Source organism: Bufo bufo, chromosome 2 (assembly GCF_905171765.1).
Source record: "Bufo bufo chromosome 2, aBufBuf1.1, whole genome shotgun sequence".
NCBI lineage: Eukaryota > Metazoa > Chordata > Amphibia > Anura > Bufonidae > Bufo > Bufo bufo.
The window spans coordinates 356,895,505-357,039,683 of NC_053390.1; the positions used below are offsets into that span (position 1 = coordinate 356,895,505).

A 144,179-nucleotide genomic window follows, 5' to 3' on the forward strand; every position below is an offset into this window, starting at 1 on the left:
GATGAGACTTCATAATATTTTTGAATCGACCATATTTGCTAAGAATCCATAAATGCTTGCTAATCACATCTCTAGAGAACCTATTCAAAACCACCACACATATAATACAAAAAGCATCGTTATTGGTGTCTACAAGAAGACATACAGATAATAATATAAGAGACAATTCTAAAATATAGAAGATAGGTGCAAAAGTGGGGGGAAAATGCCCCAGCGTCTTATGGGGCGAATGCTGCCATTCTACATCGCAGTCTGCGATGCTGCAGCATCACAAACTGCGATGTATCAGCTGGACGGGGGAGGAGGGGCCGGTGTCATGCAAATGCAGCGGGTCGGTGCGGTCACTGTACTCCAGCCCCACCGCTCACTCACTGCTTTATGGTCTAAGCCTTTTATAATAATAACTTTAATTGAAGTTCTGATCCCCAGCCCCATCTGTACTACTTACTAAATGTCCTGTAGCAGGCAGAGCAGGGCGGGCGGCCGGAACTCACTGACGTCACGTGCCTGCACCGCCTAATTCATTCATAAAGTAGGCGGCGCAGGCACGTGACGGCAGTGAGTTCCGGCCGGCTGCCCGCCCTGCTCTGTCTGCTACAGAACATTTAGTAAGTAGTAAAGATGGGGCTGGGGATCAGAACTTCAATGAAAGCTATTATTATAAAATGTTTAGGCAATAAAGCAGTGAGTGAGTGGCGGGGCTGGAGTACAGTGACCGCACCAGCCCCGCCGCATTTGCATGACACCAGCCCCTCCCACAGGTTATTAGGGTATCTGTGGATGGCACTGTTATGATGGGGGGGGGATCTGTGGATGGCACTGTTATGGGGAGGGGGGGATCTGTGGATGGCAGTTATTGGGGGGGGGGGGGGGTCTGTGGGTGACACATATATACCAGTGCCATCCACAGATCACCCCCTCATAACCGTGTTAATGCAAGTTAATGGGTAAAAGGCCGGATCCGGCGTTCAGTCAAAGTGTTCCGGATTTTTGGCCGGAGGTAAAAATACAACATGCTACGGTTTTCTGAAAAGCCTGATCAGTCAAAAAGACTGAACTGAAGACATCCTGATGCATCCTGAACGGATTACTCTCCATTCAGAATGCATGGGGATAAAACTGATCAGTTCTTTTCCGGATTTAAGCCCCTAGGACGGAACTCAGCTAGTGTGAAAGTAGCCTTAAAGAGTTTCTGTCACCTGAAAAATGGGTATTAACCCCTTAAGGACCGGGTCATTTTTCACCTTAAGGACCTTAAGGATTTTTGCAAATCTGACATGTGTCACTTTATGTGGTGATAACTTAAAACGCTTTTACTTATCCAGGCCATTCTGAGATTGTTTTCTCGTCACACATTGTACTTCATGACAGTGGTAAATTTAAATCAAAAGATTTCATTTTTATCTATAAAAAAAAATACCAAATTTATCAAAAATTGGGAAAAATTTGCAACTTTCCAAACTTCAATTTCTCTGCTTTTAAAACAGATCGTGATACCTCATATAATAGTTATTACTTTACATTTCCCATATGTCTACTTCATGTTTGGATCATTTTGTGATTGCCATTTTATTTTTTGGGGACGTTAGAAGGCATAGAAATTTAGAAGCAAATCTTGAAATTTTTCAGAAAATTTCCAAAACCCACTTTTTAAAAGGACCAGTTCTGGTCTGAAGTCACTTTGTGAGGCTTACATATTAGAAACCACCCAAAATTGACCCCATTTTAGAAACTAAACCCATCAAGGTATGAAAAACTGATTTTACAAACGTTAACCCTTTAGGTGTTTCACAAGAATTAAAGGAAAATGCTGATGAAATTTCAGAAGGGTTAACAGCCAAACAAAACTCAATATTTATGGACCTGATTCTGTAGTTTACAGAAACACCCCATATGTGGTCGTATACTGCTGTACGGGCACACGGCATTGCGCAGAAGAAAAGGAACGCCATATGTTTTTTTGGAAAGCAGATTTCACTGGGATAATTTTAACTTGCCATGTCACATTTGAACACCCCCTGTTGCACCCCTAGAGTAGAAACTACAAAAAAGTGACCCCATTTTGGAAACTACGGGATAACGTGGCAGTTTTGTTGGTACTATTTTAGGGTACAGATGATTTTTGGTTGCTCTATATTACACTTTTTGTGAGTCAAGGTAACAAAAAAAATAGCTGTTTTGGCACTGTTTTTATTATTTTGTTATTTACAACGTTCATCTGACAAGTTAGATCATGAGCTATTTTTTATAGAGCAGGTTGTTACGGACGCGACAGTACCAAATATTGTTTGTTTCAGTTTTACATAATAAAGCATTTTTGAAAAAGATGATTTTTTTTGTCCATATATATATCTGAATGCCATAGTTTTTTTTTATTTTTTGGGTGACTGTCTTATGTAAGGGCTAATTTTTTTCAGTATGAGATAACGGTTTCTTTGGTACTATTTTTGGGTGCGTATGACTTTTTGATGGCTTGCTATTACACTTTTTGTGATGCAAGATGACAAAATGGCTTTTTGACACCGCTTTTATTTATTATTTTTTTGGGCGATTCTCTTCTTATGTAGGGTATGATTTTTGCGGGATGAGAGGACTGTTTGAGTGGTACAATTTTATTGGGGTGCATATGACTTTTTGATCACTTGCTATTACACTTTTTGTGATGTAAGGGGACCAAAAAATGGCTTTTTTGGTGTTCATCTGAGGGGTTAGGTCATGTGGTATTTTTATAGAGCAGGTTGTTACGGACGCAGCAATACCTAATATGTATACTTTTTTTTTACATTTAACACAATAAAAGCATTTTTGAAACAAAAATAAATAAATCATGTTTTAGTGTCTCCATAGTCTGAGAGCCATAGTTTTTTTTATTTTTTGGGCGATTGTCCTATGTAGGGGCTCATTTTTTGCGGGATGAGGTGACGGTTAGACTAGTACTATTTTTGGGGGCATACGCCGCCGAGCGTCCTTCCCTCACTGCGCCTGCATCAAACACTGAATGGCGCGAGATTTGCACTGCAGACACGGCCGGCGGGAGGAGAGCAGTGCTGCCCTGGCCCTGTCAATCAAGAGAAGAAGGACGCGAAAAGAGGTGGGCAAACGGAGCCTCTAGGAGCAGGTTCAATGCCCCCCTGCTCCTAGAGGCTAATTAGCATATTATAAAAGTTTGTTTTTCTCAATAAAGCCTTTAGGCAGCGAGATGGCACTAATATAGTTATGTTCAGCTGACATTACCACATCGCTAATGTCAGCCAGCTTAATACCCATTTTTCAGGTGACAGAAACCCTTTAAAATGTAAGTGCTGCGGTGAGGCAAAATTAGTTTGGTGAATAACTTTGGGCTTTGATTCTACAACTTTAGGCCTCATGCACATAACGTATTTTCATTCTGTGTCATTTCTGTTTTTTTTTTTGCAGACTGTATACGGAACAATTCATTTTAATGGGTCCGCAAAAAAAAAAGGAAGGTACTCCTTGTGCATTCCATATTTCCGTTCTGCAAAAAAAATAGAACCTGTCCTATTGTACGCATTACAGACAAGGATAGGACTGTTGTATTAGGGGCCAGCTGTTCCGTTCCGCAAAATAACGAATGCACACAGATGTCATCCGTATTTTTTGCAGATTGCAAAATACATACGGTCGTGTGCATGAAGCCTTAAATACATTTTAAAACAGGAATCCGAAGTTGTAGAATGTAAGCCCGATGTTATACACTGAAGTCTCGCACGATTTTGGACTTAAACGGGTTGTCCGGGTTCAGAGCTGAAGCCGGACATATCCCCTTCTTTACCCAGCCTGTCTGAGATGAGCGGAATCTCCCGCCTAGCAGAGACCCGGTATGTCACAGGATCTGCAGAAAAAGGGATTCAGCGCAGGGCAAAGGAGAGCATCGGAGCATGAAATGTTCTCAGAGGGGCTGCCTGGGTGATGAAGTGGATATGTCCGGTTCAGCTCTGAACCTGGACAACCCCTTTAACGAATTTTGCCCCACCACAGCACATACATTTTAATGCTGTACAGAGACCGGTCTGCGTACAGCATTAAACAACGTTTAGGAACAAATCAACTTCGGATCTTGGATCTGAAGCTTGATTTGCTCACCCCTATTACAAACTAATCTCACGGCCCAGTATGCATGTATCCTAAACAGAGAGAGGGGAATAAGCCAGTGTCAAACACCTCCGTCACCAACTCTTTTCATGGCCCGTGTGCATTTGTCCTAAACAGAGAGAGGAATTAGCCACTGTCAGACAAATCTTTTACTAACTAATCTCATTTGAGAACAAAAACATTAGGCAAGTTGAAATCCAACACGCTTGTCCTTTATACCAGCCCCACCTGATGTGCCATGGTGGGAGAGTCAGGGCACTCTCGCATAGTGCGGACCAGAGGTGGCACTACTAGGAAATTAAAACATTTGCTGCTTGGTTCCTCCACAGATTACAGCTGATCGCTGGGCATCCTGACAGCAGAACTCTTCTTCTCAGATCCTTTTAATAAGGGCTCATTCACACAAACAAATTTTCTTTCCGCTTCCGTTCCGGGTTTTTTTGCGGACAGTATGCGGAACCAATCACTTCAATGGGTCAGCAAAAACAGCGGAAGGTACTCTGTGTGCGTTCCGTTTCCGTACCGCAAAAAAGTAGTGCATGTCCTATTATTGTCCGCAAATCACAGTCCGAGGCCCCATTTAAGTCAATGGGTCCGCAAAAAATATGGAGCACATTCGTATGTCATCCGTATTTTGCGGATCCATACTGTAGAAATGCTATGCCCAGCCCATATTGCTCATGTGTTTGGTGATTAATAAGTTACTGTTTCCAATCCCTAAAAAATGAATCGCATACGGAAACCATATAGATATGTTTTGTGGAATAACGGAACGGAAGAGGACTTAAATCAGAGAAAAAAACCTCTCAGATACAGAACAACGGATCTGTGAAAAATGGACCGCAAAACAACGGTCGAGTGCATGAGCCCTAAGAAGGGATTGTCGTGACAATCCTTTAATAAGACTATAGCAATAAATATATACTGTAGATGCTAATAAAATAAAAGGCTAAAAAACAACAACTGTGTAAAGGAGTTTTATTTATAAATATAAAACCTTCTTACAAGTCTTTCCTGAGCCTACAGATGACACGCCGGCCATGATTCCTCAAAAGAGTCAAAACTAGGAAGAATGTAAATGTTCTAGTAAAGCTTCGATTGCTTTATTGTTTTTGGTGTCTTTTGGTTTGGTCACAATGCCCTTGAGTCCATTTTTTACTTGAGTGGCAATTTCTTCATCCGAACTTTGTAAAAGGCTGAAAACAAAAAAATTATTTCACAAAAATGTTGCAATGTCAAGATAAATACCATTACAATGTGAAAGTGCTGTAAGTCTTTATTGGTTTTCCTGCTAACAGCTTTTAACTTGTTCTTCCCCCTGCACATTCTGGATGCCGCAAATGATCCCTTTTAATTTACAAAACAAAGAGCAGCAAGGCTAACCACTGTGCAATAATAAAAAACATTAAAATATTTAAAGCCTGTAATCTCAAGCAAATAATGACTCGGCACCATAATGCGCTCTAGAACACTGCTCCTTTGAATTACTGTAACCAGGTAAACAATGAGCCAAGGCCAACGGGAGCAGAGTTAATGATATTGCCTAGAGTAAGAGGGGTAGGCGATTACAACGAGCGAATCACTGAACAAAGGGTATAATGCCCACGCTGAGATGTGCTTCATTACAAGTCACATTGCGAGCTAGATCTATTCCTCCTAGGGGTCAATCGTCTTGCAAAACTCAGCCAGCCATTGTTAATGAGGATTAGAGAGAGGTGAAGAGTGCAGGGTCTAAAAGGGGATGGAATTACCTGCAGCGTGGTTTGTACCCTTCCCCAAGACAAATATGAATAGATGGAAATGTGGAGCGAAGTCAACAGTCACAATGGCATTTTTATTTTCTGAAACTCTTCTACTTGTCAGAATTACACTCGACAAATATTCATTTGCACAACTGCAGCTGCAGTGTTTTTTAAAAGTATACATGGAAAATGTCAACCCACTATTGTAGGCTTTCCTAGATGTGCCTGTGGGGCCTTTTATTCCTTGTCCTTAAGGCTGGGTTCACACCTGAGCGTTTTACAGCGCGTTCCTACGCACTGTAAAACGCTCAACAGGCAAGAACCAATGATTCCCTATGGGAATGGTTCTCACCTGAGCGTTTTACAGCGCGTACGAACGCACTGCAAAACGCCCTGTACCCAAGAAGTACAGGAGCTTCTTTGGGGCGTAGTGTCGAGCGTTCCCGTACATAGACTTCCGGGAACGCGCGACAATGGGCGTTAGCTTGCACAGGAGCCACGTATGTGAGACGCCAGTAGAATCGCGCATACAGAGCGCTCCATCCAGTACGCTCAGGTCTGAACCCAGCGTAAAGAGATGTTTATCTCGGAGATAACGGAGGCTGAGATTTGGCAATAGTGTTGTGCAGTCTGTGAAATGCTGTACTCCTCCTACCTATTACTCCACCATAACTCATTTAAATTCAATTCTCTTTTCCAGTTATCCACCATGTCTAAGATATTTTCAATTTAAACCTATAATTTTTTAGCCATTTCTAGTGGTTTTATTTTATGTCTACACATTAACCTTTCAGGCCCGGAGTTTTTTTTTTTTTTTTTTTTGCGTTTTTGTTTTGCACTCCCTGCCTCCCCAGAGCTATAACTTTTTTACTTGTCTGTTCACATAGCCACATGAGGTCTTGTTTTTTGCGGGACAAGTTGTACTTTCCAACGCCACCATTTAATATTGCACATGATGTAGTGGGAAGCGGGAAAAAACTTCCAAATGGGGTGAAATTGCAAAAAAAAAAAAAAAGCAATTCCACCACAGTTTTACGTTTTTTTTTTTTAATTTACGACGTTCGATAAAACTGGACAGTTACTTTTATTTTACTGGTCAGTACGAATCCGTCGTTTTGAATTTTCATTAAAAAATTAAAAAGTGGGGGGGAAAAAAAAAAAAATCTGTTTTATTTTTTTTGTCGCCATATTTTGACCCCTATAACTTTTTTGTAATTATGTGTACGGAACTGTATGGGGGCTCATTTTTTGTGGGGCGATCTGAACTTTTCATTGATACCATTCTGGAGTCTGTATGACTTTTTTTAAAATCATCTTTGTAGAAAATTAAGCGACCAAAAACGGTGAATCGGCCATTTGGACGCTTTTTTTCGTTTTGCTGTTTGCCGTATAGGGAATATATTTTTATACTATGGGCGTTTTCACACATTGCCACACCCACGATGTGTATTTTTTTGCTTTATTTTTTTGTTCTTTTATTTTGGGAAAAGGGGGGCGATTTGAATTTTTTTAAATTTTTTTTATTTTATGCTGCATACACGCTCAGGCTCCTCCGATCGCCACACGGAGGGAGCCGGATCACAACCGAAAGCGAAAGCTTTCGGTTTTCAGCGCTCAGATGCCGTGGTCAGGATTGACCACGGCATCTGAGGGGTTAAATGTCCGCGATCGGCATTACTGTCGGTTGCGGACATTAGCAGAGGGTCTCTTCTATAAAAAGCAGGCGGCCACCTGCGGCTTTGGCAACCGCAGCGGGCGCCATCTTTAAACACACGCCCGATGACATACATGTAGGTCATCGGGCATGAAGGGGTCAAACGTAACCTATTGCGAAAGATGTCCCACTTGGTGTTTGTCTTTTGTTGTATTACAACCTGGAGTTTAAATGTATTTTGGGGGGTTTGTACTATTTGATTTATACAGCACACCTACTTTAAAGGCAGAAAATATTTTTTATTGCGAAACAAACAATAAGGACAAAAAAATAAGTATTTAGCCCCTAAAAGTCAATACTGTGTGAAGCCACCTTTTGCTGAAATTACAGATGCAAGTCTCTTGGGGTAGGTCTCTGCAAGCTTAGCACGTCTAGACACTGGTATTATTGTCCATTTTTCCAGGCTAAAGTGCTCCAGTTCCTTTTAGGCCTCATGCACACGACCGTTGTGTGCATCCGCGGCCTTTGTTCCGTTTTCCGTTTTTTTTTTCCGCGGACCCTTTGACTTTCAATGGGTCCGCGGAAAAATCGGAAAATGCACCGTTTGGCTTCCGCGCCCGTGATCCATTTTTCCAGTCCGTGAAAAAAATAGGACCCGTCCTATTTTTTTCACGGACAACGGTTCACGGACCCATTCAAGTCAATGGGTCCGTGAAAAATCACGGATGCACACAAGATCCGTGTCCGTGATCCGTGTCCGTTTTTCCTATCATTTTCAATGGAAACTTGACTTAGTTTTTTTTTTCACTTTTCATGTCTGTGGATCCTCCAAAAATCAAGGAAGACCCACGGAAGAAAAAACGATCACGGAACAACGGAAATCCGTTTTGCGGACCGCAAAAAAAACCGGTCGTGTGCATGAGGCCTAAGTTTGATGGGATGAGTTGGTGTACAGTAGTCACAGATTCTTAATTGGATTGGGTTTTGACTAGGCCATTTCAAAACATTTTAATGTTTTCCATAAAACCACTCCAGTGTAGCTTTAGCAATATATTTTGGCTCATTGTCCTGCTGGAAGGTGGACCCCCGTCCTGGTCTGAAATCTCTGGCCGACTGAACAGGTTTTCCCCTCAAGAATTGCCCTCCACTGCCATCCATCTTTCCTTAAATCCTAACTAGTTTTTTAATCCTTGCCCTTGTCAATGAAAAGTTTTCCCACAGCATCATGCAATCACCACCATGCTTTACTGTGAGTATGGTGTTCTTCGGGGGATAGGAAGTGTGTGTCAGGCATAGGGGGAGATTTATCAACACTGGTGTAAAAGGAAAACTGGGTTAGTTGCCCACAGCAACCAACCAGATTCCACAATAGTTTTGATAAACCTCCCCGATAGGGTTTCCAATGATATCCAAAAAGTTCACTTTTAGTCTCATCTGAACCTTCTTCCATACGTTGAAGAGTCGGCCATATGCTGTTTAGCAAACTCTAATCGTGTTTTATTACATTTTTCTTTAAGCAATTACTTTTTTCACACCACACATCCATAAAGCCCCTTGCCGAATGCCATTTCCATAATATGAAAAGGTTTATATAAAAGACTAGTCGGACTCTTACCAGCAAAGGACTATGGCTCCTCTGTTCACTTGGGCCCAGCTGCTGAGATTCTTGATGCCCACGTGTTCTAGTAACGTTCCAGCAAAAGAGCCTATTAAGAATTGCATAAAAGATATGATTGTATTGAGTGAAATGTGTATATGCATTTTGAGATCAATACACACAAGCCATCTACGGTCATTTTAAATTGTATGATCATTACTGAATATTATCCTAATAAAATATAATACACAACACACACACACCTAAGAAAAAAACTGCAACCTTAACCCCTTCCCAACCACCCACCGTAAAACAGCAGATTTTGGGTCTTTAAACATGGCGGCACCTCAGGAGCTGAGTGCGCATCACATGCTGTTTTACACAGTAGACACTGGGAGGCATTTTATTTTATTTTTTTAAATATTTAAGAACAAAAAAAACCGAAATCTGCCATCGCTGTATTCGTACTGACCCGGAGAATGAAGGTAACAGGTCATCGTTATAAGCGGAATGGAAGGAAAACTGGGTAGGATTATTCAAAAATATTACAGGCATAAATCCTGAAGTACCCTGGGAGAGGGGGAAGCTACATACAATGTTTTTAGAGGTTATTGCTCTCACTGTGTGCTTTTTATAGGTGCAGCAGTGTGTATGATCATCGTCTTGGCTGCACTTTGATGTAATTTGGAAGATCTTGGTTTAGGAATATTGAGAAACACTGCTCTATGGTGAAACACCAACTATAACCATCAGAGGACCCAAGGCATGGAACGAAAAATATTTCCTACAAGTTTAAATTTAAATTTAAAAGTCACAGTCAGTGAAAAAGAAGTGACGCTCTTTTCCTGGCTTCCAATATCGGACGTTGTTGGGGGCTCACTCTGCTTGGTAGAATTATTTTGTGAGCACTGTTACTATTGGAAGCCGTCTGCTTGGCACAATGGAAGCATTATTAGGATAGGTTCACACAGAGTTTTTGGAGTTTTAAAGGCAGAGTTTCTCAGCCAAAGCCAGAAGTGGATCCAGCAAGCAGGAGAAGTACAAGTCCTTCCTTTGGATTTCCAATTCCTTTCAAATCCACTTCTGAGTTTGGCTGAAAATCTGCAGGAAAATATAACTCAAAATCATCTCCAAAAAACCGTGACAACCTACCCGCACTATTGTATGGCACTTTCCTTGGTACTATTATTTTGTGGGCACTATTACTGTAAATCAGGTGTGGGGAACCTTTTTGCTGCCGATGGCAATTTGGATATTTGTAACATCATTCACGGGCTGTACAAAATTCTCAACTAAATAAATTTGACTTCTATATTTGGTCAAACATACAACTGGACACGTATCATGGTTGTAAAACGTTGCTGGGTTTTTTTCCTTTCACATCAATAAAAGAATTAAAAAAAACAAAAAAAAAAAAAACATACAACTGACTTAGGGGTTACAGAAATTGTGCGTCAATTAAAAAAAATCTAGAGTGCTGTATTTTTGCAGCACAAAATGCACTGTATATATTACATATAGTAGAGGTGCCATTTTGACCAAACATAGCAGTCTAATTTTTAAGTTCAGAATGTTATTTATTTAGTTCTTTATTTGGTATTAATGGCAGCCAAGCAAAACCCGGGGGGGTCCAGAGAGGGGTTCACCCAGCTTACACTCTGCCACTGTCCCTGCCTCTTCCTTCGCAACTGTCCCTGCCTTTGTCCCTTTCTCAGTCTCAGATCTGCCCCCCACCTCCATCAGTCTCCTATCAGACCCCCAGTCTGCATCAGCCTCAGATCAGCCCCCCATCAGACCCCCAGCCTCAGATCAGACCCCCATCAGAACCCCCAGCCTCAGATCAGATCCCCATCAGAACCCCCAGCCTCAAGTTAGACTCCCATCAGACCTCCTAGCCTAGCATCAGACCCCCATAGCCTCGGATCAGACCCTTTCCAGCCTCAGATGAGCCCTCATCAGACTCCTCAGCCTTAGATCAGACCCTCCCCAGCCTTAGATTACACTCCCATCAGACCCTCCCCAGCCTCAGATTAGATCCCTATCAGACCCTCTCCACCTGCCATTAGCCTCAGATCTGCCCCTAACAGACCCCCCAGCATCCAATCAGATGACTAAAATAAATAAACTTACGGTACCTCTCCAGCTCCGGATGGCACTGTGCCACTTGGCAGATTCACTTACCCTCCCTGGACTTCTTCCAGCCCGCTCTGTGTCCTGACAGCGCACAGCGTCAGGTCATAGTGCGCATCTATGTGCACTATGTCCTGACACTGTACATGTCAGGACACAGAGCGGGGCTGGAAGAAGACCAGGGAAGGTGAGGACAGCCAGTACAGTGCTGTTCTCACCTCCCTTGCGCTAATGACTGCTTCCATAATAGAAGCGGTCATTAGCATTTTCACTATATGCTCTGGCGGGGGGCCAGGGGCTATGTAAATTGATCCCTTGGGCTGTATGTGCAGGCCAGAGGTTCCCCACCCATGTGCAAATGGTACTATTTGCTTACCACGGATATTTTTGGGGGAACTATTTTAAGGTAACAGTATCTGTGTGGCACTATTATTTTTGGGGTAACTAGTTCTGCAGTACTGTGCTTAGAGGCACAGAGTATCAAGAATAGGCACAGCATTGGGGCAGGAGGATGGCAGTGATAAAGGTAGGGAGGGGGTCACAGGATTTAGAGTTTGTGTGAAGAAATTAGAGATATGCTGGAAAGTGAGGAGAAAAAGTTGAAACAGCATCTACAATACCTATGTTAAAGGGGTTGTCCAGTTTCCAATATTGATGATAGGTCATGAAAATCAGATTGGCGTGGGTCCGATCCCCGGCACCCCCGCCAATCAGTTGTATAAAGTGAACGCAGCGCTCTTATGAGTGCTGCATTCTCTTAACTGTTAACCTGCTTGCTGTCGGCGGCGAGCAGTGTAGTTACAGCTCCTCCCATTCAAGTGAATTCAATTGAATGGGACTGAGCCGCGTCCAGGTCACATGATCGATGAATGTGACGTCACGATCCTAGGAAGTGCTGCTCCTCCTCAAACAGATGATCATCGGCGGTGCCAAGGGTTGGACCACGGCCAATTTGACATTGATGACTTATAGGTCAAGAAAACTGGCATAAAAGGTCCGTGAAATCTACACCAGCTTCTGCTATCCATAGTCTGTCAGGCAGATCCTTCTAGCAGGATCTCTTGAGAAATGGCACATCATAGAGTCATAAGAAAAGTTACTGTATATGAAATGCAAGTCGTTACTAAGACATGTCAGGATTGGTGAAGGTCCTCTTTAACTAAATTGGTTGTATCTTACTCCAGAAGGATTTTCACGAAGACTGGAGTGTGAAATGTCAGTCTTTAGTAAAGGAGCTCCTCTATATCCAAAACAACTAAAACATACCAACACGATACAGTACCATCGAGGTATGAATAAGTCTGTTGGACTAAAGTAGCCCTGTAATACTTGTTAAATTCTATAAAGGTCATTATGTATCATCTTACCTTCTTTACCCTGTTCTTTCAAGTCTTTATCTTGCTTCAGCAACCATTTCAGCACAAGGTGACCAGCAGGGTGCTCGGCAATGTGAAGCTTTAAAGAACCACAAAGAAGATCACTCTCAATCCCAAGTGGAATACGCACTGTGCCCACATCAAAAACTATGGTACATGCAAACAATTCGTCTTTGAGGCACTAACAAATGTCACGTAGTAAGGGTTTTATAGCAAGCTCCAGTGTTTTCAACATTGACTTGTACGCCAATGACAATAGGAAATACCAAAACGGAATATACTGCATACAATAAGCAATGCTGCATTACATTACAAACAGTGGACAGACTGAAATGTCAATCTACAGGTGAGGTCTACTCTGTTTCTTGTTGGATTGTCTATTTGCAATGTATTTGATTTGAGTAACTAACAAGGCATTTATTACACCAGACTAGGGCTGGGCAAAATAATAAAAATTCGCAATTATTTTCAAGAATGATTATTGATTTTTCTTAATTTTTTTCTGCCCATAACTTTTTCGTCGAGGTTATCTTAGGAGAGAGCTGTTTTCTGAATTGTAATTCTTTGTGACACCATTCTGAGGTACATATAACTTATCAATTAGAGAGAATGTGCCATAAGAAAATGACCAATTGTTTAAATCACGTTTTTATGTTCAACATTTTTATTTTATTTTTTTACATTTTTCTATGTATTAAAAAAATTGGATATAATCCTGCCATTTTTACAGTGGTCTCTAGGTCTAAAAATAGGTAATTATTTCCTGTTCTGTACAGGTAGCTTTTCAGTAGCCGTTCTCATCATCACCACAGGCAGAATTACAATGACAAGTAACACCTCTGTATAGATAACACAGGATCCACCACTCACAGTAGGTGAAGTCACAGCTGATCAGCTCCCTCCTGACCTCTGCACAGATCACAGAGCATGCCTAGAAAACGCTACCATGTAAGTCAATGTCAACATCAGCTCCTGTCCATTGTGTCATCCATCAAATTAATTTGATTAATCGCCAAGCATAACTAGAGCCAGATATGTGGTTGTACTGGCACCGGCTGCAGGGGACTTCAGGATTATCATGATCTAAAGGGAACCTGTCACCGGGATTTTGTGTATAGAGCCGAGGACATGGGTTGCTAGATGGCCGCTAGCACATCCGCAATACTAAGTCCCCATAGCTCTGTGTGCTTTTATTGTGTATAAAAACCGCATTTGATACATATGCAAATTAACCTGAGATGAGTCCTGTACGTGAGATGAGTCCAGCGTGAAGGAGCCCAGCACCGCCCCGCATCCTCCGAATCTCCTCCTTGCTCTCAGACGTCAGAAAGCCAGAGCGCCGTAATATTGCGATGCGCGAGCTAGCGTATGCGCTGTTCCTTCCCTGAAGGCTGATGCCAGCACAGGGAAGAAACACTATGAGGACACTGCGTATGCGCTAGCTCGCGCATCGCGAGATTACGGCGCTCTGGATGTCTGACGTCGGGGAGCAAGGAGGAGATTCTGAGGATGCGGGGCAGTGCTGCACTACTTCACGCTGGACTCATCTCACGTACAGGACACATCTCAGGGTAATTTGCATGTGGATCAAATAGTTTTTTTTCCACAATAAAAGCACACAGAGCTATGGGGACTGGGTATTGCGGATGTGCTAGCGGCCATATAGCAACCCATGTCCTCAGCTCTATACACAAAATCCCGGTGACAGGTTCCCTTTAAGTGTTTTGTCAACTTGGGCTGAGTTCCCATCTGTGTTGGTTTTTCCGTTATTCTGTTCAACAGAAAAATTTATTGGTTTAAGGGACTGAATGATGGATAGAAACAACTTCCATTTCTTTCAGTTATTCACTGACAAAAATGATAAAAGCAGCACGAACAAAAAAAAAAAAAAAGAAAAGTTCCATTCCATCATATATCCGTTATTTTTGGTGAAACGAACACAGGACTTTTTGTTCTGCCAAAAACAGTGGAAACCTAACAAAACGGACACTAAATGAGCATGACTAATGCTTAAAAGCAACCATTTAAATACACTGCTCAAAAAAATAAAGGGAACACAAAAATAACACATCCTAGATCTGAGTTAATTAAATATTCTTCTGAAATACTTTGTTTTTTACATAATTGAATGTGCTGACAACAAAATCGCACAAAAAAAAAAAAAATGGAAATCAAATTTTTCAACCCATGGAGGTCTGGATTTGGAGTCACACTCAAAATTAAAGTGGAAAAACACACTACAGGCTGATCCAACTTTGATGTAATGTCCTTAAAACAAGTCAAAATGAGGCTCAGTAGTGTGTGTGGCCTCCACGTGCCTGTATGACCTCCCTACAACGCCTGTGCATGCTCCTGATGAGGTGGCGGACGGTCTCCTGAGGGATCTCCTCCCAGACCTGGACTAAAGCATCTGCCAACTCCTGGACAGTCTGTGGTGCAACGTGACGTTGGTGGATAGAGCGAGACATGAGGTCCCAGATGTGCTCAATTGGATTCAGGTCTGGGGAACGGGCGGGCAAGTCCATAGCATCAATGCCTTCGTCTTGCAGGAACTGCTGACACACTTCAGCCACATGAGGTCTAGCATTGTCTTGCATTAGGAGGAACCCAGGGCCAACCGCACCAGCATATGGTCTCACAAGGGGTCTGAGGATCTCATCATGGAGTCTGTTTCTGACCGTTTGAGCAGACAAATGCACATTTGTGGCCTGCTGGAGGTCATTTTGCAGGGCTCTGGCAGTGCTCCTCCTGTTCCTCCTTGCACAAAGGCGGAGGTAGCGGTCCTGCTGCTGGGTTGTTGCCCTCCTACGGCCTCTTCCACGTCTCCTGATGTACTGGCCTGTCTCCTGGTAGCGCCTCCATGCTCTGGACACTACGCTGACAGACACAGCAAACCTTCTTGCCACAGCTCGCATTGATGTGCCATCCTGGATAAGCTGCACTACCTGAGCCACTTGTGTGGGTTGTAGACTCCGTCTCATGCTACCACTAGAGTGAAAGCACCGCCAGCATTCAAAAGTGACCAAAACATCAGCCAGGTAGCATAGGAACTGAGAAGTGGTCTGTGGTCACCACCTGCAGAACCACTCCTTTATTGGGGGTGTCTTGCTAATTGCCTATAATTTCCACCTGTTGTCTATCCCATTTGCACAACAGCATGTGAAATTGATTGTCACTCAGTGTTGCTTCCTAAGTGGACAGTTTGATTTCACAGAAGTGTGATTGACTTGGAGTTACATTGTGTTGTTTAAGTGTTCCCTTTATTTTTTTGAGCAGTGTACATTTGGATTAAAATAGACAATTTTTTTTTTTTTTTTTTTCATTTTCCTGTTCCTCAGTTTGAGCTTAAACAGAACTTTTAAAAGTTTAGTAAACTATAACCACAAAGAAAGATTACAAGATCACCTCTGTGCTGAGTAGTACAGTTTAATATGGAATATATATCACGATTTTACTAAATGCAGTATTGTATATTTTCCATGTAGTAAGAAAAACATTTCTGTAAGTAAGAACTATGGTATATTAGAGAGGAGATGAAATCTAATAAAAAGGTTTAGTATAGTACAATATAAAAACGCTACAGATGCAGGGTAATAAAAAAAACTTAAATACCTCTCCATCTTTGCCACCTGGTACAAAAGCTTCAGCTGCTATACTAGCGATTGCAGACATGACAGGCTGCGAGTCCCCCAGTGCATAGAGAAGAGTATTTGTCACCACGACACACATAGCATTCTGTAACACCAAGTCCTGGATGTTCTCCTCAAGATATTTTAGCAATGGGCCAGATACAGCTTCCAGCAGCTCACGGTGTCGCACTGAAGAATCCTTTTTGCTGTAAGGAGAGGAAGACAAAATTAACAAGGTCAAACTGTTAGTGTGGAGAGAGAGGGAGAGAGAGAGGGGGAGAGAGAGGGAGGGAGAGAGAGCGAGAGAGAGAGAGAGAGAGAGCGAGCGAGAGAGAGAGCGCGAGAGAGAGCGAGAGAGCGAGAGAGGGCGAGAGAGCGAGAGAGGGAGAAAGGGAGAAAGGGAGAGAGAGCGAGAGAGGGAGAGAGAGAGAGAGAGAGAGAGAGCGAGAGAGGGAGAAAGGGAGAGAGGGAGAGAGGGAGAGAGGGAGAGAGAGAGAGAGGGAGAGAGAGAGGAGGGGGGGAGGGAGAGAGGGAGAGAGACCGCATGCACATGGCCATTGTGTGGCCGTTCCGTGCATTGGGGACCGCAAGGCAACATCCGTGCAGCGGGCTGGAACCATTCAACTTGAATGGGTCCGTGGTCTGTCCCACCGCAAAAAAATATGACATGTCATTTATTTGCGGTGCGGAACAACGGAAAGTAACACCATAGAAGCACTCCGTAGTGCTTCCGGTGTTCCGTATCTCCGGAAACGGCGGACCCATTAGAAAGAAAGAAAGAAAGAAAGAAAGAAAAAGAGATAGATATCGATAGATATAAAAGGCTGACACAAGAGTCCGTATCGTGGTCCAACTTCATTGGAGTGAATAAGGCTGAGCTACAATAACACATACACAACCTGTGTACAGGTGTGGTATGGTTTTTAGAAGAAAGCAGTCATGTTTTTCTAATCCTGGACATCCCCTTTAAAGGGAGCTTGTCCTCAGGAAATTCACAGATAAACTAGACACAATACCTTGCAGTGATAGCTCAGCTAAATGCAATGATACCCTTAAAGTAGTGGAATTTGTGTTTGCCACAGAAGTGAAAACAGTCCTGGCAGTGAAAGGGTTAAGAGCTCGACAGAATCATCGACTTTTGTAAACACAGATTTCACTAATGTCATCCTCTCACATGGATGATCTATGGTATACAAGAAGATCATTTTCATTGGAATTCCACATTAAAAGGGGTTCTCCGGGATTCAAGAAAATAAAAATACTTAAATATTACTTTATTTTAAATATATTCCCAATTACCTTTCATAATGGAGTTCATGGGGAGACATTAAGTACAGAGTGGACGGACAGGACAGACTGTGGTAATGGAGACTGCATACAAGTGCTGCTGCTCATTACCACATCCCCAGCTCTTCTCTGTACTTCATGTCTCCTCATGTACTCCATTCCTACAGATATTCATCTGAAGCTCAGTTGTATTCATGATCATAATCCCTGACAAGCAGAGCAGAAGATAAGGAGTAAGGAGGATGAGGCAGCTCTTTAGCTCAGTGTTGTGAAGTAACTTATTTCCCCCTAATGATCTAATGATAGACAAAATGAGCCATTATAACAATTGAAAGCTATTTGGGAACATATTCATAATAAAAGGTAATATGTAAGTATTTTAATTTTCTTAATTCCTGGAGAACCCCTTTAAGTACCTAGGTCAAGATGCTGTTCTGAGCAGCCCAAAGCAAAAGAGATACATGCAACTAAATTGGAGCAAAAACATAAAAAATAGACTACAGATATTGATGATCCTCAGGATCAATGATTAATACTAGATAGGTGGGTCTTTAACACCAAGCATCCCCACAGATCAGCTGTTTCGAGCTGCCGCAGCGCTGACAGTGTGTGGATGGAAGCAGAAGGCTCCGCACCGTCAGCATACTTCACTTGAATGGGAGCCAAGCGGCAGTACCCAACACGGCCACTACAGTGTACAGCACTGTCTGCCTCCAGCTATGTACACAGTATCGTTCCTGATGCCAAGGCAACCAAAATAGCTGACTGGTGGGTGTCCTGGGTGTCAAAGCCTCACCAGTCTGATATTGATGACCCAATCTGGAGGACAGGTCATCAATATCTGTAGCCCGGAGAACCCCTTTAATCTGAACATATATACACCATGCTTACCTGTGGGCGTTTCCATCTCCTTGTTTGAGCACTTCAATAATCTCAGGTAGGAAATGTGCAGAATTGCGTCCACCAAGCAAATACAGCAGAACCTTCCGCCCATATTTATCCTGCATTAAATTGGGCAATGCACTAATAATTTCCTGTGTAAAGAAAGTACAGGAAATACATTTATATGTGTGGGCCCATGCTATACTTGAGAGCACAGTACATGCATCTTTTACCAAACCAGGAGAGCAAATCAATAATTCCAATTTATTACTTCAACGCTATGATTAAATATAAATCTGGCTGGTGTAGATGCTCCTGCATTTTTCATGGATCAATGTCTCTCCTGTGGTGAAATGGAGCAGATGCTTCATTGTAATAAACACACAGCAGCAGAAATTAAAACGCAAACAGCACTTTGGGAACAGTGAACTATTTATTCAAGGGTTATTGTTTGGCGGTATGAAATATTAAATGTGACAACGCAAGTTTCATCTTCCAAGTAGGTTATTTCTTATCCTTTGTTTTATTTAACTTTAAAGAGAACCCGTGGCATCTAAGCAGCATCTTATAGAGAAGGAGCTGAGCAGATTGATATATAATTTTATGGGAAAAGATTCAGTAAAACTTGTATTTCATTCATTTATAGTCCTGATCATTCTGGACTTTAAAGTCAAGTTGGTCCCATTGGTGATTGAGAGCTATCTGTGTATTCCCAATCATAGAGGGAGGGCTGTCAATCGCTACCAGGACCTCAAAGCCCAGAATCAGTGCTCAAGACTAAAAAATAAAATAAACAGGAGCCATTGGCTCCTAAACTGAAAAATTTGCCAAATTGAAAATATATATATAATTTTAATAAAAACATTTAAAAAAAAGACTTTGAGAAGATGACACAGTAGTGAGCCAGCACTACATATAGGAGAATACAGTACCACATACCTCTTACATCCAGTGACATCTACTGTCATGTAGACCTTCTCTTTCCTCTTCTCCATTTGACCCAGACCTCCATGACAAATTCTTTCAGCCGCATCTCATCTCTACAGAGTTTGTTACAGACACGGTAGATTTTTCTATTTTTCCATCAACCCCCCCATCCTGGTGTCCCAACAATGTCATCCTGCTGCCATTCCCAATACTGTGCCCGTGGTGCTCCCCAATGCCCCAGGTACTATACTGCTGAAAAAATAGTGAACCCACTAGAAATAATGTCCCTATAGTGTCTACAGCAATTATAAAGGCCACCTATAGTGCCCCAGTAATAATAAAACCTTAGATTAATCCCCCCCACACACTGCCCTCACATAGTAATTTCCCCCCACACTGCCTGCACAGTAGTAACTTCCCCCCCTCACTGCTCTCACATAGTAATTTTCTCCCACACTGCCCCCATATAGTAATTTCCCCTCACATAGTAATTACTCCCCCACAGTACAAATATGCTCCACAGTAGTAATTTCCCCCCATACTGTCCCCCCAGTGGCCCCCTTACGGCCAGTAATGTCCCCCCATTGGCCCCCTTACGGCCAGTAATGTCCGCCCAGTACTCCCCTTACGGCCAATAATGTCCCCCTAGTGCCCCCTTTCTGACCAGTAATGTTGGCACTATAAAATCTTATACTCACCTGTGTCCTTTCGCTGACACTCACTAGCTGCTGGTACGGCCCGGGATGGTGCGACGCAGATGCGCACACCTCACTGCTGTGCGTCCCGGCACAGGCGGGCGTGATGATGTCATCACGCCCGCCTGCGCTGGGATTTCATTACCAAATAGACCTCAGGCCTGTAGCGTAGGTGATCGGCGGCGGGGCAAGGAATTATTGGCTCCCATGCCCCACCGCAATATTCAGCTACAGCGCGGCAGCCCTGTCGCAAATGGCAACAAGGCTAAGAAGTCTTGTCGCCATCTGGAGCGCTGCAGAATGAGCATAAATTTAAATGTGTAAATTACAAGTTATGCTGAATATTTTCCTACAAAATTATATATCAATCTGCTCAGCCCCTCCTGCTCTATACATGCTGCTTGCAGAGTACACTAAATTTTCATGATGACAGGTTCCCTTTAAAGGGTTTTCCCATCCGTAGACATTTATTGCATATCCCTTATATGGGCTCCATAACGGGTGTCCTGCTGGCTACAACATCCATGTGATGAATGGACAGGTGACCACTTTCTCCATTCTCTATAGCAATATTCCTCAACTCCAGGGCCCACCTACCAGTCATGATTTGAGAATATCCCACATAATGAATACCTGTGGTAAGTCCTGATGCACTGACAAATTATATCACCTGCTCAATACTAAAGAAATCCTGGAAACCTGACCGGTAGGTGGGTCCTGCGGACTGGAGTTGAGGAACCCTGCTCTATAGGACTCATGGAAAGATCAGCACCATAAATAATCAAATAAGAGTGACATGCCGAGGCACATATTTGTGGAAAAGTTGATCTGTCAGGTTAGATTCTTTTCAGTTTATATAAAGCAGTTCATGCAAAACAACAGATGTGCAACCCATAATTAGGCCACCGATGATCACAGATATTGGTCATCAATTTATTTGACCTTATAGCGCAGTCATCCAAAGAGACAACCTTCACAGACCAACCGCAAAGCTAAATCATTTAAAAAACAGCCATCTGAAATACCTAATGTTTGACGTTCTACATCGCACTGTGTATCAGACTCCTAAGGCTACATTCACACAACAGTTAAAGAAAAACGTCTCTTTGATAACCATTTTTGTAACAGCAGTCGCACGGCCGTTCTTAGAACAAGATGAATTCAAGGGGCTATTCACATAGCCGTTTTTTAATGGCCAGTGAATAGCGGCCATCAAAATAGGACGTGTCTTATTTTTGCCCGTTTTTAACCGCCAGTCAGAACTCATTGAATTCAATGGGACTGTTTGTAAACGCCCGTTAGACAAGAGTGCACCCGTTTAAAGGCCATTAAAAACGGTTACACTTGTGGAAAATTGTCTTTTAGGGGTTAAAATAATGCTCTCTTCAAATTCTGCATGATCACTGGGGGTGCATTGTGACGTCATCACGCTGGAAGTGCAGGTCCTTCAGCATCAAGGGAAGAGTGACTGCCCTCTGTGCATGCAAGTGGATGTGAATATATATATTTTTTAAATCAGCATTAAAAAAAACTGCACATTATTACTGCTTTGGGCCACTCTGGGGGACGTTATGTATATCGCAGAGGTTGGGATTTAAATAAAAAAATTAAAATCCATTTTTAATGGCTGTTTTTAACGGCTGTTAAAAATGGATGCAAAAATGGTTGAAAAATGGCCATTAAAAAACTGACTGTGTCGTGTGAATATAGCCTAAAAGCCTACAGTGCACATAAGTCTAATTGAAGGTTTGCATCACTGTCCCCTTGCATGTAATTATAGCTAAGCCAGATCATCCTATTACCTAGGTCTTATGCAAATATCACTACCAATAAGAGTATGAATGGATATGCAAACTGTACGTGTGACTAGTGATGAGCGAATCAAAGTCTCAAAATGTATTGACTTTGATCCGAATTTCAGGAGAAATTCGATTCGCTGCAAAGCCAAATTTTCTCGCGCTTTGTGATAACGAATTTTCCCTGAAATGGTGGGGGGGCTGGAAAGAACAAAAAACATTCAGCTTATCCATTTGCTCGTGAAAATACGGCACAAAATCTTGCATGTGGTGACCTATGATGTCACCACGCCGGGCAGCATGATGATGTCATCACATCACCGATTTCACGTAGTGTCTTTAATCAAAAATGGCCACTATGTATAAACCTCAGGGCCATATTCCCTTTATGTGATTAGACTACAAAAGCAGGAAAACCTTTATTCCTTCTTCTGGTATGCAAAAATACTAAGGCTAGGTTCTGCACACATTACTATTCTTCTTTTACGTCATAATAAACAGAAACATGAAAATGACAGCAAAGACTGATCAAGACACCAACAGCGCCCAACAAATCCCAACGTAATGGGTTCAGTAAGTTTATGCCACACTATTCCTCCAGTAAATATAATGGAACCTGTGACCAAAGCTCCTAACTCAACCTCCAGTGCAGATAGGCATCTAGTCTAAACCAAAAGCTTTTCTTGTAACACAAGCAACATGCCATCTCTAGATGGTGTTCACAAAACCACCTGCCGCCACGCTAACACCGAAAGGCATCTAGGCTGCAAAAAAGTGTCACACATCTGGTATCGCCGTACTCCGGAGAAGTTGGGCAATGTGTTTTGGGGTGTCATTTTACATATACCCATGCTGGGTGAGATAAATATCTTGGTCAAATGCCAACTTTGTATAAAAAAATGGGAAAAGTCTTTTGCCGAGATATTTCTCTCACCCAGCATGGGTATATGTAAAATGACACCCCAAAACACATTGCCCTACTTCTCCTGAGTACGGCGATACCAGATGTGTGACACTTTTTTGCAGCCTAGGTGGGCAAAGGGGCCCACATTCCAAAGAGCACCTTTAGGATTTCACAGGTCATTTTTTACACATTTTGATTTCAAACTACTTCCCACACATTAGGGCCCCTAAATTGCCAGGGCAGTATAACTACCCCACAAGTGACCCCATTTTGGAAAGAAGACACCCCAAGGTATTCCGTGAGGGGCATGGCGAGTTCATGGAAGTTTTTATTTTTTGTCACAAGTTAGTGGAATATGAGACTTTGTAAGGAAAAAAAAAAAAAATCATAATTTTCCGCTAACTTGTGACAAAAAATAAAAAGTTCTATGAACTCACTATGCCCATCAGCGAATACCTTAGGTTGTCTACTTTCCGAAATGGGGTCATTTGTGGGGTTTTTCTACTGTCTGGGCATTGTAGAACCTCAGGAAACATGACAGGTGCTCAGAAAGTCAGCGCTGCTTCAAAAAGCGGAAATTCACATTTTTGTACCATAGTTTGTAAACGCTATAGCTTTTACCAAAACCATTTTTTTTTTACCCAAACTTTTTTTTTTATCAAAGACATGTAGAACAATAAATTTAGAGAAAAATTTATATATGGATGTCGTTTTTTTAAAAAAAATTTACAACTGAAAGTGAAAAATGTCTTTTTTTTGCAAAAAAAACAAAAAAAAACCAAAACAATAAATTTAGATTAATAACAAAAAAAGTAAAAATGTCAGCAGCAATGAAATACCACCAAATGAAAGCTCTATTAGTGAGAAGAAAAGGAGGTAAAATTCATTTGGGTGGTAAGTTGCATGACCGAGCAATAAAACGCTAAAGTTGTGGAGTGCCGATTTGTAAAAAAGGGCCTGGTCACTAGGGGGGTATAAACCTGTGGTCCTTAAGTGGTTAATGCTCCAGCACAGCTTCTAAATATGCTTCATCTTCTGCCCTAATTAGTTTTAGAAATTAGCTCTGAAAAGGAAAGTACAAACTGCTAAGAGAGAACACTCATATGACTGAGGAGCCGCTTTTAACGAAAGTGCACTTAAAGGGAACCTTTCATCAACTTTATGCTGTGGGCACCATAAAGTAGTGACAGAAATGCTGATTTCAGCGATGTGTCACTCATGAGCTAAAAGTCAGTGGTTGCCGAGAGCCAGCATCATAATTATTGCAGCACAGGCCTCGAAAAGAGTCAAATCTACCTGAGAAGAGTCCTGGTTATTCCTAATCTCCTGCTCTCTCACCCATCTGCTGATGACTGGCAGTTCTCTCCTAGATAGAAAGGGAGAAAACTAGGTAGAAGACTGTCGGTCATCAGCAGGTGGGCAGGAGAGCAGGAATTCATGAATAACCAGGACTCTTCTCAGGTGGCCGGGACTCTTTTCCAGGCCCAGTCTGCAATGTTTGTGATGTTGGTTCTCGGCAACCACTTATTTTTAACTGTTAAATGACAGACCGCTGAAATCAACTCACCCGTCTCTACTTTATACTGCCGTTAGTATGGGCAGAACAAAGTTGATGACAGGTTCCCTTTAATTAGATTCTCCAATTTCAATCAATCAGGTTTGTTTAACCCAGGACTACAAGTGGTTCTCCCTCCTGCCTCCCTCTTTATACACCAATATCTCTTTTTACCTCTGCTCTACATATCTCCCCTCTCTGCTCTACATATCCCCCCCCTCTCTGCTCTACACATCCCCCCCTCTCTCTGCTCTACACATCCCCCCCTCTCTCTGCTCTACACATCCCCCCCCTCTCTCTGCTCTACACATCCCCCCCCCTCTCTCTGCTCTACACATCCCCCCCCTCTCTCTCTGCTCTACACATCCCCCCCTCTCTCTCTGCTCTACACATCCCCCCCTCTCTGCTCTACACACCCCCCCTCTCTCTGCTCTACACATCCACCCCCCTCTCTCTGCTCTACACATCCCCCCCCTCTCTCTGCTCTACACATCCCCCCCCTCTCTCTCTATGCTCTAAATATCTCTCTCTCTCTCTCTCTCTCTCTATGCTCTAAATATCTCTCTCTCTCTATGCTCTAAATATCTCTCTCTTGTTATGGACTATTGATACAAAATGGATACTTGCTTGTTGAGGACTATGTTTAGCTAAGATGGCGGCCAGGCATTCAGCCAACACCTATAAACTAGAATCTTATTTTGTGTTTTATCATGTGTTTCTTTGTGGTTTCCGTTCAGCTCAAGCAAGCAGTTACAAAGAATAAGAAGTAACGGTATCTCCCACGAGCAAGGGGGGAGGGTGGAGGAATTTCTTCTTCTGGCCGTCAAGGTTACAGAGAAGCATAGAGTGTTTGTAGCCAATAGAAAAGATATACTTTATCTTTCACCCCCCCCTCCCTGTCGTAAAACTTATGTATTGTGTGTTTTACGAAATAAACTAGAGATCCTGTTTAACTCCTTGCTGTGAGTTGTCTCAGTCTGATCTCTCCGTGCACGTACATTAATTAATTAATTTGGAGCAGTACATCAACCGAACTGGCAGCTTGGCCAGAACCAGAACAATTTTGGCGCCCAACGTGGGGCTCGAGGATTGGACCCTCTGTTCCCGCATCCCCGGAGACCAGACGAGGAGAGGCGCACTAACGGACACCGGGATCGCAACCCGTGATATGAGGTGAGAAAATTGAGTCATCTTGCCTATAAAGTGTCTCCTGGTGTAGCCTCTTGGTGTTCGTCTGAGGGAGGGGTGCGGAAGCAGTCTGGGACGTCCTCGAGGGCATGAAAGTAAGAACCCCATATGTTTTTTAAAGTCTTGATGTACTGTGTTGTGCCTATAAGTTGTGAAGACCCTGTTGACAAGTATCACTGACTGAGACACGGAGTTCTCCTGTGTGCCTGTATCGGAGTTCAGCCCGGCGTCTGACTCAAATCTCCATAAAGGGGACGATCACAGATGGGTGGAGAGCGGTTCGGGGTAGCCCAGAGTGTGCTGCCGGGACTCAAAGGTCTTCACGTCCAGTGATTACTTTATACAGAGGTCTTTAGGCGGCTCCAGTAGGTGCGAGAGACGATTAGACAGTACGCAAGGGTTCTTCCTTGATGTATTGTGGTTTATTGTTTTTAATGTGCGACCCTTTGTAACGGAAACACAGACTGATAGAAACCCAAAGGTCTCCTAAAGTGCCTGTGTCAATCGGTCACCCTGGTGTTGTGACCGAGAGGCGACAGAAGGGAGGAGACCGGCCAGTGTCTACCCAGAGTGTGTGGGACATTAGGCTCAACGTGTTATATCGGGTTTCTGTGTTGTCCAGAACAAGGTGAAGGTTCCAGAAGATGGGAAATGAGGAAAGTGTCCCGAAGGGTTACTGTTCTCCTGAACAGTACGTGGCGGACAGGAGAGGCAAACGTTTTATAAAAGGATTAACTAAGTTGGAGAAGAGTTATAGTGTCTGTAAAGGAGGCATCCTTTGTAGTGCCACCTGGCAAGTGTTGTTAAACGAGAAGAGGGGGAAGTTAGAGGATGATAAATTGACAGACATGGTCCGTGTGTGGTTGGACTGTAGTAAAGAATTTGAACAGACGGGGGGGGGGGACTAAATTTTGATGAGAAAAGACAGAGATATTTCTGTAAACCTGGTGTTGCATTGATACATGACTTGCCAACACCCTATAATGGCGCCGGGAAGAAAGCAGGTGGGTGGACCTGCAAAACATGTGGTCAACAGAATCCCTCCTCCCGAAATACGTGCCTTGCCTGTGGGGCTCCCCACCCACAAAACCACACCTTGGTAACTACTCCCCGGCACGTCCCATCACTTCCCGTGTTAGCTACAGCGCCATCTTGTCCCCAGCCAACGCCCATGAACGGACCTTTAATATCATTCGGTCCGGACCCCCCCGTCACTCCTATGTCACCCTTGCCCCTTCCTACTACCTTGTACCCCATGGTTAACCCAGACGGTACATTCATGCTACCACACTCACCTGCCACCCTTACTCCTATAATGGTAGGGGGGCAACCTGATGAAGCAGAACAGGGGGATGCAGACGGTGCTGCAGAATCCACAATGGGCATACAAAATGCACCGGGTAATATGCAGACTCCTTCGCGGGGTACCCCGACAGACTACGGTGATCCGCCAACTTTATCCCTGGCACCACAGTGGACTGTGCCCATGGTCGTGCGCCCATCACGACGTTCACAAGATCAAATACTGCAGGGTCAGATTACAGAGTTACAAAAGAACTTACAGAAAATTGAGCAGGGAAACCTTGAGACACTGAAAGAAGCCCTAGCACTTAACCGGCCACAGGGACCACCAAAATATGTGTCTTTCACCCCACAACAGTTATTCACCATAGTGAATTTACTGCCTGACCCTGAGACCCATCCCATGCCCTTTTTCAGGAAACTGTCCCAAGTGCATCAAACCTATGGGTGCACATGGTCGGACCTGCAAAGTATAGTGGAAAACAAGGACAGCAGGTGAATACTCCACACTGATAATGGATCAAATCCACATCCCTGAACTTAAAAGGTGCTAACTTTGACCCCCGGGATCATGAGTCTGGAGAATTCTTTATAGAACAACTGCAGAAATGGGCGAAAGCAAGATTAGCAGATCATTCCACCACATTGCAGGACAGCTACGGGGGATCAGTTGACCCCCACCTTTTTTCTTTTCACAGAAATGTTAGGTTCTTCTGTGTTAGTTTAAGATCCTCTTTCTGATAAGAAACTGTCTTGCTTCCTGGTCTTTGTGGTTTTCACTCAAATTATGTGACACCCACGGCTGCTGGATGTCTGACAATAAAATTCTGCACTGATTCATATGAGCAAGGGGATTCGCTGCAAACCATTTTGCACCTCATCCCCGATACTCTCTGGGCCAGAGGACCCCAGGATATCGGATGCCTCAATGTCCCACCAGTCACTGTGACCCTGAAGGATCCCAAGGTTCTGCCATACAAAGCGCAAGATCCGCTTTCTATCTCACAACAGGATGCTATTACCCTCCAGGTGCAGGCCCTCCTGCAGAATGGGGCAATCAAGATCACTACTTCTCCCTGTAACTCACCCCTTTACCCAGTTCGGAAGAAAAGGGAGAAGGGACAGCCTCCAACGTACTGCATGGTGCAGGACCTCCGAGCTGTCAATGAGGCTACTGTTCTTGAGACACCTATTGTCCCCAATCCGCACACACTCCTTGCTGGCATTCTACCCACTGCCACTACTTTCACTGTCATTGATCTGGCCAATGCATTCTTTTCTGTTCCCTTACATGAGAAATGTCAGTTTCTTTTTGCTTTCACACATGCAGGCAAACAGTACACCTGGACTGTTATGCCTCAAGGGGCTCAAAACAGCCCTTCCTGCTTCAGCAAGGCTATGTCCTCTGTTCTGCAACCCTGGCAAGCAGATCACCTGGATGTGGAACTCCTCCAGTATGTGGATGACCTTCTCCTCTGTGCGGTCTCTCCCCAAATCTGCATGACAAAATCTGTCTCACTTCTCCAGTTTTTAGCCTCTGCTGGATGTCGAGTCTCACAAGCCAAACTACAACTGTGTCTCCCCAAAGTTGTCTTCCTAGGTCATTGCATCTCTCAAGGTCACAAGCACCTAACTGAGGCGAGGAAGAAGGCTCTGACATCCAACTCCCGGACACTCCTCATCAGCTGCAAACCTTTCTGGGACTCATCTCCTACTGCAGGCCTTGGATATCTGATGCTTCTGTCCTCATGCAGCCCTTATATGACTGTATACCTCGCAATGCTGCTACTCCTTTCCAGATGACAATGGAGGCCGGAGAAGCTTTTCAGTCATTGAAGGCCGCCATTGCATCTGCCCCTGCTCTTGGCATCCCCAACTACAACCTTCCTTTCCGGCTGTATGTCATGGAACGCCAAGGTCATGCCACTGGAGTCCTCACTCAAACTCATGGTGGCCGCAATCGGCCCTTGGGTTACTATTCTAAGCGTCTTGACCCGGTAGCCAGAGCCGCCCCTTCCTGTGTCAGAGCTATCCATGCTGCCAGCTCTCTTCTAAACGTCACATCTGACGTTGTGCTGGGTCATCCCCTCACTATTCTGGCTCCCCATGACATTTCTGCCATCCTCCAGCAGACTCAACCTAAACACCTCACTGCACAGCGCCACCTTCGGCTTCAGTGTAGTTTGCTTCTGCCAGATAATGTCACCATTCAGAGGTGCCACATCCTCAATCCTGCTGCACTCCTTCCTCTTCCAAGGGGGGAGTATAATGGAGATTCTGAAGATTTTATTGATCTACATGCTGAAGAGGATCTTCAGGAAGAAGAACTATGGGCCTCAACCGACTCTCTTTACAAGGAACAAGAACATGATTGCATCACAATGATGGAAGCTGAAGTAGGGACACCACCATCAGTCCAAGACACTCCTCTGACAAACCCTCATTGGAAACTCTTTGTGGACGGCTCAAGGTACGCCGATGACAAGGGGAAGTTCCATACAGGCATGGCACAAGTGAACATGAAGTGCTGTGTGCAAGACAATTGCGCCCAGACCAGTCAGCACAAGAAGCTGAACTCATTGCCCTCATTGAAGCCGGCCTCATGGCAAAAGACTCTACTGCCAATATCTACACAGATTCTAGATATGCCTTTGGAGTGGTTCATGACTTTGGACTAATATGGAAGGCCAGGGATTACATCACAGCTGCAGGAACCCCGATTAAGAATGCTGCTGCAGTAGCAGCCCTAATGGCAGCAGTACTCCTGCCCAACCAAGTGGCAGTGATCAAAGTAAAAGGCCCATACTCGAGCTGACACCCCTGAGGCCAGAGGAAACGCCCTAGCTGACCAAGCGGCCAAGGAAGCAGCAGTAAAAGAGGAAAGAGTCCAGTCAGACCAGATTATGATAACACAGGAGGACCTGGAACAAGAAGAAATCACATGGGACCTACTGAAACAAATGCAGAAACAGGCCACTCCCAGGGAAAAAGAAATCTGGCTGAAAGAATCAGCCCTCGAAGAAGAATCTGGACTCTGGACACAAGGAAAGAGAGTCTGCCTACCCAGAGCTCTTTATCCCCTAATAGCCTCAGTGGCCCATGGGCCCACCCACCAATCCAAAACCATCATGAAAGAACTAATTGACAAAATATGGGTGGCCCCAGGGATAACCCCTGTCCTGGTGAGACATACTCAAGCGTGTCTCATCTGTGCAGAGTGTAACCCCGGCAGAACCGAGCCCACTCCCAGAAAATGTCTCCCGAAAGCCTTATATCCCTTTCAGAGGATACAAATCGATCATATCCAGATGCCAATGTGCCAAGGGTTTCAATATGTGCTAGTAGTGATAGACTTGTTCTCTGGGTGGCCAGAAGCCTACCCCGTCCGAAACCAGACAGCAACCACTACTGCAAAAAAACTGATGCAGGAGCTTGTCTGTAGGTTCGGAGTACCTGAGGTCATTGAGAGTGATCAGGGCCCAGCATTCACTGCTAGTCTAACCCAAGAGGTCTGGAAGATGGTAGGGTCACACCTGGCGTATCATACCCCATACAGGCCCCAAAGCAGCGGCAAAGTCGAAAGATTGAACGGGGTGTTAAAATCTAAAATGCTGAAGATGACCAGGGAGACAGGGCTTAATTGGGTTCAGTGTTTGCCTATAACCCTCTTTTCAGTTAGGCATACACCAAGGCCCCCACACAAACTAACCCCATATGAGATCCTATTTGGAACAGGGCCAAGAATGGGACAGTATTTCCCACAACAGTTACAAATGCATTATGAATCTGTTGCAAAATATGTGATAGCCTTGAGCAAGCAATTGTCTAATATACATGCACAAGTTTTCTCTTCCATTCCAGATCCTAACTCCCTGGAGGGAAGCCACACTCTCAAACCTGGAGAGTGGGTGGTGGTCAAGAAACACGTCAGAAGCACCCTCGAACCACGATACGAGGGACCTTACCAGGTGTTGCTGACCACCCCAACCTCTGTGAAACTCGAAGGGAGACCCACCTGGATCCACGCTTCACATTGTAAAAGAGTGAAGGCTGTCCCACCGTCCCAGGAACCATAAGCCATGAGGATTCACATACTGATCATGACTTTGACAGTGGGCATATCTGCAGTATTCACGCCACTGGGTGATGAATGGGACAATTCACTGATACGGCACCATCAAATTTTAGTCCAGGGGTTGAAGGAGACTGAAACTCTGAGAGATTGTTGGATCTGTACCCACAGTCCCGTGAGTTCAACCAGTATGCCTTATTTTGCAATACCCCTGGACCTTTCTGAACTGATTGACCTGTCTAATTCTACCATCTTTCTCACTAGTATACACCAAGTTAAATCCAGTACAAACAAGGACAAGGAAGTAGCCTTACCTGTTGCAGGGTGGGCAGATGCCCCATGGCTCATGATAAACAGATCAGGACCCCCGGTAGATCATAGCTCTACTCCTTGGCAAGAGGGACACTGGGCTAATGTCACATGTTTTCCTAGCTGGACACACTGTTATTGTCTCCAAGTACAAACCAAAGAATGAAGAAAACTGATGAACGACCTATTATGCTCCTCTACGATGAGGAAGGACAGAAGGAAACATCATTCAACACAGCTCCCCCTCCTCACAATGATGCCTGGCTGAGATAGGGTGAGATGAATCCCAGGGTATTACCACAAGTCCGAGCAACCGGGAGCCTACCTATAAGGGGTAGGTTGTCGCCACTGCGGGTGAAGAGGATACGAATGGTATGCCCAGGGGATTCGCTAGGCGAAGGGAAAGTCTACAATCAAGTTTCCAAGGGGGGACTGTTATGGACTATTGATACAAAATGGATACTTGCTTGTTGAGGACTATGTTTAGCTAAGATGGCGGCCAGGCATTCAGCCAACACCTATAAACTAGAATCTTATTTTGTGTTTTATCATGTGTTTCTTTGTGGTTTCCGTTCAGCTCAAGCAAGCAGTTACAAAGAATAAGAAGTAACGGTATCTCCCACGAGCAAGGGGGGAGGGTGGAGGAATTTCTTCTTCTGGCCGTCAAGGTTACAGAGAAGCATAGAGTGTTTGTAGCCAATAGAAAAGATATACTTTATCTTTCACCCCCCCTCCCTGTCGTAAAACTTATGTATTGTGTGTTGTTTTACTAAATAAACTAGAGATCCTGTTTAACTCCTTGCTGTGAGTTGTCTCAGTCTGATCTCTCCGTGCACGTACATTAATTAATTAATTTGGAGCAGTACATCAACCGAACTGGCAGCTTGGCCAGAACCAGAACACTCTCTCTATGCTCTAAATATCTCTCTCTCTGCTCTAAATATCTCTCTCTATATGCTCTAAATATCTCTATCTCTGATGTTTATACAGTGTATATATACACACCTACACACACCAAGCAGTCTATAGTAAATTTGTCAATACACACACGGATCCTTTTAGGGTGCACAAGCTGCAGCCCGGGGGTTGCATGCGGTCTGTGATGTCACTGTGTAGCCCGCAACCATCTGGTCATAGACATGCTTCATGTCAGAGAGAAATGGAGTGGCACGCTTTGAACTAATGGAGCATTGCATATCCATCTCTGGGACCCATTTATATGGCAAAATAGAGGTCTTCTGGTCCCTGTGTGACACTCCAGGAACGAGTAAATTAAGTAGAGAGGTGGTCTCTTTATTGTAGTTTATGGAAGTAGAGAAACGCTCAGTTGTTTCAGCATTTCATAGACTACAGTGGAGAGAGACACACTTTCTGCAGTGAGAACTGGGGAGAAGGGGGTCCCCATTCTCCCAAGAGGTGAGAGTCTGGAAACTGGAGCTGGCAAGAAGACTTTTAATATGCCGTGCGTATTCTGCCTCCGGAATACACACGGATTCTCGATGATATATCAGCATTGTCATCAGTAATTTATTCGGATTGACGTGCCCATTTCTTCCTTCTTGCACTCCCATAGACTAAAATGTGCATATTTGGAAGCAAATACGCAAAAAAATTAATCTAGGACATGCTGCGGTTTTCAAAACTGACAATTAAACACCCATGTGAATAATCCTATACCGGGCCATATACGGATTGCAAATACACTTATGGCCCGGTTCTCATGTGACTGATTGAGGATTTTCTGCAGTAGAAAAAAAAATGCCCCCAGTGGTGAGTTTTTGTTGCGAACTTTGTTGCAGAAAAGCTGCAGATTAGATGCAGTGTCAGTCCTTGCATTGGAAAGGGTGAAATCTGCGGTCTAAATTGACATGCTGCAGATTTCAAATCGGCACCACAGGTCAGCTTCTGCAGCAGATTTGGTTTCTGCCATGTGTGGCGGAGAACTGCTGAAAGCTCATTCACTTTACTGGTTCCGTACAACGCTGCAGATTTCCCGCACTAAAAAAATCCACAGCTAATCAGTCATGTGTGAACCCAGCCTAAAATGTCTTAGATGGCAATACCGCTTCATATTTTTTGCAGCCCTGGGGAATGGTTCAGTCTGCCAGCCCTCAGAACAGAGAAGGTTGTGCACCCCGGATTTAGTCTGACATATAGAGAAAGGTCAACGAGTATCCAAACAGAACGCAGCTGCTCGAGATAAAAGAATTCCAAAAACATAAAACACCTAACAAGAAATAGGATATTATAATACAGCCACTGTACAAGAAATAGAGAGACCATTGTGAACGTAAACCATGAATTCGCAATGCATAGTGGGTAGCCCTATATTAAAAGGCGTCTCCTTGGTAAAGTACCACCCTTACTTTGTTTCTAATCAAGAAGCCAATGGATTTAAAATTGCAGACAATATTTCCACTCTATGAATAATCTTTTGCTTTACCATCTGCCCCCAGGCTTCTTAGCGCCAGAAAAAACAAGTGTTTTCGTAAAACATCAAAGAACATTAGGGCTACAGCATATTCCATGAGCGCTGCTCTGGATGGCTGGTTAAATAAATACTCTGCTAGCTTTAACTAATCTTTGCTTAATCCAACATTTCCATTATGGAACTCTTCACCTGGTAACATTCGGTAAGAGGATAAAGGGATTTTATTTTGTGACAGCCATGTGCTTGAGACACAGACTTAAAGGGGTTGTCTCAATTCAGCAGGTGCCATTTATCATGTAGTGAAAGTTAAAAAAGACACTTATTAACGTATGGTTATCGTCCATATTGCCTCCTTTGCTGGCTTGATCAATTTTTCCATCACATTATACACTGCTTGTATCCAGAGGTTACTAACACCCTACAATCCAGCAGTGGTGGTCGTGCTTGCACACTATAGGAAAAAAACACTGGCCTCTCTGGTGGCTGGGACTGTAAGAGTGCGCATAGGCTGGTGCTTCTTCCCATAGTGTGCAAGCACGGCCAACGCTGCTGGATTGCCAATGCCAAAGTGAGATAGGTCTATCACTTTTCAACATTTTAAGCAATATCAGTGTATTATTTTGGTTTTGAGTGAAAAAAGGAAAGGAGTACCTTGCAAAAGTATGGGAACCCAAGGAGATTTGAGCACTCAGATAACATTGAGAGAGGTCCCCGAACTTAAATGACCTGTGAGGGCTTGTTCACAATCCTTGTACGGAAAGGCCAGGTAATGCAAATTTCAAAGCTTTATAAATACCCAGACTCCTCTAACCTTGTCCCAAAAAACAGCAGCCATAGATTCTTCTAAGCAGCTACCTAACACTCTGAAAATAAAAAATGGTTGAGGCCCACAAAGCAGGAGAAGACTATAAGAGGATATCAAAGCGTATTCAGGTTGCATTACCTCAGTTTGAAATATAATTAAGAAATGGCAGGAACAGTGGAGGTCAAGAGAAGGTCTGGAACACCAAGAAAAATTTCAGAGACAGCTGCTCATAGCATTACTAGAAAGGCAAATCAGAACCCCCACCTGATTGCAAAAGACCTTCAGGAAGATTCAGCAGACTTTGGAGTTGCTGAACAGTAGAACAATGTACCACGACACCTGCACAAATATGGCCTTTATGGAAAAGTCATCAGAAGAAAACCTCTCCTGTGTCCTCACCACAAGATTCAGCATCAAAAGTTTGCAAAAGAACATCTAAACAAGCCTGATGCATTTTGGAAACAAGTGCTGTGAACTGATGAGTTTAAAATAAAACTCTTTTGCCACAATGAGCAAAGGCATGTTTGGAGAAAAAAGGGCACAGAATTTCATGAAAAGAACACCTCTCCAACCATTAAGGGGGTTGTCAGTCTTGATGAGCTATCAGACTGTCTGGGGTCCAACTCCCGACACCCCTGCCGTTCAGCTGCTTGAAGAGAAGGCAGAGCAAGCTGAAGGTTTTACCAATGCTCTCAGAGTCCCCTGATCTAACATCACTGAAAATCTGTGGATAGACCTCAAAAGAGCATTGCATGCAAGACAGTCCAAGAATTTCACAGAACTGAAAGACTTTTGCGAGGAAAAATGGCTGAAGATCCCTCAAGCAAGAATTAAAAGACTCTTGGCTGGCTACAAAAAGCATTTACGAGCTGTGATACTTGCTTGCCAAAGGGGGTGCTACAAGGTACTAACCATGAAGAGTGCCCAAAGTTTTGCTTCAGGCCCTTTTTCCTTTTTCGTTACTTTGAAAATAAAAAATTGTTTTTGTTTAAAATACAAAGGGAATGTGTCATTTTTAACTTTATGCCTTTTAGAGATCATTTGATCTCCAACTTGCTTAACTGTTCACAGTTGTTTTGATGGTGAAAAATAACTGAAATAAAGTGGCCTAAGTCCTCATGCACATGACCGTTGTGCGTTTTGCGGTCCGTAAATTACGGATCCGCAAAACACGGATGGCGTCCGTGTGCGTTCCGCAATTTGCGGAACGGCACGGACAGCCATTGATATAACTGCCTATTCTTGTCCGCAAAATGGACAAAAATAGGAGAGGTTATATTTTTTTTGCAGACCACGGAACGGAGCAACTGAGTGCTGTCCGCATCTTTTGCGGCCCCATTGAAGTGAATGAGTCCGCATCCAAGCCACAAAAACTGTGGCTCGGATGTGGACCAAAACAATGGTCGTGTGCATGAGGCCTACGGTGTGTGAACATGGTCTGAGAGGTGCTAAGATACAACTTAGCCAGTGTTGTCAGTTGCATATCATTGTGGTGCACCTTTCGCAGTGATTTATGTTGCTTTGATGGTGCCCAAATCTTTGCATGACAATATCTATCTCTACACACACACACACAGTATAATAAAAAAATATTCTATACTTTATGTTTTATTGTGCACTGTATCCATTTAGTATAAAAAACAGGTTACACAAGAGCTTAAGGACAAGCACAGTTGTATTACAGGGCATTACGGATTTAGGATTATACGTGCCACTGGCATTTCTCATGTCAAACACTAACCTGTGTGTCCTCTGGCCTCAGTTTCACTTGCCAAGCTGGTACTATTGGATAGGGGCATGCTAGCAGAGTAAAGCCAGTACCATTATATTATACATAACACCAGGACTTAACAGGGGGTCATTAATTGCTACTTTAAAAAAAAAGAAAAAAAATCCCGGTCTAGGTCCACAGGTTAGAAATTGGAAATGCTGAATTATTAGCCACCAAAATGACTTGCTCTAAGAAAAGCTATTTAATTTATGACTAGCAGAATGAAGGCCTGGTAGATTTATCTGGCGCAACAGACCCTCTCAAGCAATTGAAATGCAATGTGCTGGATTATTAACCCTGCTACACAACTGCCAGGTCTGTGGTATAAAAGGAGCAGAAAAAGCGATTTAGTGACCACAATGAGGCATAGAATCTCACAGGATGGGGGCTTTGTGGAGAATCCGCTGTCAAGCTAGAAAGACGCCATGGACGTGACAAAGTGCAGGCAACGCATGGAGTGCACATCTATATTGTTTCATGTCTGGGGCTCTTGGCCCACAGAAGCGATGCAAACAAGAAAGCAGAGCGCATAAATTAAAATGGCTGCCAATTTAAAGGATACGACATAGTGGAAAGCATTTGAAGATTAGGCAACACACAATCATCAAATTAGGACAGTTATAAATGTAAAAAAAGTCTCAGCTTTTCTCAAATACAAACAATGAAATTCCTCTAATCTGGCATCTATTAGTCCAGAAAACATGTCTTTGCAATTCAAGAAAAAACAGAGTGGTCACTGGGGGGTTAAGACAACTTATCCCCTATTCACAGGAAAGAAGATAAGTGTCAGATTGGCGGAGGTCCTACCACTAGGGCCCCTGCCAATCACGAGAATGGGGGCCTATGCTCCCCCGTTTGAATGCAGGTGTAGACAACTTAAGGGATAAGTTATCTTAATGGGGCACCCACTTTAATGCCAGATTAAAGGAATTTTAACAATATTTAATGGACACTTGACACACATATGCCTAGAAACTGGAACATCAGCAAAGAGAGTTTTCTGGCTGATATACAGTAGCTTTTATTTTGACGTACAGAGAAGTGAGAGATGTTGCATTTTCATTAGGCGGCCACACACACAACGCATACCTAATGGCACACATAAAGAACAACCATTAACAGTCTAGGGAAGACATACACAACCATATGGCATATAGCTGAATTTGGTCTAGTGTGTATTGAGAGATTTTCCCACCATATACACTGCAATGTGAATGGCTTGTAAAACTTGACTGGACGGATACTCACAGAAAGAATGATCTGTTTTACAAGCTTTGTATCATCCACACAATCGAACATTGCCAGCAAAACCAGATGAGAAAATTCGCCCTGGAGAACAAGAAAAAAAAATATATAAGTTCTACAAAAAAAAAAAAACACACAACAGAAACATGTTCTAAAAAAATTAACATGATAGACCCTTATTTTCGAATATTTAGACCTAGTGATAGGGTCGGATCTATAGGACTGGGGAAAAACACCAATATTCAGAAGTTCTACACTAGACTGGGCTGAGCCATTGGATGTCATATATACTGACTTCTCCAAAGCATTCGACAATGTGCAACATAACAGGTCGGTATATAAGATGAGAATGCTTGGACTGTGGGAAAAAGTGTGGCAGTGGGTAAGTAACTGGGTCAGTGATAGAAAATAGAGGGTGGTTATTAAGTTTCTATACTCTGACTACTGCTCACCCCTTCCTGGCAACGTGCTGGAAATGCCAGGAAAGGCCATCTCAGCCTGGTCACCACTATAACCTGAATGAGCCTTTCCTAGAATTTACAAAGTGTTGAGCTGGAACGGAGATGTATTTTTTTTTTTGGCCTTATTGATTTTAAGTCATTATGAAAAAGTGGTTTTCAGATTCTGCGCAAACTGTTAAAATTGTATATCTGCTAAAAGCAGGTTTTAGATTGATTAATTCTTCAGAGAGCATTGAAGAGTCCTCCTTGGCTATGGTGAGCTTGTGCTGCATATTAAAAGTAGCACTTTTACAAGGTTTTGATGACCTAACATCAGGTGTCTTTAGGGCAGACAGACATTTTGGGAGAGTTGTAGAAATATATGCTAGTGAGTCGAAGTCCTTCATTTTCACTTAATTTCGCACTCCCCCCCACATAGCCTCATGGATTATGTATAGACACTCTGTGGGTGGAGGAGGAAGGTAGAGTACTTTTTTTTATCCTTTTACAAAAAAAAATTAAAAATATTGTTGCTGAATGTTGGTCTGTCCTTGTTCTTCTATAGTCTTCCTCTAGTTTCAACCAGTAAAGAGAACTTGCGGAACCAACTGATCTGCCATAATAACCTGACACTATAGCAGTCTATAGCTTCCATCCATTCAGCTGCTACACAAGAAATCCAACAAAGTGATCAAGAAAGGATGGGCAAATAGTGCTAATTCCTTGTGAATGGCTGCTTCTCCCCAGCAGTCCGGGCACAAATGCCGTCTTTTGTTGCATTTTTATCAAAAGGTGATCTTTGCCTCATCTTTAAATCTGCAACTCACTGAACCCAACATTTTAGAAGTTGCAAGAACACAACATCCTTTGTAGAGCACTTGTAAGAGCATCAAGTGAAGGCTAATATCCACTGAAGAAATATGGCTCATCGGTGAAGCAGAACATTAGAGAGAAACCATTTCTTCAAGTTCCAGCACTATGTCTAACATTGTCTTCACAAACAAGTCACAAGCATAAAATTCTGCACAAAATGCCATCAGACTGGGAATGGGGGCCAAGCCAGTGGTTTAATACCGCCTAATGGACTCTATGATACCTGTACTCAGGAAGAGATACAAAAAAAGCCCTCAACGTACTGAGAAATGTTATTCTTCACTTATCAGCGACAGGCCGTAACTGCAGCTGCACGACTGCAAGCCCTTCACCGCAGGACAGCCCTGGGTGTTCTCTTTTCTGTCTGCTATAGAATAAGGTTAGGACTTCTCTTTAATGCACATCAAAAGGGATTCTACTTTGCCGAAAACTTACTGTGGCAATTTTTTGAACAAACGACTTCATGGTTTTTGCAAAAACTTTTCTGTCCTGCAGAAGAAGAAATAGAATGCACATTATTAATAGGTAGCAAGAAACACAGATTTACTAATCCTATTGATGGTGTCTAGACCTGCATCACATTTATAACGCTATACCAACTGTTGGTTGACTTACCAAATTTTACGCCAGAATTGTGGCACACAATGTCACATCTTACAAAACTCCTTTTTCCTGTGAAGTCATGCCTCGTTTGTGGGGAGATACAACCCTTGTACTGCTAGATGCAGTAGATGTTTCTAAAGTTAGATGCGCCAAACTGCACCAAAAACATGCACATTAAAGTCAAAGAGGTGAATATTTGGAGTAGGTTTTGCTTGAATCTGTGTTGCAGGAATTATTCCACATTTCACAAATGTCACATGTTGTTTGATAAGTTTGCCTTATCCTTAAACCTAACACTTTTGTCAAGAAAAGCTCCTCCAGGGTTCCTACTCCACCCTCCTACTAGAACGAGATTGCAAAAAAAGTCTCCATGATGAATCGGGAGTGAAACTTATTAAAATAGCAAACCACACCCACATTACAAAACTGGAGTAAGTGGTGTAAAAACGCCAGTGCAAAAAGTCACAAAACCACTATTTTGCGACTTTTTGAAGCCAGAATTCTGGAGTTAAGGCATGATAAATCAGGTTCAAAGAGTCTATGTACAGCTAATTCTACTTGCCTATTTAAACCACAGCCACTCCAGTGCAATTGATCACCACTGACTGGCTACAGGGGGTCACGTGTTTAGACGGCCACAGGGGGTCACGTGTTTAGACGGCCACAGGGGGTCACGTGTTTAGACGGCCACAGGGGGTCACGTGTTTAGACGGCCACAGGGGGTCACGTGTTTAGACGGCACATGAGCACTGCCTGGAAGTAAATGGAGACCAGCAGGAACCAGAGTAATGGTGGCGTTAGACTGGCTTACTGGACTTAAGAGGATGGTGAAAATGAACTCCAAATAACACTGACCCTAAAACTGGATCCTGTAAGAGTAAAAAAAAAATTCAGGCTATATCTGGAGACTAGACATGTTTCAATAATGTGTAAGTGAGCTAAGGAAGGAGTACAATTCCATTTTAAACAATGGTGCCACTTTTTAAAGTCAGACATGGTAATTCACGCTGGGAGAGTTTTACAAAGAAGCGTGGTTGTCAATGTGACATTAGGTTTAACCACATGAATCAGTGTATTCACTGAAATCAGATCACATAATATGTATTGTCAGGGATTTCCTCAAGCAATGACTGAGGCCTACGTGACCTGGAAAGGTGACGTGCATCAAACCAGAAGAGTAACAATGGCTACAATCTATCTCCTGCGTGCAAGTGAATCCTCCAGAATAAGATTAGAAATAAATCACATAAACTGCCTTGAGAATCCCAAGGGCACCCTTGCAGCAAACCAACAAATTAATCACTCGGCTGACTGACTTTTTTTTTCCGGAGACAGACTATGTTACACAAAGGAAATGATAGCAAAGCAAATGGTAATTCTCAATTCCAGCATTTACCACAGAGGTCAGGCATTAAAGGGCTTCTGTCACCCCCCGTTTAGCAATTTTCATTATCGGACATTAGCTATTTGCTAAAGTCAGATGAGTCCATATATATCACTGTTACCTGTCTCTGTGCTATAATTTCAGTAAAAATCTTACTTTTATAATATGCAAATTACTTCACTACCAGCAAGTTGGGCGGTTACTTGCTGGTAGCCGCCGCATCCTAGGACTATAAACGCCCCCTCCTCCACTTGATCTACAGGGCCAGTGAGCGCTCTCCTCCTCTTGCTGGCCCTCTCTGCCCATAAAATCCAGAATGAGAACGACGCTCGCTTGCCCGCTCCTTCCTCAGTGGGCCTGCGCCGATGACGTCAGCCTACACCCGGAAAAGAGCATCGCCGATGAATTCAGCCTACACCCGGAAAAGAGCATCGCTTCTTTTCCGGGTGTAGGCTGACGTCATTGGTGCAGGCGCACTGAGGAAGGAGCGGGCAAGCGAGCGTCCTTCTCTCAGAGCGCCTGCACCGAATGAGGACAGGTACGGCGCAGGCGCAGGATTTTATGGGCAGAGAGGGCCAGCGAGAGGAGGAGAGCGCTCGCTGGCCCTGTAGATCAAGTGAAGGAGGGGGCGTTTATTGTCCTGGGATGCGGCGGCTACCAGCAAGTAACCGCCCAACTTGCAGGTAGTGAAGTAATTTGCATATTATAAAAGTAAGATTTTTACTGAAATTACAGCACAGAGACAGGTAACAGTGATATATATGGACTCATCTGACATTAGCAAATATCTAATGTCCGATAATGAAAATTGCTAAATGGGGGGGTGACAGAAGCCCTTTAAGGTTTCAGCATCACTGAAAGGTCTTCAAAAGGCAAAAAGTAATATAAATCCATTGCAGAAGATGAAAAAGAAGGGGAGGTTATATGGTTCAGGTTTGTTAAGTAGTCCTACTATTGACAAAGCCCAAATTTCGCTAGGAAATTGTTGTTTCACAATCTCACACCATGGCAGCAATAAGGGACTTCAAGAGTCCGTCACACGTAAGGGCACTGGGGCTGGTTTAGAGTGAAACATAGGAGGAGCGATAACGCCATTCTCTGGAGGACATGGTGTTGGGCATTTTCATACGTATACAATATTATCTAATGACATTATAATCAAAATGAATGCTCATCTCATTGCCTTTAAGAATAAGATCAGCCTGAACCAAAGTTATATTATGTGGCTGAGGAAGCCAAGATGAGTTCATGGCAAGTTCAGTCTACAGAAAAAAAAAAAAAATTGGGAACATAGATGGACATTGTATTTAAAAGTTATTACTAAAGATATGAGACCATCTGTTAAGGAGTATGCCAACTCCCTAAAACATGTCTGTCTGGAGGGAACAAGGTTACTTGATAAGGACTCATGTCTGTATCACACACCTGCTGTATGAGGTTCAATTTATATATTCATAATTATATTATATATATATATATATCTCTGCATGGTATATTTAGTTTACAACATATGTTAATCAATAATTCATATAATGTGTTATCTATGTGTAACAATGTATCGATTTATATATATGTTATACCATGTATTTACCATTTAGAAGGTACAGAAACAAATAAGTTTAAGTTAATTGGATTTCAAAACAATAGTTATTCGTGGATGTAGATAAATGAAATGTACAAGTTCCGATGTCAAGCATCAAAGCCGCTATATAAAACTTTCACCAAGTCAACCTATATTTCAAAAAGATAGGAGAAGACAGTCAACTCCAACAAGTCCAGGATATAGGTAATTAAAAGTGTCAGGAAAAGACCTTCCTCAATGATTTATATGGAAAGGTCAACGAGGTTCATGTGAACATATTATTAGATATTTAATTTTAATGCTTAAAAGTCGTTATGTTCATCTACAATACCGCAGTGCCATCTGGAGGCAGATGGACAACATTATATTATTTCACTATTTATTCTATACCATATTAGGAGTTTGATATGACATCATGATGTTATTAGCATGCGAATACACCCAACTTACCTGATTGGGAATCCCTAACCTAAAGGGGATGATTCTTAGATAAGGGGGGGGAATAATTATTCGTGTGCGGAGTAGCATGGGAGGAGAGAGCTAGCAAGAAAAAAGAGAGGCGAGAGCTGGAGATTAAAAAAAGGAAGAGAGAAGTGGAGCTCTCTAGAGGGGTCTATCAAAATGAAAGCCATAATGAGATGCGCTATGATGGACCACCCAGCTTTCCTAGGAGCAGAGGTGAGATTCCTACTAGGACTTGGTAAGAGACACAGAAAATGATATTTCATTTTATTAAGACTAATTTGATAGTGTGGGTGAAATTATACCATCTAGATTGGCGAATAAATAAATGATTAAATAAATTGATCATCTCCATATTGAGATGTAGTCTTAGGATATTGTGAGGCTTCATTCTACCGGCAGAAGAATCTAGACTCATAATCTAGCAAAGCATTAAATAATTATATATATTTTGATAGAACATTCTTCGCCAAGCTAAGTGATGGATTCCCTCCCATTTAAGATCCTAGATCCCTGTTATTTGTCTTAATAGTCTTACCAATGTTATATATGTGAAAATAGTCCAGGATGGGGCGGAAGGATACAGTTGTCTCTTCTAAGTTATATCCTTGAATGGATTTGCCCATCTTGAAGTCATGTGATGTGTAGTTGGTTAGGGGGGGCAGAATGTATTTAGCTTTCTATAATGATGTCTAGGATTAGACATGCCCATCCTGATATCATGAGGTTTTCTCTGAACAGAAGTAACGTATATAACTTATGTTCATATTTTGATATCCTAACCTAATAATAGCTTGGTTATAATGTGACAAGTTATTTCCACTCACATGTATTGTTAAGCTTGTAATGCTTTATATTAACGCTATATATATTCATTTGCATGTATCATTGTGTTTATTTACTTATATATGTTTATAATCTTGTAACCAATAAATCTGCATATTTTTATAATACCTGTGTATTATTGTAAAATGCAGAACTACATTTTATCATTAACGTCATCTCACGTCAAAAAGAACTTATTTATCTGAGGAAACAGTCGGACTCAGATGTGAATTGTATCAATTAGGTTGTCTACAATTCACCAGGTCATGATTTTAAGAATTTATGACAAATTTTATAAATGTTATTTTATTATGGTTAATTATTTTTATGACCATAATTAATAATTCTTAATTGAATTATTACCACCCGACAATGGGCACTAGCATTTGGGGAGGAACGCCCCAGGGCACTTGCAGCTCATTTGCATATATCGTCAAACTTCCTTTATTCAACATCAAATACACAGAAATAAGAAACAAAGATTCAATCTGTTAACTGTTTATGTCACCTATGGACAGTGATAACAGACTCTCTTTAAAGCGCTATAAAAACAACAATGCTCTAACTTTACAAAACTAATTTATAAAACTAAAATCAGCACAAAATTTTAGACCCTTTCAGAAACAGGGCGCTTTGAGTACTAACCTAATACAGATGTCAGACTACTGACTATTACAGCAGAGAATGAACATACCATGCTATAAAATACTGTGGTTGGAGACTGACTGAGGGGCAGGGCTTTTTAGCAACTATTTGTCCCATTGCAGACAGTGAAGAAGGTTCCTGCTCCAGCCGCTTTTCTTAAAGGTGTTCTCTGGGCTTTTAACATTGATGAACTATCCTCAGGATAGGTCATCAATATTCGATCGGTGGGGTGTCAGCACACCTGCCGATCAGCTGTATGAGGAGGAGTGCACGTGCAGTCTCCCTTCCTGCTTTGCTTTGCCATAGACATAGCAGCAGCAGGAAGATAGACGGGAGACGGCACATGCACACTGCACATGCCTTCCCTTCATACAGCTGATTGACAGGGGTTCCGGGAGTCAGATCTCTACTGATGACCTATCCTATCCTGAGGTTTTTTTCATCATTTTATTACATTGTTAGCTCTATATAAGGGCATTTACGCTTTACAATATGTTTGTGTACTTCTACATAGTAATAAGCACAAGTACCTGTCAGTATGCCTTAATAGGAAATTACATGCTACAACACTGTAATTACAACAATGTCCAGGTTACCCAGCAGATCTGGAGTTTTTTTTCTTATCTCCACAGTTGCAACAAATACAGGGCTGCATATAATAGCAGCGTTCCTGCCGCTGATCTCGTAGATACAGTGGCATTAACCAGGACCCCATTTTGATGAATATATCATACTGCAGTAACCAGACTGTGAAGGGGTCATCTAACTTAACTGAAAAATTAAAGGCAAGCTGGGTGTACTTTAAAAATAAAGTAAAAAAATAACAAAAAACAACACTAACAAAAATAACCCACTCCCACTCTTCTTGTGCTGAAGGTCCAGTCCCCACCGCAATCCTGGCCACGTGACTGCTATCTTCTAGCATCATATTCATGAGACTAGCAGTGGAGTCGCTCGCTTCTTGACAAACAGGAAAAAGCTTTCATTCCCCTATGTCAAGATGCTATATAATCAGGTGATCAATGGGCCATTTTCTGACTGGTGTCCAGACTATATTCCTTCCACCACTCCAACTGCCCCCCATACCCTCGTATCACTTTGTTCCAATATCACTGGAGATTACCTTTCATCAGAATTGGGTGGATATAAAAGTTCCATTCTTGTACTATAGAAGAACAGTGTTGAGCCAGATTTCTTGTCTCATGCACTATTCAAAGCATTAGAACCAAACTTTTTTGATCAGCTTAGAACATAGTCTCTGCTAGCTGCAGTCACATGATAACATGATGCATATAGGGGGCTCTAGGGGTTGTCCAGGTTCAGAGCTGAACCCAGAAGTTTCCATATCTTCACTCCTCCAGCTCCCCCTGATATGAGCATAGCGCAGGGCAAAGGCATTTTTAGGGGCTCCCCACAGGGACTGCTAGGCGGAGGCTTCTGCCCCCATCAGTGAGCCTGGTGACGTCACTGAGAACACTGCTAGGTCGAGGAGAGCCCGGTAAATGCCTATGGAGAGCCCCTAAAAATGCCTTTGCCCTGAGCTTTGTTCATATCCGAGGAGCTGAAGATAGGGAAATGTCCGAGGAGCTCTGACCCCGGACAACCCCTATAATGCCCCTATATGCATCATGTTATCATGTGACTGCATGGAATCTATTGTCTCAGAGAGGAGCAGTTTGTCTCAGGATTCTGGAGAGAATTCAGTAAGAAGTTAGTGATCAAACTGTCCTTCTCATTTGCATTCTATCTTGAGACAAATGGACAAACTTAAAGGGTCAACCAGGTATTGGAACAGTTTCTGAGATGCTTTGTATCCGACTGTCAAAACAAGTGGAAAAGGTTTCTCTCTCTAGCGCAGTTTGCTATCAACAACCACGTCAGCTCCTCTAGTGGCATCTTACCTTTCTTTTGTAATTATGATTTTAAGTTTAAGTTTTTCTTCTGTTTCTGAGTTAAGCAGTGGATGCAATCATGAATGATCTGTGCACACTTTGGGCCCAGGCTCATAAGAGCCTGAAAAAACCTCAAAGCATCCAGTATAAACAAGCCACTAAGTGTTCCTTGGGTCCAAATTTTGTTCTGGGAGAACTTGTATGGCTTTCCACTAACAATTTACGCCTTAGGGTACAATCTGGTAAACTTGCTCCTAAATGTATTGGCCCATATAAGATCTCCTCTATTATAAACCCGGTATCTTTCCATCTTAAATTATCATCCTCGTTCCTGTACATAATACTTTTCATAAAACATTGCTTAAGAAATACATTCCTCCTACTAAACTTCCTGATCCAGTTGTAATCCAGAGAGTATGAGGTAGATAAAATTCTTGACTCTCGGAGAGTCCAGGGATCCCTTCAGTATCTAATCCATTGGAAGGGATATGGTGCTGAGTAAAGAACATGGGTTCATGCCCGGGATGTTCAAGCTTCTAGTTTAAAAGGAAGTTTCTTTTCGAGTTTCTATTGAAACTGGCTGTCCATATTGAGGGTCTGGTGGGCCCTCTTAAGGGGGAGGTAATGTAATAAACGTACCTATCGGGCCTGCAGCAGCGTGATCCTGAGCTTCGGCATGGCCGTGCAAGACACGCAGCTGAGCTACGCCCCCTAGTGACGCGACCACATCCCTAGCAATGGGATGCAATGCTCTGTTTCTAAGCAGTGGGCTGATTGACAGCTCAGCTGCTCAGTCATAAGTGGGGTTTGTATTCGGACCTATGGAGCACCAGGCCACTGGATCTATCAGGTTCTGATCCAGGGACCCAGCGCTCTAGTTAAATCCTCTCCTATTTATTCACTATTCCCAGTGATAATCATTGCTGGATCACTAGCGTTATTCCCGTTTCCAGGACAGCTATTGGTTATCTGTGTTTCTGACCCCGGCTTGTCTTTTGACCACTCTCTGTCTCACGTTTTGGTACTGCATAGCCTATCTGGTTTTGACCCATTTGTCTCTGAACCTATTTAGTCCAGTTGCGGTTGAGCCGTTTAGGGCTGATATTGCAAATAGGTAGGGACAGCGGGTGGTCCAGTTCAGAGCTTCACTGTCTGTATCTCCTCTATATTCCTGACATCTGCTTTCACTTTCAGCTGCCATCACTCCAGACTCGAATTATAACACCTGTATCTCCCAAAGTAGTGGAGATAATGCTGTGATTCTGGTATTTTAAAGCTTAGAATATCCGCTTTTAAACAAGACTAGACCTGCTACCGATCCAGACATATGAGCTGCGCTGCAGTGATGAGCTCAGACAGCTACCAAGTAGATGGAGCTTTTTGATTCCAATGCAGGAGCTATTGCTGAACAGCTGATTGGCAAGGATGTGGCGTGTCGGACCCCCGACGACCAGCTAGTGATGGCCTCTCCTTGAGATCGGTTATCACTTCATAAAAGTTAGACAAGTCATTGAACATTAAGTCTTTTGAGAATAAACCCACGTCAATACACCAGCTAACAAACCTTAGGAGTTCCATGCCACAAGCAGTGCATTCCCACTCGAGCGCCATCATGTGTATGGATCATATACATTACAGCTTCTCTGATGGCCTCAATCATTTCCTGATGAAATACAAAAAGAAAGACTGTAAATGGAAAAACATGAAAAAAAGCCAAAAAATATGGTTTATAATAAATAAAAAAATCATTCAAACAAAAGGGACTAGAGAAGCTCAAAAAGAAGACTTACATGTTAAACCATAAACCCTACAGCATGCTTAAAATGAACATGTACGTACCGATCTTACTTTTGAGCTGGCATGGATGAAGAAGTCCAGAAAAACTTTATGTACCAGTGAATGCTTGATTACTGCCTCCCTGTGGACATAAAGCAATAATGTAAAACATTTTTCTATCTCTGCAGAGGTAGGAACCCTACTTCTACTGTCAATAAACACTGATCAGTAAACGATAAAGGTAAAAGACACACATTTCCTGAAAAAAAAGTGCTTAAATAAGGAAAGACCTGCCTATCCCCCCTGAACAAGGATAGGATAGAAGAATACACGCAGTGGACTCATCTACCTGTGCCTGGTTTTTAAAAAGAACTGGTTACCACAAAATGCAGTACAGAGGCTGTTTCGACGGCACAATCTTCTGCCGGCAAACATTGATTTAGGTGACCATGAACAATTCTATTACCCGATGAACGAGCATTTCACTTGTTCATCGGGTAATTGGCGGTATCTTTACACCGGCAGATTATCGCTAACGAACATTTCTATAAATACTTGTTAGTGACGATCAGTTCGATGTTTGGCCAGTGTAAAGGGGCCTTTACACAGAGAATTCCATCAACCCCTGATAGCAAGTTTTAGTGACTCTTTTCCCCAAAAACTATAATCAATCTGCTCAGCTCCTCCTGCTCTATAACATGTTGCCTGCAGATTACACTGAATTTCGTGGCGACATGACTTCTTTAAAACAATGAGGGGCATTTACTAAGGAGTTTACACCACAATAATGGCGTAACGCCATATGAGCACAATAATTTGTCACGGGAAAATAATTAACCCCTTAACATATAATCAGATACATGTATGTGATTGGCGGATTTGCTCCATACATGGCGGATGTATAATACAGACCAGTGTAAACAGTATAACATTTTAAAAAAATATATATAAAATTTAAAAGAATTTAATAATCCCCTTTACCAATTTACACATAAAAATAAATAAACTTATCAGGCAAAAAGCCAACATAACCCAAAATGATACCAATAAAAAACTATAGTTCGCCTTGTAAAAAATAAATAAATAAATAAATTTAAAAAAAACAAGCCTTCATACAGCTCTGTAGATGGATATATAAATAGTTATGGGTATCAGAAGATGTTAAAGCAAATACATTTTAAAACATACTAGAAAACTATACAAAATTGGAATTGCCAAAATCGTACTGACCCGCAGAACAAGGGCGTCATTTTTAGCACACAGTTAAAGGGGTTCTGCAGTTTGCTTAAACTGATGACCTATCCTCTGGATAGATATTCAGCATCTGATCGGCGGGGGTCTGACACCCGGGACCCCCCCGATCAGCTGTTTGAGAAGGCAGCAGCGCTCCAGCATCGCCACGGCCTTCTCACTGTTTACCACAGGCCCAGTGACGTCACGACTAGTATCAACTGGCCTGGGGCGCGGCTAAGCTCCATTCAAGTGAACAGAGCTTAGCCGCGCCCAGGCCAGTTGATACTAGTCGTGACGTCACTGGGCCTGTGGTAAACAGTGAGAAGGCTACGGCGCTGCTGGAGCGCCGCTGCCTTCTCAAACAGCTGATCGGGGGGGTCCCGGGTGTCAGACCCCCGCCCATCAGATGCTGATGATGTATCCAGAGGATAGATCATCACTTTAAACAAACTGCAGACATGAAAACTAAAAACCTTGAAGGAAATTGAGTTTTTTTTCCAATTTCACCCCAAAAAATACATTTTCTTTTCCAGTTTTCCAATACAAGATATGGTAAATTATATGGTGCCATTAAAAATACAAGTGGTCTCGAAAAAATAAGCCCTGATATGGCTATGTGAAGAAACTTTAATCCAAAATTTGCACTAAGGGTGGGGCCAAGCCACTCAGTGCTCCCTTGCTCCTCCTCTGCCAGCCCCTTCTCCTATTTGATTGACAGGACCAGGTTCATACGTAGTGGTCTTATCTGGCCCTTTAACAACTCAGAAAGAGCTGTACCTTTATGCTGATTAAAGGGATTCTGTCACCAGGTTTGGGGCTATAGAGATAGGACCTGCACGGCTAGATCGCCACAAGCATGTCCGCAATATATCTGTCCTATAGGGCTGTGTGGTTTTAATTTCTTTAAAAAAGGATTTTATAGATATGTAAATGAGTCTTGAATGTGTCCAAGGGGCTGCACTAACCTTCCTTGTGCCCAGCCACGCCCGCCTGTGAAGGAGCCCAGCACCGCCTATGTCCTCAGAATCTCCTCCTTTCATCAACGATAGATAGCCGTAATCTCGCGATGCGCGAGATTGCGCATGCGCAGTTCTTTCCCTGAGAATGATGCCAGCACTGGGAAGGAACACTGCACTGCGCATGCACTGATTACGGCTATCTATCGTTGATGAAAGGAGGAGATTCGGAGGACATAGGCGGTGCTGGGCTCCTTCACAGGTGGGCGTGGCTGGGCTCCAGGAAGGTTAGTACAGCCTCTTGGACACATACAAGACTCATTTACATATCTATAAAATCCTTTTTTAAAGAAATTAAAACCACACAGCCCTTTAGGACAGATATATTGCGGACAGGCTAGCGGCGATCTTGCCGTTCATGTCCGTATCTCTATAGGCCAAAACCTGGTGACAGAATCCCTTTAATAAAAGGATGCATCAGTGACGTCTTTTGCTTTTGTACAAGCCAAGGTCTTTTGCTAGCAACACAGTAGCACAGCAAAAACAATATTTCATGTTTGAAGGCTAAGTATCATCAGAAAACAAATATTTAAATAAGGATTAAGGATTTTATTCTGAACACATTCTCTACAAGTTTTGGTGGCTTTATTTTTATGTGACAATCGGAATAACCACTGGGGCACACACACAACAGGCTGACATTTCAGAAACTGCACAACTTGTTATCATACATAAAATTACTGGACTTCTTTCAAGCTCATGTATTTTGCATCACTGTCCAATGCGCATTTTTTGATAACACACGGATGTCATCTATGTGCCGTATACATCCGTGTGCCTGCTCCACAAATGATAGAACATGTCCTATTCCTGTCCGTATTGCAGACAAGAATAGTCAATTCTATAGATGGGAGTGAGAAAATGTGGAGTGCACATGGAATCCATGTTTTGCAGCTCGGTGGTTTGTGGACTGCAATACGGACACAGTTGTATGAATGAGGGCCTCTCTTGGCACTTATGCGAGTCCCTTACACCATCCCGATGGCCTATGGCAAATGTGGTCTCCTGTGATGAAAATCAGATGTCACATGGGACAAGATGTCATCACATAAAGCTGGGTTTAACAGAGGTTGGAAAAGGCACAGTCAAGGAAGCAATGGAAGTGCCAGGGTGGGTGAGTGTAGTATTTTACTTTAACTCTGAGGAAAATGTTTTTTTTGTTTTGTTCTGAACTTGAGAATTTTGTTGAAGGTCTGTAGGTAATTCGTGGCAAAGCCAACAACAGTTGGGAAATTCTCCAACAACTGACAACAATTTGTGACTACTATGTTACTACTGCCTACAGTACAGTAATGCTGATTTAGGTCAGGGAATACTGGTTCCTTTTGAGGAGACTCTGTATGGGAGTAAAATATCTATTCATGGGAAGGAATTTTAGAGGTCCATGTGTTTTGTTTTTACGAGAGATAATAGGTCAGCTCCATGACCACTAAAGGGCTTTGGTGGTCATTTATTAATCCATAAATGCACCTATATTAGGTGTATTTCTGGGGCAGATTGCAGCGTAATGGTTAGTTGCACGGCAATATGCGAATCCCCCCCCCCCCCCCCCCCACCATGCCAGGTCTAAAAAAGTGGGCGTGGCACACGGGGAACAAGACAGGCCGGTGGGCCAGTCTCATTCTTCATTTTGTAAGCCTGTTTTAGCCGTAGAAAATGGTCTAAATGTTAGACAGCTAGGAAGCTGTCCTCCATTTAGACTGGTGCTGGATGCGCTGAAGTTATCCAGAGGCAGGCGATCTTCATAACTTTGGCAGATCCACCGCAAGCTATAGGGGTTATTAAGTCCGACATCTAACGCCGGTCTTAATAAATGACCCCCTTCGGTTCCAAAACGAAGAACAATTAGATATACGAGCTGACCATGTACTGTGGCCTTTACCTTACAACTCCTTTAACCTTTGTCTTCTTTCACATTGAATAACCGTTCTCAGTACCTTGGACTGTCCCACCACTGCATGAATAGCTTCTGAAGACACTCAAATGACACATAGACTAAGAAATAAAATGGCTCCGGCACAGCAGCTCTACTGCCTGGCACTTTTTAAACTGAGGCACGACAAAATGCCACATTACAGTACAATACATCGCTGTAATCCCAGAAGACAACTGGTCAGAAGTCATCATCTTGTCAGCCTATAGTAATGAGGAGCTGAGGCAGGTCACTCAGTATCCGTACTGCATGTTAGACGGTATGTTCTACTTGGGAGGCACAAATGCACTTAAAACGTCAATGGGGCATGTCTGAAAGCACTAAATACCAAAACCACTCAAGTGTAGTGTGTGGAAATCTCCTACTACATCATGGGAAATCCAGCCAAGGCATCACTGAGCCACTTAAGCTTATGTGTAATTTTAATCCCTCACATACTTTATGTTCTTTTATTTAAGCTGACTACCGCAATATGTGTGGGAATTATTCTGCTTCCTACATTTTTCATAAAACTAGTGTGTGTATATAGACATACATACACACACATCCATATTAAAAATATACGTATTTATATATACACACGTGAATAAAGGATTATATTACACAGGTACGCACCCCTATAATAAATCATTGAAATATTCCAAAAGGAGGGAATGCTTGAAAACAAAAAAAGTTTTATTGTTAAATATGTAACAGGGGAGGAAACAGTGAGTGGGCCAAACATTAGATGTGACCCCACACCACAACACTCTGAATTCAACCCCTGTTAGGGCAACTAAAAGGTCAACATGATCCCTTTAAATATGATAGGCCATGCCACTAATAAGTACCAACAGTGTGACCCGCAACACTCCAACACATCCCCAATGTACAGTGCCCCCGTGCCATTCAACACAGGAGGGGGTTGGACAAACCAACACTGTCTGCTACCCCCAGCTGTTGAGCAGCTGCTGCAGGTCAACCACTGAAAACTAATCTGCCGGCTCTAAATGTTGTGGCACTGCTCTACACTAAGTTACAGACACCTGGGTGTCTCTGGCTCGACGCGTTTCTCCATAATGTATCCTCAGGGGCCCACCCTGTAACCACCAAATACTTGAGCAGCCTAGATCAATGTAGTCATAGTGCCGGAGCACTGCCCCTAGTAAGAGAGCGCGCATATGAGTTTTCACATACACTGATCTAGGCTGCTCGAGTATTTGGTGGCTACAGGGTGGGCTCTTGAGGATACATTATGGAGAAACGCGTCGAGCCAGACACCCCCTGCGACCGCTTAAATGAGGAGACAGGAGTGCTCACACAGACTGTGGTCTCGCCTTGCTGGTGGAGATGGGTTCATAGACTTTCTACTGAGCCAGTCTTCAGTAGTGTGGACTGAGCACTTCTATCTCCTCGTTTTAGTAATTGGTGGGCGTCTAAGTATTCAGATGCACAACTATGGCATACCAAAAGATGCAAAAATGACAAGAACGCTTTAAAAGGGTACTTCTCATTTAAAAAATAAAATAAAACAAAAAACCCTAATTTGTGCCACAATGCTACTGCAATGACTCTTCCAACCACCAAGTTTTCAGTCTCACCTGTCCATGGGCTATCAAGACTGTTCAAAACCCTGGAGGGGGTGGGATCACAATGCCATTAAATGGTGTACTGACACCCACAATTCACTGTGCACCTAAGCGGCGAGTACTACATGCACGCTGAAGTGGACAGGAAATAAATCCGTATACACAGCAGAGGAGAAGAGTATACGGCTATAATGCATTGTTTATTGGTATTATGTTAGTAAGCAACACGGGATACAGAGGGACATTTGCAGAACCAAAACTGATTAAAGGGAACCCGTCATCAACTTTGTGCTGCCCATACTAACGGCAGTATAAAGTAGAGACAGGTGAGTTGACTTCAGCGGTCTGTCATTTACAAGTTAAAAGTAAGTGGTTGCCGAGAACCAACATCACAATCATTGCAGACTGGGCCTGGAAAAGAGTCCCGGCCACCTGAGAAGAGTCCTGGTTATTCATGAATCCCTTCTCTCCTGTCCACCTGCTGATGATTGACAGTCTTCTACCTAGTTTTCTCCCTTTCTCTCTAGGAGAGAACTGACAATCATCAGCAGATGGGCGAGAGAGCAGGAGATTATGTATAACCAGGACTCTTCTCAGGTAGATGTGACTCTTTTCGAGGCCTGGGCTGAAATGATTATGATGCTGGTTCTTGGCAACCACTTACTTTTAGCTCATGAGGGACACATCGCTGAAATCAGCATTTCTGTCACTATTTTATGCTGCCCTCAGTGAGGTCGGCATAACGTTGATGACAGGTTCCCTTTAAAATCTGATATACTTATAGATATCGCAATGCAAAGTTTAAATTCTGAAGAAAAATTTGACTTCTGTGACTCATGAGTGAAAAACAACTTACTTTTGTGCTAATGGTACAAGAATTTGTTTCATCTCTTCCAAAACAGATTCCTTCTTTTCAGGCTGGGCCTCCAACACCTGCTCTAAAGATGGATGAACAGTGGACTAGAAAAAAATAAATAATAAGAATAAGCGCATTAGGCCATCATTGTGCGTTCTGTGGTACTCTTCACATAGAAATAATGCAAATGGAAGCTATGGGGCAGGGGGTCGAAGAAAATGGAGATAACATCAAACGCATTTTTCATGTTGTGTAATCAGATGTAGTGGAATTCTAGGCATATTTAAAAAAGACAACTCTACAGCACTGAAGCAAAATGTCATAAGGAACCACTACACCGCTCATAATCAAGAGGATCTGGGCAGTGGACTGAGCTGAGGGGCACATTAGAAAGATGTTCTGAGAGGAAATTAAAAGAATACCAAGGGGTACCTTAAAAAGTAAGCAACACCAATACACACACACACACACACACACACACACACACACACTAACTTTAAAAACAAACAAAAACTTACAAAATTGGGAAAATGTATGATTTTATGCTATTCTCACCACCTTGCTGAAGTTGGTGTGGGCTGGGTGTAGGGGAAGAGGTTGTGCCCCTCCAGAGCCAAGAAAACTAGCTCAAACAGATTTGACTGTATCTCACAAAGGACTCCAGATGCGCCTAAGTTGACAAAAGTTCTGCGCCTCTTAGATGCATCTCACTGCAGCGCAAACGAGTTCAACAATAGTGTTTGAAACTGCGTTCATTTTTTGACATAAATAACATAATTCTCTGGGTCAGTATGATTACAGCAATACCAAAATACATACAGGTGAAACTCGAAAAATTTGAATATCGTGAAAAAGTCAATTTATTTCAGTAATGCAACTTAAAAGGAATTGCATTAATGCAGCTTAAAATTAGAATTTTGTGAAAAAGGTTCAATATTCTAGGCTCAAAGTGTCACACTCTAGTCAGGTAATTAATCCATACCCCCTGAGCAAAGGGGACCTCAAAATTGTGACTTTAGGGTTTCATAAGCTGTAAGCCATAATCATCCAAATTATAACAAATAACGGCCTGAAATATCTCGCTTTGCATGTAATGAGTCTATCTCACATGTTAGTTTCACCTTTTAAGTTGCATTACTGAAATAAATTAACTTTGCACGATATTCAAATTTTTCGAGTTTCATCTTTTTTTTTTTTAAACATTTTTCTACTTTTGTGCAATAAAACCCCTTTTTTCAAAAAGAAGAAAATCTTTTTGCATCACAAGACCCATAACTTTTTTTTTTCTTTCTATGGAGTTGTGTGAGGGCTTGATTTTTGCAGGACAACTTGTAGTTTTTGATCACTTGTTGTTACGTTTTTACGGTGGCAACTAAGAATAAATGAGCAATTCTGGCATATATTTTTTTTGCGGCATACTCCGTAGGGGATAATTTACATGATATTTTTGTAGTGCGGGTTATTACAGACACAGCGGTACCAAACATGTGGGGGAGATTTTATTTTTTTCATTGAAAAGCATATTTTCCATGGGGAAAGAAGAAGCGTATTTTTTTTATTGGAATTTTTAATTAAAATTTTTTTTTAACTTTACCTTCTTTAACCACTTAATAGTCCCGCAAGGGGACTATAGCAGGCAATCTTTTGATTACTTCTAAAATACAATACACTATCCCTATTGTATTTTTATGTCAGTGCTATACTGACATTGACCAGCAGGCTGCGCCATAGAGGAACACTGAAGGCAGGCTTGGGGCCTATATCAGGTCCCAGCCAGCCTATACACACACATCGGCACCCACATTTGCGGGCAATCGCATTTGCGGGGTCGATGGGAGACAGATTGAGTCCACTCCCTCTGTCACAAGCTTAAATGCAGTGGGCGCCATTTCCCACAACATGTAAGGGGTTAAACCCCCCGGATCAGCACTCCTGCCGGTCTGGGCTGTTAGAGCAGGGAGACCCGTGCTGCGCTTAGACTGGGCTGCTGTGAAAAGGCAGCGGCCCAGCCCAAAGCCCCATAATGACTGCCATAAAAAGGCGTAAGGTGTTGGGGTGGTTCCAGGATTTGATCTTAAGCTCTATCCACAGGATGGGGGATAATTATCTGACTGGTTGGGAATAAACCGCTGTAATCCCTATGGTCATGAGAATAGGAGCCCTATGTTCACCACATGTGAATGGAGCAACGATCAAGCATGAGCGATGCTGCTCCATTCATCTCTATGGAACTGACTTAGTGCTGTACATGGCTCTCTCAGGCAGCACCATAGAGAATGAATGGAGTTAAGTGTTACTGCTTTGTTCAAACAAGAGAATACTGGACTCCTGTTCTCACGATCGTTTGGGGTCCCAGCAGCCACAGCCACAGTGATAAGACACATCCTCTATGCTGCAGGGATATGTTTACATTTTGGGACAACCCCGTTAAAGAAGAGAATGGTATAAAAGAGTGATGCAAGTAAAGGAAGATTTTTAACCCCTTAAGGACCCATGACGTACATGTACGTAATTTCTTAGCGGGACGTAAAGACCCATGACGTACATTTACTTCATGGGGATCGGGCGGGTGCAGGAGCTGCGCCTGCCCGATCAGCGGCAGGGGCCAGGCAGTCACTGATAGCCGGACCCCTGCTGCATGCGCCGGAATCGGTGAAATAAAAAAAAAAAGTCATTTCCCCCCAAATAAAGTAATTTTTTTTAACAAAAAAATTGAGAAAAAAAGAAAAGAAAAGTAGACATATTCTCTCAAAAGTCAACAAAATTGGCCTGTTTGGCCAACTCTAAATGAATCCAAAACCTCAACTGCTTAGTAACCGGACACAATTGTGTATTTGGTCAGCACTTTGGATCAGTATTTTTAAGCCGGAACCAGGAGTTGAACCTACAGAGAAGAACTATATCAGAAAGAATTAGGCTCCATTCACACGTCCGCAGTGTGTTTTGCGGATCCACAAAACACAGACACCGGCAATGTGCGTTCCGCATTTTGCGGACCACACATTGCCGACACTTGCGGACAAGAATAGGACATGTTCTATTTTTTTCGGGGACGGAAATGTAGACCCGGAAGTGCGGGTTCACATTTCAGGAGCAGGGCCGCAAATTGCGGACGTGTGAATGGAGACTTATACCTCTGCTTCTGCGCTTTGAAACTACTCGAGGTTTCGCCTTACAAATACATCTTTATAATTAAAAGGTAAAATAGTGCATGGAGCTGCATTCAGCTGTATAGTGTGATTACAGCACACATTATAAAATTTTTGCAACTGGAAATGGTATGGTCTCTAGGAAAACAGTTTTTCTCCTCCATGCCAAAAAACATACTAATGCATTAGAGTGTATGTCCAAAAGTATTAGGCCACCTATACAATAGGAGCTTTTATGACATCCTATTCTAAATCCATAAACATTATTTTGGAGTTTGCACGTAAGCACTTGTTGACCCCGCTCTGCCACTTCATGGCTTAGTTGCTGTGGTTTCTACGCGCTTATACTTCACAATACCACTCATAGTTGATGGTGGAATATCTAGGAGGGAAGAAATTTCACTAACTGACTCACTGGGAACCCATTCCTTCACAAATGTCTGTAACTTCAGACTGAGTCGCTAAGTGCTGGATTTTATACACCTGTGGCAATGGGACTGAATGAAACACCTGAAATCAATGTTTAACAGGCACAATACTTTTGTCCATATTGTGTAGAGTTATTGCCATTTCAGCAATCATTTTCCAATATATTTTCTGTATTAACACCTCAGTTTTCAAGATCTCTGCTTGCTGGTATGCAAAAGGAATACTCATTGTTTACTTTCAGGGGATAAAACACACCCTTAAGCAAATAATGTAGCTAGTCCTGTCCTGAGAGTGATGTCTCGTAATGTGCCGAGCACCAGGAAATTTTCATTAACACAAATAATAACCATTATTGTGCAAAAATTGTAATACCCCTTTAATTATCTTCTTATGTCACTAACTTCAATGTATGCGAGTTAGGAAAATCCGACTAAGATTTCGACTATGGACAGCAAATAATGAGGTCGATGACCGTTTGTGTAATGGTCTGCAGAATATACAACTAACTTAATTACTAATTATTTTAGGTTGCTGATATAGGCCATATCAGGTTGTTTTTGTAGTATAGGATGAAATCATAGTACCCAGAGGAAACACATGCAACATGGGGAGAACATGTAGACCAAGAACAAATGTTTTCCTTGAATGGATTCAACGTCAAGATGCCCATACAGTAAAACACAAAAAGTAAAAGGATCCTTTTAATTCAATAAGCAACTATAAAAATTTAAGCCGTGTCTTTATCTAAACTATGGTAAGGTGTCCTCTCGATTATTTACCTTGTAAAACCGAAAGGTGTTTCCATACAGTTCTTCACATAACATGTTCCTTTGTGCCAAAATGGCTTTGTGGTTGTATGCGTACTCCACAATATAGGAAGCCTCAGAATGTCGCAACAGTTTCTTCACCTGTCCTTTAAAACTTTTTATTATTTCTGCAACTTGAGGTTTTGATCTGTTGATAAAAGAAAAGATTTTTGTGGACTCACCTATAAAACCTCTTTCTCGCTGAATTCATTGGGGGACACAGGACCGTGGGTATAGCTGCTTGCTGCCACTAGGAGGAGACACTAGGCTAGAAAAAGATATGCTCTCTCCTGACTGGGGAGGGTATAGCTGGCAGGGGAGGAGCTATCAGTTTGTGCCCAAGCAGTAGCAGAAAATAACTGACAACACAGTCAGAACACCGCCTACATCAGTAGGTACGAACACAAAACTGAACCCCAACCGATAACCAACCACCGCCATGTTCGGTAACAATGGAAAAAACAATGGGTGGGAGCGTTTCCCCCAATGAACTCAGCGAGAAAGAGATTTTACAGGCGAGTCCACAAAAATCTCCTTTTCTCGCTCGTATCATTGGGGGGACACAGGACCGTAGGATGTCCCAAAGCAGTCCACGGGGAGGGAAAAACAATACTTGCCCATGGAAAAACTGCCTTCGAGGACGCTCAGGACACAGCTGCCTGCAAAACTTTATGGCCCAGGGCAGCATCTCCCGATGCCAGGGAGTGCACCTGGTAAAATTTTGTGAACGTGTGTAAGGAAGACCACGTAGCCACTTTACACAACTGGACAGCTGATGCATGATGGAAGCGGGCCCAGGAAGTGCCAACCACTCTGGTTGAGTGGACTGTGATTCCAGGGGGCGGAGTTCCAGGGGAACGTTATGCCTCAGTGATTGCCAGGTGGATACGCTTAGCAATCGTCACCTTAGAAGCGGCGCATCACTTACGAGGACCATCAGGAAGCACGAAAAACGCATCTGTGCGACGGAAAGAGCTAGAGATTGACAGATAGATTCTCAGAGCTCGAACCACGTCAAGCTTGTGAAGAGAATGCTCCCTAGGATGCGAGGGAGCTGGGCAAAAGGAAGGAAGGGAGGACAATGTCCTCGTTAACATGGAAGGCCGAAACTACCTTCGGTTGAAAGGCAGGAATGGGACGGAGCACCGCCTTGTCCTGATGAAGGATTAAAAAAGGTTCCTTACAGGAAAGCGCTGCGAACTCTGAGACATACCTGATGGACGCGATAGCCACCAGGAATGCAAACTTCCAAGAAAGATAACGGAGGGACACAGTCCGTAGCAGTTCAACTGGAGCCGATTGGCGTGAACCCAGCACGAGGTTCAGATCCCAAGAAGGCAAGGGGGGGGGGGGGATAATATGAGCCACCCCTTGGAGGAAGGTTTTAACCGGGTCTTTCAAAGCCAGAGGGCGCTGAAGCAAAACGGACAGCGCCGACACTTGCCCTTAGCTCCTAAAAGGGTCAAGTACCAATTCTAAGCCGGATTGCAGAAAAGAGAGAATAGTGGAAAGAGAGAATCGTAGTGGAGGGAGATTATGTTTCTCACAGAAGCCCAGATAGGACCTCCAAGTCCTGTAGTAAATTTTGGATGAGGCTGGTTTCCTGGCTTTGATCATGGTGTGGATAACCCTATCAGGGAAACTTCACTCTTTTAAAATGGCGGTTTCAACAGCCACGCCGTCAAACATAGCGACTCTAAATGCTGATGGAAGGCAGGTCCCTGAGAGAGCAGATCGGCCCTGAGTTGAAGGGGCCACGGTGTGTCTCCTAGGAGGACGACGACGTCGGAGTACCACGCCCGATGGGGCCAGTCCGTGGCGATGAGAACGCCCTCCGTCTTGATCCTGCGTAGAACATGCGGCAGGAGAGGGAGAGGCGGGAACACATACACTAGAGAGAACCCGTCCCACGGCGGTACCAGAGTGTCTGCGGTGCATGCCTTGGGATCTCTTGTGCGAGAGAAGGTGGGAAGTTTGTGGTGGAACCTGGACGCCATCAAGTCCACCTCCAGGCGACCCCACCGGAGACCGGTCTGTTCGAACACCTCCGGGTGCAGGGACCATTCCCCCGGGTCCAGAGTCGTCCGGCTGAGGAAATCCGCCGGCAACTTCTCCACTCCCGGAATGAACACTGCTGAAAGAGCAGGGACATGTAACTCCGCCCACCTCAGGATTTTTGTTTGCTGACTCCCTCATCAACGCTGCTGTTGATTGATATAAGCCATAGTCGTGGCATTGTCGGATTGAATCCGTATTGGCTGGCCCTTCAGAAGAGGGGCCCAATGGAGAAGGGAGAGACGAATGGCCAGGAGTTCCAAGATGTTGATTGGCAGTTTGGACTCTAATTGAGACCATAAGCCCTGGACCAACCTGGGAGGGAAGACTCCTCCCCATCCTGAAAGGCTGGCATCGGTGGTAATGATTGTCCACGAGACCGGGAGAAAAGACTTCCCCGACTGCAAAGTCGGGGTCCGGAGCCACCACCTGAGAGCTAGACGCACCTGTGTGGGCAGAACAATGTGACAGTCCAGGGACTCTGGAGATTTGTCCTAACAAGTCAGGATCGCCAGTTGGAGCGGACAGGAATGAAATTGTGCAAATGGAATCGCCTCGAAGGAAGCGACCTTAGCCCCCAAGACTTGCATACAGCAACGGATAGATGGGCGTTTGCGATGGTAAAGCAGACGAACTGACCGCTGGAGTGCCAGCTGCTTGTCCACAGGGAGGTGGATCAACGCCTCCTCCGTGTTCAGGGTCATCCCCAGGAACGTGAGTCGTATGGCAGGGGCCAGTGAGGACTTCTGGAAATCCATCAGCCAACCGAACTGAGTGAGGGTATCCAAGGTGATACGAAGACTGGCCTCGTTCTGAGCCAAGGTTGCCGCCTTGACCAGAATGTCGTCTAGGTAAGGAATCAAGGTGATGCCCCTGGAACGAAGCCGGGCAAGTAGGGGAGCGAGAATCTGGGGGCAAGTAGGGGGCGACAAACTGAAAGTGACGGGGCCCTAAAGCAAAACTGAGAAAGCGCTGGTGTGCCGGGGCTACGGGGACGTTTAGGTACGCGTCCTGAATGTCTATGGAGGAAAGGAATTCTCCCTGGTCCAGTGAAGCAATGACGGAGCGAAGGGACTCAATCCAGAAGTGTTGCTGCAGCAACAGAAGCGCGGGAAGAAGGTAAGGAACCGCCCGCTGCGGTGGCGGGAAGGGAAGCGAAGCCCCGTCCCTTCCTCTCAGAGGGAGGTATCACATAGGCCTGCCTGGCTGTGAAGTTAGGGCCCTAAATTTGAGCCGCGGCCAACTGCTGAGCATGTCAGTGGGCCGCCGGAAGAAGTAGGACCGGTGCAAGAGTCTCTGCGGATCGGAGCGGCTGCCCGCCTATATATAGGCGGGCGGCCCATGTAAAATAAACATAACCTGGCCCCCCCCCCCCCCCCCCGGGGAGTATTGATAAAGAGTACCGCTCCAGAGAGGAGTGTACCCAGGTCCTAGCACACTAAGGGCTGGGGGTGGGGGGGAGTTATAATCAGCCATTCGATGCTGTACACGTCCTCTTCCATCCGGCAGAACCAGCAGGGTCATCCCTTCAGCCACTGGCACCTAGGTGGCAGGAAGCTGGAACAGAGAGCTTAGAGACATGGGTGACCCTTAGGCTGGGGGGAAGCAGGGGGAGCGAGGCTGCCCTGGTCTACATTGGCTTCTTAGGGGGAGGATAGTCGGTGAGGAAATCTGACACCGGCTATACACCCCGGGAAAACAGAGAGGCAAGGCGACTTTCCCACACGTTCACACAATTTTACCAGGTGCACTCCCTGGCGTCGGCAGATGCTGCCCTGGGCCGGAAAGTCTTGCAGGCAGCTGTGTCCTGAGCGTCCGCGAGGGCAGTTTTTCATGGGCGAGTATTGTTTTTCTCTCCCCATGGACTGCTTTGGGACATCCCACGGTCCTGTGTCCCCCCCAACGATACGAGCGAGAAAAGAAGATTTTTGTGGACTCACCTGTAAAATCTCTTTCTCGCTGAGTTCATTGGGGGAAACAGCGCCCATCCATTGTTTTTTTCATTGTTACCGAACATGGCGGTGGTTGGTTATCGGTTGGGGTTCAGTTTTTTGTTCGTACCTACTGACGTAGGCGGTGTTCTGACTGTGTTGTCAGTTCTTTACTGCTACTCCTACTGCTTTGGCACAAACTGATATGCTCTCTCCTGGCTGGGGGGGGAGTATAGCTGGCAGGGGAGGAGCTATCACTTTCTAGCCTAGTGTCGCCTCCTAGTGGCAGAAAGCAGCTATGCCCACGGTCCTGTGTCCCCCAATGATACAAGCAAGAAATCAGAGGCAAAGCAGGTTATACGCACAAATTTAATATACATACATACAGTCACACAGTAGGGTGGAAGAAAGACTTGGGTCCATTGAAGTGCAACCTTTAATCCTACAGTGTTGATCCAGAGGAAGGCAAAAACCCTTATGAGGTGGTTGTCAATTACACCATATCAGAGGGGAAAAAAAAATTTTAGACTCCAAATCTGACAATCAGAATTCCAGGTTCAAATGTCGCATAACCAGGATATCCAGACTTTTCTTTAGGCCTCCTGCACACGACAGTATTTTTTCACGGTCCGCTAAACGGGGTTCCGTTGGTCCGTGATCGTTTTTTCGTCCGTGGGTCTTCCTTGATTTTTGGAGGATCCACGGACATGAAAAATGAAAAAAAAAATCTAAGGCTACTTTCACACTAGCGTTCGGGGCTCCGCTTGTGCGTTCCGTTTGAAGGCTCTCACAAGCGGCCCCGAACGGATCCGTACTGCCCCAATGCATTCTGAGTGGATGCGGATCCGCTCAGAATGCATCAGTTTGGCACCGTTTGGCCTCCGCTCCGCTCAGCAGGCAGACACCCGAACGCAGCTTGCAGCGTTTTCGTGTCCGCCGGGCCGTGCGGAGCCAAACGGACCCGTCCAGACTTACAATGCAAGTCAATGGGGACGGATCCGTTTAACATTGACACAATATGGTGCAATTTCAAACGGATCCGTCCCCCATTGACTTTCAATGTAAAGTCAGGATTATACCATCAGATCTGAGTTTTCTCCAATCCGATGGTATATTTTAACTTGAAGCGTCGCCTCTATGTTAGAATATACCATCGGATTTGAGTTACATCGTGAAACTCAAATCCGACAGTATATTCTAACACAGAGGCGTTCCCATGGTGATGGGGACGCTTCAAGTTAGAATATACTGAGAACTGTGTACATGACCCCCCCCCCCTCCTGTATTTAACTTATTGGTGGCCAGTACGGGCCCCCCCTCCCTCCCCAGTATTAATTGTAACCAGTGCGGCCCCCCTCCCTCTATATTCATCGGTGGCCAGTGCGGATATTAAATATGACCAGTGCGGTCTCCCCCTCCCTCCCTCCCTCCCCAGTATTAAATATGAGCAGTGCGGTCTCCCCCTCCCTCCCTCCCCAGTATTAAATATGACCAGTGCGGCCCCCCTCCCTCTATATTCATCGGTGGCCAGTGCGGATATTAAATATGAGCAGTGCGGTCTCCCCCTCCCTCCCTCCCCAGTATTAAATATGAGCAGTGCGGCCTCCCCCTCCCTCTATTCATTGGTGGCCAGTGCGGATTCAAAGTATTGTGATCAGTGCGGCCTCTCCTCTCTCGGACAGGTCTTATTTTTTTCACGGCCAGGAAACACGGATCACGGATGCGGCTGCCAAACGGTGCATTTTCCGATTTTTCCACGGACCCATTGAAAGTCAATGGGTCCGCGGAAAAAAAAGACGGAAAACGGAACCACGGACGCGGATGCACACAACGGTCGTGTGCAGGAGGCCTTACACTGTTCAGTGATTCCACCATTGAAAAAAAAAGGCGCCCAGTCATGGAAAGAGGGTTTCTTCACAGGGTTCTTTACGGTAAGAGCAGTGAGACTATGGAACTCTCTGCCTGAGGAGGTGGTGATGGAGAGTACAATAAAGGAATTCAAGAGGGGCCTGGATGTATTTCTGGAGTGTAATAATATTACAGGCTATAGCTGCTAGAGATGGGTCATTAATCCAGGGAGTTATCCCAATTGCCTGATTGGAGTCGGGAAGGAATTTTTCTTCCATACGTTGAGGAAAATTGGCTTCTACCTCATGTTTTTTCTTTTTTCCATTCCTCTGAATCAACTTAGCAGGATAACAGGCTGAACTCAATAGATGTAATTTTCTTTTTCCTCGTATCCCAAAGGATTTACTGTTACATTGTTTTGTTATTTTATTTCTTTTAACTAGCACTTCAGAGACCGAAAAAAACCAAATACACGTAGATAAAGATAGATATGAGATACAGTGATAACTATAGAGAATATAATCGCTTACCCATACATAAGGAACTTCCTTACAATATTTCGGGCATATTTAGACTTGCTCAAATCCACTATGTGTTCTGTTGGAAACAAAGAGATTTATGGTAAAATATAAATGCTTTATTTGAGCAGAACATGTTGTCTGTTTGTGGTAGCTTCAACATAACTCTTATATACATCAATCACATTAAAGGGGGTTATCCCACAAAAAGTATTAATATGCAATGAATAGACCATTGCAAATTAAATATTTTATTGTTTGACCAGGTAAGTAGAATTTTGGGGGTGGCGCGAGTGTCTTCCACCCAGCAAAAAGCTGCAGAACAATTAACGTGAACCACCAATTACATCTTTACAAAATAATACTGATTCCTACACTGTCCACCCATGGCCATCTTGGGCCCATACATGCTAAATCCGCCTCTGCTTATGGCCGGGCATTTCCTGTTTGTGACGTGTAACCCTGCGCGCTCCAGAGCGCATTTTTTCGTGAATGCCCTTGCCAGCTAACCAACAGGATCACAGAATCTCCATCGCTGCTAAACTAACACTTGCTTTTGCCCTCTCCCTTACCAGCTCCTACACAACACTTGCAAAATAGGGATGGAGAAAGCATGGTGCTGTAAGTGGCCATCGGCAGTGAACAGGAAGGAGATAGCCCTACCCTCCAACAGCTAGGCATGCAGAACCTGCACTGTGTCTCATAGTACTGGATACAGAAAACTCGGGACAACGGGCAAAGAGTGGAGAAATAGAAAGATAGCTAGTCTGACAGGCTACACTGGTTAAAGGTAATCCTAGTAGAAGAAAGTTTTCCAGCATGAAAACAGCAATCAATTTGGGAAATAAAACTTTAGAATCGAGAGATAGACTTTAAATGCTTAAAGGGGGTTTCTGGTAAAAAACTGGCGCATACTTACCTGCTCCAATGGCCTGAGCTGCCTCCACTTTCTCAATCTTCCAGTCCTGGCACGGTTTACATTGGGTGATGCATGGGCATGGTCACAGAAAATGACTGGCTTCAGAGGGGTTGTGGCCACAAGTGGGAAGTCACCGCTGAAGCCAGTCATTGGCTAAAGCATTGCATGGGACCATGCCCATAGCCTGCTGGATGAAAACAGTGCCGGGACCGGAAGACGGAGAGCGTAGAGGCAGCGCAGGCCACCATGGAGCAAGTAAGTATCAATCTTCTGTTTTAGGAGCCATGCTGCAGGAACTTGCTAAAAAAATTATAATATTTTTTTACCGGAGACCTCCTTCCACAAACACTGCTCGCAACTTTAAATGACCCTTTATGCTACGAAAGATATGGCAATTGCTCTGCACATGGATAGATGACATAGTTATACCTTTCAGCTCTTCAAAAATGGCTTTCCTTTGTTTCTCATTGGCATGTTTTATATAACACTGGATCACTCTGGTAGTGTCATGGGCAAAGGCAATCTGTGGCACACAATAGACAGGGTTAATGTAGACAGAGGTACAGCAGTTACGTCAATAGCTTATTTTTCTTCATTATACTCTGCACCATACAAATCATGATTGGATAGATTTTCAAAGAATTCATGAAAGCCAAGGATGCATACCGAATCAGCACATGGCCTTCCAAGGCCTGCTAATATTGCTATAAATGACCCTGCCACAATTGAGGGCAAGGCAACAAAGTTATCTTTAAAAAAATATATATAATATGTTTTCCAACACAAAATAAATAAAATATAAATCAATAACACAAAGAATATCTTATGGTGGCAATGACTTCCAGGGAGAAGAGTGAAGCTTTTTATTTTATACAGAACAGCTCCTCATAATTATCTGAATAGAGGAACCTTGGTTTGGAGGTGCTTTCGATAAAAATGAGCTACCACAGAAGCTTATACAAGGGGGGCAGGGTTACACGGTTTAACCCCTTAAGGACCTAGGACGTACCGGTACGCCCTATTTCCCGAGTCCTTAAGGACCTAGGACGTACCGGTACGCCCTATTTCCCGAGTCCTTAAGGACCGAGGACGTACCGGTACGTCCTGACTTAAAATCTGTATTCCGGCGCCCCAGGGGTTAATTGGAACGGGATTTCGGCTGAAATCATTCAGCCGGCATCCCGTAACAATGCAGGGGGGGGTCATTTGACCCCCCCGTATCGGCGATCGCAGCAAACCGCAGGTCAATTCAGACCTGCGGTTTGCTGCGCTTTTTGCAGTTTCTGATCGCCGCGGTCCCTGACCGCGGGGATCAGAAACTTTAGAGTGGCTAAAATCATTATTTTTCACCCCCCCCTGCACCCCTGCACGATTTGATGCCGGCGGGTGGTGCGGGGGGGGTGTCGCAGGCGGTGGGGGCGTTGCGGGAGGCGGGCGGTGCGGCAGGCGGGATCGCGATCCCCCGCCCGCCTCCCCATGAACGATCGTTGGCTTCTAGTGGGTATACCAGGGTGCCAGCACATTGCTGGCACCCTGGTATAAACGGCTGACATCTGTGAAGATGTCAGCCGTTTAACCCTTTCCATACCGCGGTCCGTACGGACCGCTGTATGGAAAAAGTTAACTGTCATCGGTCAGGGAGCTCCCTCCCTCTCCATCGGGGGGCTGCTGTGGCTTTGCAGCCCCCCGATGGAGAGGGAGAGAGCCCCCAGAGAGCCCCCCTCAGCCCCGTGCTTACCCTTCCCCGTCTGCGAAGTTCTGAGCAGACGGGGAGGGTTCCCATGGCAACAGGACGCCTGCTCAGGCGTCCTGCTGTCCATGGTGCTGAACAGATCTATGCTGAAAGCATAGATCTGTTCAGTGTAAGTAAAATACAGTACAGAACAATATATATTGTTCTGTACTGTATTATACAGACACCAGACCCACTGGATCTTCAAGAACCAAGTGGGTCTGGGTCAAAAAAATGTAAAAAAAAGTGAAAAAAGTTAAGATAAAAAAAAAAACATTTATCACTGAATAAAAATTAAAAAAATAAAATAAACTACACATATTAGGTATCGCCGCGTCCGTAACGACCTGATCTATAAAATGGTCATGTTACTTTCCCCGCACGGTGAACGCCATAAAAATAAAAAAATAAAAACTATGAGAAAATTGAAATTTTGCCCACCTTACTTCCCAAAAAAAGTAATAAAAGTGATCAAAAAAGTCGCATGTACGCCAAAATAGTACCAATCAAACCGTCATCTCATCCCGCAAAAAATGAGACCCTACTCAAGATAATCGCCCAAAAGCTGAAAAAACTATGGCTCTTAGACTATGGAGACACTAAAACATGATTTTTTTTTTTCAAAAATGAACTCATTCTGTAAAACTTACATAAATAAAAAAAAAGTATACATATTAGGTATCGCCGCGTCCGTATCGACCGGCTCTATAAAAATATCACATGACCTAACCCCTCAGATGACCACCGTAAAAAAATAAAAATAAAAACAGTGTAAAAAAAGCCATTTTTTGCCATCTTACGTCACAAAAAGTGTAATAGCAAGCGATCAAAAAATCATATGCACCCCAAAATAGTGCCAATCAAACCGTCATCTCATCCCGCAAAAAATGAGACCCTACTCAAGATAATCGCCCAAAAACTGAAAAAACTATGGCTCTTAGAATATGGAGACACTAAAACATTTTTTTGGTTTTAAAAATGAAGTTATTGTATAAAACTTACATAAATAAAAAAAAATGTATACATATTAGGTATCGCCGCGTCCGCGACAACCTGCTCTATAAAAATACCACATAATCTAACCTGTCAGATGAATGTTGTAAATAACAAAAAAAAAAAACGTGCCAAAAAAGCTATTTCTTGTTACCTTGCTGCACAAAAAGTGTAATATAGAGCAACCAAAAATCATATGTACCCTAAACTAGTACCAACAAAACTGCCACCCTATCCCGTAGTTTCTAAAATGGGGTCACTTTTTTGGAGTTTCTACTCTAGGGGTGCATCAGGGGGGCTTCAAATGGGACATGGTGTCAAAAAAAACAGTCCAGCAAAACCTGCCTTCCAAAAACCGTATGGAATTCCTTTCCTTCTGCGCCCTGCCGTGTGCCCGTACAGCGGTTTACGACCACATATGGGGTGTTTCTGTAAACTACAGAATTAGGGCCATAAATATTGAGTTTTGTTTGGCTGTTAACCCTTGCTTTGTAACTGGAAAAAAAATATTAAAATGGAAAATCTGCCAAAAATGTGAAATTTTGAAATTGTGTCTCTATTTTCCATTAAATCTTGTGCAACACCTAAAGGGTTAACAAAGTTTGTAAAATCAGTTTTGAATAGCTTGAGGGGTGTAGTTTCTTAGATGGGGTCACTTTTATGGAGTTTCTACTCTAGGGGTGCATCAGGGGGGCTTCAAATGGGACATGGTGTCAAAAAACCAGTCCAGCAAAATCTGGCTTCCAAAAACCAAACCGCGCACCTTTCACTCTACGCCCTACTGTGTGCCCGTACAGTAGTTTACAGCCACATATGGGGTGTTTCTGTAAACGGCAGAGTCAGGGCAATAAAGATACAATCTTGTTTGGCTGTTAACCCTTGCTTTGTTAGTGGAAAAAATGGGTTAAAATTGAAAATTAGGCAAAAAAATGAAATTCTCAAATTTCATCCCCATTTGCCAATAACTCTTGTGCAACACCTAAAGGGTTAACGACGTATGTAAAATCAGTTTTGAATACCTTGAGGGGTGTAGTTTCTTAGATGGGGTCACTTTTAGGGAGTTTCTCCTCTTGGGGTGCATCAGGGGGCTTCAAATGGGACATGGTGTCAAAAAACCAGTCCATAAAAATCAGCCTTCCAAAAACCATATGGTGCACCTTTCACTCTACGCCCCGCTGTGTGGCCGTACAGTAGTTTACGGCCACATATGGGGTGTTTCTGTAAACGGCAGAGTCAGGGCAATAAAGATACAATCTTGTTTGGCTGTTAACCCTTGCTTTGTTAGTGGAAAAAATGGGTTAAAATTGAAAATTAGGCAAAAAAATGAAATTCTCAAATTTCATCCCCATTTGCCAATAACTCTTGTGCAACACCTAAAGGGTTAACGACGTATGTAAAATCAGTTTTGAATACCTTGAGGGGTGTAGTTTCTTAGATGGGGTCACTTTTAGGGAGTTTCTCCTCTTGGGGTGCATCAGGGGGCTTCAAATGGGACATGGTGTCAAAAAACCAGTCCATAAAAATCAGCCTTCCAAAAACCATATGGTGCACCTTTCACTCTACGCCCCGCTGTGTGGCCGTACAGTAGTTTACGGCCACATATTGGGTGTTTCTGTAAACGGCAGAGTCAGGGCAATAAAGATACAGTCTTGTTTGGCTGTTAACCCTTGGTTTGTTAGTGGAAAAAATGGGTTAAAATGAAAAATTTGACAAAAATATGAAATTCTCAAATTTCCTCCCCATTTGCCAATAACTCTTGTGCAACACCTAAAGGGTTAACAATGTATGCAAAATCAGTTTTGAATACCTTGAGGGGTGTAGTTTCTTAGATGGGGTCATTTTTGGGTGGTTTCTATTATGTAAGCCTCGCAAAGTGACTTCAGACCTGAACTGGTCGCTAAAAATTGAGTTTTTGTAAATTTCTGAAAAATTTCAAGATTTGCTTCTAAACTTCTAAGCCTTATAACATCCCCAAAAAATAAAATATCATTCCCAAAACAATTCAAGCATGAAGTAGACATATGGGGAATGTAAAGTCATCACAATTTTTGGGGGTATTACTATGTATTACAGAGGTAGAGAAACTGAAAATTTGAAATTTGCTAATTTTTCAAAATTTACGGTAAAAATTGTATTTTTTTATGCAAAAAAATTAACTTTTTTGACCCAATTTTAGCAGTGTCATGAAGTACAATATGTGACGAAAAAACAATCTCAGAACGGCCTGGGTAAGTCAAAGCGTTTTAAAGTTATGAGCACTTAAAGTGACACTGGTCAGATTTGCAAAAAATGGCCTGGTCCTTAAGGTGAAAATGAGCCTGGTCCTTAAGGTGAAAATGAGCCCGGTCCTTAAGGGGTTAAACCTCCCCCGTGGCTCCTCCTGCTCTTGTAGAGACAGTTTGCTTATAATTTGGTTTGCCATCTGCTGGTGAAAGAAGAACATTACATGGGAGATTCAACTCTTCACCAGCAAAAGGCAGACAGAATTACAGGGATGAGAAGGGGAGCGGCTGTGGCCACTGCACCACCAATGAATGTAATTAACACATTAATTCAAGTATAGGAGGCAGCGTGTGCTGGCAGCGGTATCACATACCCGGCACCCAGCCTCAATAACAGGGCATGCGATCCGCGGCACCTAAGAGGTTAATTGCTGCGGTTCGGCGGATCACATGCCCTGTTATTGAGGCCGGGTATGCCAGCACCCGCTGCCTCCTATACTTGAATTAATGTGTTAATTACATTCATTGGTGGTGCAGTGCGCCCCCCCCCCCCACCCCCAGTATTATAAATTCTAACCATTGGTGGCGCAGAGATCTATTAGGGTGAATAGGACAAGGGTTGTAGCCCCTAAGGGGGCTAATAGTAAGTAAAAATAAAAATAGTAAAAAAAAAAAAAAAAAAAAAAACAACACCAAAATACTAAAAGTTTAAAATCGCTCCCTTTCCCAATTTTACATATAAAATTTACAAACAATAAAAAATAAACATATTACATATCGCCATGCCCGAAAAAGTGTGAACTATTAAAATATAAAAAAATATTTTCTATGCGGTGAACACCGTAACAGAAAAAAAAATAAAAATAAATCACAACCGCGCGATGTATAGCTTGAGCCTTGTGGCTCCTGGTAGTCATACGTTTTTTTTTTTCTGGCTCGGTGTCTGTAAGGTTGGCCACCCCTGAATTAGGGCATAAAGAAAAAGATCTTAAAAGGGGTATTCTCAACACGCCGTTTAATACTTACCTGCTCCCGGCGCGCTGTCCACTTCCTGGTTTCGGCACTCGGCGGGCTCCATCTTGATTGATGTCTTCTCCCGGCCGGGCCGCGCGCTGTACTGAACGCGCACGCCGAGGCCGCGCATGCGCCCTGGTGACTTCTTCCTGGCAAGTATACTATACTGGCCAGGAAGAAATCACCATAGCGCATGCGCGGTCTGGGCGGAAGAGGCAGGATCGCTATGACATGCGCACTGCGCAGCTGGGGACGCCATCCCTTCCACTGAATCCACCAACGATGTAGTAGGTGTATATAATATAATACAGCTGTTGCTACTTGTGATTTTTAAATAATTACACTATGCACAGGAGAGTTTATTAGCTATTTACCGTATGCACTGGGCAGTTTATCTCCTTTTTCACTTGACCTAATTGGATTTCAAGGCGGTTTATGAAATACTGTATATGATACACTGGAATCATGTATGTTTAAAATTATGGAATGTTTGATTACACGTACACTTAATCATGTTTATTGATTATTAATTGTTCAATCATGTATTATAATTAATTTGTGGGTATTTAAGTATGCACATGACATCATTCTATTGCTTGACAAAGGCCTCATTGAGCTGGGCTGAAACGTTGTGGCTGGGGAAATAAACGGGTCTAACACCCTTCAATGCCTCATCATTTGCCTTTTTTGGATATTATTCACAGATTTTTTTGCCCAAAATTCTGGAGGATTTGCACCCATCTACACTGCTGTTGTTTTTCTTTGTTATACTGAAAGGGACCTTATTGTGAGCCCCATTGGGGATAGTTGGATGCTAATGTCTGTAAAGCGCTGCAGAATATAGTAACGCTATATAAGTGCATAAAATAAATAAATATACACACACACACAGATATACACAGTATATAAATATATGTTTATATTTACAGTATAAGTATTTTTCGCTTTATAAGACACACTTTTTCCCCCCCAAAAGTGGGTGGAAAATGGCCGTGCGTCTTATAAAGCGAATACTTCGCTGGCCGCTATGCTGCACAGCGCGGCCAGCGAAGTATCAGTGACAGTGTGGAGGGAGGAGGCGGGGCCCGGTGTAGTGACTCTACTCTAATACACCGGGCCCCGCAACTGTTAAACATTCAATCTGATAGTATATGCTCTGTACGGGCGGCTCTTACTATAGTACCGTAAGTATAGCGCAGACCGGCATCTCCATCGGTCATGCGCTGCTTGCCGCACCTCCTCCCTCATGCGCCGTCTGCTCCAGCTCCCTCTGTCATGCGCCGCCTGCCTGTTCATTCATAAAGTGAGATAAGCAGGCAGGCGGCGCATGACAGAGGGAGCTGGAGCAGACGGCGCATGACAGAGGGAGCTGGAGCAGACGGCGAATGACAGAGGGAGCTGGAGCAGACGGCGAATGACAGAGGGAGCTGGAGCAGACGGCGAATGACAGAGGGAGCTGGAGCAGACGGCGAATGACAGAGGGAGCTGGAGCAGACGGCGAATGACAGAGGGAGCTGGAGCAGACGGCGAATGACAGAGGGAGCTGGAGCAGACGGCGAATGACAGAGGGAGCTGGAGCAGACGGCGAATGACAGAGGGAGCTGGAGCAGACGGCGAATGACAGAGGGAGCTGGAGCAGACGGCGAATGACAGAGGGAGCTGGAGCAGACGGCGAATGACAGAGGGAGCTGGAGCAGACGGCGAATGACAGAGGGAGCTGGAGCAGACGGCGAATGACAGAGGGAGCTGGAGCAGACGGCGAATGACAGAGGGAGCTGGAGCAGACGGCGAATGACAGAGGGAGCTGGAGCAGACGGCGAATGACAGAGGGAGCTGGAGCAGACGGCGAATGACAGAGGGAGCTGGAGCAGACGGCGAATGACAGAGGGAGCTGGAGCAGACGGCGAATGACAGAGGGAGCTGGAGCAGACGGCGAATGACAGAGGGAGCTGGAGCAGACGGCGAATGACAGAGGGAGCTGGAGCAGACGGCGAATGACAGAGGGAGCTGGAGCAGACGGCGAATGACAGAGGGAGCTGGAGCAGACGGCGAATGACAGAGGGAGCTGGAGCAGACGGCGAATGACAGAGGGAGCTGGAGCAGACGGCGAATGACAGAGGGAGCTGGAGCAGACGGCGAATGACAGAGGGAGCTGGAGCAGACGGCGAATGACAGAGGGAGCTGGAGCAGACGGCGAATGACAGAGGGAGCTGGAGCAGACGGCGAATGACAGAGGGAGCTGGAGCAGACGGCGAATGACAGAGGGAGCTGGAGCAGACGGCGAATGACAGAGGGAGCTGGAGCAGACGGCGAATGACAGAGGGAGCTGGAGCAGACGGCGAATGACAGAGGGAGCTGGAGCAGACGGCGAATGACAGAGGGAGCTGGAGCAGACGGCGAATGACAGAGGGAGCTGGAGCAGACGGCGAATGACAGAGGGAGCTGGAGCAGACGGCGAATGACAGAGGGAGCTGGAGCAGACGGCGAATGACAGAGGGAGCTGGAGCAGACGGCGAATGACAGAGGGAGCTGGAGCAGACGGCGAATGACAGAGGGAGCTGGAGCAGACGGCGAATGACAGAGGGAGCTGGAGCAGACGGCGAATGACAGAGGGAGCTGGAGCAGACGGCGAATGACAGAGGGAGCTGGAGCAGACGGCGAATGACAGAGGGAGCTGGAGCAGACGGCGCATGACAGAGGGAGCTGGAGCAGGTGGCGCATGACCGATGGAGATGCCGGTCTGCGCTATACTTATAGTACTATAGTAAGAGCCGCCCGTACAGAGCATATACTATCAGATTGAATGTTTAACAGTTGCGGGGCCCGGTGTATTAGAGTAGAGTCACTACACCGGGCCCCGCCTCCTCCCTCCACACTGATGCATCTGATAGGGGATCTGTAGATGACACTTATGGGGATCTGTGGATGACATAAGTGTCCCCATCAGTGTCATCCACAGATCCCCCCCATCAGTGTCATCCACAGATCCCCCCCCATCAGTGTCATCCACAGATCCCCCCCCATCAGTGTCATCCACAGATCCCCCCTGATCAGTGTCATCCACAGATCCCCCCCCCCATCAGTGTCATCCACAGATCCCCCCCCATCAGTGTCATCCACAGATCCCCCCCCATCAGTGTCATCCACAGATCCCCCCCCATCAGTCATCCACAGATCCCCCCCCATCAGTGTCATCCACAGATCCCCCCCCATCAGTGTCATCCACAGATCCCCCCCCCCCATCAGTGTCATCCACAGATTCCCCCCCCCCATCAGTGTCATCCACAGATCCCCCCCATCAGTGTCATCCACAGATCCCCCATCAGTGTCATCCACAGATCCCCCATCAGTGTCATCCACAGATCCCCCCATAACAGTGCGTCATCCACAGATCCCCCCATAACAGTGCGTCATCCACAGATCCCCCCATAACAGTGCGTCATCCACAGATCCCCCCATAACAGTGCGTCATCCACAGATCCCCCATAACAGTGCGTCATCCACAGATCCCCCCATAACAGTGCGTCATCCACAGATCTCCCATAACAGTGCGTCATCCACAGATCCCCCCATAACAGTGTGTCATCCACAGATCCCCCCATAACAGTGCGTCATCCACAGATCCCCCCATAACAGTGCGTCATCCACAGATCCCCCATAACAGTGCGTCATCCACAGATCCCCCCATAACAGTGCGTCATCCACAGATCCCCCCCCATAACAGTGCGTCATCCACAGATCCCCCCCCATAACAGTGCGTCATCCACAGATCCCCTCATAACAGTGCGTCATCCACAGATCCCCCCATAACAGTGCGTCATCCATAGATCCCCCATAACAGTGCGTCATCCACAGATCCCCCCATAACAGTGCGTCATCCACAGATCTCCCATAACAGTGCGTCATCCACAGATCCCCCCATAACAGTGCGTCATCCACAGATCCCCCCATAACAGTGCGTCATCCACAGATCCCCCATAACAGTGCGTCATCCACAGATCCCCCCATAACAGTGCGTCATCCACAGATCCCCCCCCATAACAGTGCGTCATCCACAGATCCCCTCATAACAGTGCGTCATCCACAGATCCCCTCATAACAGTGCGTCATCCACAGATCCCCCCATAACAGTGCGTCATCCACAGATCCCCCCATAACAGTGCGTCATCCACAGATCCCCCCATAACAGTGCGTCATCCACAGATCCCCCATAACAGTGCGTCATCCACAGATCCCCATAACAGTGCGTCATCCACAGATCCCCATAACAGTGCGTCATCCACAGACCACCATTAGTTCAAAAGCTACCAAAAGCACACCTTTTGGTTCAAAATATTTTTTTCTTATTTTCCTCCTCAAAAACCTAGGTGCGTCTTATCATCAGGTGCGTCTTATAAAGCGAAAAATACGGTACATTATATATGTGTGTATATATACACACCACATATATGAATATACATGTGTATGAACATATAATATACTGTATATAAAAATTAAAATACACATACTTTTGCAGAATTTTATGTGGAAGGCTCTTGTGAGCCGAAACGTCGCAAGTTTGCCATATTATGGGTGAATAAAAGTTTTTGATTTTCACTACCACTCAGGAGTGCAGTCCCACTTTTTCTCTTTATGATATTGGGTATTGCCGCCACCCTTCGTTGGACTTTGCACCCACACCCCCCGCTGGACTTATATATATATAATCAAAGAATTCCGCAGCACATCCAAGTAGTAAAAAAGGCTTTATTCACCAAGCATGCGACGTTTCAATCCTCTCAATGGGATTTTTCTCACGCAGAAAAATCCCATTGAAAGGATTGAAACGTCGCATGCTTGGTGAATAAAGCCTTTTTTACTTCTTTACTACTTGGATGTGCTGCGGAATTCTTTGATTCTACATTTTTGGAGGTGGATCACCTACTCAGCCGCTGGCACTCCGACTGTACTACACAGACAGTGGTGCTGCCCATATATATATATATATATAATGTTGAAAGTTCAGGGCAGCACACCTGATAGAGAAACTTGTAACGATGGGTGCCAGCGGTGTTGCACTTTACCGTAGTGACGAACAATAAGTAAGAATAAATACTCTGCGTCACTTCCAATATGTGAAAAGTAGTGGGATCCTTTATGGGTGAATAAAGGATCCCACTACTTTTCACCTATTGGAAGTGCCGCGGTGTATTTATTCTTACTATAATATATATACAGTACAGACCAAAAGTTTGGACACACCTTCTCATTCAAAGAGTTTTCTTTAATTTCATGACTATGAAAATTGTAGATTCACACTGAATGCATCAAAACTATGAATTAACACATGTGGAATTATATACATAACAAACAAGTGTGAAACAACTGAAAATATGTCATATTCTAGGTTCTTCAAAGTAGCCACCTTTTGCTTTGATTACTGCTTTGCACACTCTTGGCATTCTCTTGATGAGCTTCAAGAGGTAGTCCCCTGAAATGGTTTTCACTTCACAGGTGTGCCCCGTCAGGTTTAATAAGTGGGATTTCTTGCCTTATAAATGGGGTTGGGACCATCAGTTGCGTTGAGGAGAAGTCAGGTGGACACACAGCTGATAGTCCTACTGAATAGACTGTTAGAATTTGTATTATGGCAAGAAAAAAAAAAAAAAAAAAAAAAAGAGTAAAGAAAAACGAGTGGCCATCATTACTTTAAGAAATGAAGGTCAGTCAGTCAGCTGAAAAATTGGGAACATTTTGAAAGTAAGGGCTATTTGACCATGAAGGAGAGTGATGGGGTGCTGCGCCAGATGACCTGGCCTCCACAGTCACCGGACCTGAACCCAATTGAGATGGTTTGGGGTGAGCTGGACCGCAGAGTGAAGGCAAAAGGGCCAACAAGTGCTAAGCATCTCTGGGAACTCTTTCAAGACTGTTGGAAGACCATTTCAGGGGACTACCTCTTGAAGCTCATCAAGAGAATGCCAAGAGTGTGCAAAGCAGTAATCAAAGCAAAAGGTGGCTACTTTGAAGAACCTAGAATATGACATATTTTCAGTTGTTTCACACTTGTTTGTTATGTATATAATTCCACATGTGTTAATTCATAGTTTTTATGCCTTCATAGTCATGAAAATAAAGAAAACGCTTTGAATGAGAAGGTGTGTCCAAACTTTTGGTCTGTACTGATTATAATTATATATATATATATATATATATATATATATATATATATATATATATATATATATATATATATACATATATATACATACACACACACACATACATATAAATTTATATGTATGTATACATTTTATATGTTTAAAGGGATTGTCCTGCCAGATATATTGATGACATTCTCAGGATAGACGTTCAGATAGTAGATGACAGAAGCATCTTTCTCCATAAATTCTTTATTAATAGTTAGTCCATTACAAAAAAAAAGGCCAATAAAAGCAGCAACATTTTGACTACGCAGTAGTCTTTGCCAAGCATTCTCAGGATAGGTCATCAGTATCTGAACGGTGGGGGCCCTTAAACCCGACATTCCCCCCCAATCAGCTGGATGAAGAGGAGGCAGTGCTCCATGCGAGCGCTGCTTCCTATTCATTACATTGCTTGTCGTCTCGCAAGTGCAGTGTAATAAAAGTACTCACTCCATTCAGGTGAAAGGAGCCAGTGCTTGTAATTATACTACGTCTTTGCTCCAGAGGAGACAACGCATAGTGTAATGACCAGGAAGCACCGCCTCCTCTTCATACAGCTAATCGGCCGGGTGCCACGCGTCGGACCCCTGCCGATCAGATATTCATGACCTATCTTGATGATAGGTCATGAATGTATATGGCAGGACAACCCCTTTAACCCCTTCAGGACCAGGCCATTTTCCATTTTTTACTTTTGGCCTTCCCGGAGCCATAACATAATTTTCCATAATTTTTTGCAGGATAAATAGTATTTTCTATTGGCACCATCTACTTTTGAATTTGATGTGGTGTGAAGCTGTAAAAAAAAAAATAATCCAGATGGGGTGTAATGTAAAAAAATAAATCTGCCACAGTGTAATTACAGCCACACCACACTTGCAATTTTTTTCTTTTAACCTCTTAAGGACATAGGGCGTACAGGTACGCCCTTGTGCCCTGGTACTTAAGGACACAGGGCGTACATGTACGCCCTGTGTATTTTCGATCACTGCCGTGCGGCTGGCAGTGATCGGAACCCGGTGCCTGCTCAAATCATTGAGCAGGCACCTAGGCTAAATGCGCGGGGGGGTCCCGTGACCCCCCCATGTCGGCGATCGCGGCAAACCGCAGGTCAATTCAGACCTGCGGTTTGCTGCGATTTCTGAAGTTTCTGGTCCCCGCAGTCCCTGACCGCGGGGATCAGAAACTTTATATGCCAAAAAAAAAGTTTTATTTACCCCCCCCCTGCACCCCCGAATGATTTTTATGGTGGCGGGAGGTGCAGGGGGAGGGTTGCGGGCGGTGTGGGCGGTGCGGGAGGCTGGCGGTGCGGCAGGCGGGATCGCGATCCCCCGCCCGCCTCCCCTTGTATAATCGTTGGTGTCTAGTGGGGATACCAGGGTGCCAGCACATTGCTGGCACCCTGGTATAAACGGCTGACATCTGCGATGCGATGTCAGCCGTTTAACCCTTTCCATACAGCGGTCCGTACGGACCGCTGTATGGAAAAGGTTAACAGCGCAGGGAGCTCCCTCCCTCTCCCATCGGGGGGCTGCTGTGCCTTTGCAGCCCCCCGATGGGGAGGGAGAGAGCCCCCAGAGAGCCCCCCGAGAGATCCCCTCCTTACCCTTCCCCGTCTGCGAAGTTCTGAGCAGTACTGAGCAGACGGGGAAGGTTCCCATGGCAACAGGACGCCTCTCAGGCGTCCTGCTGTCCATGGTGCTGAACAGATCTGTGCTGAAAGGCATAGATCTGTTCAGTGTAAGTAAAATACAGTACAGAACAATATATATTGTACTGTACTGTATTATACAGACATCAGACCCACTGGATCTTCAAGAACCAAGTGGGTCTGGGTCAAAAAAAAGTGAATAAAAGTGAAAAAAAAAGTAAAAATCAAAAAACACATTTATCACTGATAAAAAATGAAAAAAATAAAATTCCCTACACATGTTTGGTATCGCCGCGTCCGTAACGACCTGATCTATAAAACGGTCATGTTACTTTACCCGAACGGTGAACACCATAAAAATAAAAAATAAAAAACTATGATGAAATTGAAATTTTGCCCACCTTACTTCCCAAAAAAGGTAATAAAAGTGATCAAAAAAGTCGCATGTACGCCAAAATTGTAACAATCAAACCGTCATCTCATCCCGCAAAAATCATACCCTACCCAAGATAATCGCCCAAAAACTGAAAAAACTATGGCTCTTAGACTATGGAAACACTAAAACATGATTTTTTTTGTTTCAAAAATGAAATCATTGTGTAAAACTTACATAAATAAAAAAAAGTATACATATTAGGTATCGCCCGGCTCTATAAAAATATCGCCCGGCTCTATAAAAATATCACATGATCTAACCCCTCAGATGACCACCGTAAAAAAATAAAAATAAAAACGGTGTAAAAAAAGCCATTTTTTGTCATCTTACGTCACAAAAAGTGTAATAGCAAGCAATCAAAAAGTCATATGCACCCCAAAATAGATGCCAATCAAACCGTCATCTCATCCCGCAAAAAATGAGACCCTACTTAAGATAATCGCCCAAAAACTGAAAAAACTATGGCTCTTAGACTATGGAGACACTAAAACATTTTTTTGGTTTTAAAAATGAAATCATTGTGTAAAACTTACATAAATAAAAAAAATTGTATACATATTAGGTATCTCCGCGTCCGTGACAACCTGCTCTATAAAATTACCACATGATCTAACCTGTCAGATGAATGTTGTAAATAACAAAAAAAAAACGGTGCCAAAAAAGCTATTTCTTGTTACCTTGCCGCACAAAAAGTGTAATATAGAGCAACCAAAAATCATATGTACCCTAAACTAGTACCAACAAAACTGCCACCCTATCCCGTAGTTTCTAAAATGGGGTCACTTTTTTGGAGTTTCTACTCTAGGGTTGCATCAGGGGGGCTTCAAATGGGACATGGTGTCAAAAAAACCAGTCCAGCAAAATATGCCTTCCAAAAACCATATGGTGTTCCTTTCCTTCTGCGCCCTGCCGTGTGCCCGTACAGCTGTTTACGACCACATATGGGGTGTTTCTGTAAACTACAGAATTAGGGCCATAAATAATGAGTTTTGTTTGGCTGTTAACCCTTGCTTTGTAACTGGAAAAAAAATATTAAAATGGAAAATCTGCCAAAAAAGTGAAATTTTGAAATTGTATCTCTATTTTCCATTAAATCTTGTGCAACACCTAAAGGGTTAACAAAGTTTGTAAAATCAGTTTTGAATACCTTGAGGGGTGTAGTTTCTTAGATGGGGTCACTTTTATGGAGTTTATAATCTAGGGGTGCATCAGGGGGGCTTCAAATGGGACATGGTGCCAAAAAAACAGTCCAGCAAAATCAGCCCTCCAAAAACCAAACGGCGCACCTTTCACTCTACGCCCCGCTGTGTGCCCGTACAGTAGTTTACGGCCACATATGGGGTGTTTCTGTAAACAGCAGAGTCAGGGCAATAAAGATACAGTCTTGTTTGGCTGTTAACCCTTGCTTTGTTAGTGGAAAAAATGGGTTAAAATGGAAAATTAGGCAAAAAAATGAAATTCTCAAATTTCATCGCCATTTGCCAATAACTCTTGTGCAACACCTAAAGGGTTAACGACGTATGTAAAATCAGTTTTGAATACCTTGAGGGGTGTAGTTTCTTAGATGGGGTCACTTTTAGGGAGTTTCTCCTCTAGGGGTGCATCAGGGGGCTTCAAATGGGACATGGTGTAAATAAACCAGTCCATAAAAATCAGCCTTACAAAAACCAAACGGCGCACCTTTCACTCTACGCCCCGCTGTGTGGCCGTACAGTAGTTTACGGCCACATATGGGGTGTTTCTGTAAATGGCAGAGTCAGGGCAATAAAGATACAGTCTTGTTTGGCTGTTAACCCTTGGTTTGTTAGTGGAAAAAATGGGTTAAAATGAAAAATTAGACAAAAAAATGAAATTCTCAAATTTCCTCCCTATTTGCCAATAACTCTTGTGCAACACCTAAAGGGTTAACAACGTATGCAAAATCAGTTTTGAATACCTTGAGGGGTGTAGTTTCTTAGATGGGGTCATTTTTGGGTGGTTTCTATAATGTAAGCCTCGCAAAGTGACTTGAGACCTGAACTGGTCCCTAGAAATTGAGTTTTTGTAAATTTCGGAAAAATTTCAAGATTTGCTTCTAAACTTCTAAGCCTTATAACATCCCCAAAAAATAAAATATCATTCCCAAAACAATTCAAACATGAAGTAGACATATGGGGAATGTAAAGTCATCACAATTTTTGGGGGTATTACTATGTATTACAGAAGTAGAGAAACTGAAACTTTGAAATTTGCAAATTTTTTTCAAATTTTTGTTAAATTAGGTATTTTTTGGTGCAAAAAAAATTTTTTTTTTGACTCCATTTTACCAGTGTCATGAAGTACAATATGTGACGAAAAAACAATCTCAGAACGGCCTGGATAAGTCAAACCGTTTTAAAGTTATCAGCACTTAAAGGGACTCTGGTCAGATTTTCAAAAAATGGCCTGGTCCTAAGGTGTAAAAAGGCTGTGTCCTTAAGGGGTTAATACTGAAAAAGATAATTAAAAAATATATATTCTTATCTTTGCATCTCCATATTCTGATCCCCATTTCCGTTTAAGAATTATGTCTACGTTGATGATCGAGGGCTCATTTTTTGCATTGTAGTTTTGCGTTGCGATCTGTAGTTTTATGATTTATACCACTTTGGAGCGTGTGGGTGAGTGAATTTTTGATCACTTTTACTTTTTATATTTTTTCAATGAAGCAATGAAAAAAAGTCAAATTGGCCATTTTGATTTTTTTTTCAGTTCGCCTTAGGCCTCATGCACACGACCGTGGTGTGTTTTGCGGTCCGCAAATCGTGGATCCGCAAAACATGGATGGTGTCCGTGCTCGTTCCGCAATCTGCGGAACAGCACGGGCAGCCTTTAATATAAATGCCTATTCTTGTCCACAAAGCGCGGACAAGAATAGGACATGTTATTTTTTTTTTTTTGCGGGGCCACGGAATGGAGCAACGGATGCGGACAGCCCACGGAGTGCTGTCTGCATCTTTTGCGGCCCCATTGAAGTGAATGGGTCCGTATCCGAGCCGCTAAAACTGCGGCTCGGATGCGGACCAAAACAACGGCCGTGTGCATGAGGCCTTATGGGATACATATTTTAATAGTAATAGCTTTTTTAGAAAGTGGCGGTGCCAAAGATCATTTATATTTTTATTTTATATTTATTTTTATCTTTATTTTGAAGAAAGAGGGATGATTTTAATATTTACAAAAACCCCTTCTTATTTAAAAGCCCTCCTAGGGGATCTGAACATGCGATCTTTAGATTGCTTCTCCTATAGACTGCTGTGAATTAGCATTTACAGTCTAAGGGCTCATGCACACGAGCGTGTGTGCCCCATGCTTGTATTGCGAACAGCAAACATCCCGTTGACGTGAATGGGTCCACAATCCGTAAGATACAGAGTGGTGCGGAGCGGAGGCATGGATCAGAAGCCCATGGAAGCACTACAAAGTGCTTCCAAAGGATTTCGGTCTGTGACTACACCGCAAAAAAATATTTTTGCAGAGCGGAACGTATCTTGCAGATCACAGGCCCATTGAAGTGAATGGGTCCACATCTGTAAACTGACTGCACTCAGCCGGTACCTGTGCATTGTGGACCACTATTTGTGGTGCAGCACTCTAGGGGAAAGCCACCTCAGATGCCGTGGTTACAAAAGACCATGGCATCTGAGGATTAAAAGGGGTTCTCCGGGAATTAAGAAAATCAAAATAATTATATAGTACTTTATTATAAATATATTCCCAAATACCTTTCAGTAGTTATAATGGCTTGTTTAGTCTCTTGAGCAATCATTAGGAGAAATAAAATGGCCGCCGTCCTATTAATACACACAAAATCGGTCCTAATCACACAGCAGGACGAGTTACTTCAGAGCACTGAGCTGCCTCATTCTCCTATCTGCTCTGCTTATCAGGGATTATGATCTTGAATACAGATGATAAGATCTGCAGCTGAATCTCTGTAGGAATGGAGGAGTTCATGAGGAGACATGAAGTACAGAGACGAGGGTGGGGATGTGGATAATGAGCAGCAGCACTTGTATGCAGTCTCCATTACCACAGTGTCCTGTCCGTCAGGATCATAGTCCCTGACAAGCAGAGCAGAGCGGAGGCTGGGGCAGCTCTTTAGCAAACTGTTGTGAAGTAACTTGTCCTTCCTGTGTGATTAGGACAGGTTTAGTGTCTACTAATAGGGCGGCGGTCATTTTATTTTTCCTAACTAGAGATGAGCGAATTTCATGTTATGAAATTTGTTTGCGCTTCGTTTGGTGGTAAAAGCAGAATTGCGTTATGGATTCCGTTACCACGGACCATAACGCAATTCTATGTCGGAATGTATAACGGAATGCCTTTAGAGGCATTCCGTTAATCATTCCATCATAATAGAAGTCTATGGCTTGCATAACGGATCCGTCCAGTTTCCATTATGCAGGCCATAGACTTCTATTATGACGGAATGAATAATGTACATGTACAATGCTGGTAGCGAACGGGTTAAAACAGCAAAAACCCAGAACAGAATCTAAAGAAAACCTGTCTCAGCAAACTACACTTTGCTGAAACCACTGCAGCTTTCTGGATTTCAGTTATTTCATCCAGCTGAGATATCTGGGTGAGATATACACACCTTCCACCACAGTAGATATAGATATGTAAATAGATACAGTAAATGATAATAGATAGATACCTCTCCATCTTTACACACATATTATATATATCTACACACACCCAGTACATATATACACATATACACACACACACATATACATATATATATATATATATCACATTGTGGGAAAAGCAGTAACCCTTTATTCAATGCTGGGAATGTAGGATTGCTATCATTATGCAGATATTTGACTAAAGAACTGATGAGATGACACCTGAGGTGCTGTTGTCACTATGGCATCACAAATAGGCAGGGATGTCATGTGACTGCTCCTCTGAAGATGCTTGCAGTGATGCATGCTGGGATTTTTACTTTCACTTTGCAGCTGCTCCGCCCACACAGCCTCTCATCAATGCGAGCATGCTATGCTGAATGATGTAGAAAAATTATATATACACAGTATATCTGTCATGATACAAATACCTCTTGGCTTTAGTTATTGTCTGGGGCACTTTATTGGTTTTTATACTTATGGTGGCCAACCCCTTTAAGTAGACAAATAAAATGGCCGCTTATAAAACTTACACTGCTTACTTCCAAACACATTACAATTATCATCTCCCTAGAGACACCAATGGCACATGTAACTAATGCATATTGATCTGTTATGGAATCTAATTAGAGCTGACTTATGTTTCTTACATTCAATGTCGCTCTCATTGATTCTTTCCCAAGTTAAAGCAATTAAATCGTGAGCAAGGAGCGTGTAATCATCATATTATGTGGTCTGACCCAGGAGGAAGGATCATCTGATAAGCTTCACTTACACTTTTCACGTTCCCTCGAAGCAGCTTCTCCAGTTCATCCATCAGTTTGGTTCTCTTTGCGGCATCACAATCTTTTCTAGAGACAAAAATAGGAACAAAAAAAAAAAAAGGGAAATAAAATAAAGCTTAGAAAAGAGAAGAACATAGGGTACGTATCTTCAAAAAAAATAAAAAATCTCTGTCCTCTGAAGAACAAGTTTATTTTATCGTGTTTTGCCATGATTTTTCTGATAAAATGTCAACCAAGCCAACTAGGGATCATGTCTTAAAGGGGTTTTCTGAGATATTTTTTAGGATGATCGGTCATCAATATCAGATCAGTGGGGGGTCCAACACCCGGCACGATCAGCTGGTTTACCTATCCACTGTTTACCTGCTCGACATCGCAGCGGTGAGCAGGTGCAAATACAAGCCGTCCCACTCGCTTCAATGGGTCGGCCCTTTCCTATTCAAGTATATATTGATGGCCTATTCTGAGGCAGCAGTACCTGTAACAAGATCTAGACTTACTTGCTCCCCGCTGCTCCATTCCAGCTCTGTGGCTCCTGGGCTGTCATCACTGCACTTTGGTCCCTGCCTGTCAACTTCTGCATGGATAGAGTCACATGTGCTGTTGCAGCCAATGACTGGCCTCAGCAGCGCATGTGACCTAATCTATGCGGTTATTCACGGGTGACAACGGCAGGAAAGGCAGACCAGGAGCCAAAGAGAAGGACTGGAGCAGCAGGGACCAAGTAAGCATAGGTCCTTTTACAGGTACCACTGGAGAAGTAGGAAGGAATAAAAAAAATAAAAAAATCCTGGACCCGTTAAAAGGATAGCAGGAGTCCCAAAAAACTGTTTTAGAAGTATCTCTAAGACTACAAATAATGCATTAATTAAAAAAAAATTAATATTATATATATATATATATATATATATATATATATATATATATATATATATATATATATATATATATATCTCTCTATCTCTCATCTGTATCCCTTTCAAATGTTTTTAATTCCATTAAAGAGGACCTTTCATGGGTCCAGACATTATAAACTAAGTATCAGGATACGTGGGGCATAGCGCATGGATCTAACTGCACTTACTATTTTTCCTGGGCGCCGCTCCGTTCTCCCGCGGTGGCCCCCGTACCTCCCTGGCTGTAGCGCTGTCCAATCGCAGCAGAGAGCATCACAGCCAGGGAGAAAAAAAAACTCCTCCCTGTGACGCTCTTTGCTGCGATTGGACAGCGCTACAGCCAGGGAGAAGAAGACGCCCACAGAGAAAGACTCAGTCTCCTCCTCATTGCCCCGATGCTATTAATTAGCATACCAGGTGGGAGAATACAACGGGGGCCACAGTGGGCGAACGGAGCAGCGACCAGGAAAAATAAAAATTGCAGTTAGATCCCTGCACTATGCCCTACGTAGCCTGATACTAAGTTTATAATGTCTGAACTCATGAAAGGTCCTCTTTAAACAGATAAAACACATAATTGCCATCCTCATGTACAATAAAAATAATCATATATTGCAGGGATCTGCCACCTCCGGCACTCCAGCTGTTCTGAAACTACAACTCCCAGCATGCTCCATTCACTGCTATGGAAGTTGCAAGAGCAGCCGACCCAGTGCTGGGAATTGTAGTTTCACAGCAGCTGAAGTGCCGGAGGTCGCCGACCCCTGACATAGTGAATGCTGTAAAAATAAAAAAAAATGCCCACACTGTTTTTTTGTTAATGCCACCTTCTAAAAATGCAATAAAAAGAGGATGCACCCCAAAATGGTATCAATGAAAACTACAACTTGTCCCACAAAAAGCAGGCCCTTGCACATCTTCATCGACAGAAAAGTAAAAATGTTCTGGATCATTGAATATGGCAACAAGAAAACAAAATATTTTTTTTTTAAAAGTGAGGTTTTTTTTTTAAGTAGAAAAACATAAGACAATCTATATAAATTTGGAATTGGCATAACCTTACGGACCCACAGAATAAAATTATGTCACTTATACTGCATGGTGGGCTCCATAAAAACAAAACTCAAAGCACAAAGTTAGAATGACTGTTTTTCACTTTGTCACCCATAAAAAAAAAAATAGATTAAAAGTTTTACACATTATTAAATGTACACCTAAATGGTGCCATTTCAAAATTAAATTCATCCTGCAAACAAGACCTCATATGCCGATGTCGACAGAAAAAAAGTTAAGGCTCCATAAAGGGGTTTTCCTCTTTTTACTATTGATGAACAGCACGGCTCCTTCCTATTCACTTGGACAGACAGAGCCATCCCACAGAAGTGAATGGGGACGCCATACTTGTAATTACTGCGGCGAGCAGGTATACAGAGCAGAGAAGGCAGTGCTCGTAGGTCATCAATATACACTTGTATAGGAATGAGCCGTCCCATTAAGGGCTTCTTGTAATTACACCTGCTCAGTGTGATGTCGACGGTGAGCAGGTAAACAGTGAAGGGTAGGCAGCGCTGGGACGGCACGTGGCCTTCTCTTCAACCAGCTGATCGACGGGGGTGTCGGGAGTCGGATATTGACGATCTATCCTGAGGATAGGTCACCAATAGTAAAAAGCGGACAACCCCTTTAAGCAGTTAATGGTCATGTATAGCCAGTAATAAAAGTAAAGTAAAAATGTATCATTCTGCTTCAAGCCACAGCTACTAAACGGTTACATTTCTGAGGCATTTAGGGTGCATTTTATTCCACAGCCAAAACTAGGATTTGATGAATAAATTATAAAATGTCATGCAGCTTTTATAAAGTGCTGCACCTATAAAACAGAGTAGGTGAAATCTGTGGCAATGCAATGTGCAACAAGTTTGCCATGTATCAATGTGGCTTTATGGGCAACTTGAGGGGTATACGTCCCAAAAAAGCTGCAAGACAAGTACTCGGTTGCTTGTAAGTCTTTAAGAGTTTTTGTACAAAGCAGAACATTAAAGGGGCGTTTCCAACTAGGATATGTCATCATTTATGATCTGAGAGGGGTCATGGTTCATCCTCAGCACCCCCCACCGATCCTGCAAATGAAGGGGCCATACCACTAATTCAGCACTACAGCCCCATCATTTTTTTTCTCTGCACTTAAAGAGGTCCTTTCACGGGTTCCATCATTACAATATCAAAACCTCGCACTGTAGGGCATGTTTACTAGATGTCATATCGCAAATTTTTTCTCTGATCCACTGTGCCCCCCGTTCTGTTTTGACGCCCTGTATGCTAATCTATAGCATGGGTACAGGGAGGAGGAGACGGTCGCGTTTCTCAGTAGCGCGTCTCCTTCTACCTGGCTGAGAGCCGTTCAATCACAGCAGAGAGTGTCACAGCCAGGGAGAAGGTGAGCTCTTTTTTCTTAATGGCTGTGACACGCTCCTCTGTGATTGGACAGCTTAGGCTAGTTTCACACTAGCGGCACGCACCTCCGGCAGGCTGTCTAGTCGGGTGAACGTGTGCCCCCGGACTGCCGCTCCGTCCCTATTGACTATAATAGGGGCGGGGTGGGGCGGAGTCCGGCGGAGGCACGGCAGCGCACGGCGAGAGGCAATCGGAATAAATGTCAGACATGTCGTAGTTTTATTCCAGCAGCCTCTCGCCGTGTGCTGCCAGTACCTCCGCCGGAACTCCGCCCCCATTATAGTCAATGGGGACAGAGCGGCAGTCTGAGGGCACATGTTCACTAGCGGCAGGACGGATCAGACAGGCTGTTCACTCAACGGGACAACCTGCCGGAGGTCCATGCCGTTAGTGTGAAAGTAGCCTTACAGCTACGAAGCAGACGCCCACTGAGAAACGTGGCCGTCTCCTCCTCCCTGTACCGATGCTACTGATTAGTATACAGGGCGGCAAAAGAGAACGGGGGCACAGCAGTGCAACGGATCAGAAAAAAAAGTAGTCACATGACATCTAGTAAACATGCCCTACAGTGCCAGGTATTGACACTGTAATTAGGGATGAGCGAGTCGACTTTGGATGGTACATGCGAAGTCGATTCGCTTAAAAATTTTTTGCTGCAATAATTAATTCCTGAAGTTATTATACGAAGTCTCACACAACTTCGCGACTAAATAACTTCGGCTCATCGGAGCGCCATACATTCTAATACTGTACGGAGAAGTTGACTAACTCTCTCTCATCTCTAACTGTAATGTCAGATCCCGTGAAAGGTCCTCTTTAAAAGGGTTGGCTAATTTCCAAAGTAATTTATCAAAATGTCCTATACAGCCATGTAGGCTCCATACAAGACTATGCACATTGTACACCAGCTGTCCTAATGGTGTCGTCATCATCTGCCCCCATGGGCTGCAAGAAGGTGGTGACCACTTCCTCTGGCAGCTCCTGGTAACCTTCCATGCTGCACAGGCGCCGAATGGTAAATGGATGAGTCAGGTGCATGGGTAGATAAAGGCAGCAGAACCCTCCCTTTAAAGAAGTCCTTATCTCTTGACTTGTACATCTATTGCACATCCTAAAAGGTTCCAGAATGTGAAACTGCATACCTTCTGATGTTCTCCCAAATGTGCTTGGACCTTGACATGACGTCATAATTACTCTTTTCATTAATCTGTCTGGTCTGTTTTAACTCCTTTTTCTTCTTTTTCAAGTCATCCCACTTTGGTTTCTTGGCTTCAACGCCTGTAACCAGAGACAGCATTTTAATGAAATGTTCAGCGTCTTCTAAACCTCCAGTCCATAACGCTTCCCCTTCAAAAAGAGCATGCGTCTTCCCCATTTTTTTTTTTTGTGTAAAAACTAAATCCAATAATTAACAGCCTGTGTTAAGGTACTTTCACACTTGCGTTGTTGGATTCCGGCAGGCAGTTCCGTTGCCGGAACTGCCTGCCGGATCCGGAAATTCGTATGCAAACGGATAACAATTGTTTCCGGAACACTTGGTATCGTATCCGGCATTAATACATTTCAATGGAAATTAATGCCGGCAAGTGTTCCAGAACTTTGGCTGTAGAAAATACCACAGCAAGCTGCGGTATTTTCTCCAGCCAAATACCATAAGAGTGACTGAACTGAAGACATCCTGATGCAAACTGAACGGATTTCTCTACATTCAGAATGCTTTAGGATAAAACTGAAGCGTTTTTTCCTGGTATTGAGCCACTGTGACGGAACTCAATACCGGAAGACTTTAACGCAAAAATGCAAGCCATGAATTTTTCTACAGGAAAGTATATACCCTCCTCTGATGTCACTTCCTCTGTAGACCACTTTGAAAAACAAGCCATGGTATAAAAAGAAACACAGTTTAAAAACACCATAAAAAGCATCCCACATTGATTTGCACTGCGCATGTGCACACACAAGATTTCAGAGCCAGATATCCCAACAGCGAGGGTGACTGGCCCTGTCGGGAGAGAAGAGCAGGTGAAGAGGTGCTCCGAGCACCTTATTTGCATGAAAAGTATGACTGTCACCCCAAAAGGTATATCAGTTTGCAGCCAATAAAGAGGGCTCATTTAATTCACCATGATCATCACTACCAGCCAGGAGGCTGAGTTTTACAGGGCTGATCATAGTGACAGGAATGAGGCAGGAAGCAAGGGAAGAGCTACACATGAAGAGGAGAAAACTTTCAGTGAACAGATACTTAGGCTCAGCACACATTTTTCAGCAAAATATGGGTTACATATGGATTTTTATGGATTTAACCCTATGCACTGCAAAGGATTAACTATCTGGTGAACGTACAATACACGTCTACAGGTGAACTGTCATGCAGCAGATTAGAAACCCCCAGCATGCCTGCGGATCCACAAGGATTTAAAGCGGTTGGCCACTCTGTAAGCACTTATTAAAACTATAAAGAAAGTAGGGAGATATTACACTTGGGGTCCACTCACACGTTAGCAGGGACACTTGTTAAAAGCTAAAATAAAGAAACTTTTGAAGGAGGAAGGGAGACTGAGGGGAAGCTGTGATGGCTGATCTGTCTGCAGGCTCTGCCCCCTCTGTACTGATAGGATCCTGCTGTATGTGAGGATGTAGCAGTGCCAGGGAAGCGCTGTGGACCACAAACTGTTAGCAATCCCAGTGTCTGTCCTGTTTATGGCCCCTCTGCACTGTGTTCTTATCACAGACATGATATTACAGCCAGACCAACAGTTCAGGAGCTTTAACCCCTTGTGAGCTGTCCGTATGGATGAGGTCAGTGATATCAGCAGCAGTCACTGGCCTCACCATCTATAATTGCATGCCCTCTCCTTCCTGCACTCTGTATATGGTGATATGTGACCCCCCACCACTGCATATAGAGATCCGTGACCCCCTGTACACTGTATACAGTGATCCCTGCTAACGGTAGCCCACGAGTGCCGCCGAAAGTCCGCTCCGGCCCCATTCACTTTAATGGGGACAGGTCGGAGATGCGGCCACAGCACGGCAAACATCCCGAGAGGCGGCTGCACAAAAAACGCAGTGTGCTGGGCATCAGTGAATGTGAATGGGGCCGGCGCGGACTTCCGACGGCACTCGTGGGTTAGCGTATTCATCAGAGCTCTTGTGCAACAAAGATCTGTCCCCCCCCCGCTCAACAGCCCCCCCCCCCCCCCCCCCCCCCTCCCCTCCTATGGCAGTCCGTGCACCTAAACAGAAATGTATGACAGCTCAGAGCTGCCATGGATTTCTGGCTTCATTTGAGTCAGAAAACTGGCGAAAAGGAACATAAATTTGTTGGGGAGACTGGTCATTTCCCCCCCTCCCCCCCAGTAACATATGTATGATACATTAGCATCATATTCCTGTGTGCTGCTGGCACTGGGGTGTACTTCCTATTGCTATGTCTGTACAGCAGTTATTCACTGATGACTGAGGTATTGATATTATCTGAGGGGCTCATGTCTCTATGGATGTCACGTGACTGCTCCTCTGCTTGCTGCAATGCATGCTGGGATTTTTACTTTCACTTTACAGCTGCTCCGCGGGAGCTCCTCCAGGGAGCCATGTCATGGGGAACAGGTTAGAATCATGACATAGAGCCATCATGATAGAAATACTTCATGGTTTTGGCTATTGTCTGGGGCACTTTGGATGGTTGATACTTAGGGTGGCCACTGGTTTGAGTAACGCACCGCTTTCTTCCCCCTCTTCTTGGTGCTTCCTCTTCTTTGTGAAGCCATCGCCTTGTTTTCTGTTTTTTGGCGCAAACTGTTTCACAGCCGCTTTGCCTCCTGCATGGTCGGGCTTCTTCTTTCCCTTTTCAAACTTTAGAGGCTTCCGATTCCCCTTTGGACTCTGTTCTGTGTTTTTTCCATGGCTTTGGGAACCAAGTGCTAATGAGAGAGAAAGCAAACAGATTTACTTCACAGCACCAATAAATCTAACAGGTAAGTGTGCAGCTTTCCTTTAGGCATGTGTTAAAATGAATATCCACAGCTATGAGCTCAAAAAATAGCTTATTATTTAATTTTTTTTAAAAATCACCTGGCAAGACAGAGTTTTGTTAGATAAACCTTACATACAGTATGACATTGCTTTCTCTACAAACACAGTTTCCCCTATAGCTCATTAAATATGGCTGAGCTCTGGTGGAATATAGGCTAACTGGACTGGAAAACCTGAACGGTGTTGCTAAGCATCACCTTTAAGTCATAGTGAGATAGGGGGTCATTTATCAAACTGGTGTAAAGTAGAACTGGCTTAGTTGCCCATAGCAACCAATCAGATTCCACCTATCATTTTCCAAAGGAGCTGTCAAAAATGAAAGGTGGAATCCGATTGGTGGCTATGGGAAACTAAGCCAGTTCTACTTTAAACCAGTTTGCTAAATGACCCCAATAGTTTGTAAAGGTTAATTTAGACGGGACGATTCTGCAGCCGATTGTCAGGAAAGAAGCATTCCTTCCCAACAGTCAGCTGCTCATTTAGTGAAGGAGACCGCGCACGGTCACAGACCGCTCTTCACTGTATGAGGACGAGGGATCGCTATTGCGATCCCTCTCTCATCCTCATACAGATTCATGTTTTTTGAGGAGCAGATCGCTGTTTAGACACCACGATCTGCTGCCCAGAAACTATGATCGGGGGTGCCTGCATAAATGATGGGATCATCCGATGAACGATTGTTTGGCTCGCTCATCGGGTGTTCGGCGGCACATTTACAAGGGCAGATTGCAGGGAACGACCGTTCTCAGGAATAGTCGATCTCAATAACCTGGATGATTATTGGTTCATGTGAAAGCAGTTTAAGGGCTCTTGCACACGACCGTATGTGTTTTGCAGTCCGCAAAAAATACGGATGACGTCCGTGTGCATTCCGTATTTTGCGAAACGGAACAGCTGGCCCCTAATAGACAGTACTATCCTTGTCAGTAATAGGACATTTTTTTGCAGAACAGATATACGGACATACGGAAACAGAACGCACACGGAGTAACTTCCATTTCTTTTTTTTTTTTTTACCCCTTGAAATGAATGGAAAAATGGAACAGACACAAAGAAAATATCGTATGTTCGTGTGCATGAGCCCTAAGGCTGAAAAAAAAAAAAGACATCTGTCCATCCAGTTATCCAGCAAGTTGAACCAGAGGAAGTCCTATTAGTAAAAGCCATATTGCACCAAATCTCAGACAAGCCCCCATTTGGCTAAAATAAAAAATTATGTTATACTCCTCACGTTTCAATAACCATAACTTTTTACATTTTCTGTTCATATAGCCATATGATGGCTTATTTTTTGCGAGATAAGTTGTATTTTTTAATGGTACCATTTAATTTACCATGTCTGTTATTGGAAAACAGGAAAAAAAAAAAATCTTTGTCACCTTCCGCCAAGGTTTTTAGGGGTTTTGACATCAAGGCGTTCACTGTGAGCTAAAAATGACATGCCGACCTTATTCTGCTTCTCAATATGTATACAGTGACACCAAACTTGTATACTTTTTTTTTTTTGTTTGACTACTTTGAAAAAAATAAAAAAAAATCTTAATTTTCTTTGCATCGCCATTTTCTGACAGCCATAACGTTTTTAGATTTACATCCGCAGCGCTGTATGGGGGCTTGTTTTTGTGTGTAACGAACTGTAGTTTTTATTGGTACCATTTTTGTGATATGTTTGGGGGGGGGGGGGGGAATGGAGGGAGACTAAAAAATGGTTTTCATTTTTTCCGTTACAGCATTCATTGTCACAGGAATTTTTAAAAAATATTTTTAATAGTTCAGATATTTTTGGATGCCTGATGGTTAATTTTTTTTATTGCTAATATATTTTCATATGTAAAATTGGGAAAGGGAGGAGAGTTAAACTTAATATTTAAATGTTTTTTTTTTTTTTTTTAGGGTGAGTTCACAGCACCGTTATGGATTCGGTTATTGTTTTCTGTACGGGAAATAACGGTTCCGTTATGCTTACCCATAGACTTCTATTATGACGGATCAAAATGGAATGCCTCCCGTTATAACCATGTAATAACGGAAAACAAGAACAGAATCCATAACGTTGATCTGAACTCACCTTTACTTTTATAGTAATAACTTTTAACCACCTTAGGGAGCTAGAACCTAGGATCATTTGATCGTTTGTCCTATTCTCCTTAATAGAGATTATGGGATTCAGACACGCTCCCTGTTGAACTGTGCCGCAGGCAGCTTATCGTGGCAGCCTGGGTAACCGATCAGAGCCCCGCAATTTGACTGCAAGGGCTCCTATAAGAAGGCAGAGGGAGCCGCATCCGCTCTGCCCTACCGCACAGATGCCGTGATTGGCTTTGATTGCAGCATCTGAGGGGTCAAATGACTGCGTTCAGCTCGATCGCCGTTCCCCATCATTGCGGTCAGATGCCCTGTGAGCAGCACGTCACGGTGGTTGAAGGGGTTAATTGGTAACTCTGTTACGAGTTTTAACACAAAAGAAAATATAAATACAAAAAAAAAAAAATCAGGTATGGATGCAGGATGAAGATGTGATCCGTGTTCTGTCCTCATCCATGCACCCATCCGCAAATTATAGAACATGTCCTATTCTTTTCTGTATTGTGGACAAGAAGTCATTTCTAGTGGTGGAAGTGACAGAAATGCAGACTCACACAGAAGGTATCCGTATTTTGGGGATCCGTGGCTTGCGGATTGCAATACCAGCACGGTTGTGTGCATGAGGCCTTACATGAAAAGATGCTTAAGAATTGTTATTACTTGGGGAATACAAAGTAGTTCCTAAATTGGCCATATCCAGAGAGACGACAGATCTCCTTTAAGGTGGCAAACCAAGCAAAGTTTGATTAGATAAATGTCAGAATAAGGGTCCATCCACACGTCCGTAGTGTATTGCGGATCCGCAATACACCTGGCCGGCACCCCTCATTGCAATTGCGGACAAGAATAGGACATGTTCTATTTTTTTGCGGGGCCACAGCACAGTGGCAGAGAAAAATGTGCCCAGTGGAAATCACACTTAGGACTCCTGCACACGACCACATCCGTTTTGTAATCTGCAAATTGCAGATCCGCAAAATACTGGTGCGGTCCGTGTGCATCCCACAATTTTCACAGGACCCACTGCCCCTTCTTGTTCGCAAAATGGACACGAATAGGACAGGTCCTATAATCTGTGGGCTGGCCACATGGATGACATCTGTGTGCTGTCTGGGTTTTTTTTGTGGACCCATAGAATTGAGAGGGTCCGTGTGCAATCTACAAAAAATGCAGATCGGACACGGACCGAAAATACGGTGCATGAGGCCTAATAAGAATGTTTTCGTGGATCTGACAGCAGCCAAATTAGGTCTGGAGGCCAAAGATGTGTGGGCTGACAGGAAAGAGCCATTGCCTTGCATGTATGCCACATCTCGTGACCTGCTGTTTTCTGCTAGAAATGTCATTATTAGCGAGTATCACATTTAGATCTAACGTGCAATGACCAGCTTTGGGTACAACACCATTGACATCCTGGTTTGGATCAGAATGGTTGTAAACCAGCTCAAATCACATTTTGAACATATTGATTTTACCTTTTGTCTTAAACTGTCCACTCTTTGGGGATCTCTGCTGAGGCTTCGGTTTTGTTTTCATCTGCTTTTTGCCTTTTGCTTCCATAATGAAAGCTCTATAAAAAACCAGAAATAGACGCCATGGTTACACGATGGAGGACCCAGTAGATTAGACAATACCATACAGAGTGAGGGGTCGAAAACCAGGTGCGGATCTTTCCCTTAGACCTTATGTCTGTGGAGGCTCCAATCCTGGTTTTGGCTCACAATTATTGTTGAGCGAACTTGTGTTTTAAGCTCGGCGTCTAAAGTTCGGGTTATCGAAGAATCGCGTTATGGATTCCGCTACCACGGGCCATAACTTGGTCCGTGGTAGCGGAATCCATAACGCGATTCTTCGATAACCCGAACCTGAACTTTAGACACAAGTTCGCTCAACGCTACTCACAATTACTGATGGAAATTACTGATGGAATCACTGAAGTGTGAACTAGGCCCGACATGTGAATCAGGCCTCTAAAATTACCTGTGGTGCAAATTTGAAATCTGCAGCATGTCAACTGATCTCACCCTTCGCATTAAAGGGAACCTGTCACCTCAAAAATGCATCTAGACCCGCCAGCAGTACCTCGTAGTAGCCCGCAGCCTGTTAATAATCATATGTTTCATCCTGTTGTCCGATGCAGTTTTATTCTCCATCAGTGCTATAGTGCCGGCCAGCTTGAAGTCAAGGGGCAGAGGCCTCCTTGCTTCAAGTCAAGGTAACCACACCCCCTAACCGTCCCCTTTTGCCTGAGAGTGACACACGGTGGTGCGACTTCAATTCCCCAAGTCTCGCGCATGCGCAGTGCGCTCTGTAGTAATGCGCTACCCCATCTCCTGCTGCGGGCTACTATGAGGTACTGCTGGCGGGTGTAGATGCATTTTTGAGGTGACAGGTTCCCTTTAAAAATCGCACATACAATTGATAAGCTGCAGCTTTCAAAATCTGCATTGCAGGTCAATTACTGCACGGAAAAAAAGCAAAGTGAACATGATATTTGTATTATGGTGCAGTGTTTCCACGTGGAATCTGCAACGTGCGCAGGTACCCTGCACAGCGGATATGCACCTCAGATTGCACCCTGAAGCCTGCAGCACAAACCTGATGTAATATATGCACTTTTTGCAGCAGACTTTTCCCTCTGTACTTTCAGTCAGGTTCCCTAAAGCCTATCAGAGCATAAGGATGTGGCAGTGGTGTTACATCTTATTTAAATGGCTGATACGTAATACTACATTTTCACTCCATTTAAAGGGGTTCTATGGGCTTTTAATACTGATGAACTATCCTTAGGATAGGTCATCAATATCTGATGGGTGAGGATCTGACACCCAGCCCCCCTGCCGATCAGCTGTGTGAAGATGCTGCCATGTCTATAACCAAGCAGCAGCAGAGCAGGAAGATAGAAGGGAGACAGCACGGGCACACTGCACACGCCATCTCCTCATACAGCTGATCTGACCCCCACCGATCTGATTGTGATGACCTATCCTGAGGAGAAGTCATCAGTATTAAAAGGCTTAAAGCGCTGTTTACACTGTGTGAAATGTTTTTTTGTTATTTGGGTGCTTTCGGTATAAACACTGGGGGAGATTTTTCAAAACTGGTGTAAAGTAGAACTGGCTTAGTTGCCCATAGCAACCAATCAGATTCCACCTTTCATTTTTCACAGCTCCTTTGGGTTCTGGTTGGCTGCTATGGGCAACTAAGCCAGTTCTACTTTACACCAGTTTGATAAGTGACCCCACAGTGTGCAGCGCTATTCTAGCCATCAACAATATCTGGAGCACAAAGTTGATGAAGTCCATCAGTGACCTGACAATCACGGCAGAGATATAAGCAAGATGTCCATAGGTACTTACTGTAAAATACCCATTACGGAGCCTCCGCTATGCAGATCAGTCACTGCTAGCACACACCAGAGTATCACAGGTAGTCATAGTATGCATATGCACCAGGCCTATATCACACATACAGCAGAACACGTGCATGCCACACAAGCTGTCACATACAGGCACGTAGGCACGTAGACACGTAGCGTCCGGTTACCATGGAGATTACACCCTATACTCACCGTGAAACAGCCGCGGCCCCGTGCTGATAAATACGTTTTCCCTACCAGCCTATACACACGTGTGGCCAGCACCTAGAAGAAACCCTACGGCGCATGCGTAACGTCCGCCACTTACGTCCGTGTCGTCAGGAGAAACCTGTGTTAACAGTGAAATAAAGCTTGTTGAGACTTGAGAGTGGAAGAGCGTCACACCGCCATATTGGTTGTGGGCTAGTTAACAGGTCTCTAGGAATACATGATTATACATGGTTGTAGGTCCAGTAGATAACGCATGACTGGCTTATTAATCGTTTTATTCTTGCAGTTTTTTCAATGGAGCGTTAGTTAAATTGCCGCATGGAAAAACCAGCCCGAGTTTTATAAGTGCCTGTTTAGACAAGACAGCATGAGCGACAGAATGTGGGTTTGTGTTTTGTACATTTTACAAAATACCTATACGGGGATTACAGTGATGTGGAGTCTCCAGATGTAGTAACCAGTTCTGCCAGCAGGTGGCAGTGTTTCCTGCCTTTGGAGTAAAAAGTTTAGTTTTTTTTTTTTATGCTGCAATTATTTTTCTAACCAGATGACAGCATTCCACTTGAAGATATAGGGTGTGTTATATGTACACTCTAGATCAGGGGTAGGCAACCTCCGGCACTCCAGGTGTTGTGAAACTACAACTCCCAGCATGCATACTTGCTCTGCTCTTCTCAGAACTCTCATAGAAATGAATGGAGCATGCTGGGAGTTGTAGTTTCACAACAGCTGGAGTGCCGAAGGTTGCTGATCCCTGCTCTAGATAGTATAGACAAAATAGTTATTTATTACATCCGATTCTAAATCCATAGGCATTAATATGGAGTTTGTTCCCCCTTTGCAGCTAAAACACCATCCACTGTAAGAAGGCCTTCTACAAGATTTTGGACTGTGTCTGTGGAATATTTTGCACATTCATCCAGAAGAACATTTGTGAGGTCAGACACTGATGTTGGAGGAGAGGGCCTGGCTTGTAATCTCTGTCCTAGTTCATCCCAAAGGTGTCCGATGAGGTTAAGGTCAGGACTGTGTGGGACCTGGGACGGTCAAGATCTTCCACACAAACTCACCCAACCATGCCTTTATGGACCTTGCTTTTACACTGGGGCACCGTCATGCTGGAAAAGGGCCTTCCCCAAACCGCTTCCACAAAGTTGGAAGCGTACGATTGTCCAAAATGTCTTGATATGCGGGACCATGAAGAGTTCCCTTCACTGGAACTAAGGGCTGGCTGGCGTAGATTTCGGTCTTCTACTCCACAGAACTGGCATTAAAGAAGATAAATGTGTCGCTGCTCCCACCTCTCTTACCCTCATTGCGTCCCCTTGAGTCAGAGAAACTCCACTTGCACAAAAATCTTTGCTTTTGAAAAAGTTGTAAACATGCAATTTGTGACTTTTTCTTACGAAAATATAATTAGGCCCCATGATACAATCAGGTCGGGTCAGGGAGCCGCCGTCAGCCTGCGAGATGCTGCCGACACACAGGCCGTGTTTTCCTGGCAGATCCCAGTCGTGTGAATTAGCCCTAAGGGGCCCAGGTGAACCCTTAAAACCCCCTTTAGATCTCTGCTTTGGCACATGGACCTGCACAGATGCACCACAGGGAGAGATTAAGGCCGGCATGTAAAACTCTGGTCTTGATAAATCTCCCCCAAAATGTTTATTTCTTGTTGCTAACATATATAGAGAACTGCTGCTGAAATCCAACATGCCCAATCCTCCTTACTTCTGACTAATGCTGTTCCTGAACACAGATGGTAGATCCCTCCAAAATGTCAGACCCCTGCACCCATCACTAGTCATGTCAGTATGTATGACTGCTGCCTCCAGTGACTAAGGCCTCTTACACACGGGCGAGTTTTCCGTGCAGGTGCAATGCGTGAAGGGAAAATAATAAAATCTACACAACACCTAACCCAAACCCGAACTTCCTTATGAATGAAGCAGGCGGCGCAGGCACGTAAGGTAGGAAGTTATGCTGCCAGTGCTCGCCCAGCCTCCTGCCTGCTATGATCGTAAGTACAGGCTGCTCAGTGCTGGATCGAACATATCTATAGTTAACCATTGCCTGCCTGCAGTTACAGTAGATACCATTAGTACAGTGGTTTTGTTGGTCATTCACAGTGGCTCACACTGTTATGGGGGGGATCTGTGGCATAAGATGCTATTTATCTGTCATCCACAGATTCCCCCATAACAGTGCCATCCACAGACCCCCATAACAGTGTCAGCCACAGACCCCCATAACAGTGCCAGCCACAGACCCCCATAACAGTACCATCCATAGACCCCCATAACAGTGCCATCCACAGACCCCCATAATAGTGTAATTCACAGGCTACCATTAGTTCAAAGCCCACCAAAAGCACACCTTTTGGTTAAAATAATGTATTTTCTTATTTTCCTCCTCAAAAACCTAGGTGCGTCTTATAGGGCGAAAAATATGGTAATTATGCTTTCTCCTGGGTTTCCTCCTCTTTCTCTTTTCTCAGCCTCTTATCTCCAGTAGCTTCCGTCTAGTCTCTAGCCTCACACAGATAAGTCTATGGAGAGAGGAGGAGGGATGAAGAGGTTGCTGCCAGTTAGTAAGTGATTTATTACTTTACTTTGAACAGTGGTAGAGCCTTATTCTACTAGATATAAAGGGTACTATATTTCCTTATGAAGAGTGCCTTAATCGGCATAAGGAGTCTTATAGGCTAGGCAGTGCTCCTCCAGAATTGTGGGAAGAAGCTATGCAAATGAGCTGCCTCTGATGCCACCAGATGTAAGGCAGCTATCCTATAAGTCAATGTTCGACCATTTAAGTAGGCCTTGAAACATGAGGCCTATTTAAAAGGCCTTATGACTCCTCACGATTAGGTCACTCTCCATAAGGAGATATATACCCTCAATCACCCTGAACAGCTGTCTGCAGGTGAGGTGCTGGCTTATTTATTATCCAAGTTATGCCTCAAGGCCTATTTAAAAGGTCGAACATTGACTTATAGGATAGCTATCTTATATCTGCTGGCATCAGAGACAGAGCTTGTTAAGAGTTAATTTGCATACCTTCTTCCTACTAGATATAGTAGAGTCAGAAGTGCAATGTGTAGCAGAGCTAAGAAACTGCTGTTTGTGTGTCTCTCATCCAGGAGCCTCCTCCTCCCCTCTCCCATCTCCATAGACATCACTGTTAAAAGCAGGAAAGAGCAAAGTACCCTGATAAAGGCAAATAGAAGCAATTTTCATTAATATGATATAATACAAAGTTTCTTATAGTTACCTGTAACATTCATTTATGGAAAGTTGTTCTATACCTGGAGGTACACTTTAAGTGATGGACTATCCTCAGAGGAGGATATGCTATCACTTAATAAAGGGTGAACAACTCTTTTAAATCTCTGCATCTCACCCCAGGGTTTGTGGCCTATATTACCCTTCAGACTTTAGAGTATGCAATAGCTTTTGTGATGCTGAAGCTTCATACTGTCTATTTCTATTACTTGACCATGACATAAAAGTAGATTCCTTAAATCCAGAGTGTTACAAGATGTATTGCAGACTTGGTCTACCACTGTCATAATCCATATGCTTTGATGAAGCTGAAGACATAGCTCATACATCCACAAAGAATTATGGATCATTACACTATAATTACCACATATCAGGTCCATCACCGTTATGGACGAAAAAGTTAGCCATTAGAAGCACTTAGGAGGTGAACATCACTAAGCTCTAATTGCTCTCAGACTTTTTAGAAGATTCCACATTCTTTGGGTTCATTTGTGTGCCTTGGTGCATACCGGGAAATTGTGTCATAATTGATTATGTTAGTGGAATGGCTTGAGTTCCCCATTGAGGTGTTAAATTCAAAGGATAGCTCTTCGGAGATATTGGATATATAGATGCTTAGTAGTAGAAGGATATCTCAAGATATAAATAGAGCACACATGGCACTCTGAGCATTTGTCAGCAGATTTGTACCTATGAAACTGTCTGACCTGTTACATGTGCACTTGGCAGCTGAAGGCATCTGTGTTGGTCCCATGTTCATATGTTCCCGCATTGGTGAGGAAAATGATGTTTTAATATATGCAAATTAGGTTCTAGGAGCAATGGGGGCATTGTCGTTGCACCTAGAGGTTCAACTTTGATTGACAGGTCCAGGTGTGATGATGTTTTCACTGCCTGGTCCTGTCAAAGTGAAGAGGGCACAGCAGTTGTAGAAAGAGCAGAGCCACTAGGTGTAACAGCAATGCCCCCATTGCTACTAGATACTCATTTGCATATATTAAAAGTTAAAGTTTTCTCAGCAATGTGGGCACATATGAACATGGGACCCACACAGATGCCTTCAGGTGCCAAGCGCACATGCAACAGGTCAACCAGTTTCATGGGAACAAATCTGCTGACAGGTGGCCTTTAAGAAACAGTTTTTTGATAATCCATAAATCTGAGGGCCACATTATCAGATTGAACCACTCCCACGGTCCGCAATAAAACTTAAATGGGGGGTTACCATTTGAGACATTAAGAGCATATTAAAAGTATATGCCATGAATGTCTGATAGGTAGTGGTTCCACCTCCCCGACCACCACCTATTGGGGAAAATAGGTCCCCTTCTCCTCATTTCACACTCCAGAAAGTGCATCTCTCGCGATTGTAGTTTGTGAGTTGCTGAAATGAGTATTTGTTTCCATACTCCCATAAAAGACAAGGAAGATAGCCGTATGCATGCATGGCCGCCTACTCCTTTTAGAATGCCTCACAGGGATCAGACCTATCTACAATATATGTGGATCCCAGAGATGATCCTTGCTCCTGCACTGCACGCCACTTTTCTTCTCTCCAGTATGCAAAATATATGTGAGCAGCTACCAGACACAAACATGTCTGCGAATAGATGGTTGGCGCCCGTGGACAATGGCATTGTGGCCGTAGGTTGTGCATTATCTCCAATTTAGGGCTAAATCCATTGACCTCCATGACGTGGTGTTTTACACGACTAAGTTGCCATTGTTATCTTTCAGATCCAAGATGAGAAGAGACCCCAACACTTCACTAAGACCTATTTCAGTTAGCAAAGCGACTCACGCCTTGAAGACTAATGTGGGCGATATATTTTTTTATTAAAAGTATTCCAATTGCTTTAAAAGAGTTTGAATTGCATAACCAGCTTATATGCCTCAATGTTTTACTAATATTTTGGTCACAATCACAAGCAAATCAGGATCATATATTCATATTGTTCCCAAGTAAATTCTTAATTTTGATTAATTAGTTGCACATAATAGCAGGAAAATAGGATAATATTAACTTCTGTTCATGGCCCATTAGTCAGGCCTTTGATAAATATGAGGGATAAGTGGCAGAAAGCCACGATGTCAGCTTCTTTAGCTGAATATGAAACTATGAATCATCTCCAGAAAGGATACAATATAGAACGATGCATAACAAAATACTATTACCAGACTTTGGTGTGAGGTTTCCATTGAGCAAGGACTCTCCCAAAATATCTCAGCCCATCAATTAAAGCCATTGTTTCAGCGCCGTATATTGTATAGTGGCTGTGGTGTATTGAGATGAATGGGGCAGAGCACAATACCAAAGCCGCTATACAATGTACAGTGCTGTGCTTGGGAAGTACAGAGATAGTGGTGGCGCTCACAGGAATGCCTTCTCAAACAACTGATCGGCGGGGTGTCGGGTGTTGGACCCCCACCGATCAGATACTATGACCTATCCTGAGGATAGGTAATCAGTATCAAAATCCCAGAAAACCGCTTTAATACAAGCACTTACTAATGTATTGTTATTATCCATATTGCCTGTTATGCAAGCGGGTGTGGACCCACTGCGCCACTGACTGGCTATACTCCGGAGGGGCATAGCTAAGCCGCTACCTGGTATTCACTAGAGCCCCTGATGGTGGGGATAGGCTTGGGCCGTAAGGTAGCTGCCAGGTGCCACTCCAGAGTAGTCCCCAAGTCAATGGCAGCTGACCAGGGGGTCAGAGTGCTCGGTGAAAGCACCAAGGGGACGTACGAGGCCTGGAGGTACGGGTCAGGACAGGCAGCAATCAAGCGAAGTCCATAAACGAAGTCCGAGGTCAGAGGCAGAAAGCAAAGTCCAGGAGTACAATAACAGGATTCGGTACACAGGAAGGCAGACAAGATAAGCATCTTTGCACAGGGACTAGACAAGCTAGACACAGAGGTTGCTCAGGCAACTTCCTGTAGTAGGAAGTGCCTTTAAATACATGCTGCAATCCGGTCATTGGCTGCTGAGACAGAGGGTGTGTATGTGTTGCCACATAGGAAAGAGAGACACACCCACGCAAGCTTCAGCAGCAAGGAAACCCTGGCATGGATCACATGTTGCTGCCCGTGTTTGTCAGCTGGGCGGCAGGAGGGAAAAGAGGGAGCCCAGCGCCCGTGTCTGCTAATAGGGGCAGCGGCGCCGACACAGGCCGCTGGGCTAACAATGCCTCCTTTGCTGGCTTGATTCATTTTTCCATCACATTATAAACTGCTCATATCCAGTGCTTGAAGTGGGCCGGAACGCGGCGGTACTCAGTACCGCCACTTCCAAAAATTGCCCTGGAGAGTACCAGCACCTCTCCGTGCGCCCAGTACGTGGGTTTCCGGTACCGGAGCGCAGCGGAGAGCTGGCAGTATCTCCTCCCTAATGTCGTTGGCTGGGCAGCTAGTGGAGGGGGGCGGGTCGTTGCAGAGTACGGCTCAGGCTGGCGCAGGCAGGGAGTTGACCTCACGTTAGGTGACGTCAACTCCTTCCCGCGCGCCTGTGACTGAGGAGCGATCAGTGCGGCGACCAGTGACTGGTCCTCCTTGGAGTCAGGAGTCGGACGGTGCAGCAAAGAACATCGACTTTGCTTTGGAATCCAACTTCTGAAGAGTACTGGTGAGTGACAGGCACCCCCCCTCCCCCCACACACATTAGTTCCTCTCTGTACCAGTACCCCCCCCCCCCTGGCAGGGGGGTACTGGTACAGAGAGGAATTAATGTGTGTGATGAGGGGGGGGGGGGGGTCTGATGTGCAGGGGGGTACTGGTACAGAGAGGAACGAATGTGCGGTGGTGGGGGGGGGGGGTACTGGTACATAGAGGAACTAATATATATGTGTCTGATGGGTGGGTCTGATGTGTAGGGGGCCCCTGCACATCAGACCCCCCCATCACACACATATATATTAGTTCCTCTATGTACCAGGACCCCCCCCCCCCACCACCGCACATTCGTTCCTCTCTGTACCAGTACCCCCCTGCACATCAGACCCCCCCCCCCCCTCATCACACACATTAGTTCCTCTCTTTACCAGTACCCCCCCACCACCACCACACATTAGTGCCTCTCTGTACCAGTACCCCTCTGCACATCAGACCCCCCATCACACACATATATATTAGTTCCTCTATGTACCAGTACCCCCCCCCCCCACCACCGCACATTCGTTCCTCTCTGAACCAGTACCCCCCTGCACATCAGACCCCCCCCCTCATCACACACACATTAATTCCTCTCTGTACCAGTACCCCCCTGGCAGGGGGGTACTGGTACAGAGAGGAATTAATGTGTGTGTGTGTGATGAGTGGGGGGGGGTCTGATGTGCAGGGGGGTACTGGTACAGAGAGGAACGAATGTGCGGTGGTGGGGGTGGGTACTGTACTGGTACATAGAGGAACTAATATATATGTGTGTGATGGGGGGGTCTGATGTGCAGGGGGGGGGGGCACCGGCGCCTAATAGAGTACCGGCACCTCTTTTGGCCCACTTAAAGCACTGCTCATATCCATGGGTTACAACAACCCTACAGTCAGTCCAGCAGCAGTGGCCGTGCTTGCACCCTATAGGAAAAAAATCACCTCTCTATGTGTGGGGGCGCACATAGGCACGTATGCGCAGCAGCTCCCATTCCGGTCATCTCTTAGCTTCTCTAAATGTAGAGTGGAAGGCGCCACTTTAAAGATGGCACCCGCTCGCACGTGCAGCTGGCACCATAGCCGCGGGGTTTCAGCTTTTTTAAACAGCAGAGACACAGGGTGGACCCTAAGGCTGATCTCATACATTTAACCCCTCAGACGCTGTGGTCAAATGTGACCACGATATCTGACTACATTACCCAGCTGAGATGAGGGAAGCTGTTATATGCCTTTAATAGCTCAGAGCCTCAAGCAGGCTCTGATACCTATCACTGGTATATATCAATACAGGCCAGCAGGTGGCAGCACTGTATTGGTATATACTAAATGGTATGTTCTATGATGGAAACGCCCAGACTATTAAAATATAACAAAATTTATCCCATACGGTGAATGGCGTAACAGAGAAAAATTCACACTTTACGTCCCCAAATAATAAAAAAAAAAGTAACCAAAAGTCGCACAGACACACTTCAAAATGGTATTACTGTAAAGTACAGATCGCCCACAAAAAATGAGCCCTCACACATATCCGTACACATAACTGCAAAAAAGTTATAGGGGTCAGAAAATGGCGATGAAAAAGCAAGAAAAACTATACAAGTCTGATATCGTTATCATCATACTGACCTGGAGAAAGAAGGCAACAGGTTAATTTTACCGCTATTAAAAAAAAAAAAAAGAAAACTGTGGCAGAATTGCAATATTTTTTTTTTTCCAATTCCACCCCATTTGAAATTTATTTTTGGAGCTGCGCACTACATCATTTGCAATATTAAATGGTGCCCTTAGAAAGTAAAACTTGTCCTGCAAAAAACAAGCCCTCATAAGGCTACAGTATGTGAACAGAAACGTAAAAAAGTTATGGCTCTGGGAAGGTGGGGAGTGAAAAACAAAATCACAAAAATGGAAATCTCAAAGTCCTCTAAGGCTACTTTCACACTCGCGTTGGATCCGGATCTGCACAAACGCTTCCGTTCAGATAATACAACCGCATGCATCCGTCATGAACGGATCCGTTTGTATTATCTGTAACACAGCCAAAACTGATCCGTCTTGAACACCATTGAAAGTCAATGGAGGACGGATACGTTTTCTATTGTGCCATATTGTGTCAGTGAAAACGGATCCGTCCCCATTGACTTACATTGTGTCTCAGGACGGATCCGTTTGCCTTCGCATCTTCAGGCGGACAACAAAGCGCTGCAGGCAGTGTTTTGGTGTCCACCTCCAAAGCGGAAAGGAGGCAGAACGGAGGCAAACTGATGCAATCTGAGCGGATCCTTAACCATTCAGAATGCATTAGGGCAAAACGGATCCGTTTTGGACCGCTTATGAGAGCCCTGAACGGATCTCACAAACGGAAAGCCAAAACGCCAGTGTGAAAGAAAGGGATAAAGGACTCTTTACTAATTCTGAAGGGGTAAAAGCCTGAATGTATTCAAGTGAACCAACATAAGACCATAGAAAATTTTACTAACTTAGGAGTTAGGGAGCCAGTCAATTAAAGGAGTTCTACAGTTTGTTTTAACTGATGACCTATCCTCTGGATAGATCATCAGCATCTGATCGGCAGGGGTCTGACACCCGGGACCCCCGCCGATAAGCTGTTTGAGAAGGCAGCGGCGCTCCAGCAGCGCCGCGGCCTTCTCACTGTTTACCGCTGGCCTAGTGACGTCACGACTAATATCAACTGGCCTGGGCGGGGCTAAGCTCCGTTCACTTGAATGGAGCTTAGCCCCGCCCACGCTAGTTGATACTAGTTGTGACATCACTAGGCCAGCGGTAAACAGTGAGAAGGCCGCGGCGCTGCTGGAGCGCCGCTGCCTTCTCAAACAGCTGATCGGTGGGGGTCTTGGGTGTCGGACCCCCGCCGTTCAGATGCTGATGATCTATCCAGAGGATAGGTCATCAGTTAAAACAAACTGCAGAACCCCTTTAAGGTGGTTTGCCGAGAGTCAGCTACTGATGAACTATCCTTGAGATAAGTCATCCAAATCAAATAGTCAGGGATCTGACGGTAGTTCAGTTGTTTGAGGAGGCTGTGGCACTCCAGTGAGCACCACAACCTCCTCACAGCTCACCAAGCACAGCGCCATCCATTGAAGACCAGCTGAGTTTGGTATCGCAGCTCAGCCCCATTCACTTGAATAGGAATGAGCTGCGCCTAGGCCATAAAAATGACATCATTGGCCTAGAAAACACTACGGCCTCCTCAAACAGCTAATCGGCAGGGATTCTGGGTGATCTGATATTAATGACACTATCTGAATCTCGGAAAACCCCTTTAAAGTGGCAATTTTGTTAGCAAGCTAACTAATGGTAATGCTTGTACATTGTTTGAAATCTTTTAGGACAAGGATGTTGAACCCATGGCACTTCAAGAGGAAGGGAAAGGGAGAAGGTTCCAGTGATGCCATGCTGCTCTATTAATGCCACTGCAGACTGCCAAAATCATAGTCTTACATCATTAAAGTATCCCTTAATATTCAGTTTTACTAGGTACCTGTGGGTGTCAGGTTATGATTTGCAGACATCCATGTTTTGTGGGATGCGCTCTATGGTTGGCTATGCTATTGAGTGTCCTTTGGTTGTTGCTTATGGGGTCAGAAAGTTATAACTTCCTAGAAGGCAAATATGCACATGCCTCATTGGGGATAGCCAGATGGCTGTAAACTCACACATCACACTGGAGGATCCGCTCGGAACCCCCAAAACTTCTGTTTAGTTCCTATTCTTATCTGTAGTTTTTATATTTTAGCATTTCTGCAGTTCTCTTCCAATCTACACTCTTGTTGTTTCTTCGATATTCTCAACCATCCTGCAGTATGTTGTACTGATGAAGAATGTGTTGTATTCCCATGAAATCCCTCCATATCTCAAGGCAATATGCGACCGCCATGGAATTGAGTGCTACATATTTCATATACGGTTCATTCAGAACAATGAAAACGCCTCCTTGAGTGCCGAGATTACTTCTGACAACCTGCCCTCTCTGTATCATGTATTAACTGTGCATTAGCAAATAGCCTGTAAATTGTCCTTGACGGCACGAACAACCTTAATGCTCTCTTCTAGCAGGTGTTTATACAGCAACCTTGTCATCTAATATGATTGCATTCATCCAAAAAATTACAATGTGATGAATTTTTGCTTTTTATAGTTTTGGTATATGTGTAGCAGGCTAATTCCATTATACATACCTAATATCAAATGCCTTCACGATATTTCTACTTAAGCTTTTAAGGGATTGTGGGGCACATTTATTAAGACAGGCCTTTTAGATGCCGGTCTTAAAGGGATTCTGTCACCTGGATTCTGCTTATAGAGCTGCGGACATGCGCTGCTAGATCGCCGCTAGCATGTCCGCAATATACATTTCCCATATCTGAGCTATGGGGAATTTATATTGCAGACATGCTAGCGGCGATCTAGCAGCGCATGTCCGCAGCTCTATAAGCAAAATCCAGGTGACAGAATCCCTTTAATAAATCCCCATAGCTGATGGTGGATCCGCCAAAGTTATGAAGAGGCGCAGGCCTCTCAATAACTTTGGCGCATCCAGCACCAGTTCTAAATATAAGACAGCTTCCGAGCTGTCTCAGATTTAAACCACTACCGGACCGTATCCCCATCCCTTTCCACGCCACGGCCACAATTTTACAGCTGGCGTGAGTGGGGAAAAGTCGCAGAAAGCGGCGCAACTAACTATTGCACCACCATCTGCGCCTGAAATACGCCTGATTTAGGCGTATTTCAGATAAGTAAATTACCCCCTGTGTATTTCTATAGACTACTGACCAAGACTTATATCTCCTATTCACATAGATATAGTAAGCACTACAAAGGGTCATTGTACAAAACATAGAGAGAAAACACATTTAAGGGTTTATGCACATGACGTTGATGTTTTACAGTCTAGAAATCACAGATCCGCAAAACACAGTTCCCGACTATGAGCAAGCTGTCTTTTTTCTCCCTTTCTAGAGGAAAGTCCTATTGTCCACAAAATGTTCTATCTTTTTCATCATTGAAATGAATGGGTCCATATCCAATCTGCAAAAAATGCGGATCTGATGCAGTCTGAACATACGGTCGTGTGCATGAGCCCAAAGAAAACACAGACCGAGCACTTTAAATGAGAGCTCTATTAGAACTATGGCAAGGAGCACTTTAAATGAGAGCTCTATTAGAACTATGGCAAGGTAATTCATTCCATATCTGTAACACAAAGCATCACAACTGCTAGCTAGAGGACCCAGAACCTGGGGTGGAGGAGGCCCACTCAAGTGCAAAAATGTTCCTTTTTGTTAAAAAATGAATGGGAGGGGAATTTATCAATAGCTCTTTTGGCAGGCTTTTTGGCTTTAAAAAGTTACAAACTGCACAAAATAATCAGTAAAAGTCACAAATTGTGCAAATAAAAGAGCAAAAGGTCCCTGCTTATATTATTATTATTATTTATTATTAAAGCACCATTCATTCCATAGCGCTGTACATATGAGAAGAGGTATACATACACAATACAGACAATTGCACTAATCATAAACAAGTAAAGTTACAAACTGGTACAGAAGGACAGAGGGCCCTGCCCGTGAGGGCTTACAATCTACATGGTATGGGAGAAGGACACAGTAGGTGCGGGTGAAGTTGGTCATGGCGGTATAGAGGCAGCAGGGTCACTGGTTGTAGGCTTGTCTGAAGAGGTGGGTTTTCAGGTTTCTTTTGAAGGATTCTACTGTAGGTGAGAGTCTGATATGTTGGGGTAGCGAGTTCCAGAGTAGGGGGGATGCACGGGAGAAATCTTGGAGTCGATTGTGGGAAGAGGCGATAAGAGGAGAGGAGGAGGTCTTGTGAGGATCGGAGAGTGTGTGTGGGGATGTATCGGGAAAGTAGCTCAGAAATGTAGGGAGGGGACAGGTTATGGACGGCCTTGTATGTATTTGTTAGTACTTTGAAGTGAATTCGCTGGGCAATCGGGAGCCAGTGAAGGGATTGGCAGAGGGGAGAGGCACAGGAGTAATACGGTGAGAGGTGGATTAGTCGGGCAGCAGAGTTGAGGATAGGATTGGTGGGGGTGTGAGAGTGCTAGATGGAAGGCCACAGAGGAGAGTTTTGCAGTAGTCTAGGCGGGAGATGATGAGGGCATGTACAAGCATTTTCGCAGATTCAAAGTTAAGGAAAGCGCGGATGCGGGAGATGTTTTTGCGTTGGAGGCGGCAGGTGGTGGAAAGGGCTTGGATGTGTGGTCGGAAGGAAAGGGCAGAATCCAAGATCACTCTAAGGCAGCGGACTTGGTTGACCGGGGAGAGTGTGCAGCCATTGATCGTGATAGATAGGTCTGTTGTGAAAAGGGGGAGGGGGGGGTGAGCAAGATGGGGGAAAGATGATGAATTCTGTTTTATCCATGTTAAGTTTTAGAAAGCGAAAGGCGAAGAAGGATGATATAGAAGATAGACATTGTGGGATTCTTGATAGTAAGGTGGTGATGTCTGGACCAGAGAGGTAGATTTGTGTGTCATCAGCATAGGAGTGATACTGAAAGCCATAGAACTCTATGAGCAGTGCCAGGCAAAAGTGTAGATAGAGAAGAGCAGGGGTCCTAGGACAGAGCCTTGTGGGACACCAACAGAGAGGGAATGAGACGAGGAGGTGGTGCGGGAGTGGGAGACGCTAAACGTCCGGTCTGTGAGGTATGATGTGATCCAGGAGAGGGCCAGGTCAGTGATGCCAAGAGATGAGAGAGTTTGCAACAGAAGGGAGTGGTCAACAGTGTCGAAGGCAGAAGACAGGTCAAGGAGAAGGAGGACAGAATATTGTTTATTGGTTTTGGCTGTTAGTAGGTCATTGGTGACTTTGGTAAGGGCAGTCTCAGTCGAGTGGTGGGGTCGGAAGCCAGATTGTAGGCGGTCAAAGAGGGAGCAGGAGGAGAGGTGAGAGGACAGTTCAGAATGGACATGTTGTTCAAGTAGCTTTGAGGCATACGGAAGAAGCAATATGGGGCGATAACTGGACAAAGAAGATGGGTCAAGTGAAGGCTTTTTGAGGATGGGTGTAATGGTAACATGTTTAAAATCAGAGGGGAAGACACCAGAGGTTTGTGATAGGTTGAAGAGATGAGTTAGGGCTGGGATAAACACTGTGGTGAGGTTAGGGATGAGGTGGGATGGGATTGGGTCAAGTGCACAGGTGGTCAGATGAGATTTGGAGAGTAGAGTGGAAAGTTTTTCTTCTGTAATGGTGGAGAAGCGGGTTTTGGGAGAAGAGGACTGAGCAGTTGTGTAGAGGGTCTGTGGGGACTGTGTAGTAAAGCTTTCTCATAGTAGATATAATTTTCTAAAATGTGGCATATTTGTAAAAGGAGTGTGCCTTTTAATAAAATTGTTACAAATCACTCCAACAATTTTTTAGACTGGTGTATAAAATTAATAAATGTGGGCCATGTTATCTTTGTTTTGCCTATGTGGGGTAACTTCTGAGTGAGACATCTGATTAATGACTTGCCTATCTATAAGTAGATATGCTGCTGTTGGCATTACTATAATTAAAGAGGTTGTCTGGCCTAGGAGCCAATAACACCAATGGTGGTAACCTGTCGCCAAAAAATTAAATCAACTGTCTGTGGTCCCATTGCAGGGACAGGAAGTGGCCGGGAAAGAGGCAGCAGCATGGGTTCATTAGGACCGCAGACAGGTTAGTTATTTTGCTGCTTAATTTAAAAAATATATATTTTTGTACTTTACCACATGTTAAGTACATCTCCTATAAACTCTGATACAAAAACAATTGCCCATTGCCACCAAATATCTTTAAAATATTTAATCTTTACTATCAATGGTAGTAATTAAAATACAAATATATTGGTAAGACACACAATCCATAAAATTGGTGCCATACTGTGGTCAAAATAAATAGATAACAGAAGTGGTAAAAAATAATTGTTAAATAATTTACAAATCCATACATAGAAATCAATAAATTGAAAAGACCACCTTCACAAATATACAGTACAATAGAAAAATATAGACCGAGAATCAGAACCTATATAAGTGTTTTGCGTCACTTGCTCAGGGGGAATCTATATTCAAACAAAACCCATAAATTCCTGTAGTTTTTGTACTGGCCACTAAGGCTACTTTCACACTGGCGTTTCTGGGTCCACTTGTGAGATCCGTTTCAGGGCTCTCACAAGCGGCGCAAATCAGATCAGTTCAGCCCCAATGCATTCTGAATGGATAAGGATCCGTTCAGAATGCATCAATTTGGCTGCGTTTGGCCTCCGTTGCGTTTTTTAGACGGTCACTAAAAAGCAGCATGCAGCTGACTATGCGGAGCCAAAAGGATCCGTCTAGACTTACAATGTAAGTCAATGGGGACGGATCTGTTTTTCACTGACACAAATGGTGCAATTGAAAACAGATCTTTCAATGTAAGTCAAGACGGATCCGTTTTGACTTAGACTTTTTTTTAAAATGAATAATGCATTTATTAACGGATACAAGCGTTTGCATTATTCGTGCGGACTTGTCTGTGCAGATACAAGACGGATCCGCACAAAACGCGAGTGTGAAAGTAGCCTAAGCCTAATAATAGGCGCCACTTCTTGGTCTGTATAGATCACTTTACTGCAGTTATCTACCTATCTATCATTCTAATCCTGCCTGTAATGATATCACCTGCTGCACGATTTTCAAGCCAATTATTTAGAACAAGTGTTCATAGGAATGCTTGTTTCCAGTAATTGACCCATATAATCATGCCGCCGATCAGCTAATAAATGAGCAAACCTTTGTTTTGTCAGCTGATTTGCATCTTTCATCAGGATAAAAGATTTCCGATTATCTTCAGCACATCTCCCTGTGTAATCAGTACTGCCAAAAATCAATAGAACTCAGTAAGGGAGGAACAGCTACAATAGCAATCATTCCTCCTCAATCACTTTGTATCAGCCCATATAATAGGCCGATACAAACGAGCGCCTATCAACATTTTTTTGCAGCCCCTAGAAATAGAACAATGGGACATTGTGGCCCCCAAACCATAAAAAGTTGTGCACCCCTGCTTTAAGTTTACTGGCAATGTCAGTGACTTTGCTATGGAGTCCTGTAAATTGTACCCCTAGAATGGCTCCATGAGCTCCTGGCTAGGTGCCATAAGAAAATAAGGATTCAGTGTGGGGAACCTCCCCAACCCCCCTCCCCCTCACTTATCACCCAACTTTATTAGATTAGAAAGAGGGGTTATAGCATAGCGTGCCACAGCAATTTTTTTCTACTAAGCCACGCCCCTAACTCTGCCCAATGCATAACTATACTCACCCAATCCCGCCCTGTCCCCTTAGGGTTATAAGTGAATAGCTTAGAACGTAACTTTTAATAATACCCTTGTGAATATTTTTACACCTGTTTTAGGCGCAAAAATAGTTATAAGCCCCATTTTTTGCAACTATTTAGGAGTGGTGAGTGCGTTACAGGGCCCTGGACTCTGGTCCCGACACATTTACTATCTTTTACTCCTGAAAACAGTAATTTTTACTGCAGGCACACGGACTGTCGGAGGTTCATAAACTAGGCTAATCCTCCAGCAGTGCAAAGGGGGAGCAAATATTGACGCAAAAAGCTGGTCGTTAAAAATGACCCTTGATATGTACACCTGGTAAAATCTATCATGAATGAAAGAACCAACTGGTCCCACCGCATCCAGAGTTTCGCCGTTGTGTTGACGTGATGTCCACTGGAACTGGAACAAGGTCGCTGTGGAATAAACACATAAATAGGGGATGGTAACTGACCCTGTTAAAGGGGTTCTCCGGGAATTTAGAAAATGAAAATACTTAAATATTACTTTATTGTAAATATATTCCCATATACATTTCAATATTTCTAATGTCTCATTTTGTTTAGGAAGCAATCATTAGAAGAAACAAAATGGCCGCAGTCCTATTAATCGAGTTGTCCCACGAAAAATATTGTACAGTTTTCAAGCCAGCACCTGGATCTGAATACTTTTGTAATTGCATGTAATTAAAAATTTAGCATAGCCAGTCAGCTATTCAATAAAATGTATCTGTAACCTGCAGTTTTTTTTTCTCATTTCTTTGACCTGCTCACTGAGAAGGCCGCACACAGTATTTATGTCTACATTGTGCCCCCTCAAAGTAGTTAAGCCCACATTGTGCCCTGTCACTGTAGAAATGCCCACATTGTGCACTGTCATAGTAGTTATGCCTACATTGTGTCCCTCACAGTAGTAATGCCCGCTTTGTGCCTTCACTGTAGTAATGCCCACATTGTGCCCCCTCATAGTAGTAATGCATAATTTCAACTTTTTTTTATATATATATATATATATATATATATATATATATATAATTTGCAAAAACTTTTTTTTAACTTTTTTTAAGTCACCTTGGTTGACAATAACTGGCAATCATATGTGCACTAAGAGCTTCCATTATTCATTTATAGTCGGTATTGTACCACTTTTATCTAGAATGACCCCCATTTCTTAGCTCTATTGTTTGTATATATAACGGTGTGCAGCCATTTTGTTTTTTGTAATTATGTTTGCTTCATGGATATGCACCTGTGATTCTGAAGGTTCTAGTCTAAATTTTCTTGCAATAACTGGCAATCATTAGATTGCCTATTGTGTTCATTGATGTCTATATAGACACAATTAAACACTTCATTTGCGCTATACAAATTCAATGCTGCCACCTAGTGGCCTGTATTGGTATAGTCATCTAATAGGCACCGAAGCCTGCTTGAGGCTTCAGCCTATTAGATCAATGTAACAGGTTCCCCGATCTCAGCCAGGGAACGCTGTTACCGGAGCGGAAGTGCGCGACTTCCACTTCCAGACTGCCGCAGATGCCGTGGTCACATTTGACCACGGCATCTGAAAGGAAAATGAATGCGATCAGCCTTATGGCGGATTGCATACATGTGCCGAGGGTCTTTGCTATTTAAAATAGCAGAAACCCGGCGGCTATGGCGCCCACTGCACGTGAGAGTGGGCGCCATGTTTGGGGACGGCGGAGGTCCTTAAAGGGTTAAGTTATACATGCAAAACCTATTCAGTTATAATATTATTGCATTATATTGGAGATATTCCAATGGACATGTCCAGACCTGTTCGCACTCAGGCTGATGCCAGCAGTAAGTATAAATAGCAAGCTGGACAGATTTTGATAAAGTGATCTGTTATAGTGCTATCAGTTTGAAACTTAAGATGGATAAACGCAAATGTGTTAACGATCCAGACAATTCTTCTACATATGTGGCAAATACGCTACTTATGATCAGCGCAAAAATCTGACAAAGCGAGTGCGTCTTGCAGCTTGGGATGCATTTGTGCTAGTAGTGCAGAACTTCCTTGGGAATAGACGAGCTGCAAACTATGCTGAATTAGTAGACAACATGCTTACAGCATATGAACAACTTGGCTGCTGAATGTCATTGAAAGTACATTTCTTACATTCCCATCTTGACTTTTTTTCCCACCCAATTTGGGACACGTAAGTGACGAACATGGAGAGCGGTTCCATAAAGATATTTCTACAATGGAGAACAGGTATCAAGGCCGCTGGAATCCCAACATGGTTGGGGACTACTGCTGGTTTTTGCAACGGGAAAATATGACCATTCACAAACGCAAAAGCAGATGCCTGAAACACTTTTAACAGTACTGGGCCTTGCTCAACTAAGACTTTTAAACAGAAAAACGAGACTTTTTGAAATTTTGTTATTCCATTACATTTTCATACACTGTAGATCAGGTAATTGTTGGAGTAAAACTCATTCTGTTCAAAATTATTCAATGCTTTCCAAGTGCTTAATTAATTTAGGCATACTTATGCATAGCAAAATTTCGTGACGTGTTACAACAATTCTGACTGCGGATTTGTAATCCGCACACTCTATTTAGTATAGGACAAATGGTTTTTGCCCAGTAGCAGACGAAAAGTATTTTTTTGTTGTGTGGTGTAATTGGCCACAAGGGATCACATAATGTGTTCATCGCACCTTAATTAGTTTGTAATATACACAATTTGTGTAAAATCAGTGCTCTATTTCTTCTGTGCTGAGCATTTGTTTTTTAATTCTACTGCAGTGTAAGAGTAAGTAAAAACCAGAAATAGCATATACTGTATGTTCTTCAGACTCTCACTTTTTTTTACATTTTGTTATGTTGCGGCCTTGTGCTAAAAATAAAAAAAAATTAAAAAATTTCTCCCATAATCTGTACTAAGTAACCCATAATAAGAAAGTGAAAACAGAATTTTAGAAACTTTAGCAAATTTATTAAAAAGGAAAAACTAAAATTTGGCCTGGACATAAGTATTCAGACCCCTGACATTTGAAATTTAGATCCGGGGGCCTCCCTTTTGTCTTTATTATCTTCGACATGTTTCTACACCTAGATTGGAATCCGCCTGTGGTCAATTCAGCTGATTGAACATAATTTGGAAAAATACAGCCTGTCTATATAAGGACTCACAGCTGACAATGCATATCAGAACTAAAACCAAGCCATGAGGAGAAAAAAAATGCCTATAGAGCTCGGAGACAGGACTGTGTGGAGGCACCGATCTTGAGAAGGGTACAAAAAAGTTGCTGATTGCATACATCCGCTGCAGGTCTCTGCTGTTTGAAACAGCAGAAACCCGGCAGCTATGGGGACCTCTGCACATGCAAGTGGCCGCCATCTTTAAAGTGGTCGCCAAGGGGTTAAACTTACCACCATTACCCACAAACCTCTCCATCGTGCCGCAACCCCCTACATCTCTTCCCTCTATCTATCTCTGTCTACACCATATTTGTGCTCTACGCTCTGCAAAAGATTTACGACTAAGGCTACTTTCACACTCGCGTTTGGTGTGGATCCGTCATGGATCTGCACAAACGCATCTGTTCAGATAATACAACCGCATGCATCCGTTCAGAACGGATCCGTTTCTATTATCTTTAACATAGCCAAGACAGATCCGTCATGAACACCATTGAAAGTCAATAGGGGACGGATCCGTTTTCTATTGTGCCATATTGTGTCAGTGAAAACTGATCCGTCCCCATTGACTTGCATTGTGTGTCAAGATGGATACGTTTGGGTCAGTTTCATCAGACGGACACCAAAACGCTGCAAGCAGCGTTTTGGTGTCCGCCTCCAAAGTGGAATGGAGACGGAACGGAGGCAAACTGATGCAAACTGATGCATTCTGAGCGTATCCCTTTTCCATTCAGAATGCATTAGGGCAAAACTGATCCGTTTTGGACCACTTGCGAGATCCCTGAAGGGATCTCACAAACGGAAACCAAAACGCCAGTTTGAAAGTAGCCTAACATCCACCGTAACCTGAACCTCTCACTCCTGTCTCCAAGACTTCTCCCGAGCTGCGCCAGTTCTCTGGAATGCCCTACTCCAAGCAATTAGGTTATTCCCAACATCGCTCCCTAAAAACACTAAACACTTCATTTAAGGGTGACCTATCACATCATCTAATCTAACTCTGTATCATTCACCCCTCCCCCCACCTTCATCATCATTCATGGTCAAATATCCACATCCCATGCACTCATAAGCACTACAGATATCAGCTAGTGACTATAGGCTGATATCTACTTCCCTATTGTGTTAAGATGGCCGAACCATTGTACAAAGCAAGCACTTGTTACATTATGTGTCACCCCATCTCCTCATAGATTGTAAGCTCTTGTGAGCAGGGCCCTCATTCCTCTTGTTTTAATTGTTGACTTGTTTGTTGCTATGTTATTTATGACTCTGTTTGTAATTGAACCTCCTGCTTATAAAGCGCTGCAGAATATGTTGGCGCTATATAAAGATTATTATTATTATAGGTCAATAAATACAGTCTAAAAAGATCTTTATAAATCAGTGTAGCACACTTCCTTATCAATACAGACTGTAGCAGGTAAGTATAAAAACGGGTACAATCCACCTTCAGGTTGTCACGACCCAGCGGGTGTGAACCCACTGTGCCACGTGTCCTACCTCCTCTAAGGGCGTTGTCTAAGTGAACCCCTCAATCTTCACTGAACTGATTGTGGGGATAGACTTTTCCGAGGGGAACACCAGGTTGCTACCTCTTGAGGAGGATTGTCACATGAGGCAGCTAGTCCAGGAGGACCAGGAGGTACATGAGCAAGGTACCAGAGGTACAGCTGTTGTCAGCAGGCTGAGTTGTTACCATGAGCAACAGTGCAGGACTAAAGGATGAGACAGAGGCGAAGTCAAACAGGCAATAGATCAGGGGAGTCGGCACAGGTACAGGTAAGGCAATCCGGATCAGCAACATGAGAGTCAAGGCAAGCAGCCAGGGATCAAACAGGTAGCAGAGGTCAGGAACACAAGCAGAAATCAGGAACCTTAGCAGGACACAAGGACCTTGACACTGAGGCATCTGGGAAGGGGGCTGAGCCACTTATATATGTGCAGGAGGGCTCGGATTGGTCATTGAGGTCACATGACCTAACCCATAAAGCACAAGAAGTGATGTGCGTATTACACAGGTTCAATAAAACAAGTGTAAAAATGTAGTGTCCCACTTGGTAAAGGTGGGCACTACACAAGGGTCAATTGGGCCACGTTGTTCTCCACCTCCTTTGGAACAGTGGCATTGTATTTCACAATCCATTTTAATGTATTTTCATATGCTTTTATGTGTATTATTCCCCTGTGATATGTGCAGCAGGCCTATTGGGGTGTAGTGTAGCATCCTAGACACTAGAGGGAGATAGGGAGCCCCTAGTATAAATGTTCAGGCCCAGACAGGGAGGAGTTAGTCTGTAGTCAGGAGTCTGTGGAGACAGAAGTGAGAGGGCATCTTAGCCAGAGACATGCTGAGGGCCTCCTCCTGACATGCAGCTAGATAGTCCAGTCTTCTAGTTGCTACCAGGAGGCTAGTGAAGGATTATAGCCTGCCTGTGGATAATGAGCCTCAGTTAGCTCAGAAGAGTCACCCCAAGAGATGAGTGTTCCTCCTGGGAGAAACCTGCAGTTCCCACAAGCCAAGCAGAGCCAGTGTTTCCAGCTAAAGCAAGTAAGCTGAAGGGCAGAAGGATTATAAATGTAAAGCAAGGATAAATACCTGAGGAAGATTGTTTACCAAGGATAAAATCCAGCATTAGGGCATCCGGGCCTTGGGATAAAACCAGACAGAAGTTCTAAGGAACAGTGTACGTTATTTCTGAGGGGAAGGTACAGCCTGATTCTGAGTGTGATGTTGTTTACCCTCTGAGTATCTTGCAAGGAACAGTATACCTGCCATAATTGTGAAAGCCTGCTTGTGAAGTGTATCTGATATGTGGAACTGAATTGACATCCAACTGTACAAAGTTGAACTGTTTCCAGTAAAGCAAAGTTTGGTTCACCATACCATCTGTGTACCTCACTTATTACAACTGGAAATCAGTGTGCCACCGTTACAGGCACTGGCGTCACGAACCTTAAAGGGACCTTGCTCTAGGCACATAAAACACCCGCAACATCCAGGGCACCTCATCCACCATCAGGCCTGGTCCCTGTATACAGAGAGTGCCCCAGAGGACTATTGTGCCAGCCTCTCCATCACTGCTGTACGCTGCCCAGGGTCATCCTACAAAACTGAGTAACCCATAGTAACCCTCGTTTGCCTAAGTAACCGTGACCTCACATCGCAATACCCTGCAGGTCTGCGTACTGCATAAATTGGCGTCACGAACAGGATGCGATCATTCCTGTGCCAATGCAGAAGATAAACTGTGTGCCGTTATATGTCCAAAAAAGTGACTAAGCCCTACTTGTTTATTGAAGAAAATTGCTGGGCCAAAGGACTGTAAAATTTGCGATGTGAAGCTGTGGTTAATGGACTGTTTAGCTGTTTAAAAGTCACCACTTGCTGTCAGTGACTAGACAGCGTTTTGCTTAAAGATGGCCGCCTAAGCTGACTGAAATTAATTGCTGCGTCATCTTTGCACTGTATTGGCGGGAAAAATTGCCGCCTTCTGCTAGAAGAGCACGAAAGGCTGTATGTCCGCGCCACCGCCCTGTCTGGAAATTAGCATGTCTGCTATGTTGGACTCCGCCTCCCCATGTTGGAGTACCCGGGGGACGGCCTCCCAGAGCAGTGGGAGGTCGCAGGCGAGATACTGGGTGCCGCCCTGTCGCTCTCCAGAGAGGGATCGGACATGTCGCCAAGTGGAGATTCTCCTGCCGGAATGGCATTACCTGCTGCAACAGCACCGGATCCCTGCAGCGGAGCATCACCAGAGACTCGGGAGGAACAGCTCGCCAGACTGGAAGAACACCTTGATACCATACGGAAAGGAAGGAGTGCGGATGCGGCACCAGAACCTGCAGCGGCCGCGCAAGCCAAGCCGGATCCCTTACCTGCACCTGCGGTGACGACAGAGGATCCCAGCAGCGACTCAGAGCCTGAAAGTTTGGACGACCAGATCATCCGACTTGAACTTCAATTGCAAGGCCTGCCCCAGCTTGCCACCTCAAGGATACCGTCTCCGCCACTGGAAAGGAAAAGTGCAACTAAGGACTCAGACGTCTCTGAGCCAGAGGTAAGGGTGCCTATCCCTACCAGTCGGTCATCCATTGTGACCGCAGCTGCTGTTACAGCGCCAACGAGACTCACCTACTCCAGACATCGTCGTGTGCAAGCCGTGACACCTGAACCCACGGAGCCTCCTACTGTGGTCGCACCCAGGGACGGCGATCCTTTTATTTCATTAAGGCCTCCTGCGGCGTATACCCCTAGGCCTATGGGGCCATACCTGTAAGGGGTCCCTTCATGTTGAAGCTGCCGCCAAATACAATTTTGTGGGCCCAGCCATATGTGGATCCTCGATTCAGGCCCAATTTACAAGCAGAGCCAGGATGTGCCACTGATGCTCAAAGTGGGACTGATACACACCTGTGAGTAGGCCTGCCAGGCCATTATGATGATCTGTTTTGCTGAGGGACCCTAATTGCTGAGGATTTAACCCTTCCAGGACAGGAGTCCTTTGTTTTGGCCCTATGTTGCTGCTGCCAGTTACTCACGGCTCAGTGGTGGTGGTAGGCCACTGAAATTACAAATTGCTACAAGGTCATCCAGTTTACAGGACCTCCTGCCTGCTTCCAGAACTTCAACACGTTGTGCCTATTTTTGTTTGCACTTTAACCCTTTTAACCCCCTTTTCAGGTTGATTAAGGGACAATACAGCACTATTTTATACGCCATTTTTAATAATGTGGACTTTTATGTGCTGTGACTTTTATATGCAACTTATTACTTCAAGGAAATGTGCCCAGAGATTACTCTAATTTATGTGGGCCTCTGAGATGCTGTTTATTTATGGACAATTGTACTTTAATTTTATTATGGACTACTGTATTCACTTATTATGGACTATCCTGGTATCCTTGATATGCTGCACCAGGTCAGCGCCCCCTGTTCCCTTATACTATCCTGAGAGAAGAGAACGACGCCTCTTTTCACCGGACTTGTTCCTTAGCCAGCGGAGCTGCCTGATATATATATATATATATATATATATATGTGTATTTGCAAAAGTAGATGTGTGTTCCTGCTTTGCATAATTTTTGTATTTCAGGTGCAGTTTCCCAGCTGGGCAGGGCCCCTTTAATGTTGCACCGAGGTCAGGCAACGTCACAGCAACGGGGTATGTAGTGTCCCACTAGGTAAAGGTGGGCACTACACAAGGGTCAATTGGGCCACGTTGTTCTCCACCTCCTTTGGAACAGTGGCATTGTATTTCACAATCCATTTTAATGTATTTTCATATGCTTTTATGTGTATTATTCCCCTGTGATATGTGCAGCAGGCCTATTGGGGTGTAGTGTAGCATCCTAAACACTAGAGGGAGATAGGGAGCCCCTTGTATAAATGTTCAGGCCCAGACAGGGAGGAGTTAGTCTGTAGTCAGGAGTCTGTGGAGACAGAGGTGAGAGGGCATCTTAGCCAGAGACATGCTGAGGGCCTCCTCCTGACATGCAGCTAGATAGTCCAGGCTTCTAGTTGCTACCAGGAGGCTAGTGAAGGATTATAGCCTGCCTGTGGATAATGAGCCTCAGTTAGCTCAGAAGAGTCACCCCAAGAGATGAGTGTTCCTCCTGGGAGAAACCTGCAGTTCCCACAAGCCAAGCAGAGCCAGTGTTTCCAGCTAAAGCAAGTAAGCTGAAGGGCAGAAGGATTATAAATGTAAAGCAAGGATAAATACCTGAGGAAGATTGTTTACCAAGGATAAAAGCCAGCATTAGGGCATCCGGGCCTTGGGATAAAACCAGACAGGAGTTCTAAGGAACAGTGTACGCTATTTCTGAGGAGAAGGTACAGCCTGATTCTGAGTGTGATGTTGTTTACCCTCTGAGTATCTTGCAAGGAACAGTATACCTGCCATAATTGTGAAAGCCTGCTTGTGAAGTGTATCTGATATGTGGAACTGAATTGACATCCAACTGTACAAAGTTGAACTGTTTCCAGTAAAGCAAAGTTTGGTTCACCATACCATCTGTGTACCTCACTTATCACAACTGGAAATCGGTGTGCCACCGTTACAGGCACTGGCGTCATGAGCCTTAAAGGGACCTTGCTCTAGGCACATAAAACATCCGCAACATCCAGGGCACCTCATCCACCATCAGGCCTGGTCCCTGTATACAGAGAGTGCCCCAGAGGACTATTGTGCCAGCCTCTCCATCACTGCTGTACGCTGCCCAGGGTCATCCTACAAAACTGAGTAACCCATAGCAACCCTCGTTTGCCTAAGTAACCGTGACCTCACATCGCAATACCCTGCAGGTCTGCGTACTGCAAAAACGTCTCCCCAGAGTAAAAATAATTAAAGAAATCAATACCTTACCTATCCCCTGCCTCTCCTGCTTTGATGCTTCTTGGTCCCCCACCAGTCTTGATTTCTTGCGCCCTCTCAATAAATGCCCACTCAGCCAATCACTGGCATAGTTGAGTCACAGCTGTGGTGTGTGATTGGCTGAGCAGGCGTTTCCTGTGTATTGAGAGGTAGCAGGAAGCAGAATCTGTCGAGGACAGTGAATCACTTTATTATTTTTCACTATGGAGATTTTTTGTTTGTTAAAAACACATACTTCCAAACAACCCTATTTAACTGTACAAATTGCATCTTAATAAATATGCTTAATGGAATGGGATGAGGACGTGATGACGCGAATGTACCGTTTCGTTCCTTCTTCCTCCCTCAATCCCGGCTTACCTCCGTGTTGTGTGGCGGACTCCATGATGGACGGCGGCTTTGACTTCTGCTGACTCCCTTGTTCTGCTCTCCCTTGCTGTGTTCCCCCTTGCTGCTTTCCCCGGCGTGTGACTGCAACAGGACGGAATGATCCCCTCCTTGTCACTGTGTTCTGAAGGAGAAGTGCGGCCAGTCTGGCTGCGGCGCTCCTACTTCCTCCTCATTTCTCAAGCTGATGCTTGGTCTGTTTGCCTCTCTGTTCTGCTGCCTCCTAGTGAAGATTTTGAAGTTCTTCAGACTCCTCGTCCTATCCCTCCGTACTGACGCAGCTGTGCAGGTTTTACCTGTCTGTCTGGCTCCTGGCTTCTTTTTTTTTTTTTTTTGCTGTACCAGAGGTCTGCGATCTCCCCCTCTGATCTGCTGATCCCTTTGCCTTCCCTGTGTGGTTAGTTTGCAGGACTTTCCTGGACTAGTGCTGGGGGTTAAATCGGAGTGGAAGACTCTGAAGACCCTGAAGACCCTGAGAAAACTTTGGATTGGTGAGATTCATCCCGGCTGTTCCACCGGGCCTGGACTCCTTGCTCTCCCTTTCTCCTTTGTGCTGTGTGTTTATTTTTTGGTTTCACCTAACCTTATTTGACTTCAACTAACTCCTTGTGTCAATTTAACCCTCTAACCCTTATTCCCCTGAATCCCCAGTATTATTAAGGATTTACTAACCCCCCCTCATTGAAGTCTTGTGGGAAAAAAATAAATAAATGATATATAAAAGTTATAGTGGGATAGGGGGAGAAAAAAAAGAGAAAAAAAAAAAAGGAAAAGGGAGAGGGGGAAAAAAAAAGGGGGCGCTGAGGAGAGAGAGATTGAAGAGAGAATAACAAGGAAAATTCAAGAAGTGGGGAAAGGAAAAAAATAATAAAAAATAAAAATAAATATATAACAACAGAAAGGAAAGAAAAAGGAGAAGGAGAAAGGAAAAAGGGAGGAAAGAGAAAAGGAGCGGGGGTCAGAGGGGGAGAAGAAGATAAGGAAAGAAGATAAGGTAATAAAGGAGAAGAAAAGGAGGAAGAAAAACAGGAAGAGAAAAAAAAAAAAAAAACACAAAAAACGCCCACAAAAAACCCAAACAATAAATAAAAAGGGGACGAGAAAGGGAAGAGGGCGGAAAAAAATGGCCCCTAAACAGAATAGACGTTCAACAGACCTGACCGTGGTTAAGGCAACACAGAAACAAATAAAGTCCTCTAGAATTGATCCGTTTTTGAGATCTCCAAACTTAAGTACCAGGACGGGACTAAAAGTGAAGCCGGATATTAATATGAGAAAGAATACTTCTGAACATAAATTGGAGGAGGCACTTGAGGGGGACCCCCATATTGGAGATGGGGAGATGCCTATGGACAACTCCTCTCCATTAGAGGAAATTTTATCAATTGTTAAAAATAATGGAAAAGCGATACAAAACATGGCTGTTCAATTGGGGTCAATACAGACAGATGTCCTTATTATAAAAGATGATTTGACAAAGATCCGGGATAGAATTAAAGAATTAGAAAACACAGTAATTAACTTGGAGCAAGTAGTGATTCAGTGAAAGCATTAAAAGAGGAGAACACTACAGCAAAAATAGACTATAATTATCTGGAAAAAAAAGCGGTTGATTTAGAAGATCGGTCAAGAAGATCTAATGTACGAATTACTGGTCTAACAGAAGACGCTGATGACGCAAAAAATCTAGCAGGAATAATACCATCTATTATTTTTGATAATTTTGGGAAGGAACATTTTTCATCCTTATTATTATTTTTATTTATTTTTTTATTAACTTTATTCTTTTCTTTCTTTTTAAAACATATAATCCTTGATCACATCAATGACATAATGTAACATATTCCATATACAACTATAATAAATATTATTAAGTATCAATCAAACACCCACCCACCACCCCTGGGGAAGAAGGGGGGAGAGAGGAACTGGGAAGAGAAAAAAAAAAAAAAAAAAAAAAAAAAGGTGCACTCAACCTAATATGGCCATTTATTCCAAATCTCATCAAATCCTACTGGATTTTTAGAATAGCATTCAGAAACCCGTTGAATTTTAATAAGGTTAACTACTGCTTCACGCCATTGTCCCACTGTGGGCGGATCTTCTTTTATCCATTTCCTAAGTATAAGGAGTCTAGCTTGAAACAATATTTTACCCAAAACCAGTCGTACTTCCTTCTTTAATTTCAAATGTTCAGTTGCTCCCAATATACAGACTACTGGATCTTCAAACACCTGAACATCCAAGAATACAAATACAATCTCTGCTATCTCCTTCCAATATCTAAAAAGTCTGGGACATCTCCAAAAACAATGTATTAAGTCTGCACCCCCTTCCCTACATCTTGGGCAATTATCCAGGGTTCTAACACCCATTTTCTTTAGCATCTTAGGAGATCGATGTAATCTATGTACTATAAAGAACTGTGTTATTTTATGTGAACCCTTATCTGACACCATTGGATAACTTCTAAGGGCATCTTTCCATTTATCATCCAAACAAAGAGACTGAAGTTCTTTTTCCCATTTTTTTTTAGCTAGTATTGTAATCCGTTCTTTTCCTTCCATCAATATCCCGTATCTTTTTTTTGTTGTACCTCTTTATTCTCCTCTGTCAGTAAATTTATATATTCGATCTGATTGTTCCTTTCTATATTTGTCTAGTTTTACCCCTGTCCTCAAGGCGTTCCTGAACTGGAGGTATTTATAGATATCCTTTTGGGGGATCCCAAACTCCCTAGCAAGTGTATTAAAATCCTTCAATTTATCATCTTCAAATACTTGAGCTAAATATTTAATCCCCATTTTTTCCCAGTCAATATAACTCCTAATCGTTTGGAGTTCCTTCAAGTTTAAATTTTTCCAGATAGGTGTATATTGGAGAAAACCTTTTATCCCCAGTAATTTTTTAATCTGCACCCATATGTGATCCGTTGAGTTCATAATTCTATTTCCTGTAGTATTTTTATCTAGTGTACCCAATTCCATTATCTCTAGGTGATTGAGTTCCCCTCTCCAACCCATTTTATTTAGTTCCTGTCTTCCCCCCAAACTATTCAAACTATCTCTTATCTGACTATATTGTGTTATCAAGTAATACATAAACCAATTAGGAACCGCCAAACCACCCTCTCTCACTGGGAGCTGAAGCACTTCTTTTTTTATCCTCGGGATAGAGCCTTTCCATATGAATTCCCCCATTAGGCGATCAAGTAATCTAAATATCTTCTGTGGGAGTCTTATTGGGGCATTTTGTAACACATAAAGTAACTTTGGGAGAAATATAATTTTTATTAGATTTACCCAACCTTGAATAGAGTGGTAATCTTTTCCAAATATGTATTTTAGTTCTAAGTTCTTTTATTACGGGAAGTACATTAAATTTTTCATAGTCTTCTATATTGCCGGAGATTTGTATGCCTAAATATTTAAAACTCTCGTGTTTCTCAAGTACATGGAACCTTAAATCCCTCCCTAACTGCCCATCACCCAATACCATCATATGGGATTTCCCCCAATTAATATTTAGTCCAGAGAAAGAACCAAACTTATCTATTTTATCTAATACTCTACTAAACTGATCCCCTGTGTTGTGCATAAATAACAAAATATCATCGGCATACATTAATAATTTTTCATCTCCTTCCGCATATTGAAAATCTTTTATCTCCCTGTCGTTTCTTATTATACTTGCGAGAGGTTCTATTGCTATGGCAAATAATAGTGGGGAGAGAGGGCATCCCTGCCTAGTGCCCCGGTGAAGGGCAAGAGGCAGGGACAAGCTCCCATCCACCATCACTCTAGCCCTTGGGTTAGAATATATAAGCTGAATCCATTTTATGAACCCCTCGCCTATACCGACCCTTTTTAAGACTGCCCATAGATACTCCCATTCGATACAGTCAAATGCCTTTTGAGCATCCAGTGAAAGTATTGCTTTATCACTTGGTTCTATTCTGTTAGCTTCAATATTTAGGTACAACCTTCTTATATTTGAGTATATAGTTCTACCAGGTATAAAACCGGTCTGATCTTCGTGGATTATACCTTTAATCACTTTGGAGAGCCTCCCTGCTAAAACCTTTGCCAGAATTTTAACATCCGTGTTCAACAAAGATATTGGTCTGTATGATCCGGGATCTAGTTGTTCTGTATCCTTTTTTGGGATTAATGTAATAATTGCCTCTTTCATAGAATCTGGTAAATCCCCCATCTTTTGTGCCTCCTTCAATGTTGTTGTTAATTCAGGTATCAAAACCCAGGCAAAGACCTTATATATTTCAAAGGGAAGGCCATCACACCCTGGTGTTTTTGCGGGTTTTACTTCACCCAAAACTTCATTAATTTCAACGGTTGATATTTCTCTATCCAAATATTCCTTTTGGGCCTGGGATATCTTTCTCCATGCAATCTGATCTAGATAGGAGTCCAACTCTAATCTTGTATATCGTACCCTGGTTTTATATAGTTCCTGGAAGTACTCCCTAAAAACCTTTTTAACTCCTTCCGGTGAGCTAATTATTTTATCCCTGTTATCTCTGATTACCCCCAACCAAGATTTACCTACTTTTTCTCCCTCTGAAGCCAGTCGGAACCCTTGGAAGAGCAATTTTTTCCTACTTTTCTCAAGCTGATGTATTTTTAGTTTTTCCTGTTCTTCCTCCCATTCCTTCCTATTACGTTCAGTAGGATTAATCATACATGCCCTTCTTACTTCTTCTAATTTCTTTTCCAATAGATTGCCACTTTCCTTATTACTCTTTTTCCAGAAATTTACCTTTTTAAACAAAAGTCCTCTCAGGACTGCTTTGGTAGTGTCCCAGACTATGGGCCAGATTTATCATTCCGCTGACAGCTCACTCCACTTTAACATATGGCTAAAGTCAGTTTTAGCCAAGTCAGATTTATGATCGGCCCTTTAAGACTGTAATAAATGTGGTTTGACGGTAGCAGTTTATCCGTCAGTAAGCAGCTTTACAAAAGTCGCACATCTTAACGAAAAAGTCGCACGTTTTTATGAAAAAGTCGCATGTTCTATTAAAAAGTCTCAAAAGATAAGCATGGTCCTCGCTGGAGTGAAATTGGGACTTTTTTGCGACTTTTTTGCGACTTTTTAAAAAAGTCGCAATAGTAAATTTGTCTAGCCAATCATTTGCATAAGCCAAAACGCCCATTTACTCAAAACTGGAGTGCTTAGCGCTTGCCTTGAAAAAGTCGCAAAAAAGTCGCAAAATTTTGATTTGCGCATTTTTTTGCGACTATTTGACTCCACAAAAGTGACTTAGCCTAATGATATATCTGGCCCAATGAGTCTATTGGCAGAATTGTTGTTCTCCTGGAAAAAAAAGTTTTATTTCCTCCGTTATACTCTCTGTATCTAAAATAAATGACAACCAATGGGCATTGAACTTGAACAGTGGGAGGTTGTTCTTTGTATTCAAATCTAGTTCCATTACCACTGCACTGTGATCCGATAGGATCATAGGTGCATACTTTATCTTAATCCTGTTTTGAAACATTAGATTTTTATTCCCCAAAACCATATCTATTCTTGACCAAGTTTGATGGGTTTTAGAATAGCAGGAATACATAGTTTCCAACGGGTTCTGATAGCGCCACACATGTATCCAGTTAAATTCCAAGGCCAGTTTAACCACTTGCCATCTGGGCCATTTGCCCCCTTCCTGACCAGGCCTAATTTTGCAAAACTGACATATCTCACTTTATGTGGTAATAACTTTGGAACGCCTTTACTTATCCAAGTCATTCAGAGATTGTTTTCTCGTGACACATTGTACTTCATGATAGTCATAAATTTGGGTCAAAATATTTCACCTTTATTTCTGAAAAAATCCCAAATTTACCAAAAATGTTGAAAAATTCGCAATTTTCTAAATTTCTATTTCTCTGCTTTTAAAACAGAAAGTGATACCTCATAAAATATTTATTACTTAACATTCCTCATATGTCTACTTTATGTTGGCAACATTTTGGAAATGTCATTTTATTTTTTTAGGACGTTAGAAGGCTTAGAAGTTTAGAAGCAATTCTTCAAATTTTTAAGAAAATTGCCAAAACCCACTTTTTAAGGACCAGTTCAGGTCTGAAGTCACTTTGTGGGGCCTACATAGTGGATACCCCCATAAATGACCCCATTGTAGAAACTACACCCCTCAAGTTACTTAAAACCGATTTTACAAACTTTGTTAACCCTTTAGGCGTTCCACAAGAATTAAAGGAAAATGGAGATCAAATTTTTAAATTTCACTTTTTTGGCAGATTTTCCATTTTAATCAAATTTTTTCTTTAACACATCGATGGTTAACAGCCAAACAAAACTCAATATTTATTACCCAGATTCTGCGGTTTACAGAAACACCCCACATGTGGTCATAAACTGCTGTATGGGCACACGGCAGGGCGCAGAATAAAAGGAACTCCACATGGTTTTTAGATGCCATGTCCCATTTGAAGCCCCCTGATGCACCCTTACAGTAGAAACTCCCAAGAAGTGATCCCATTTTGGAAACTAGGGGATAAGGTGCCAGTTTAATTGCTACTATTTTTGGGTATATATGATTTTTTGATCATTCATTATAACACTTTATGGGGCAAGGTGACCAAAAAATTGGTTGTTTTAGCACAGTTTTTATTTATTTATTTTTACAGCGTTCACCTGAGGGGTTCAGTCAAGTGACATTTTTATAGAGCAGATTGTTACGGACGTGGCGATACCTAATATGTATACTTTTTCTTATTTATTAAAGTTTTACACAATAATAGCATTTTTGAAACAAAAATTTTTAATGTGTCCATGTTCTGAGAGCTATAGTTTTTTTAATTTTTTGAGAGATTTTCTTATGTAGGGGCTCATTTTTTTGCGGGATGAGATGACGGTTTTATTGGTACCATTTTGTGGGACATACGCGTTTTTGATCACTTAGTGTTGCAGTTTTTGTGATGTAAGGTGACAAAAATTGCTTGTTTTGACACAGTTTTTTTTTTTTTTTTTACGGTGTTCACCCGAGGGGTTAGTTCATGTGATATTTTTATAGAGCTGGTTTTTACAGACGCGGCAATACCTAATATGTATACTTATTTTTATTTGTTTCACTTTAACACAATAATAGCATTTTTGAAACCAAAAAAATGATGTTTTAGTGTCTCCATGTTCTAAGAGCTATAGTTTTTTTATTTTTTGAGAGATTTTCTTATGTAGGGGCTCATTTTTTGCGGGATGAGGTGACGGTTTTATTGGTACCATTTTGTGGGACATACGCGTTGTTGCAGTTTTTGTGATGTAAGGTGACAAAAATTGCTTGCTTTGACGGTGTTCATCCGAGGGGTTAGATCATGTGATATTTTTACAGAGCTGGTTTTTACGGATGCGGCAATACCAAATATGTCCTATTTTATTTTATTTTTAACATTTTTAACATTTTTTTTTTATTCCTTACTTGGGGAATTTTTTTTTTTTTACATGTGAAACCTTTTTTTTATTTTATTTTTTCAACCCTTTATTTTTTATTTTACACTTTTCGTCCCCCATAAGGTCATACAAGACCTCTGGGGGACATTTACTTCACTTTTTCTTTTTTTTTTTCACTGTTGATTTCTCCTGTAACTGGGGCTGACATAGTAGCCCTAGTTACAGGGGAAATGCACCCCCCAGAGAGGCTGTACAGAATAATTCAGCACTGTATAGCCTCAGAGCAGGGCTGATCGAGGTCTCTGAAAGACCTCACACAGCTCCTGCACTCTCCGGTCACGGCGGTCACATGACCGCCGGGCCAGAACAGGAAGCGCATAGCTGTGTATGCAGCGATCTAGAAGGCAGGGACATCTGGGCACTGTCCCTGCCTTCTCTCTGGGTTGCCCTGCTGTCACTGACAGCGGGCAACCTGATCAGCAGCTGCACGATTAGCTTGCAGCTGCAGTTTCTGAACGGACGTTCTGGAACGTCCATTCAGAAATAGAGATCCACCTCCTGGACGTTTATATCCTATGGGCGGACGGGAGGTGGTTAAACAAATCCACATTTTGTATTCTTCCCCCTCTGCTAGAGAACCTATCCTTGAGTGGGTCTATTACAGCGTTATAGTCTCCTATCGCTACCATTATACATTCTTGTCTATTCACCATAAATCTATGTAATTCATACAAAACATCTGGCTTATATGGTGGTGGAATATATATATTTGCGATTACTGTTTTAACCCCTTCTATATTACACTGCAAAAAGAGGTACCTACCACAGTCGTCTGCCTTGTGTGCGACACACTCAAATCTAATCCCATGATGTACCAATATTGAAACCCCTCTTGAATAGGTAGTATGCACCGAATGGTACCCTACCACTATCCATCTCTTCTCTAACCACCTGAGAGATTCTTTATCCAGGTGTGTTTCTTGGAGGCAGACAATGGCTGGCAAGAACCTCTTCATCCACTCAAGGATAGCATATCTCTTTACTCTATCTCTTAAACCTCTCACATTCATTGAAAGGATTCTAACCATCTAGCAGAGAGGGAAGAGCCAAAAAAAAAAAAATGTTCCCGTCCTCTCTCTCCCTCCTCTCCAACCCCCCTCCCCTGATAGCCCCCCTGATCGCTCTTCAGCGGTCAGGGCGACTCCATTACTTTGCATATTACTCCTTGTCCCCCCCCCCCTCGCAACCTACCCCCGAAGACCCAACCCATCCGCCCATTCACTAGCTTCCAATGGCGTCTGAAAAAATTCCAGCCTTCCTTTATATTTGACCCTTAATTTTGCCGGAAAGAATAAACTGTACTTCAGGCCTGCCTCCCTTAGTCTCTTTTTAACATTTATATACTCTTTTCTACGGGTGTTCGTCTCGACTGAGTAATCCGGGAAGAGTCTTATCTTTTCACCGTGTATCTGGTATTTTTCGGAAGTTCGAGCATCCGACAGAATTCTATCCCGGTCCTTAGCCAGTAAACATTTGATCAACATGTGTCTGGGGTATCCCCCTGGTGGCCCTTTTTTAGTGGGAACCCGGTGTGCTCTCTCAATAGCGAACATGGGGGAAAGGGTGCCCTCTCTAGAGTTATCCTTTATCCATCTCTCCATAAATTCAGTACAGTTGTCCCCTTCTACCTGTTCTGAGATCCCGACACATCTTATATTCATTCTCCTTGTTCTATCTTCTTGATTTATAAGTTTTTGTTCCATCTTACTATTCATCTGTTTTAGGGATACAACCTGCTTTTCTAAGTCCTGAACCGAGAGCTCCAGGGCGGGGATCCTTTTTTCCATCTCATGCAATCTCTGCCTTATTTTCTCCATCTCATCCCTTATTACACTGACATCAGTTTGCACTGCCCCGATCTGTATCACCATATTCCCCATTAATTTTTCCATCCTCAAGACAAAATATGTCCTTCATCATTTTTGTATCTATTTCTGTAAATAGTACAGAGGATCCCCGGTCGCTCACCACACCAGAAGATCCATTTTCCTGTGTCAAAACTTGAGACTCTACCACTATAATTTTTTCTTTCTGTAGGGGGCTAGAGCCTGGGGAGCTTGGAACCAGAAATTTACTTAGTCCCGGTTGTTTCGACCCTGTCTCTAGTCCTGTCACTGACCTCCTACTACTAGCACCTGTAGGGGCACGTTGTTCCTCCTTTTTCTTAGGAGACATCTTTCTTCTTTCCTCCTTCCCTCCCTTATTACTGTTATTTCCTTCCTTCCAATTTCAAACCTCGCCTTCCTCCCTATCTCCTCCACCTCCCCCCTCAATCCCCTCACGTCCCCACCCGCACCTGTCAATATCAAATCACTACACCTCCCAGCTGTTACTCATAGGCACAAATATGGGGTAAAATCTTCAGCACAAAACAACCTAGTATGAATATCCACCAAATTCAACAACTCCATATATCCCTGCTAAAAGGTGTATGCCCTTCAGGAAAGGGAACATCGATACCTAGAGGGTAGAAGGGGGAAGAAGGGGAGAAAGAAAAGAGGAAGAAAAAAAAAAAAAAAGAAACACAGAATATCCAGCAAACAAACTATAACAGTTATAACAGTTATCACAGTTATTAAGTGTCCAAATATTCTGAGGATTAATTCCCACACAGCAGTGTCCAGCCGTCCAAGTTAACATTATCGTTCATCCTGGTTAGTCAAGGAGAGTTTAAAGATGTCATGCAGGGTTAATCTTGTTAATACTAGTGTGGAAAGTAGGAGAGTTTTTCCTTTTTTTTCCCCTCCTTTCCCTTATAACCTTTTCGAGGGTGATTTCAAAGGTCCGAATCGAGATTACCACAGGGGTGTACAAGTAGGTATTGCGATCGCTATACTCCGTAGTCCACGACCATATAATGTGGTTTGTTAAAATAAATTTTACTTTCCACAATACTACTCCTTTTATCCTGCTGTCGTTTTTATCCTCCCCTTATCCTTCCTCCTCCCTGCGCCCCCTCTTCTCACAATTCCTCCACTGCTTCTCTATCCCCCTAACCTCCTCTTTTTTTTTTTGTTATTTATGGATTTATTATAGAACAAACAGAGGGGGACATCTCCCTAGGGATAGAGTCCAAGTTATTTCCAGTAAGGGGGGGGGGGGGGGAGACGCGGGGCAAACAACAGTCTCCTCTGTTCCTCCGAACAGACAACTCACCACCCCTGGCCCGACAGTCTGAGTGTGAAACCGGTCCTCAGCAAGTCTATGAAGTCTGTCCAAGATGCAGGCAATAGTGAGTGCAAGCGGTAGTAAGCGCCAGACCATCCACCTCGTGCAGCGCAGGACACGGAACACAGCGCAGGCAACGCAGGACACCACAGCGGGACACGACAGGCCAGCAGGGATCACCGACACACCGTCTGGGGGGGAGACAGTACCAGCCTAACGATGTCTAAATCCTCATCGGCGCCCCTCAACAGGCACCTCATACCGGAGCAGGCGGGCGGGCATGGCGTCGGCGGCCAGGTAGGGGGGGGCGGAGCCTAGCGTCCTTCGTCAGACGCTCCCATGCATCCTTATTTTTAATTGAAAGGGCCCATCAAATTCCTGGGGGTAAACATCTTCCGGGTCGGCCGCCAAGGACGGTAATAATCAAGATGCTGGCCGCTCCTGATAAAGATATGATTCTGAGGCGAGAACGAGATTCCCCCTCGATTTTGTATAATTGATGTAAACTTTCTTTCTTTACTGATTTCTTAAAAGAAGTTCAAGATAAGAGGCGCACTTTTTTTTATGTTAAAAAACGTCTTCAGACCAAGGATATTAAGTACTCTTTTTTATATCCGGCTAAATTAAGGATTGTGTTTAACGATACTGTGCTCTTTTTTGATACTCCAGATGCGGCAACTGATTGGTTAGATCGGAACAATGTTTAAAATCTGTATTTTTTACTTCAGTTTTTTGGAGGTTCGGCTGAGGGAGTGGGGGAGCGATGGTTCTAGTTAAGAGGTCTGTCACTTTTAGTGATGGAGCAAGAAAGTCACAGGGTTTTTGGGGTGGGGGGAAGGGATGTGTCTATACTCGAGGTGGGGAGCGGACCGAAGCTCGGGAAATGTATTAATTGGATACTTTAAGAATAAGAGATGGCAACAAGAATACTTACGTGGAATGTTCGGGGTCTGGGGGAGAAGCTAAAAGGCAGGCGATCCTAGATCTGATAAGGAGGCATTTACCAGCTATTGTCTGCCTGAAACCCATTTCACACAGGATACAATTGTTCGACTTGAGGGAAGATGGGCCACATAGGTTTACAATTCTACATATACTAGCTATTCCAGAGGAGTAACAGTCTTATTCATAATCGGATTAATTTTGTATGTCTGGCATCTTCTGTTGATAGACAGGGGAGATATGTGTTTCTCCATGGTAGGCTGGATGGGAACCTATGTATTTTGGCCTTTATTTAGATTCCTCCTTCTATCACGGGTGAAGTTGCAGATAGCTGAAACTTATAAATAAACGACTGACTGGCTTGATCCCAAACTAAGGAGCATGTAGGCGAGCCCTTTAAAACCCTAAGAGCTCTCCCTGACTGCTATGCACATGCAAGGGTCTCAATGTTAGACGATTGCATGCCAACGTACCTAAGACTGTGTGACACCTGAAAATCCTATAATAGTGAGGGGACACGACCACCGGCTCCCTGCACTTAATACGGACAGGGTCAGGGTCATCTAGAATCAACCAGCAAGGAAACACAATAAAGGAAAAGACTTATCTGAGCAAACAGCAGCAGCAGCCTCCAGCAGTGAACACTTCATCCAGGAACTAGTATAAACCACAAAGTGAGGGAGTATGGGAGGGAATATAAAGGAAGACGATTAGTCTAAATAAGTGACACCTGGCAGAAGGAAAGGAGATGACAAAGTGAAACCAAAACAAAGAACGTCATACAAGAGGTAGAGAAGAAGGTCTGTCAGATCTTCTCACAGAACTGGCGGTGACAGTACCCCTCCCTCTACGGGTGGACTCCGGACACTCAGAGCCCACCTTCTCAGGATGAGACCTATGGAAAGCCCTGATGAGACGAGTGGCCTTAATGTCCGCCACTGGGACCCACATCCTCTCCTCAGGACCATAACCCTCCCGAAGAACGAGGTACTGAAGAGAACCGCGGATAATGCGAGAATCCACAATCCTAGAGACCTGAAATTCAAGATTACCATCAACAAAAATCGGAGGAGGAGGCAAAGAGGAGGGTACAGTGGGTTGGACATAAGGTTTTAATAGGGACCTGTGAAAAACATTATGGATCTTCCAAATCTGAGGAAGATCAAGACGGAAGGCAACGGGATTGATGACGGACAAGATCTTGTAAGGCCCAATAAACTTAGGACCCAACTTCCAGGAGGGAACCTTCAGTTTGATATTCTTTGTAGACAACCACACCAGATCACCCACATTCAGGTCCTGACCAGGCACACGTCTCTTATCCGCCACATGCTTATATCTCTCACTCATCCTCTTCAGATTACCCTGAATCTTTTGCCAAATAAATGAAAAAGACGAGGAAAATCTCTCCTCATCAGGTAAACCAGAAGACCCCTCTCCAGAGAATGTCCCAAACTGCGGATGAAACCCATATGCACCAAAAAATGGTGACTTATCAGAGGATCCTGGCGACGGTTATTTAAAGCAAACTCAGCAAGGGACAAAAAAGAATACCAATCCTGCTGATTCTCCGCCACAAAACAGCGCAGATATGTCTCCAGATTCTGATTGACGCGTTCGGTCTGACCATTCGACTGCGGGTGAAAAGCAGAAGAGAACAACAACCGAACCCCCAAGCGAGAACAGAAGGCCTTCCAGAATCTGGAAACAAATTGTGTGCCCCTATCAGAAACAATGTCTGAAGGAATGCTATGCAATTTAACAATATGATCAACAAAACGCTTGCGCCAGCGTCTTAGCATTGGGTAACCCAGAAAAGGAAATGATATGCGCCATTTTGCTAAAACGGTCCACTACTACCAGAATCACAGTCTTCCCCGAGGAACTAGGCAGGTCCATAATGAAGTCCATGGACAGATGCGTCCAAGGATGGGAAGGAATGGGTAACAGGAGGAGAGAACCCGATGGCCGTGAATGAGGGACCTTGGCACGAGCGCAGGTCTCGCAGGCTGCCACAAAACCCTCAACCGTCTTACGAAGAGCCGGCCACGAGAATCTCCGAGCAATGAGATCCACTGTGGCTCTACTCCCGGGGTGCCCAGCAAGGACAGTATCGTGGTGCTCCTTAAAAACCTTGTGTCGTAAAGCGAGAGGCACAAACAACCTCCCAGGAGGACAAAGATCAGGAGCCTCTGCCTGGGCTGCCTGAACCTCTGCCTCCAAATCAGGATAAAGAGCAGAGACGACCACCCCATCAGCCAAAATGGGACCCGGGTCTTCAAAGTTTCCCCCTCCCGGAAAACAACGTGACAGGGCATCCGCCTTCACATTTTTAACCCCCGGGCGGAACGTAGCAACAAAATTAAACCTAGAAAAGAACAAAGACCATCTGGCCTGTCTCGGGTTCAGATGCTTGGCCGATTCCAAGTAGGCCAGATTCTTATGGTCGGTAAACACGGTAATAGGGTGTCTGGCTCCCTCTAACCAATGGCGCCATTCCTCAAAAGCTAATTTGATGGCCAACTATCTCCCACATTGTAATTTCTCTCTGCAGAGGAGAGTTTCCTTGAGAAAAAGGCACACGGTCGCCATTTGGCAGGAGAGGGACCCTGAGATAAGACCGCACCCACACCCACCTCAGAAGCATCCACCTCAACAATAAAAAGGTAGAGAGACATCAGGTTGTACCAAAATGGGAGCGGAAGCAAAACACTCTTTAATACTAGAAAAGGCTTTAAGCGTATCTACCGACCATGATGAAAAATCCACCCCCTTTTTAGTCATATCATTGAGTGGCTTAACAACAGAGGAATAATTCAAAAGGAACTTTCTGTAATGATTGGCAAAACCCAAAAACCGCATCAGCGCCTTCTGATTCTCAGGAAGCTCCCAATCAAGCACAGCACGGACCTTCTCAGGGTCCATCCGAAAACCAGAAGCGGAGAAAAGAAAACCAAGAAATTGAATCTCCGGAACCGCAAACACACATTTTTCCAGTTTAGCGTCCACAGAATCAGCAAGACCTGACATAGGTGGTCCCAATGAGTCTTGAAATCAGGAGAAATAATCTAAATGTCATCTAGATACACCAGTACAAATTTCCCCATTAAATGATAAAAAAATGCTGTTCACAAAATGTTGGAAGATGGCCGGAGCATTCATCAAACCAAGGGGCCTAACCAAATTCTCGAAATGACCCTCAGGGGTATTGAAGGCCGTCTTCCATTCATCCCCTTCCCTGACCCTGACTAGGTTGTATGCCCCTCTTAAATCCAACTTAGAAAAAACTTTAGCCCCAACAATCTGGTTAAACAGGTCCGGGATCAGAGGAAGCGGATATGGGTCACGAATCTTGATACGGTTAAGCTCCCTGAAATCCAGACAAGGTCTTAAAGAAGCATCTTTTTTCTTAACAAAAAAAAAAAAAACAGTGGCAACAGGTGACTTCGAGGGTCGGATGTGTCCATTTCTCAGGCTCTCAGAGATATAAGTACGCATAGCGACTCTTTCAGGTTGGGAGAGATTGTATAATTGTGATTTTGGCAGCTTGGCGCCTGGGATAATATTAATAGGGCAGTCGTACTCCCGGTGAGGGGGCAACTCCTGGACACCACTCTCGGAAAACACTTCAGAAAATTCAGAGAGAAAAGATGGCACAGTCTTGGTAGAAACCTCTGAAAGAGACGCCGTGAGGCAATTCTCTCTGCAAAACTCACTCCAACCATTTATTTGCCTTGCTTGCCAATCAATGGTGGGGTTATGTTTAGTGAGCCAGGGTAGCCCCAACACTAGAGAAGTAGGTAATCCGCTTAAGACGAAACATGACATATCCTCAACATGAGCGTCACCCACAGTCAAACGGATATTGTAAACTATGCCCTTTAACGATCTTTGAGAAAGTGGAGCAGAATCGATAGCAAAAACAAGTATATCCTTTTCCAAAGTGCACACCTGGAAACCATGCATTGTTGCAAATTGATTATCAATGAGATTGACAGCTGCTCCACTATCTACAAAAATCTCACAAACAATGTTCTTGCTCTCTAGCGCCACCCTGGCAGGTAGGAGAAAACGGGAACTACAAGCAAACGGCAAACCTTCAATTTCTGCATCAACCTTGCCAATAGTAGCAAATGGAAAGTTTTTAGAGGGTTTCTTTTATTTTTATTTTTTTTTATTACCCTCAGAAAACTCCATGAACCTCCTAGAGGGGCAAACATTAGCCAAATGATTTATACCCCCACAACAGAAACAAACCCTCCTCTGAGAGCTGAATCCTCTACTATCAGAGGCAAGCAAACCCAGCTGCATGACCTCCTCCTCAGAGGGGATTGAGACAGACTGAGACCCCTGCGCACTGAATGAGACAGCCCCACTGTCCTTGGGCTAAATATGACAGGAAAGAGTAGTCTCCTCTCTCTCTCTAAGACGCCTGTCAATACGAACAGCTAGAGACATGGCAGACTCTAAGGACGCTGGTCTCTCATGAAAAGCAAATGCATCTTTCAATCTTTCCGAAAGACCATGGCAAAATTGACTTCGGAGTGCAGCATCATTCCAACCAGTATCAGCTGCCCATCTCTGAAATTCAGAACAATATATCTCTGCGGACTGTTTACCCTGGCATAAAAGACACAGTTTAGATTCAGCCAGAGCAATACAATCCAGGGCTACAAAAAATTCATCTACTGATCGGAGGGGCCGTGCCCCCACCGGCAGCGAAAAGGCCCAAGACTGAGCGTTATCCCTGAGCAGCGAGATGATGATTGATGATCCCCACCCTCTGCTCCTCATCACCAGAGGAATGGGGAAGTAGGCGAAAATGGAGTTTGCAAGCCTCTCTAAAGCGAACAAAATTCTCACTACCCCCAAAGAACGTATCCGGAAGCGAGATCTTAGGCTCGGAACAAACTCCATGAACGCCAGCAGAACCGGTCACCTGAAACTGAGACACAGTTTTACGGAGATCTGCTACCTCCAGTGAAAGACATTGCATGCGGTCAATCAAGGCTGAAACCGGATCCATGCTTAAGACGGTTTTGGCGGTTTATAATGTCACGGGTGAACTTGCAGATAGCTGGAACTTATAAATAAACGACTGACTGGCTTGATCCCAAACTAAGGAGCATGTAGGTGAGCCCTTTAAAACCCTAAGAGCTCTCCCTGACTGCTATGCACATGCAAGGGTCTCAATGGTAGACGATTGCATGCCCATGTACCTAAGACTGTGTGACACCTGAAAACCCTATAATAGTGAGGGGACACGACCACCGGCTCCCTGCACTTAATACGGACGGAGTCAGGGTCACCTAGAATCAAGCCAGCAAGGAAACACAATAAAGGAAAAGACTTATCTGAGCAAACAGCAGCAGCAGCCTCCAGCAGGGAACACTTCATCCAGGAACTAGTATAAACCGCAAAGTGAGGCAGTATGGGAGGGAATATAAAGGAAGACGATTAGTCTAAATAAGTGACACCTGGCAGAAGGAAAGGAGATGACAAAGTGAAACCAAAACAAAGAACATCATACAAGAGGTAGAGAAGAACGTCTGTCAGACCTTCTCACAGAACTGGCGGTGACACCTCTTTTCTCTATACAAATATTGATCTGTTTGATGGCGATTGTGGATCAATGGCCTGACTGTTTGGTTATAGTCAATGGGGATTTTAATTGTGTGATGAATCCAGAGATCAATAGGATTACTATAGGAGGGAATATTTACTCCCCGGCTCAGGGGTCCCCCTTGGCTCGGTTTTGCCAGGAGGTTGGCCTCGTGGATGTCTGGGAATATCTATTCAAAGGAAAAAGAGCTTATTCTTGTGTAAGCAAGTCTGGAAGATCTATGTCTAGAATTGTTCTGGCCCTGATAAATAAAGGATATTTAAATTGCATCAAACGTATGAAATATGAGACCAGATCTGTTTCAGATTATGTACCCCTCTTAATAGAGCTGTGCATGGTCAGGAATAGTTTTAGGCAGAAACCCCCATTCAGATTGAACCCCCATTGACTATTAATAATTGCTAATCATAAACAGATAGAAAATGAGATCACCTCCTTCTGGGATAAAAATACCTCTTCAGCTAAACCTCAATTTGTTTGGGACGCATTTAACCACCTCAGCCCCCAGTGCTTAAACACCCTGAAAGACCAGGCCACTTTTTACACTTCTGACCTACACTACTTTCACCGTTTATTGCTCGGTCATGCAACTTACCACCCAAATGAATTTTACCTCCTTTTCTTCTCACTAATAGAGCTTTCATTTGGTGGTATTTCATTGCTGCTGACATTTTTACTTTTTTTGTTATTAATTGAAATTTAACGATTTTTTTGCAAAAAAAATGACATTTTTCACTTTCAGTTGTAAAATTTTGCAAAAAAAATGAGATCCATATATAAATTTTGCTCTAAATTTATTGTTCTACATGTCTTTGATAAAAAAAAAATGTTTGGGTAAAAAAAAAATGCTTTGGGTAAAAGTTATAGCGTTTACAAACTATGGTACAAAAATGTGAATTTCCGCTTTTTGAAGCAGCTCTGACTTTCTGAGCACCTGTCATGTTTCCTGAGGTTCTACAATGGCCAGACAGTACAAACACCCCACAAATGACCCCATTTCGGAAAGTACACACCCTAAGGTATTCGCTGATGGGCATAGTGAGTTCATAGAACTTTTTATTTTTTGTCACAAGTTAGCGGAAAATGATGATTTTTTTTTTTTCCTTACAAAGTCTCATATTCCACTAACTTGTGACAAAAAATAAAAACTTCTATGAACTCACTATGCCCATCACGAAATACCTTGGGGTCTCTTCTTTCCAAAATGGGGTCACTTGTGGGGTAGTTATACTGCCCTGGCATTCTAGGGGCCCAAATGTGTGGTAAGGAGTTTGAAATCAAATACAGTAAAAAATGACCTGTGAAATCCGAAAGGTGCTCTTTGGAATATGGGCCCCTTTGCCCACCTAGGCTGCAAAAAAGTGTCACACATCTGGTATCTCTGTATTCAGGAGAAGTTGAGGAATGTGTTTTGGGGTGTCATTTTACATATACCCATGCTGGGTGAGATAAATATCTTGGTCAAATGCCAACTTTGTATAAAAAAAATGGGAAAAGTTGTCTTTTGCCAAGATATTTCTCTCACCCAGCATGGGTATATGTAAAATGACACCCCAAAACACATTCCCCAACTTCTCCTGAGTACGGAGATACCAGATGTGTGACACTTTTTTGCAGCCTAGGTGGGCAAAGGGGCCCATATTCCAAAGAGCACCTTTCGGATTTCACAGGTCATTTTTTACAGAATTTGATTTCAAACTCCTTACCACACATTTGGGCCCCTAGAATGCCAGGGCAGTATAACTACCCCACAAGTGACCCCATTTTGGAAAGAAGACACCCCAAGGTATTCGCTGATGGGCATAGTGAGTTCATGGAAGTTTTTATTTTTTGTCACAAGTTAGTGGAATATGAGACTTTGTATGAAAAAAAA

The 144,179-nt window shown here is 43.7% G+C and overlaps 1 protein-coding gene across 1 annotated transcript; it reads right to left on the reverse strand.

The window, feature by feature from the left end:
- Positions 1-5,075: 5,075 nt before the first annotated feature.
- PUM3 (pumilio RNA binding family member 3) lies at positions 5,076-98,989 on the reverse strand. Its single transcript, XM_040417119.1, has 18 exons — positions 98,871-98,989; positions 96,775-96,869; positions 92,902-93,102; positions 90,319-90,454; positions 85,817-85,892; positions 66,583-66,676; positions 65,247-65,313; positions 58,856-59,030; positions 54,499-54,602; positions 47,956-48,034; positions 47,681-47,779; positions 39,159-39,212; positions 37,414-37,494; positions 18,420-18,562; positions 16,225-16,447; positions 12,604-12,691; positions 9,125-9,215; positions 5,076-5,309 (listed from the first exon to the last, which is right to left on the reverse strand). The coding sequence occupies exons 2-18, from the start codon at positions 96,857-96,859 to the stop codon at positions 5,177-5,179; spliced, it is 1,929 nt and encodes a 642-aa protein (XP_040273053.1). The 5' UTR covers positions 96,860-96,869; positions 98,871-98,989; the 3' UTR covers positions 5,076-5,176.
- Positions 98,990-144,179: the final 45,190 nt, after the last annotated feature.

Coding starts and splice junctions, on each gene's coding strand:
- PUM3 (XM_040417119.1), bottom strand. CDS start 96,859: ATGGAAGCAAAAGGCAAAAAGCAGATGAAAACAAAACCGAAGCCTCAG. Junction 59,031..65,246: donor AGGAAGTTCCTTATGTATGG/GTAAGCGATTAT, acceptor TTTTATCAACAG/ATCAAAACCTCAAGTTGCAG. Junction 12,692..16,224: donor CAGGTGGCAAAGATGGAGAG/GTATTTAAGTTT, acceptor GGTTCTTTAAAG/CTTCACATTGCCGAGCACCC.